Raw genomic sequence first — 144,179 nt, 5'->3', positions numbered from 1 at the left:
TGAGGTCAGTTCCTTCGCAGCTTCCTCTGGAAAGCCAGCCGTGATGTTCACCCTCCAGTGGACCAATGGGAAAGCACCTGATGGATTTGGGGCAAAGTGCCAGGATCTTAAGGGCAGGAAAGAAGAGCACATGGGAGGGGGAAGGGAGAGGGCAGGGATGATGGGCTGCTCCATTGCAATATTTTCAAGGAAGGCTTATTATCTGGGGAGGTCTTATTTTCAGGGAAACAGGGTAGATACTAAAAAACTGGCCAAATTTATTTCTGAAAAGGGATTGAAATTTGTTTTCCTTCCTCCAGCAATTGTCCAAGGAGATACCCTAGAAGATATATATAACCAAACCAAACTTGTGATCGAAGAACAATCGGATTCCTTCATATGGATTCCTTCCAAGGAAAAACTATAAAGTCACCGACCCACCTCTGATCGCAACGGAGAAGTATTTAGAAGAAAAAATTAATCCTAACTTATTTGGAAGCTTCGGGGAGGGCTGGGGGGGAGGGAGGGGGGAAGTTACTTTCACATTTCTTGCTGTCAATGTGATTACTATTATTCTTATTTTCTGAACGTACAACGCAAACTCTCGGAAGCCATGAAGGACACTTGATTTGGTCATAAAAGGGGAAGAAAAAGAAAGAAAGAACATTTTTTTAAAAAAAACAACAAGGAAAAAAAAAACAAGTCCACCATATTAAATCTCTCTCTCACACACACACATGCGTGTACACACACACACACACACACAAACTGTACAAACTGTTCAGTGTGCTCACCACACAGCTTTGTAAGGATGGAACCCGGAGGCAGAAATGACCAGATTGCTGCCTCCTTTCCAGCCTGTAATGGCTCAGCTCAGTGGGTTTCTTGGCAGTTAAAAACCCAACAATCTCCTGGGTGTCTTAATCCTACAGGATGTATCCTTTGAGTAAAACGGATGTGAAGACAAGTCCTACCTAACACACCTCCGGAGGAAGAGCTGAACAACCTGTAGCTTTGCATCCATAAGCCACCGGACTCTGCTGAGACCTTGAATGTTTTTATTATGATTAATTTTCCCAGATGTTGGATTGGAGGCTTCCTTGGATCATCGTACATCTGCATTTGCAGCACCTCGATTTTCATATAACTATGCATATCTCTCCTTCCTGCCCCTCCTCCCTGTCCCAATCCAATCTGGGGGCAAAATTTCTCCCCCTCTCAATTCCAAGCCCCCCCACCATTGCCTCTGGATCTTACTCATTCTATGACATTTGATGGGAAGGAAAGCTTTCATATTGAAGTGCGTTCACACATGAACACGCGACATTCAGGGTACTTAAAACTTGACCAAGAAGAAGGGTACAATTGTGGGGGAGGGAGGGGGAAAGCTTGACATGTTATTTTAATTATATCTATATTATCATTTATATGAAGATAGAAGGCACTTAAGAGATGGGATAATTTATTAAAGAATCTATATTGATGTATAGGCGCTAATTTCTATAGGTAACGAAATATTTTGTGAGACGTTTTGTAAAGATTAAGTCGTCGAAAGGTGAATTACGTTGCACCTGGGCGGGCAGGAGAATGCAAAAGGTGAATTTTCAATTTGCACTATTTCATTCTTTCTTTTTTCCCCAGTAGATTTCTTAAGAATTTTAACTTCTATATGTTCGTCCTCCTTTGTTTGAATTTAGGTCTCATGTTTTCCTATTTTATTTTAGATAAGAAAAAATTACTTTGCATAATACACCTAAAATGCACTTAGTACAATATATATATATATATATATATTCCCACCTCACCCTCATTTCCCTCACTCCCATAAATAAACTATTGGGGCGGTTTGAATGTACTTTTTGGGGTTTTTTTTTCTAATTAAGCAGCTGCCATTATAAAACCTCTTACCAGCTTTTCCATAATGGTTTTATGGAGAATTTGCCAGTAGGAATGGTTGCTAAAATGCCAGTAATTGGTCCAAAGTAGTTGGTAAAGTTCTAAACAAAATATTACACTTCAGAAGCAGATTTTTGAAGTCAACCAAAATAATTCATTGGAAGACCACTATGCATTTTATATTTTTAAAACATTAAAAAGTTCAACTTTGTAGCAATCATCTAGAAATTCTGCTAATTTGGGATGGGACTTGAATAACTTAACAACTGGTTCTCTGGCTGGGTAGGCGTGGCCAGTTGGTCATGTGACTGGGTGGGTGATATCACTCATCACACCCAGCCCTGCCTCCCAGCCACTTGCCTCAAAGGCAGAGTAGGATTCAGCCAGTTGGGGGTAATTCCACCACTGGCTGGCCCCGCCCCTGCCTGGTTTTTTGGCCATTTTCAGGCCATTTTGGGGGCCGTTTTTCAGGCCTTCAGGCCGTTTTGAAAATATCCCAAAAAATGGCCTAGAAAACAGGCCAAAAAACAAGCAGGGGTGGGGCCAGCCAGTGGTGGGATTTGCCAGTTCATCGAACTGCGCAGAATATTAACTACCAGTTTGCCTGAACTGGTGTGAATCAGCAGCAGACCATCTCTGGCATAAAGACTCCCTTCAAAAAACAATTCAGTTGATTCCCTGGAATAATCCACTTCGCAGAACAACTCACTTTCTTCATAGAACAACTCAATTTGCAGAACAACTAAGCAGTTCCAAACGACCAATAAACTAAAACCTGGCCAGTAACGGTTTCTGCTCTTTCCAAGTTTCTTTTTTTCTCCCTATAAATATATTATATTTCAACTAATCCTCTCTGCCTCCCTTTGTGAGGTCATGGTGGAGAGCTGGGAAGGGTTTGGATCCATGGAGCTGTCTCCCTTGACTCCATCAAAGGACCAGTTCTAATTCTGCTCTGTTTTGGAGTTTTCAATACGATACTTTCCTAATGTTAGAGTAAAACAAGGCCCTAAGGCTCAGAAATGGAGAACTGAGGTCAGATTTTACTTTCTGAGATCACAACTCAGGAAAAAAAAATTGAAAAATCTTAAACGTCTCTTATCCAGAATGTTGTTCTTGTGGTCCTTCATGGCTGCAGCCTTAATATGTTAATGCAACACCCTTAGAAGTCTTTCTCCAGCCTGAATTTCTATATTTCCAAATTCTCTTGACTCTGTTAAGCCATTGTTTGAATGGTTGATCATTGCGTGAAAAGACAGAAATACAACTTCTGTCTCAGATATCTCCGTCTTTCAAAACTGGATGATCTCAAATTGGTCTTAATTGTTCAATGGTTTTGTTTTTTTTCCAGAGAAGAGAAAATTAATTCTGCCATAATCTCTTTCTACACCTTCGGAAGTATCAAACAAGAGGGTGGTTTTAATCGGGAAGAATATTTTAAGAGCAAATATTTAATTTCTCGCATGGGCTCCACAAAAAGAAAGTGTTTTCAATACTGTGTTTTGTTTTGTTTTCCTGAGTTGAAACTTAACTCCTGTGAATAGTAGAAATTCCAAACTTTGTTGGAACGGAATGAAAATCTGTATATGTCCTGGAAAAGAGCTGAATAAATATATTAGTGAGAATTAAAAAGAGCTACTAGATAGTCCTTGACTTATGGCTGCTGTTGGGACCAGAATTTCAATCCCTACGCGATGCAGATCATTAAATGAGTCGTCACATCACCAGATCCAATTTTGCAGCTGTTTCTACTGGGGTCTTTAAGGTGAATCCAGTTTTCCCAGTTGATTCTGCTTGTTGGAAACCAGTTGGAGATCGCCAATTGTGATCATGTGACCTCAAGATGCTGCAAATGCCAGCGGGTTGCCGAGCCAACTAAATTGCAAATGACATGACTGCAGAGGCGATGTGACTGCCATAACTTGGAAGGATGGATTGCACGTTACTTTTTCCGAGATTGCCATAACTTCGAACTGGCATTAAACAAATGGTCGTAAGTCAAGGACTACATATGAATAAGAAAGCTCTTGGGCTGAGTGCACTTCTAGTGAGAATTTGAACTTTCATGTAGCACTTTTTCAAAGTGCAAGGTGTCTATAACCATACGCTTGCCCTCGAAACAACCTCCCAAAACTGAATTATTCCCATTTTCAAAAAGAGAGAATAAGTCAAAGGTAATTGTCCAAAATTCCTTGCTGGCTGGATTTATGGAACATGTGAGATTAGATTAAAATGAGTCTTTGGGGAGACAACTTTCCTCATTTCGTGGCAGTCTATTGCCTTGGCATGTTGTATAATCATGTTACACGATAATATGGTTTACTGGTTTGTCAGGACTGACCGTGTTATGCAAAACCCAGCAATTGTGTTTTGTTAAATCAGATTTAGGGTTTTGCGTGCTGTGGAAATGATGCCACTGAGAGGCGTGAAAATCCTTTTTTTTTTCAATTATTATTATTATCCCATTTAAGTAAGTGTGGGAAAATCCTAAATACAATTTTGTTTCAGCAGGCTGAACACAGAGGAAAGAAAGAAGGAAGGAAGGAAGGAAGGAAGGAAGGAAGGAAGAAGGGAGGGAGGGAGGGAGGGAGGGAAAGAAAGAAAGAAAGAAAGAAAGGAAGGAAGGAAGAAAAAAGGAGAGCAAGAGAGAAAAAGAAAGAAGGGAAGAAAGAAAAAAGAGAAAGAGAAAATAATCTGGGTGATTTCATTGAATTACTGTATATACCAGATTAAAAGGGCTAGAAACTTTTTTTCTTACAAAAAAATGGAAATCAATCAGTATTGAAGTTTTGGAATTGTTTCTGCAGAAATCTGCAGGAAAAAAATCCAGCGCTTTGGGAACAATGGCTTACTTTCACATCAGCATAAAAGTCTTGTTTTCAGGACCAGGGCTCAGCACATTTCCTCACTGTCCTGAAGCAAAAAAAAAAAAGCCACACAAAAAAAAACCTTGTGCGGTTTTTCGTTTAGCTGTTTTCTAGCCTTCACACCCGTTGTTTTGTTCTGCTCCAGTTTCGTTTCTCTCTTAAGCATGCCTATCTCTTAGGAGAACCAACCTAAGTTGGTAATTGTACTATTTTGTCTTGTGCCATGCTTTCCATCCTGGCAGTAACACTTTGCTTTGGCCCAACCAGTTTGTCCCTAGGTCCTCGGCTACTTCAGTAACATTTTTTCCCCCTTTCAGTAGGCCTTGTGTTTCATGTTTAGATTGGAAGGGAGGGAGGGAGAAAGAAAAGAAAGAAAGAAATAAAATATACTAGAAAAATATACAGGACGGAAGGAATGAGGAAAGAAAGAAAGAAGGAAGAAAAGAAAGAAGAAAGGAAAGAAAGAAAGAAAGAAAGAAAGAAAGAAAGAAAGAAAGAAAGAAAGAAAGAAAGAAAGAAGAAAGAATTTATACTAGAAAAATATACAGGAAGGAAGGAGGAAGGAAAGAAAGAAAGAAAAAGGAAGAAAGAGGAAGGAAGGAAGAAAAATTTATACTAGAAAAATATACAGAAAGGAAGGAAGAGAGAAAGAAAGAAAAGAAAGAAAGAAAATTTTATACTAGGAAAATATACAGGAAGGAAGGAATGAGGAAAGGAAGGAAGGAAAGAAAGAAGAAAGAGAGAAAGAGAAAAAGAAAGAAAGAATTTATACTAGAAAAATATATAGGGAGGAAGGAATGAGAGACAGAAAGAAAGAAAAAAGAAAGAGAAAGAAAAAGAAAAATATACAAGAAAGAGGGAAGGAGGGAAGACTTTGAATGAAAGAAAGCTATAGTAAGGAGTCCTGTTCTCCTTACAATTTGCATTCCCATTTGTTTCATATCAAGATACTGATGAATTTTGTCCTCCTTGACAGTTTCAAGAGGTCTCAAATGGTAGCTTGGTCCTTCTCAAGTATTCCCTGACTCCACCTGATAAAGGTCGATGGAGAGACATAGGAACAGGTAGGGATTCATGCCAAAGAGTAAATGCCCTACTGCCAAGGTCATCTGTCCCACAGACGTTATTGAGATTGCAAAGACCTGTTTTTTATAATCTACTAGCCAATAACCCGGCGTTGCCCGGAAATTTATTTATAGGGCGGAAATGTCCGGACCAAACATAATTTCTAATGTTGGATTTTCCCCCTTACCAGAGGGAGCCCCCTTGTGGAGTACTGTGAAGCCATTACCATGGCAACTCCATTGCGCTGCACAGTAGAAGCCATTTTACAGCAGTACAGTAGAAGCCATTTTAAGTCACAACAGGCTATATCTTAACATACACCCCCCAAGGGCTATTAGGTTTGATTACCCCCACAGTATTTGTTTTTCTGATTTTTCTTTGAAGGTGTTTCACTTCTCATACAAGAACCTTCTTCAGCTTTGACTGGATTCCGTTCCCCTCCATCCTGTCAGAGCAGAAGAAGCTTCTTGGATGAGAAGCAAAACGTCCACAGAGAAAAAAACCAGAAAGTCCAGTTGCCTCTTGAAAAAGCATCTTTTTGAGACAACCATGACCTGGATGACTAAGAATCTCCGTAGATACCTTCCTTTGTCCATTCATCCAAATCTCTGCCTTACATCTCTGGATGTTGAGTGGAAAAGGAGTCCATGTTTAAGTGGAATTGAATACAGGTAGTCCTTGATTTACGACCACAAATGGGTCTAAAATTGAGGTTTGCTAAATAAGAAATTTGTTAAGTTCTGTGCCTTGTTACGACCTTTCTTGCCACACCTCGCTGCAGTCGTTAAATGAGTCACACGGTTGTTAAGTGAGTCTGACTTCCCCGCTTGGCTTTGCTTGTCAGAAGGTTGCAAAAGGAGACCACGTGACCCCAGGGGGTTGCAACTGTCATACATGTGAATCAGTTTCCAAGCATCCGAATGTAAGTCACATGGCTGCAGCGGTCGTAAGGGTGAAAAGTGGTCGTAAGTCACTTTTTCCTGTGCCGTTGTAACTCGGGTCACGAAATGAACTGTTGTAAGTCGAGGACTACCTGTGTACATATCTCCTCAAATTCTACTAATAAGAGATATAAAATCTAGCCCTTAGAAAAGTAAAATTATCGAATGCTCCTGGAAGGCTAAAAAAAATCCCACATTTTCTTTTCCATTTTATCTTTCAGGGAACCTTTCAATTTCCTTTAACTGCGGGATTTTTCTTCAAAGGCGAAAAGAACCGGCTCCATAGATTTTAAAGGTTGCAACATTTCATACTTTCGGGAACATAAAAATCCATTAAAGGCTGACATTGTCAGCTTGACCCCTGAAAAAGAAAAATCTAAAATCCATAATGTAATCTCTCCGTTAGGGGCAATCAAAATAGAACAGGGGGAAAAAATGTTCAGCCTTTGAAAATTGGTACCTGCTTTTCTCTTGGATTTGATGGCTCTGGGTTGAAAAAAAAAATATTACAGCATCCGAAGGTACTCCTCGACTTACGACCACCAATGAGCCCAAAGTTTCCACTACTAAGCAAGACAGTTGTTCAGAGAGTTTTGCCTCATTTTGCAACCTTTCGTGCCGCAGTTCTTAAGTGAATCGCTGCTGTTGTTAAGTTAGTAAACATGGCTATTAAGTGAAACTGGCTTTCCCCATTGACTTTGCTTGTCAGAAGGTCGCAAAATGGGATCATGTGACCCCATGGGACACTGCGACTGTCATAAACACATGTCAGTTGCCAAGCGCCCAAATTTTAATCACGTAACCATGTTGCAACGGACGTAAGCATGAAAAGTGGTCCCAGGTTGCTTTCTTCAGTGCCGTTGTAACATTGAACGGTCGCTAAATGAAAGCTAGTAAATCAAAAACTGCCTGTATATCTTTAATAATGCCAGTAATTGCTTTAGTTTGGCAAGAGTCTGCCTACAAGTGAAAAACAATCAAATCATAAGTCACGTGTCCAGTGCCGTTGTAACTTCACAAACGGTCACTGAATGAAATATTGTAAGTCAAGGACTACCTGTAATTATAATTTACGTCTCCCCTAAAGTATTGGTAAGCAGAGGTGGACGGTACATGAATTAACAACCGGTTCGGCAAACACCAAAAACATGAACGCGGGTGCATGCTCCCTTCGCTCACACATGCACCCGGCCTTCCACGCAGGTGCTTTGCTTGCGCGCGCACATTGCACACATACATGTGGTATCAAAAACAAGGCTAAATAGGATAGCTTAGCGCCGGGGCAGGTGGGTGGCCCACCTGCAAGTCGTAACTACCGGATCGCCCGTACCGGTCCGAACCGGCAGCAGCCCATCACTGTTGGTAAGGCTCTTTGAAAAGTAAATCAAACTCTTTTTAATCCTTCAGTTCAGATACAATTTTTGTAGGACTATGTTATACCGTCGAAAACCTAAAAAATAAGCATTGTTAGGTCAATGGTTTTCCCAAAAGTTTTCCACTATTTGTGTGGTGGAATGACACACACACACACACACACACACACACACGCCTTCCTTGGTGGATATGTGGCAACTCCAGGTAGCATCGATTTTTTTTTCCAAAGCTATAAGTGAGCTCACAATTACCTTTTGTAAGCAGATAGCAACAGGGGTGGGTTCCGCTTCTTTTACTGCCGGTTCGGTGAGGGACACGCTTTGGGCTACGCACACATGCACAGTAGTCAAAAAATTGCTTCTGCGCATGCACAGAATAAAAACAAGATGGTGGCGCCTACTGTGCCGCCAAGAGAACTGGTTCCGGTGCACGGGCGGCTGAGTTACTACCTACTCGCCGAACCGAACCGATAGGAACCCACCTCTGGATAGCAATCATCATCAGAAGATATCCTGGTTACTATTGGTGCTAAAACTCAGAGCAATCCAGATGTTAATTGTTCCGCTGAGAATCATTTCCAAGGCTGGAGTACATGACTGAGTGGGATGCAGACTCTAAATGCTTTAGAGAAATACCTTAGAACAGTGTTTCTCAATCTTCACTACTCTAAGATGCATGGACTTCAAGTCCCAGAATTCCTCAGCCAGCTGGCTGGGGAATTCTGGGAGTTGAAGTCCGGACATCTTAGAGTTGTGAAGGTTGAGAAGCATTGCTCTTGGAGCACATCCCAGGTGCTATTTTTTTTAAAAAACAATCTTTAACACAATATTGTTACCATCCGTCATAGGGCATACACAAACAGCAAAAATAAAAAATAACCCTGGCTTTACAACCAGTGTGAAACCGTCTTGCTGTACATATGCAGACAAATACTCTGTTTACAAGCCATGTTTACACGCCTAACATCTCCGAACTGCACTTTTTTGTGTCGCTTTATTCTTCTATTTTCCCTCTTCTTCTTTTTTTAGAAGGGAAATGATGCAGTTGAGGGGGGGGGACTTAGTTAATTGCCCCACAGCAAGGAGTGGGCTGCTGGGGGTTTGCAGGGATTCGGGAGAGCCTCTACCTAAGATTCTGTGCAGTTCGGAGAACTCCCAAATCCCACTACTGGCTGGCCCCGCCCAGCCCGCCCCTCCCAGGAATCCCCGCGCGGCCCATTTTGGACGCAGGTAAGTGCAGGGCATGCTCGGAGGCTCAGGGAGGGTGGAAAATGTGCCTACCAGAGCCTGGGGAGGCCATTTCTGCCCTCCCAGAGGCTCAAAGAAAGTCTCCGGAGCCCGGGAAGGGCAAAAATGCCCCCCTCCTGTGGTGCAGGAGGCCGACTAGGCCACCCCCCAACATGGCCGCACCCACCCAAGAACCAGGCAGAGAACCCCTTGCTAAAAACTTTGAAGCCCACGCCTGCCACAGCTCTCTAATAAATCCTTTTCCAAACCCCCCACATGCAAAAAATTAAGCTTTACTCAGAATTAAATCCGTGTAGGGAAAAAGGACTCTCTGGGTGCTTATGATTATGCCAAAATTCTCCCAAGTATTAACTGTCAATTTCCAAGATTTTTCCGATGTTTAAAAGTATTATTAAAAAAAATATGAACAAACACAATACATGTAGTCCTCAACTACCGGAGGATGGGGAGGGTGAAAAACAGCTCCAATGGGCCAACCGGACGTTTGAGAACCAACTTCCGGTTGGGCCGTTGGGGCCGTTTTTCGTTCTCCCCAGCCTCCGGAAGCTTGAAACCTGGGAAGGGCAAAAACTACCTCCACTGGGCTCCCAAAAGGGCAAAAAATCAGCTGGCGCCGGAACTGACAGCTGACATGCCACCAAATATGGCTCTGCATGCCACCGGTTTGCCAAGATGGCCCTCCACCATTTCTGACAGAGAGAATTCCAGTCTCTTCTTGAAAGCTTCCAGGGATGAAGCTCCCACAACTTCCAAAGGCAACTTCTGTTCCATGGGTTGATTGTTCTCCCTGTCAGAAAATTCCTCCTTATTTCCAGGTTGAATCTCTCCTGGATCAGTTTCCATCCATTATTCCTTGTCTGGACTTCAGGTGCTTAGGAGAATAGCTTGACCCCCTCCTCTCTGTGGCAGCCCCTCAAATATTGGAAGACTGCTATCATGTCTCCTCTGGTCTTTCTCTTCACTAGACTAGCCATGCCCACTTTCTGTAACCGTTCTTCATATGTTTTAGTCTCCAGTCCCCTAATCCTCTTGGTTGCTCTTCTCTGCACTCTTTCTAGAGTCTCAACATCTTACAAAGTAACAAAGGTGGGATAAACATCTCATACATAAATAGTTGAAACGAGAATTAGCACATTCAATTAAATCTTCCAACATTTTTTCATGTAAAGAGAAAAGGTAAAGCAACGAGGAAAGTTTCCAGCCTGCTGTAGGATAAAAACAGTTAAATAATTATAAAGTTCCCATGAGCCTTTAAAGAAAATAGGATATTTTCGCAGGAAGGTTTTAAAAAAAAACCTTGCTAACTATCCGACGATCGAACAGCTTTAAAAAAGTAAGTTTTAGCCATTCAAGAACTAAAAGTCATCTTCTATTCATTTGGACTTGCTTTTCAAGTTAGATGGAAACTCCACTCCAACTCTAATGATAAAAAATCACAAGCTGGTTGCAAATATTAGACTTGCTTTTGACCTAGGAGAATGAGTGAAATCCCAAAACATGCTTATTTGTGTAGGACGGGGGTTGACAACACTCAAGGAGCCACAAAAAGCCCTAATCAGAAGCCCACGTTCAATTCTGCAGCCAATCAATTCCCCCCACCATAGAGTCTCCTAGTGCAGCGTTCTTTTTTCTCTACCTGTCCTAACCAAAAACCCTATCAATTTTGGAACTGATCAGTGACAGGGAGCCGCAGAAGAGGGATAAAAGAGCCACATGTGGCTCCAGAGCCACAGATTGCTGTCCCCTGGTGTAGGACATAGAGGGTTGCCAAGCTAGGCGGACAAAAAAAATAGCATTTTCTATTCATAAAAATCAGGGCTTTTAACTTTCAAGGGACCTCATTTTTATTTTTATTTTTGAAACAAATGGCAATGTAGAATCTTGGCAAATCCAGTCTTTCTTAATTATGTTTCAAATGCAGGGTTCTTGTTTTTATTTTTTCTGTTGTTGAAATTGGGCTCTTCCATACATTAGCGAGTAAATGACGTTTCTGTACGTTTCCTCCTTTTCGCTTGCTTTGATCGGATGTTTCTTCACTCAGATGTTCTGGGTTGGGCTTAATCTGAATAGAAAGTGGAGTTTACAAATACACTAGACAGCTTTCACTCCTGTTAAGTGTAAATACTCGACGCATCCATTCCATTTGTGTAAAAAAATATATATATAAAAAAATAAAGCACACACAATTTAAAAAAAAAAGAAAGAAAGTTAAGATGTATGTTTCATACCATCTCTGTCTCCGTGTGTTTATTGAGCGTCACGCTTATTTGAATTTGCGGCCCTGTTTTTCTAGAAATGCAATCGATAGGTTCAAGGAATGGAGGATTAACATGGTGGCAGAATGGATCCGATCTTTTTATGCAACATGCGAGGTGTCAGTGGATCATTCCCATTTATTTATTTATTTATTTATTTTATTGGAATTTTTCAAACAAAAAACGAGAAGAAAAAGAGAATTAAAATGCAATGACAGGGACGATAGCAGTGGTGGGATTCAAATAATTTAACAACCAGTTCTCTGCTCTAATGACCAGCTGGGTAGATGGGGCTCGGTGGTCATGTGACTAGGTGGGTGTGGCCAACTCAACATCACTCACGTCAATGGGCGCTTCGCCTTAGTTGTTACAATGCAATCAGGGTTAACCGGAGAGGCAGTTTCTGTAAGCGGGGCAATAAAGATTAGGCTAGAAACAACACCAGAATGCTTCCTTCCTGCCTTCCTTACAGGATTTGCCCTGTAAAGTAGAAAAAAACAAAAGGAGATTTCTTCTAATAACCGGTTCTCCAAACTGCTTAGAAAGTTAACAACTGGTTTTCCCGAATAGGTGCGAACTGGCTGAATCCCACCACTGACGATAGGTACATTAGCGCACTTATGCACGCCCCCTCTACTAACCACTTAAGTATGAAGTAAGGTCCACGGAAGTCCACAAGCGACGCAGTTCTAAGTTATCCAAACTTAGAATTTCGAGCCTGGTAGCATAAGGAATTCTATTCTGCACAGAAGAGTGCAAGACTTTTCTCGTGATGAAGACTTTTCATTTGATGAAGCAGATTTTAGACGATGTTTGAAGAAACATGTTAGTCTTTAAATTGCTGCAAAAACTAGGGATACAATCAGAGTTTGCTCATTGCTAAGGTAGTCCTTCACTTGTGGCCACAACCGAGCTCAAAATTTCCGTTGCTAAGGGAGAGATTTGTTAAGTGAGCTGTGCCCCATTTTGCAACCTTTCTTGCCACAGTTTTTAAGCCAATCCAGGCAGTTGTAAGTCAGTAACACAGTTGTTAAGGGAAAATGGCTTCCCCATTGCCTTTGCTTGTCAAAAGGTTGCAAAAGGGGATCACGTGACCCCGGGACATTGCAACCGTCATAAGTACAAGCCAGTTGCCAAGCATCTGAAGTTTGATCACGTGACTATGGGGATGCTGCCGTAGTTGTAAGTGTGAAAAATAGTCATAAGCCACTTTTTACAGTGATGTTGTAAATTCGAAATGTTACTAACCGAATGGTTGTACGTCAAGGACTACCATATTTTTCAGACTATAAGACGCTCCGAAGTATAAGACACACCTAGCTTTTGGGGAGGAAAACAAGGGGAAAATATCTGCCTCTGCCTCCCAGCAATTTGCCTCCTTGCAACAAACAGCAAACAGTACAGACAATATACACTGTTTGTAGTGTTACATTTCTGACTATACTTGTACAGATGCTGTTAAAATTGATGTGGCTTTCCGGAAGTATAGTTATTCTCTGCTATCTAAAAGAAGCTACAATAGCACTGGGCCTCTTCAGATCAAGCATTTATTTTAAAAAGCTTCTTCATTTTGTTAAGCTGTCTAGAACAATAATAAAGCAGTCTTTAAAAAAATAAGTCTAATAATCTGAACATTCTATAGGCATTTATAGTTATTGACTTAACCTCCTTGCAGAAAACAGCAAACAGCCTGATTAGCACAAGAAAAAAATCTGCCTCCCAGAAATTTGGTGATGGAGCAAACAGCAAGTTTCACTTTCAATTTCAGCAGGGGCCTCCCGATCATCAGCTGTTTCAGGCTGCAGGGATTGCTATAGCCTATTGCAGCCTCCGCAAGCCCCATTTTCCCAGTTTGCTGCAAGGCGGTAAATTGCTGGGAGGCAGAGGCCAAAGGGTTGGGGTCAGTGGGTGGGTTGGGTTACATTCGATGTATAAGATGCACCCAAATTTTCACCCTCTTTTGGGGGGGGAAGGTGCGTCTTATACTCCGAAAAATAGGGTAATTTGGGTCACCTCGGAGATGTTGTGATAAATGAGGTAAATTCCTGTTGTCAGCCACGTCAAACTTTCAAGAAGGAGGATGGCCTATTAAGGCAATACAGGGAGTCCTCTACTTATCACAGCTCGTTTAGTGACCATTCAAGGTTACAACAGCACTGGAAAAAGTGACTTATGATTGTTTTTCACACTTACAACCATTGCAGCCTCCCCACGGTCACGTGGCTGGAAATTCAGATGCTTGCCAGCTGACTCATAGTTATGATGGTTGCAGTGCCTCCGGGGTTACGTGATGCCCTTTTGCAACCTCCCGAAAAGCAAAGTCAATGGGGAAGCCAGATTCACTCAACAGCTGGGTTACTCACTTAATAACTGCGATCAGTGATTCACTTAATAACTGGGCTAAGAAAGGTTATACATTGGGACAAAATTCACTTAACAAATGTCTTGCTTAGCAACTAAAATCTCGGGCTCAATTGAGGTTGTATGTTAAAGGCTACCTGTAAACCGATCCTGACTAAAGTATTTTAGCCAACTTCAGAAAAGGTTGTTTCCTAATTGCCATGAAGATGTCCAGTGGTGGTATTCAGCCGATTTGGACCGGTCCGGACCAGTTCGGGTGAACCAGTAGTGGCGACCTGCAGATGGGCCGGCCCACACGCCCTGGTGCTATGCTGTCCTATTTATCCATGTTTTTTAAGCTGCCTGCATGTATGCAAGCCACATGTGCAAGTAACGATTTTTAGTGTGCGGCAAACCGGTGGTAAAATTATGTAAAACCCACCTCTAAGCATGTCCCCTTGTGTCTTCCCATCCGTACTTAAATTCAACCCAAAGGGAAGATTTTTTTTCCAATAACTTTTTAATTTATTTTTAATTTTCAAAACAAACCTAAAAATCCTCCTCCTTTACATCCTGTAGAAAGTGCATTAGTTGATTACAAAAGGTTTTTGTGCATCTCTTCTACCAAGTATAATTCATATTAACTCTAGTATCTTAACTCAAGTGTTTATACATATTACCATCATAAAATATAGCAAAATTTAGTACATAACCACATACTGGCATTTCATTTACTTATTTATAAAATCCTCCATTAACATTAAATCCTTATATCCTATTCTAGCTAAACATCCATAATATTTAATAACAAAGTTTTCTAATCCTCCTTTCCAAATCGCTGTTTACAATTTACATCCAATTTTCTTATATTATACCCATACATATATAGAGATTATTATCATTATCCTTTCTTTATTTGGCTATATCCTATATCATAACATTTCCCCCCAATGATCAAAACTTAACTGTGTCTAGTTTAGTTCTTTTTTTTTAAATTGTTATTATTATTATTGATCTTTATATATAATCCAAAAGGATTTCTAGCCTAGGGAAGTGGTTTTTTTTTACTCTTCTCTCTCCCTCCCACATGGACAAATTCATACAGTGGGATTGGTCCAGAGATGGTATTCAGCCGGTTCGGATCACTTCGGATGAACTGGTAGCGCTGATGATCAGTTGCCCCCCCCCCGCCTCTGCCCTATCCTGTCCTTTATTTTCTTGCTTTCTAGCTCAACTCAATCACGCGGCACAGCTGATTCCCCCCCCCCCCGCTATTCTACTTATTGTTGCTGACTTGGAAGGTAAGCAGCTGAGCTTCTAAATGCTCCATTTTCAGTGCTGTGCGCAAGCGCTCACCGAACCGGTTATTAAACCAGCAGCATCCCGCCACTGGGTTGGTGCGATGTTCACACATTCCATCTCTGCAAAAACTCCTTTAATTCTGGATGAGTAGGTTCCAGCTATCCAACTGTTAAACGAACATTAAATTCAATTTTCCTCTGTTATAAAGTAATGTCATGTCACTGAGGAGTAATGGATGTCAATCTGTTCTATTCAAAGCACCCTGGAGATGCGAAGATGGAGACAAAATCAATTTTGCCTGTAACAGCTCACACAACAGAACAACACAGACAACAGAAGAACAGAACTGAGAGGGATCTTGGAGGTCTTCTAGTCCAACTTCTGCAGGAGACCCAATACCATTTCAGACCAACGGCTGTCCAATCTTTTCTGAAAAGCCCCCAGGGGTGGAGGACCCACAACTTCTGAAGTCAAGTTATTTCCACAGATGAATTGTTCTCACTGTCAGGAAATTTCTCCTTAGTTTGGGTTGGTTTGCTCCTTGATTAGTTTCTATCCATAAATTGGGAATAGCCAGGAGCTCGTTCCAAATGCAATAAAGCATCTATACTCATAGAAAGAATGTGCTTTTAAGGATAGGAAGCACAAGCTTGTGTGTCTCAGACTTTCTGCTGTAAAGGCAGAGATGGGTCTCAAAACTCAAGAGAACCTGACTTTGGCTCCAGATTCAGATCTCTTGTGGACCCCCAGGAAGCTGTGAGAGAGATAAGAAAGTGAAGGTAAGTTAAAATGCGGAAAGTCCATTCCTATAGATGAAAATAGCTCTGGGTTGAACTTTGGAATTCTTGATGCTTTCTGAGCTTGGTTGTTTCCTTGGAGACATTTCATCACCAACTGCTCTGACCCAGGCTTCCTTAGAAAGCAAGAAGCAAAGTCTTGGCAACAGTCTTTCAGAGGAATACTTATCAACACGAACCTTATCTCGTTTGGAGAGCTGCCAAATAACTAGTTTCCAAACTCAGGACAAGGCAAAACTTGACACAGACTCTCTTATAGTCACAAACAGAACTTTCCACTCTTGAAATGACCGAATGAACAAATTGTTTCCTGCAAAAGCCCACTCCCCGTTCGCTCCTCTTTTGTTTCCTATGGGAGGGGCCAATCACCTCCAAGGTGTGGCTTTACTCCTAAGTCGACCCTGCTTTCTTAGTTGTTCTTGTCTTCTGGCAGCTCTGCGCATGCACACACTGGGAACAAGCTCCAGCTGTTCCTCTGCCTCACTGATGTCTATCTCCTTTTCTGCCTCCAACGCAGAGCCCTCGTCTGAGCTTTCCTCAACCCCTAGGACTGGCCCATGTTCTTCCCCAACCTCCCCACTGGCTACTGATGGGCCACAACACCCACTAGGTAACATCATCAGTGCTAGACGGAGTGGGGTTTTCAGAGGAGGCCAAAGTCAGGTTCTCTTGAGCTTTGACTGCGCCTCGACTTAAAGACTCAGTAAGAGCTACTTTGCAGAGTGAAATGGCTAACATGTAAATGTAATAAATAAATAAGTGACATTAGCAAATGAGTTCTCCATCTATATTATGGGGATCACCATCAACTATGTAGATTCTGGAAGTCCTCCGTGCAATCCTGGAGAAAAATGGAGCTTGTGTGAAATTTGATGAAAACATGGGGTCATAGACTCCATTTCCTGGTACCAATTCCATTCAGCAGTTGTGCAATAAGGAACAAGGTTTTGCTAGAAAAGACAGCAATGGCTTTGTGAAAAGGAATCCTGTGGAATTTCAGCGAAGCCCTCTGCCCATTCCAAACATTTACGGGGGCATCTCGATGATGTTCCCTAGTTGGGTTATGAAACATCTGGAATAAAACAACCAAGCTCAGAGAGCATAGGATTCCTTTTCACAAAGCCATTGCTGTCTTTTCTAGCAAAACCTTGTTCCTTATTGCACAACTGCTGAATGGAATTGGTACCAGGAAATGGAGTCTATGACCCCATGTTTTCATCAAATTTCACACAAGCTCCATTTTTCTCCAGGATTGCACTGAGGACTTCCAGAATCTACATAGTTGATGGTGATCCCCATAATATAGATGGAGAACTCATTTGCTAATGTCACTTATTTATTTATTACATTTACATGTTAGCCATTTCACTCTGCAAAGTAGCTCTTACTGAGTCTTTACGTCGAGGCGCTGTCACTGGGGTGGAACATTATTGGAGTCCTATAGCTTTATAGATTAGATTAACAGAGTTGGAAGGGACCTTGTACGTCATCTAGTCCAAGCAGGAGACTCTACACCATTTCTAATAGATGGCAGTCCAGTCTCTTCTTGAAAGCTTCCAGTGATGAAACTCCCACAACTTCTGAAGGCAACCTCTGTTCCATTGGCTGATTGAGCAATATCGCTGTCAGAAAATTTCTCCTTATTTCCAGGTTGAATCTCTCCTTGACCAGTTTCCATCGTTATTCCTTGTCTGGCCTTCAGGTGCTTTGGAAAATAGCTTGACCCCCTCCTCTCTATGGCAGCCCCAAATATTGGAAGACTGCTATCATGTCTCCCCTGGTCCTTCTTTTCATTCAACTAGACATACCCAGTTCCTGCAACCGTTCTTCATATGTTTTAGTCTCCAGTCCCCTAATCATCTTTGTTGCTCTTCTCTGCACTTTTTCTAGACATCTTTTTAATAGCGTAATGACCAAAACTGGATGCAGAACTCTAGGTGTGGTCTTACTATGGGTTTATAGAGTGGTATTAGTGCCTCCCTTGATCTTGATTGCATCCCTGTGTTAATGCAATTTAGGATTGCTAGGAATATCCAAAAGATGCTTCATGTTTCAGAAACATGAAGATTTATGTTAAATATCTTGGCATTGTGGAAATTAAGCTCTTAACAAACCAGACTTTTGTTTAGATATTTTTTATCCCGCCTTTATTTATTTTTTAAAAAAATTATAAATAACCCAAGGTGAACAGGGTCAGAAAGCCAATTATGCTTTGGCAAAGTAAGTTGCTGCTTACTTTGCTGCTAACGTTTGCAAACAATATCTTGCTGGCTCTCAAACGTGATCACAATCAATCTGTCCAAGTTCAGCTCAGATGGATTAAGGAGCAAAACATTTCTGACAGATTATTCATCTTCAGCCATTATTTATTTATTTGATGTTTATCCTGCCTTCATTATTTTAAAAGTAATTTAAGGCAACGAAGATGCGTAACGTTCCTTCTTCCTCCTCTTCTTCACCACAATAACAACCCTGGGAAATGGGAAGAGAGAGAGGGACTGGTGCAGTTACCCAGCTAACTTTTGTGCCCAAGGTAGGACTAGAACTCGCAGTCTCCTGGTGATTGGTCCAAAGTCATCCAGCTGGCTTTCATAACTAAGGTAGGATTAGAATTTAGAATCTCCTGGTGATTGGTCCAAAGTCACCCAACCGGCTTTCATGCCTAAAGTGGAATTAGAACTCAGAGTCTCCTCCTTTCTACACTAGCACTTTAACCGCTACACCAAGTGACTCTTATTAGACAAGGCATTAACTTTGGATTATGATCTGCTTGCTTTCTTATTAGCTCTAATTAATAGAGAATATTAGGGATTTTTTTTAAAAAAGCTGGTATTTCTTTTGTAATATTGAACAAACCTAGAAGTATTATAATTTTTTTAGCTAATTGTGACACAGAGATTGGGGTTGCTGCTGGAAATGTGGGATTCAGGCCAGAGGTAGGTTCCTACCGGTTTCGCCCGGTTCAACCGAACCAGTAGTGGAATGCCGGCCTGGATCTCAGAACCAGCAGCAATCCAGGCTGGCCATGCCCCTGAACCAGTTCCCCAGTCAGCGCCGGTGCTGCCACCAACTTTTCCCCCCAATTTCCATTGAACTGGGGTAGGGTGGAAAGAAAGAAAGAGGAAGGAAGGAAGGAAGGAAGGAAGGAAGGAAGGAAGGAAGGAAGGAAGAAGAGGGAAGGAAGGAAGGAAGGAAGGAAAGAAAGAAAGAAAGAAAGAAAGAAAGAAAGAAAGAAAGAAAGAAAGAACGAAGGAAAGAGAAAGAAAGAAAGAGGGAGGGAAGGAAAGAAAGAAAGAAAGAAAGAAAGAAAGAAAGAAAGAAAGAAAGAAAGAAAGAAAGAAAGAAAGAAAGAAAGAAGAGGGAGGGAAGGAAGGAACGAAAGAAGGAAGGAAGGAAGAAAAAGAAAGAAAGAAAGAAAGAAAGAAAGAAAGAAAGAAAGAAAGAAAGAAAGAAAGAAAGGAAAGGGAGGAAGGACCACAAACCTGGCACTAGATGCAACTTTGGAAGATACCTTGAAAGAGCACAGCAATCCAGGGCTGGAAGAGACCTGGAGGTCATCTAGTCCAACCCCCTGCTCCAGCAGGACATTGTTAAAGTGAGTTTCTGTTTTTTGCCCCCCCGTCACATGACTACATAGCCACGCCCACCCAGTCACATGACCCACACCACCACCAAGCCACGCCCACAGAACTGGTAGGAAAAAATTTTAGATTTCACCACTGGAACAAACTCCACACTCATTAGCAATGACGGTGTTACTTACGAAACATCCACAAGCAAACCAAGATCAGACCACATCAAGATCCCAAGGTTATTATTATTATTATTATTATTATTATTTATTTGTGCTTCTAGACCGCCCCCTCTCCCAGAAGGGACTCGGGGCGGTGTACAGTCCATAGAGAATATCACAAAAATACAATAAAAAATTAAATATTAAATATGTACAGTTTGGAGGAGGTTATATAAGGAACGACTGCAAAATAGCAGGCAATGTTTTCATGGAAAAAAAATATATAAACTACTAATCCGAAGGCAGAAGGGATAATAATTCAAACCTCACTTTCTCACCCTCTGTTCTCGGAGTAATAATTGACATGGTGCATTTAACTGATTCTCTATGAAGCATTGGGACCTGCAAAGTGGCATGTTTCTAATAGCTCAATTGTAAGCACTCTAGACAAAGTCGTGCTGAAATTACCCTTGATGATTTCTCGGTAAGCACAGATACACATACAGTTAAAAAAACAACAACAACTGCAAATCAGGTCTGCCAAAACAATGGCAAAGGAACGGAAATAATAGCATGTGACAGGCTGACAGGGGCCCCATATGGCAGCAGCATAAATGTTCACAGTTTCAGACAAACAAACTTGAGTGAAAGGAATTTGGCTCCCTTGATGCTCTTCTGACATTCTTCGGCGATGGGAAATTAATCCTGGCCTCTCCGTGGTCCATGAATCTGCATCCTTATCGTGGGACGATTGAGCAAAACGTGATAAAACCTCGGCGCAGATGGCGCATATGCTTCCCAACGAATGCCCACAAGGTCCTTCTCTGACAAAACTGGAAACAAAGCCCAGAGAAACAGCAGGCGTCCCTTCCGGACACGGTAGACAGAATGCAAACTGTGTTTTTTGGCATTTCGCAGCAGATGGGGTTGGCAAACATTTGCAAACTGTTGAGAGGCTTCCAAGGGATCGGTCTTCATTGAGAAGTACTTGGGAGCCAAGTCAGGAGATCGATGGCTTTAAGGAGTACACATAGTTTTATTTATTTATTTCATTTGTCAAACATGTACAAGATAGCAGGCATAAGTATGAACATGGACATGAACGAAAGAAATGAATACAAATAGATGGGGACAGTAGGACAGGGACGGTAGGCACGCTGGTGCGCTTATGCACGCCCCTTTACAGACCTCTTAGGAAAGGGAGGAGGTGCACCCTGGACAATTTAAGGTTAAAGTTATGGGGGTTTGAGGATGTAACAGCAGAGTCAGGTAGTGTATTCAGGCGTTGACCACTCTGTTGCTGAAATTGTATTTTCTGCAATCGAGTTTGGAGAAGTTTACCTTGAGTTTGTATCGATTGTTTGCCCGTGTATTATTGCGGTTGACGCTGAAGTAGTCGTTGACAGGTAGGATGTTGTAGCAGACAATTTTGTGTACTAAGCTTAGGTCGGACCATAGATGGCATAGTTCCAGGTTGTCTAAGCCCAAAATTTCAAGCCTGGTGGCATAAGGGATTCTGTTGTGAGCAGAGGAGTGGAGGACTCTTCTTGTGAAATACCTCTGGACTCACTCGATTGTATTAATGCCCGATATACAGTGTGGATTCCAGGCAGACGAGTTGTATTTGAGAACTGGTCTGGCAAAGGTTTTGTATGCCCTAGTTTGCAGTACAACATTACAATGTTAGTACAACGTTACTACAACATTACAAATTACAAATTAGTACAAAGTTAGTACAATGTCAGTGAGAGCAGAAACCTCACTGAGGGAAACGGACTCATTAAAAGATTTTACTTTTTTAAAAAATGCATGTATTTGATTTATATGCCTCCCATTTCCCTGCGGAAGCAACTCTGGGTGACTTACAGAAGTGATAAAAAAATTAAAATTCGGAGAGATTGTAGGGTCCCTGGTGCTCTACAGACTTGGTTGTTTTCTTGCAGACATTTCATAACCCAACTAGGTAGTATTATCAGTGCAGACGAGACTGGGGTTTACCCAGCCACCAATAGGCACATCGTAATAAACAACTTCTACATACTATTTAAAGGGCTAAAAAGGACACAAAAGACCAAAATACCTCCTCAACAGCTTTCCTGCAAAAGCTTACAATGTGTGTACAAAACACAACTTTTTCCCCTTTGAACCTATTTGAGATACATGAAGAGGAAAGAGAGCAAGTGATCCACAATTACTCCAAGGAAATGCAAGGCTCTGAACCACCGATCCTCAAACTGCGGCCCGTGGCCCTGATACGGCCCCTCCAATGCAAAGTATCCAGCCCGCAAAGTGGTGGGATTCAGGCCCACCCCTCACTGTTGGCCTTATTATCCAGCGAGTATCCACTCCAGCTGCACTTCTGGTTAGTTATTTCATCCATTGAGCTGCACTTCTGATCACACTGCTGCTGCTGAAGGTAAAGCCAAAGGGTGCAGGGGAGGACCAGCTGAGGACCAAAGATGATTAGGGGACTGGAGACTAAAACATATGAAGAACGGTTGCAGGAACTGGGTATGTCTAGCTTAAGAGAAAGAAGGACTAGGGGAGACATGATAGCAGTCTTCCAATATCTCAGGGGTTGCCACAAAGAAGAGGGAGTCAAACTATTCTCCAAGGCATCTGAGGGTAGAACAAGAAGCAATGGGTGGAAACTAATCAAGGAGAGAAGCAACTTAGAACTGAGGAGAAATTTCCTGACAGTTAGAACAATTAATCAGTGGAACAGCTTGCCTCCAGAAGTTGTGAATGCCCCAACACTGGAAGTTTTTAAGAAGATGTTGGATAGCTATTTGTCTGAAACGGTATAGGGTTTCCTGCCTAGGCAGGACTAGAAGACCTCCAAGGTCCCTTCCAACTCTGCTATTGTATTGTATTGTATTGTATTGAGTGAGGGGTGATCTCGCCAGTGTAGCCACGTGATCCTGGGCCAGTGGGTGAGTAGGGGAGGGGCTGCTGCTGGATTGGAAAGCAACTCTGCTTCCAGCTTATAAAGTCGTGCTTTAAAAGTCTTTGAAAACGCTTTTAAAACAGTCTTTCAGGATGTTTTTCACAGCCATATCAGAGGTGGGTTCCTACCGGTTCAGACCGGTGAAGCTGAGTAGGTAGTAACTCAGCCGGACACGGCCCCAAACTGGTTCTGGTTCATGACGCCATCATCTCGTTTTTTGCTTCTGCTTCTCGCAGAAGCATTTTTTTTGTACTATTGCACATGCGCATGTAGCGACCGCAGCACGCCTCTGAGCAAACTGGCAGTAACAAAAGTAACCCACCCCTGAGCCATTGGGTGAGTAGGGGAGGGGCAAGTACAGCAAGAACAAAGCAAAATGGCCTGCTAAATTAGCCACCCCCACCCAGTCACATGACCACCTAGCCACGCCCACCCAATCATATGACCACCTAGCCACGCCCACCCAGTCACATGACCACCTAGCCACGCCCACCCATCCGGTCCTGTCACAGTCTGAGGGACCATGAATCGGCCCCCTGTTTAAAAAGTTTGAGGACCCCCTGAGTCGGAACAGAAGGAATGGTGATTCTCCTCATCTTTGGATTCATTTGAATTAACACCTGTTCGGTTTTGAGATTTCAATCTCCACAGTTTTGATTTTGGCATGAAGGAAGCAAGTCACCGGTTCATCAATGCGTTTTCCTCCGACGTTCGGTGTTCTTGCTGATATATCACGTCTGATTCTGTGCAGCACATGCAACACAATGTGACCGTAGCAAGATGACAACGTGTGTAGGATGACATCGCCTCAAAAAGGCTGCCAGAGCCACGTGTATAAATCAGTCCTGGCAGGTTTAGCAAATCAGTAACACCTGGCAAAACTTCTAAAGAAGGAAGAGAGGGAGGGGGAAGGAAGGAAGGAAGGAAGGAAGGAAGGAAGGAAGGAAGGAAGGAAGGAAGGAAGGAAGGAAGGAAGGAAAGAAAAAGAAAGAAAGAAAGAAAGAAAGAAAGAAAGAAAGAAAGAAAGAAAGAAAGAAAGAAAGAAAAAAAGGAGGAGGGAGGGAGGGCAGAAGGAAGAGAGGGAGGGAAGGGGGAGGTGGGAGGAAAGAAAGAGAGAGGGAGGAAAGAAGGAAGAGAGGGTGGAAAGGAGGGAAGTGGGAGGAAAGAAAGAAAAGAAGGGAAGGAGGAAATAAGGGTGTTAGGGAGGATGGAGGGGAAAGAAAGAAAGAAAGAAAGAAAGAAAGAAAGAAAGAAAGAAAGAAAGAAAGAAAGAAAGAAAGAAAGAAAGAAAGAAAGAAAGAAAGAAAGAAAGAAAAGAAAGAGGGAGGGAAGGAGGGAGGGAGGGAGGGAAGAAGGAAGAGAGGAAAGGGTGGGTGGAAGGGGGAGGGGGAGGAAAGAAAGAAAGAGGGAGGGAAGAAGGAAGAGAGGGAGGGTGGGTGGGAGGGAAGGGGGGAAGAAAGGAAGAAAGAGGGAGGGAAGGAAGGAGGGAGGGAGGGAGGAAATAAGGAAGAGAGGGAAGAGGGAGGGAGGAAAGATGGGTAGGGGAGGAAAGAAAGAAAGAAGGAGGGAGGGAGGGGGAAAAAGGAAGGAGGGAGGAAGGGGGAGAAAAGAAAGAAAGAAAAAAGGAAAAAGAAAAAAGAGGGAGGGAGGGTGGGGAGAGGGGAGGAAAGAAAGAGGGAGGGAGGGAAGAAGGAAGAGAGGGAGGGTGGGTGGGAAGGGGGAGGAGGGAGGAAAGAAAAAGGGAGGGGAGGGGAGGGAGGAAATAAGGAAGAGAGGGAAGAGGGAGGGAGGGAAGATGGGGGAAGGAAAGAAAGAAGGAAGGAGGGAGGGAGAAAAGAAGAAAGGAGGGAGGGGGAGAAAAGAAAGAAAGAAAAAAGGAAAAGAGAAAAGAGAAAGAAAAAAGGAAGGGAGGGAGGAAAGGAGAAAGGATTTCAGGGCTAAGAAGAAACTGGGCAATGCGCAGTCGTTTTCTTAAAATCTCAACAGGAGAAGATTTTTTAAGAGACATCAAAAAAAAGAATCCTTCTTCTGCAACTGTTTTCATTGCCAAAATCTGGACGTCCTCAAAGACAGGTATGAAAGCTACATTCCGGCTTCCCAGAGGACACCTGTACCTGTTTTCTTCAAAGCTAAAACTGAGCATCACTCATACAAACAGCCACACAAGGGAGGGGAAAAGGGCGCATGTTGCTAAAGGCAAACCAATACAGTAGCTGACATTTTCATTTTGCTATTCCTCCGGGAACTTTCTTCGATATTCTCTGGCTTTTGAAAGGATGTTTTTCCCCAACCTAAACAAGGACAGGTAAAGGGAATGTCACGTATATATAGGTAGTCTTCAACTTACGACCACAATAGAGCCCAAAATTTATGTTGCGAAGTGAGAAATTTATTAAGTGAGCGTTGCCCCATTTTACGACTTTCCTTGCCGCAGTTGTTAAGTGAAGCCCTGCAGTTGTTAAATTAGTCACACGATTGTTAAGTGAATGTCTTCTCCCCTCCTTCCTGGGAATCCAGACTGCATTCCACCACACGGCATTTGAGAATCCTTTGTTGTTGTCGTTCAGACAGTAAGTTGTGTCTGACTCTTCTTGGCTCCATGGACCATAGCCAGGGGAGATTCTGCACGGTTTGGCAAATCCCCAAATCCCACTCCTGGCTGGCCCTGCCCACCCTGCCCCTCCTCTCCCAGGAGTCTGCACGCCACCCATTTTGGATGCCAGGTAAGCACAGACGTAAGTGCGGCCTGCACAGAGGCTCGGGAAGGGTAAAAAATTGGCCTCCCGGAAGCTCCAGAAGGCCAGAAATGGGCCCATTTCCAGCTTCCAGGAAGCCTCCAGAGCCCAAGGGTGGCTGTTTTCGCCTTCCCGGAGGCTTGAGAAAAACATCTGGAGCCCAGGGAGGGTGAAAACGCCCCTCCTGCCCCCAGAGGTGGGTTGCTCCTGGTTTAGCCTGGATCGGGTGAACCGGAAGTAATGGCAGAGGGAGGCTCTGCCCACCCACCCAGATGCTTCTGCTCAATGGTGAAAAAAGTAAGGTTCTACATTTAGGCAACAAAAATGGAATGCACAGGTACAGTATAGGTGGTACCTTGCTCAATAGTAGTAACTGTGAGAGGGATCTTGGAGTCCTAGTGGACAACCATTTAAATAGGAGCCAGCCGTGTGCAGCAGCTGCCAAAAAAGCCAACACAGTTGTAGGCTGCATCAACAGAGGGACAGAATCAAGATCACATCAAGTGTTAATACCACTTTATAATGCCTTGGTAAGGCCACAATACTGCATTCAGTTCTGGTCACCACGATGTAAAAAGATGTTGAGACTCTAGAAAGAGTGCAGAGAAGAGCAACAAAGAGGATTAGGGGACTGGAGACTAAAACATATGAAGAACGGTTGCAGGAACTGGGTGTGTCTAGCTTAAGAGAAAGAAGGACTAGGGGAGACATGATATCAGTGTTCCAATATCTCAGGGGTTGCCACAAAGAAGAGGGAGTCAAACTGTTCTCCAAGGCACCTGAGGGCAGAACAAGAAGCAATGGGTGGAAACTAATCAAGGAGAGAAGCAACCTAGAACTGAGGAGAAATTTCCTGACAATTAATCAGTGGAACAGCTTGCCTCCAGAAGTTGTGAATGCCCCAACACTGGAAGTCTTTAAGAAGATGTTGGATAGCCATTTGTCTGAAACAGTATAGGGTTTCCTGCCTAGGCAGGGGGTTGGACTAGAAGACCTCCAAGGTCCCTTCCAACTCTACTATTGTATTATTGTATTATTGTATTGTATTATGCGCGCAAGTGAACCAGTAGTAAAAAAAATGGAAAACCACACCTGCCCCCCGCCATGATGCAGGAGGCCAACTAGGCCATGCCCACCATGGTCACGGCCACCCAGCAACTGGGCAGAGAACCCGTTGCTAAAATTTTTGAAACCCACCTCTGACCATAGCACACCAGCCCTCTTCTCCACTGCCTTACAGGGTTTGCCCAAATTCATGTTCATTGCCTCCATGACACCATCTAGCCATCCCATCCACTGCCATCCCTTTCTTCTTCTGCCTTCCCTCTTTCCCAACCTCGGGGTCTTTTCCAATGCATCCTCTCTTCCAGTGGTGGGTTCCTCCCGGATCGCACCGGATCGCGCGCGCTCCCTTTCAGCGCTCCACCTGGCTTGCGCGCTCCCTTTCAGCGCTCCACCTGGCTTGCGCGCTCCCTTTCAGCGCTCCACCTGGCTTGCGCGCTCCCTTCCGGCGCTGAAACCGGAAGTACAGTTTTGCCCGGCCCTGGCGAAGCAACGACGCCTGCCTGCGCTCCACCAGCTCGGCTGGGAACGGAGATGTTTCCTCAGCGGAGCGGAGCGCCTGAAAAGTCTTTTCAGGCGCTCCGCTCCGCTGAGGAAACATCTCCGTTCCCAGCTGAGCTGGTGGAGCGCAGGCAGCGTCGTTGCTTCGCCAGGGGCGGGGCAAGACTGTACTTCCGGTTTCAGCGCCGGAAGGGAGCGCGAGAGCCAGGTGGAGCGCTGAAAGGGAGCGCGCAAGCCAGGTGGAGCGCTGAAAGGGAGCGCGCAAGCCAGGTGGAGCGCTGAAAGGGAGCGCGCAAGCCAGGTGGAGCGCTGAAAGGGAGCGCGCGCGATCCGGTGCGATCCAGCAGGAACCCACCACTGCTCTCTTCTCACTTGGTGGCCAATCTAGTTGAGCTTCAGCTTCCGTATCTGTCCTTCCAAAGGACCATCTGAAACAACGGCCACCAGATCTGGACACCCAACAATTCAGAAGTCCAGTTAGAGAGTAGCAAAAAGTTCTGAAAAATCTGGGTGACCCATTAAATGGTCTCTCCTGCTACCTTGGAGTTTCCTGGATTGTTGACAGCCAGATTTGGTAGCGGTAACTGTTAGGTAAGCTCCCCGAGGAGCGAGTGTGCAGAGAAGCGTAATGAGAGTGGTTGCTGTTACCTCAAGCAGCCATAAGAGGGAGCCAGAATGACTGTTAGCTCTCTGTTTGTTAGATGCTGATCGGTGGATACTGCTTGTGAGTTACTGTGAGTTTTGCTACTATTAGCGACTTTGTGTGCTGAACTGATTATATGATACTGGACTCTGACCGATGGATAGCTGACCAACTGAACCGTGTGTAAATTGGACTTTGAATACCTCTATTTTCCACAAAAGTAAAGACCTATTTAAACTGCAGTGTCTCTGTATGCTGGTTTGTGTGTTCTTCCACACCACTCTCATTACGCTTCTCTGCACACTCGCTCTTCTAATGGGGAGCTTAACAGTAACAAAAGATGGCTGTCTCACAAGGTCCTCTGTGTGTGTTTTTGTGTGTTTTGGGGAGAGTTCTCTTTCCCTCCTCTCCCCAAACATCGGGCCTTTGCTTGCTTGTAAAACAACTGCCTAAGTTTTGTAATGTCCTTATTCTATAAAAATTGGGGAAAGTATACCTTTAATCCAGTGGTGGGTTGCAGGCGGTACGCCCCGGTATGGACGTCCCAGTGCCTGCCGGAAGCACCAGGTACCATTCCAGTATGGTGCTCCGGAGGGCCCGCCCGGCCACCCTCGTTCCTTGCCTGTATTTGAAGGAAACGGGCCCTCTGAGCACGAGCGCGCAGCTTACGGTGCCTGCAAGAGAATCGCGGAGGCGTCGCAGAGCATCGCAGGAGGTAAGGACGTAACGGTTGGAACAGGATCCGGAACCCACCACTGCTTTAATCCTCTCCGTCCTCTGATTTTTTTCCCCTCTACATAAATAGAGCACTTCCTCTCTAGTAGAATCTTACCATGAAATTCTCCAGATCCATTTCCATATTTTCAATCCTTTAAGCCTTCAATCCTGTTTTCATGCTTAAGAATGAAGACTAAACTTCTCGGAAGTGGTCAATTGTTTGATTGACCACGGAATTCTGGTTCTTCCCTGACATTGAGTGTCCATGAGTGAATAAACTGTACCTTGGAGGTTAAAAAAAACCAAAACCTTTTGACATTCCCACCTCACCTTACCCAGTTTTCTTTCTTTCTCCTGCCTTGCTTAGACAAGTGTCCAGACTAAGATCTCTTAACATATAGTTGCCTACATATGATAAGAACCTTTTTTAAAAAAAAATGTTATTCTTTACATATAAATATACGATGTAGCACGATGTAGAAAAGATGTGGAGACTCTAGAAAGACTGCAGAGAAGAGCAACAAAGAGGATTAGCGGACTGGAGGCTAAAACATATGAAGAACGGTTGCAGGAACTGGGTATGTCAACTTTAATGAAAAGAAGGACTAGGGGAGACATGATAGCAGTCTTCCAATATCTCAGGGGCTGCCACAAAGAAGAGGGGGTCAAACTATTCTCCAAAGCCCCTGAGGGCAGAACAAGAAGCAATGGGTGGAAACTAATCAAGGAGAGAAGCAACTTAGAACTGAGGAGAAATTTCCTGACAGTGAGAACAATTAATCAGTGGAACAGAAGTTGCCTCCAGGAGTTGTGAATGCCCCAACACTGGAAGTCTTTAAGAAGATGTTGGATAACCATTTGTTGAAATGATATAGGGTTTCCTGCCTAGGCAGGGGGTTGGACTAGAAGACCTCCAAGGTCCCCTCCAACTCTGCTATTGTATTTATTTGTATATGTTGAATACAGTGTAATTGTCCTGGTGCTCCACTTGCCATAAAACAAAGGTTTAAAACAAAATAACATATATACTATTTTAAACAGAGCTAGTGTTGTACAGTAATTTCTGACCATCATATTCTAGAATAACGATGGCTAACCTTTTTGTCATCGTGTGACAAAAGCGGGGGGAGCACTGGGGGTCATGCGTGCATGTGCCCACACCCATAATTCTATGCGCCCTCCCCCATGCATGTGCACGCAACCACCCCCGCACTCCTCCCACTTTTGGCACATGATGGCATGGTGGACCCATTTTTCACCCTCCCCAGGCTCCAGACTCTTTCTACGAGTCCGGGGAGGGCAAAAAAGGCCTCCCACCTCCCCCGAAGGCCGAAAGCGGCCCATTTGCCAACTTCCGGCCAGGCTGGAATTCCCATTTTTTGCTGTCCCCAGGCTCCAGAGGCTTTCTAGGAGCCTGGGGAGGGTTAAAAACGGCATTGCCCCTCCCCCCCGGAGGGCCCATTTTCTGCCTTCAGGGTTGCCCATTGGGCCGTTTTTCTCCCTCCGGAGGCTTCAGGAGGCTTCCCTGAAGCCACTGGAGGGCGAAAAACGGCCCAAGGCGAAAACCGGAAGTTCGGGAATGGACTTCCGGAGACTTCAGGGAAGCCTCCTAAAACCTGGTCCCAGTGACCGACCCAGATTGGATCTTGCAATGAGAAGACCAGATGCTGGTAGTGTGGTGCTGGAGTGTCCTCAGAAGAGTTCAGATAAGGAAGTCTTCATACACAAACTTTGTTTCTCTTTATGGATGTTTTAAACATTTTAAAGATATGGGATAATTGGTTTCCACGAACAAACATCTGCAGCTGGAATCTCTCCTTCTTTCCTTCCTTCCTTCCTTCTCCCTCTTTCTTTTCATTTCTTCCTTCATTCCTCATTCCTTTTTTCTTTAATTCCTTCTTTAATTCCTTTCCTTCTTTCCTCCCTTCCCTTCCTCCCTCCTTCCCTCTTTCCTTCTCCCTCTTCTCCCTCTTTTCCTTCCCTTCTTTCCTTCCTTCGACATTTCAAGACAATTGATATCAAGAGCTTGGTCCTCTAGGGCTTTTAAAGGCCTCTGCCTGCTCTTTGGCATTTGCAGATTTTTGAGCTCTGTCTGAAAAGGTTATCTTCATAGCAACTACAGCTCTCCTCCTGGAGTGATTTTAACTTTCTGCAGTGAACCTCTTTAAACAGGGGGGGGGGGGAAAGTGCCATGAATTCTCAGTGGCTCATTTGACATTCTGACTAGAAAGGAGTCAGACAGGAGCCCTTGACAAGGATGGCGAATAACTATCACTGGAAGAAAATACATTAATCTTTTCTGGGCATCTTCCTTACATTTAGGAAGAATAAAATGGTTGATTGGCTTTTAATTTTGTACCGTCGGCCCACAGATCCTTCTCAACACCACAGGCACCTCCAGATACTGGTCCCAGTTTACAGTCCACTCTGGTCATAGTGATGGTGGTTTGTTCCAGTGGCGCGATTCAAAAATATTTACTACCGGTTCTGTGGGCGTGGCTTTGTGGGCGTGGCAGGAGAAGGATACTGCAAAATCCCCATTCCCTCCCCACCCCACTAACCTATTTTCCAGCTCTGTTCTCCTGTTCAGGGCAACAAAAGAAGATCAGCTGGGTGAAGTAGGGGCGGGGCCAGCCTATTTGCTGGTTCTCCAAACTACTCAAAATTTCTGCTACCGGTTCTCCAGAACCTGTCAGAACTGGCTGAATCCTACCTCTGGTTTGTTCCCCGGACTTGTTGTTTACAGAATAACAGAATGATAAAGTCGGAAAGGACCTTAGAAGTCTTCTAGTCCAATCCCCTGCTCAAGCAAGAAACCCTACAAGATTTCAAATATATGGTTATCCAATCTCCTCTTAATAACCTCCAGTGATGGACCACACCTTCTGAGGGAAAGCTGTTCCACTGATTAATTGTTCTGTTGGGAAATCTCTCCTTATTTCTAGATTGGTTCTCTCCTTGATTAGTTTTCATCCATTGCTTCTTGTCCTCTTCAGGGACTTTGGAAAATAATTGGACCCCCTTTTTTATGGCAATCCCTCAAATATTGGAACAGTGCTATAGTATCACCTCTACTCCTTTTCATTAAACTAAGGTAAAATTTCCCCTTGCACATAAGTGCTAGTCGTTCCCAACTCTAGGGGGCGGTGCTCATCTCCGTTTCAAAGCCGAAGAGCCAGCGCCTGTCCAAAGACGTCTCCGTGGTCATGTGGCCGGCATGACTAAACACCGAAGGCGCACGGAACACTGTTCCCTTCCCACCAAAGGTGGTTCCTATTTTTCTACTTGCATTTTTGCATGCTTTCGAACTACTAGGTTGGCAGAAGCTGGGACAAATAACGGGAGCTCACTCTCATTAAGTGGCACTAGGGATTCGAACCGCCGAACTGCTGGTCTTTCTGATCGACAAGCTCAGCATCTTATCCACTGAGCCAACCTGTCATTAAACAAGACATACCCAAATTCCTGCAACCGAACAACACATCTTCAGGACACTAGGTGACATCCTCACCTCTGGATCTGGATCTGTTCTAATTTCATGGCGTCTACTGTGCTGGGAATTAAGTCAGCTCATTACTAAATCATCTGCAGAACATCTGAATTCACACCACACATATGCCTTTGCTTGAAGCAATGCAATGAACCAGCTCTATTCAGTTTGAAGGCAGTCCATTCTCCCACTGGCAGGAATTCATCACTCTGACTGTTTTCGTCTCTTCCCATCAAAGTTCAGTTGCCATAATGCTGTTTTCAGTTTTTCATCCTTATTGGGTCAGAAAACACTCAAGGCTCACCTTGATGCTACTGTGGAGAAGAAGACATGGTGAGGTTGACACAGAAATGCTCTCAGTACCAAAGTGAAATTACTGTCTTTTTTGGGAGTATAAGGAGCACCGGAGTATAAGACGCACGAAGATTTTGAAGACGTAAATTTTTTTAAAAAGTCTTTGCACTTTACAGATCTCCCAAACCCTCTGCACACCTCATTTTGTGTGAAAAATGGGGCATGCAGAGAGTTTGAAAGGCCTGCAAAGTGCTCCTGGCGGCTGGGGGGGGGGCAAAAATGAACAAAAAAAGCCTATATTTTGCAGAAACTGGACCGTTTTTTGCCCCGAAAAGGACATGCATAGTCTTTAGGAGCCTTGGGTGCTCCTGGGGGCTGGGAGGGGCAAAAATGAGCAACAAATAGCCCATTTTTCACTCGTTTTTGCCCTACCCACCCCCCAGGAGCATTTTGCAGGCCTCCCAAACCCTCTGCACATCCATTTTTGCGAAGGGGGTGGGGTTTCGGGAGTCCAACAATGCTGTATTCAGTGTATAAGACGCACTCAGATTTTCACCCTCTTTTGGGGGGGGAAAGGTGCGCCTTATACTCTGAAAAATATGGTATCCTTCAAGGATATTTTCAAGTTTCATATTGGCTGTGATTTTTTAAATGCTATAATTGATTGATTTGTCGTTGTGGACCACAGTATCGTTCCTCTTCTGTATTTGGCCAGTAGAGGTTGAGGTTTCTTTAGGATCTCTTATAATATTTATAAATCACCCAGACCCTTCAAAGCTGAGGGAAATAAAAATAAAATATAAAAAAGTACTCCACTCCTCTGCTCACAATAGAATCCCTTATGCCACCAGGCAATTAATTTTGGGCTTGGACAATCTGGAACTGCACCGCCTACGGTCTGACCTAAGCGTAGTACACAAAATTGTTTGCTACAACGTCCTACCTGTCAATGACTACTTCAGCTTCAACTGCAATAATACTCGGGCAAATAATCGATGCAAACTCAAGGTAAATTGCTCCAAACTCGATTGCAGAAAATACGACTTCAGCCACAGAGTGGTCAACGCCTGGAATGCTCTACCCGACTCTGTTGTTACATCCTCAAACCCCCCCACAGCTTCAACCTCAAACTGTCTACCGTGGACCTCACCCCATTCCTAAGGGGTCCGTAAAGGGGGCGTGCGTATGCGCACCAGCGTGTCTACAGTCCCTGTCCTACTGTCCCCATTTATTTGTATTCCTTTCTTTTATTCATGTTCATGTTCATACTTATATCTGTTATCTCGTACATGTTTGACAAACTAATAAATAAATAAATAAATCTTCAATTTTTTTTTCCACACACACACACAAAAAAAACCCCACCAAAAGCCATTAAACACTGCATCTTGGAATACGGCATCCAGTTTTGGTCACCACGATGAAGAAAAGATGTGGAGACTCTAGAAAGAGTGCAGAGAAGAGCAACAAAGAGGATTAGGGGACTGGAGATTAAAACATACGAGGAACGGTTGCAGGAACTGGGTATGCTTAGCTTAAGAGAAAGAAGGACTAGGGGAGACACAATAGCAGTCTTTCAATATCTTAGGAGTTGCCACAAAGAAGAGGGAGTCAAACTATTCTCCAAGGCACCTGAGGGTAGAACAAGAAGCAATGGGTGGAAACTAATCAGGGAGAGAAGCAACTTAGAACTAAGAAGAAATATTCTGACAGTTACAACAAATAATCAGTGAAACAACTTGCCTCCAGAAGTTGTGAATGCTCCAACACTGGAGGTTTTTAAGAAGATGTTGGATATCCATTTGTCTGAAGTGGTGTAGGGTTTCCTACCTAAGCAGAGGGTTGGACTAGAAGACTTCCAAGGTCCCTTCCAACTCTGTTATTCTATTCTAAAACTGCAATTTCCCCCCTCCCCCCAAAAAAGACACCAAAAGTGTTAATAATGACAGGAAGCCATTCAATATTCTTGAAGTGACATTTTTAAAATGCACATGTGTTTACTTTTAAGGGAAGTGCCAGATTTCCTTGGCTCATTTGACTGACAATTGAAACACTTGTCAGAAATGTTTCGCACATCCTGGTTGATGGGACGGGTGTTCAGAAGATGTTTTTGCTACATGAAAACACCGGAGTCGCTTGGAATTACAAAACCCGATCAGATTTTCCAGCCTAGTAATTCTCCCTGTGGGGATTTGAACCTGTTTTGCTTGCTTTTTTGTTGTTTCATTGGAGTTTTTTTTAAAAAAAAAAATATTTTCATACCCCTGGACCATTTTAGCACCATTGCAAATTGTGTGGTTTCCCATCTGTCATTCTTTGATAGTTCTCAATTTTATATCCAGTGGCAAACATAACTGGGTCAAGACGAACTTTCCACATAATATCGCCCTGGCCGTTTCTTTTTTTTTTTCCTTCTTGGTTTATTAGACCGAGCTGATAGCAAATTTGAAACTGTAGGAAGTTAGCACCCACCCCTCTCCCAGGAAAACGAGATCTTTTAGGAAATATTAAAAGGGCAGAATGTTTCCCTCTAAAACGGAGGCAGAAACTCATATTCTCCTCCCCCCTTTGTTAATGGGCCATTAAGGCCTGGGCCAGTCTATTCTACATAACAAAGATCTACCTTCTTCAGGCAAAGCCATAATAGGAATTGCCCAAAGCCCTTTCATTACATCATCACCCAGCACGAGTCAACCAAGCTTGGGACTCAGGACAGCCTACAGAGTTGCCCTTGCAGGGCCACATGGGAGTCTGACAACCAATCAGAATACAAGCTCAAATTCAAAGCCCAACAGAGGGTATAAATCTATCTCTATCTCTCACCCATGTGCTTTTTTGCCCAGGACTTCAAATCATGTGGTCCTGTCCACCATTAAAACAATCTTTCAAAACAGCTTCCCTGATTCCAGTGTCTTTCGCCCCACTTGGAACTGAGCCCAGATGGACCTTTCTTCCAACAAAATTTAAGATAACTTTTTTTTGAAGAACTTTGTTATCAAGCACTGTTTAATTCTAGATATATTTGATATTTGGATTTTTTAAAGAAAAAAACCATCTTTTTTTTTCCTTTTGGTTAGTATTGGATGTTTGTTCATCTGTTTTTCTTTCTTCTTTGCCTTTGTTTTGTATTTTATTTTGGCTGATAAAAGAATAAATAAATATGTTATTTTTTTAAAAAAAGAAAAGAAATCCAGACCTTCCTTCTTTTTTTTTCTGGTGATGCATGGATCACGCTTGGTTTTTCAACATGTCAAATGGTAAAGGCCAAAGTTTTGCCTAGTTTGTCAACTGTGTGAAAATTAAAACGAAGTAAGCATAGTAACTTTAACAAACCAATCAATCAATATGATTGCTAATGTTACCCATTTTTTTTCCACCCCTGTTAAATTCAGTGGCATTATTCAATAAGCCTCCGGGGAGATATTGAAGGAAAGCATATGGTCCCAGAGACTTAGATAAATGTATTCTTAGACAAAAAATCAAAAAAGAAAAATGTGAAAACAAGAAACCATCAACAATTGCTGAATTTGTTTCAAGTGGGTGAAAATCTGGTCAATTTGTCTTATTTTTATGTTTTTTTTTTAATATCTTCCTTTAGCGACCCCGTAATCCCTTGCAGGGTGGAGTCTAGGCAACTGAATGGAACTGAGTTTTTATTGGCCAGAGGCCCTTCCTGTCGCCAATGTGGAGTTTTGTTCAGCAGATATATTCCCATTGTGCCCAGAGACAGAAACATCTGCCTCTACCTAGCATTGAACTCACAGCCTCGTGATTGTGAGGTGAGAGTTCCACCTTTCGGCCACCACACCACACACGCACATACACACACACACAGATATGGAAGGCTCCTGAAGTGGGGCTGAAAGGCAAAAGGGAAGCAGTATGCTCCCTCCCATATTTGGGCATACCAAGGTGCTTTGACAAAAGAAAAAACACTTAATCATTCCCCTGGCCCATCTGATAAGGGAGGAGAGCTTGTGGCTTAGAGGTTAATATAACTGCCTAAGATGTAAAAACAGCCCAAGTTCAAATCCCAGCAAGGTTATGGCTAGCTGATGAGAGCTAAATAGTTTGAAATAGATCTATCTATCTATCTATCTATCTATCTATCTATCTATCTATCTATCTATCTATCTATCTATCTATCTATCTATCTAATTTTATTCAAGACAACGTTAAAACACAAAATATAACACTCCAAAGAAAAACTCCTCAAAAAAGAAAATACAAGACGAAAGAAAACACAAAACAAAACATTAAAAAATACATCCAAAAACAACAGCAGAGATACATTTTTTCTTCACTTGCAGGCGTCTTTCATTGTGTAAAATCATGTCATAATTCTGGTTTTAAAAATTGTACATCATATAGCAGATTGGGGAAAAAATTATTAGGCTGGGCCCCAGACTACTAGAGGCTCTAATGAAGATTTTAGAAAGGACAGAAAAATACATTTGCTGATGATAGAAGGAAGCAAAACATGAAGAACCAGGATGAAAAGAACCGTATATTTTTAGAATCTCCATTGGGAAAGATTTTAGAGCCTATTCTAATTCATTCTGCTCAGCCTTCCAGATGATGATTTGACCATGCAGACTATTTCTGAGGCAGAACAACTAGATTCTGTAAAAACTGTGTACCATAGAGTAATCACCTTGTTAACTCCAAAGACTCCTTTTTTGTGGAGGCTAAAACATATGAAGAACGGTCGCAGGAATTGGGTATATCTAGCCTAGTGAAAAGAAAGACCAGGGTGAAATACACCAGACTTTCAATATTCCAGCGGTTGCCACAAAGAAGAGGGAGTCAAGCTATTCTCCAAGGCACCTGAGGGTAGGACAAGAAGCAATGGGTGGAAACTAATCAAGGAGAGAAGCAACCTAGAACTGAGGAGGAATTTCCTGACAGTTAGAACAATTAATCAGTGGAACAGCTTGCCTCCAGAAGTTGTGAATGCTCCAACACTACAAGTCTTTAAGAAGATGTTGGATAGCCATTTGTCTGAAATGGCATTAGAAGAGTTTCAAGGTCCCTTCCAACTGTTTTTATGTATTCAAAATGGATTGTGATCGATGATAGATAGATAGATAGAGATGATAGATGATAGTAGGTAGGTAGGTAGGTAGGTAGGTAGGTAGGTAGGTAGGTAGGTAGGTAGGTAGGTAGGTAGGTAGATGATAGATATAGATAGATGATAGATAGATAGATAGATAGATAGATAGATAGATAGATAGATAGATAGATAGATAGATAGATAGATAGATAGATGATAGATAGATAGATAGTAAGTAGGTAGTAGATAGATAAACAGACAGATATAATAGATGATAGGTGGGTAGGTAGGTAGGTAGATAGATGATAGAGAGAGAGAATTAGAGAGATAGAGATGAGAGAGATGATAGATAGATAGATAGATAGATAGATAGATAGATAGATAGATAGATAGATAGATAGATAGATAGATAGATACATACATATGCAGGCAGGCAGGCAGGCAGGCAGGCAGGCAGGCAGGCAGGCAGGCAGGCAGGCAGGCAGGCAGGCAGGCAGGCAGACGATAGATAGATAGACAGACATATACATATACACCGCTGCTACTACCAGTTTGGCCGAACTGGGAGCATATGTATATGTAGACGTACACGTACACATACATACACACACACACATATATATACATACATATACTGTATGTATGTGTTTCTGGTGTCATTTTCATTTGGTGTTTTTTTTTTTATAACATGGCACTTTTGGCTGCTGCTGCTATTCCGTTATGATGGTTATCCTTGAGGTGGGGGCATTGTTTGTGTGGGTGGTATGTACAGAAAAATGACCATTAAAGTTTATCCTATTTGGGGAACTGGAAACCATCGAACTGGAGAGCCTGAAGTTGGGGACAGATGACCTAGTCTCACTCTCCCATTTGATGGGGGAGAAAACCGCTAAAGCATGCCCGGCAGATGGCTCTCCAGCTGTTGTTTAGATATCTCCAAAGGGCCCTTCAAGTCAAGATGTTCCACTTTCGAAAAAGGGATAAGCACATCTGTTCTGAAAGCAGCCCAGTTTTTTACCTCCTGCATGTCGGCCTTCATGCAAGTGTTCATAAAAGTTTTGGTAGTTGTCTTCATTATCAGGGTCAGTGGTGAAATTCATTTTTTTTTTACTACCGGTTCTGTGGGCGTGGCCAAGCCATGGCCACCAAGCCACGCCCACGGTAGTAGAAAAAATTGAATTTCACCACTGGCCACCGCAGTGCCTCTACCAGCTAAAATGGAGCTCGGGAGGCCATGCGTACTACTCCCAAGCTCCGTTTTTGCTGTCAGAGAGCTAGCAAAACAAACAAAACCAATGGAGAAATGTTTCCGCTTTTGCACTTGAGCATGCATGAAGGGACAAGAAAGGTGAAAGGGAAAGAGGAAAGAAAAAGAAGGGAGGATGGGAAGAGAGCAAGGAAGGAAAAATAAGGAAAGAGGGGGAAGGAAGGAGAAAGGAGAAGGAAGAGGGAAGGGAAAAAAAGAAAAGGGAGGAAGGGAGGGAGGAAGGAACGAGATTATGAGAATGAAGGAAGGTCTGAGGGAAGTCCTCTCTTAGGTAGGTAGGTAGGTAGGTAGGTAGGTAGGTAGGTAGGTAGGTAGATGATAGATAGATGATAGATAGATAGATAGATAGATAGATAGATAGATAGATAGATAGTTGATAGATAGATAGATAGATAGATAGATAGATAGATAGATAGATAGATAGACAGATGATAGATAGATAGATGATAGATAGATAGATTAGATAGATAGATAGATAGATAGATAGATAGATAGATGATAGATAGATAGATAGATAGATAGATAGATAGATAGATAGATAGATAGATAGATAGGAGGAAGGTCTGAGGGAAGTCCTCTCTTAGGTAGGTAGGTAGGTAGATGATAGATAGATAGATGATAGATAGATAGATAGATAGATAGATAGATAGATAGATAGATAGATAGATAGATAGATAGATAGATAGATAGATGATAGATAGGAGGAATGTCTGAGCTAAGTCCTCTCTTAGGTAGGTAGGTATGTAGATGATAGATAGAAGTCCTCTCTTAGCACTTGGCCACCACAGGTGCCCCCAACGCAAGTGACATCGCGCTGGCCATGCCCACTCTGGCCACGCCCATACCCACACCTAACCCCCCCCCCAGGTCAAACACAATCCTGATGCAGGCCTCAATGAAATTGAGTTTGACACCCCTGCAGAAGGATGTCTGAAGACTTTAGCTGTGGCTCTTCCTCCTGTCCTGCAAGGCCATTCCCACATACCACTACAAAAACACCTCCAACTCGTTAATTTAAAAAAACATGTTTGCAGCCCTAGCTATGTTAGTATAATACATTTAGTATAAGAGCTGTGGTGGCTCAATGGTTAGAGTGCAGTACTGTAGGCTACTTCTGCTGACTGCCAGCAGTTTGACAGTTCAAATCCCACCAGGCTGAAGGTGGACTCAGCCTTCCATTCTTCTGAGATGGGTAAAATGAGGACCCAGATTGTTGGGGGCAAGAGGCTGACTCTGTAAACCGCTTAGAGAGGGCTGTAAAGCACTGTGAAGCGGTATATAAATCTCAGTGCTAAGTGCTATACATATAGTCAACAACGTATGATCCCAATTGAGACCCCCGTCGCTAAAGGAGACAGATATAGTCATCCATCTCTCCCAACTTTTTGCCACTGTATATTATTTTTCAGATTTTTAGCACACACAAAAAATGCGCTCATTCCTGAGGTGAGCTGCTCGATAGGTTTCTCTTTACTAATTAAAAAGAATGTTGTGTTCCCACAAAGATTCACAAAGTCACACACACACAAAAAAAGGAAATTAGATAAGAGATCGCTTTTAAGACCATTCACCGGGCAGGTGGCCACGAATATTTCCAAAGGAAAGATAAAACACGTGCGAACAACAAGAAGTGGGTGTTAAAACTTCAGTCTATCCACAACTAAAATACACAGAATAAAAATTTTGGCAGGAAAAATAAAGTAAGATTTACAACAGCTTCCCCCAATCTGCTGCTTATCAAACGTGCTACAATTCCTCGAGTTCTTTGAATTATTTCAATAGAATTAGATAGTACAACTTTCCGGCAGGAATGACTGAGATACGCGAATGATGTAATTTTAAAAAATGAAATATTTTAGGAAATATTAAAAAGGGCAGAATATTTCCCCTAAAAGGGGGGCAGAAATTCACCCCCACACACACACCTTTGTCAATGGACCATTAAGGCCTGAGCCAGTCTATTCTACATAACAAAGATCTACCTCCTTCAGGCAGAGCCATAGTAGGAATTACCCAAAGCCATTTCATTACATCATTACCCAGTACGAATCAACCAAGCTTGGGATTCAGGACAGCCTCCAGAGTTGCCCCTGCATGGCCCCATGGCAGTCTGACAACCAATCAGAATACAAGCTCAAATTCAAAGCCCAACAGCGTTCCTCCCCAGCCTTCTCGCTGTCTGAGTCTCCCACCAGCTCCACTGGCGGGCCACAACACAGGTAGCCATTTTCTGGCGGATTGTGGCTGACTCTTTTTTAAAGTGTTAGCATTTTACTACATAAGGTTCATAAAAGTTTTGGCGGTGAGGCAGTGGTGTTATTAAAACGGCTGGGTCCAAATTTACAGACTTTTTCTTTTTTAAAGTAATTTTTGGATAAGAGGAGTTCAGAAAAAAGCTATTTTCTCATTTATCAGCTGCTTTCCTGCTGGCTGGTTTTCGTCAAGTGACAAACAAATCTCACTTTCATAACTCAACAGTTACGAGAAAGAAAGAAAAAGTAGAATTAGTTCATTTGGGAATAACTCTTGTCGCAAAGCTGGCATGAAACTTACAAGTCTGGAAGAATATTTCTCCCCCTTCGGCCTCCAGACTGCAAGATATTAGGGAGGGTCCTTTTGGAGATGTTTGCCAGATGTTATTCCTCCTTCTGGCTAAGCTGCCTTTTTTTTCTGTCTGCTGCTCTTTCCTCATTTCCCAAAATTACCCCCATGTCCAATTATGTTTGTAGACTCTAATCTGTTTCAAACCCTACTCAGAAAGATTTTTAACCTGCCACCATCATCATCGTTATTATTATTATTGTCACTGCGTTAATTGGTTTGTCAACTTGTGCTTATATTCTGAGTTAATACAGCAGACTGAATTGTTTCTTATCTGACAATGATTAATGTGCATGTCTCATAATACGTCACACATTCTTGTACTTTCCTTCTGATCTTCCGTTCGCCTGCCGAAGGAGGTGGGCAACATAGCTCTTGCCAGAATGTAAGACTTAGATAGTAAGACTTGTATTTTATTTTATTCTATATTAAAGGTTTTTATTAGAATATGTTTTTGGGTTTTATTTTCTGCTTATTCGGAAATATGCTGCTTGGAAAGCCGACGGTCCACACCTCATTAGTTCAGGGTGAAACTTCCTCTGACAATTATTTCTTTTATTCATTAAATATGAAACTCAAGTCAACTGAACATTCAAAAATGCATCACAAATATCATTAACTGGTACTGATGGTTGATACAGGTTGCTGCTAGCGTCCTAGGTATCAACCAAGTACCTTCTTAAAATATAAGATGCTCCAAGTAGCTCAGTTTTTTTGCAGTTCTGCTGGTGTTATTGCAGGAAACTACAATTTGTTGATGTATCTTATAAAAATTTTGGACATGATACCAAGTGCCCTGATGACAATGGGTATTTCTTTTCTAGTTCTTTTTCTTTGACTCTGGCATCTCTTGGTACAGCAATATCAATAAACTGTACACTTCGGCCCTCTACAACTGTGATATCTGGTATGTTGTGTTCCAAATGACGATCTGTCTGTTTTCAAAAGTCCCACAAGATCTTCACCTTCTCATTTTCGATTTATTATTATTATTGCTGCTGTTGCTGTTGTTATATATCTTTATATAAATGGCTGTGTGTGTTTGTGTGTTCCAGCATAACTCTGGAACGCCTCGAGCAATGTAAACCAAACTTGGCACACAGATGACTTACTCTCTGAAAACAAATACTGGGGGGGGGGGGTAAGACACCCCTAACACCTCAGAGGTGTGTGTGTCTGTGTCTGTGTCTGTGTGTGTGTGTGCCAGCATAACTCCGGAATGCCTGGACTGCTAAAATGAGAAGGACCGAATTATATCTATAGTGTTAAATCACAGTACTTTTGACAGTGATCGTGTGCATTTTGGATTCATGTTCTGTTAAGATACAGCCTGTTGTGCCTTAAAATGGCTTCTATTGTACAGCATCGTGTAGTTGCCAAGGTAATGGCTACACAGTACTCCACAAGGGGGCTCCCTCTAATATAGGATTGGGATAAATACATATCCATTATCCGGGCTACGTCGGGTTATCAGCTAGTTTTTTAAATAAATTACTCAAGGTGGCGAACATACCTAATACTCCTTCCTTTTCCTATTTTCCCCACAACAACCACCCTGTGAGGTGGGTTGGGCTGAGAATGTGATTGGTCCAAAGTCACCCAGCTGGCTTTCTTGCCTGAGGTGAAACTAGAACTCACCGTCTCCTGGTGATTGACCCAAAGTCACCAAGGCAATTTTCACGACTAAAGAGGAACTAGAACTTACAGACTCCTGGTTATCTTAATATTGGTAGAGATATTTTTAAATAGACTATACAGGTTGATTACTTTTTATTGGGGGTGGGGGTTGTTTTGCTGTTATTGTACTTCTTAGTTCATTTTTTCTTGGCTTCTGCCAACCAAAAAGCTACAACAGCAGTCTTGGAAGTGGGAAGGGCTTGGTGTCAGATTGCATTTTCTACTTGCATTCACATTTCTGCTTTCGGACTGCTGGTTTTATAGCTTCTGTGAATTTCTTTTTTTCCCCCCAGCAGAGATTTGCAAGTTGCACAAACAGAGAACAAAACTTGCTATGACCTCTTGTCCTCTTTCTTTACTTCTTTGTAAGAACTTGCAGAAAAAGGCCAGTTTTTTAAAAAAAAACAAACAAACAGCCCACAGAAGACCTTGACAGTTGATATTGAGTTTGTCATGATATAAAAAAAAAAAAAACATGTTGAGACCCTGGAAAGAATGCAGGAAGGAAGAACAAAGATGATTAGGGGATTGGAGGCTAAAACATATGAAGAACGGTTTCAGGAACTGGGTATGTCTAGTTTAATGAAAAGAAGGACCAGGGGAGACATGATAGCAGTCTTCCAATATCTCAGGGGTTGCCACAAAGAAGAGGGAGTCAAGCTATTCTCCAAAGCACCTGAGGGCTGAACAACAATGGATAGAAACTAATGAAGGAGAGACGCAACCTAGAACTAAGGAGAAAATTCCAGACAGTAAGAACAATTAATCAGTTGATTGATTTAACAGATTACAAAGTTGGAAGGGACCTTGTAGGTCATCTAGTCCAACCCCCCCCGCCCCGCTCAAGCAGGAGACCCTACACTTTTTCTGGCAAATGGCAGTCCAGTCTCTTCTTGAAAGTCTCAAGTGCTGAAGCTCCCATATTTTCTGAAGGCAACTTCTGTTCCACGGCTTGATTGTTCTCAATGTCAGAAAGTTCCTCTTTATTTCTAGGTTGAATCTCTCCTTTGTCAGTTTCCATCCATTATTCCTTGTCTGGCCTTCAGGTGCTTTGGAAAATAGCTTGGCCTCCTCCTCTCTATGGTAGCCCCTCAAATATTGGAAGACTGCTCTCATATCTCCCCTGGTCCTTCTCTTCACTAGATTAGCCATGCCCAGTTCCTGCAATCGTTTGTTGTATGTTTTAGCCTCCAGTCCCCTAATCATCCTGGTTGCTCTTCTCTGCACTCTTTCTAGAGTCTCCACATCTTTTTTATGGTGTGGTGACCAAAACTGGATGCAGTACTCTAGGTGTGGCCTTACTTAGATTTGCCTCCATAAGTTGTGGATGCTCCAACAATGAAGGTTTTTAAAATGGGCTTGGACAATCATTTGTCTGAAATGATATAGAGTTTCTTGCCTGAGCAGGGGGTTGGACTAGAAGACCTCCAAGGTCCCTTCCAACTCTGTCATTCTGTTATTCCCCAAATGAAAGCTTGGGAAAAAAACCCTCTCCGAGAGTCAAAGAAACAGTTCTTGGTTTTCAACATGACTACATTCTCATTCATATTCTTAATTCTTCCATGAAGTCAACAGGATTATGAAAAGGCCTTGTTGTAATTTGGATAGCATTCACTGCTGCATTCCTCTTTAAAACAGAATTCTAGTTTCAAAATGGTGTGCACAAAATTGGACTTGTGAAGCAGGAGAGATCATGGACAGCTACGTTTCTCTAATCTCATAGGTCTACACCTTAAAAGCTATGGAAAGGTTTTGGGGGGAGGAGCCAACGTCACGACGATACGGGCGTGCGGTCTCGATGCTCTGAGACCGCAGCCGATACTTTTGCTGCTGGGTGGTCCAATCGGACCTAAACCGTCCCGCAGAGATGGTGAACGAAGAATACGTCTTCCTGATCTCAGGGACATCGCAAAATCCCTGATCGATCCAAGATAAGTTCTTCAAGCCGGCAACAAAAAATCCACCCATTAGGCTGATGAAGTCAGGGCGGCTCCAAAACGGAAGGATACAGAAAGAGAAAGTGTTTCCAGCTGGTGAGTCTGCCTATAAAAACCTTAAAATTAATTTAAATTGGAGAACAGAAGAAATAAGCGGTGGAATTAAGTTTGGAATGGTTTTGGACAGTGGGTTATCTTACTTTTTAAATGCTATCATCATGGATGGAATTTATGCAATCCTTTTAAAACGAATGGATTAAGTTTTCTTCTTCTATTTTTTTTTCTTTTATTATTCTTTGTAACCTATGGACTAAAATTCTCCTCTTTCATTACTGTGGGTGTTCTTCTAACTCATTCAAGAATCGGACTTTTTTTTTAACTTGAAATACAAAAAAGATACAAAAAAGCAAAGAAAATTGCAACAATAACACTGCTACTCAGAGGCTAGAGGTTTGTGTATTGGAAACGAAACACTCTTACTTTTCTCACTGATTATCCTGGCTTGGCACTCCAAGGCCTCACTGCTTGTTTATAGAGAGTGATATGAAGAAAAGCATACAGATGTCCCTTTGAAGTATATCTTTAACCAGAGAAAAGTGAAAATAAAATGTTATTGTGAATCTATGCTTAATCTTGTTAAAACCTTCCAAGCTAGAGCAGCAGTGTTTGTTAGCTGGAGATAATGGCACAATTTCAACAGCAGAAAGAAACTTTAAGTCTGCAAAAGATATTCTTAGAAATACAGAAATTATCAAACACATATGAGAGGATAGAGAAAAAGTTGGAAGACTTAGAGCATCTAACAGTAAAATATGATGAAGAAGTTGGAGATGTTTATCAAGTGGAAAAAGTGGTTAAAATCCTAAAAATCGAAGAGGAAAATGAATATAAAGAAATTAAATTTGCTGATATTTATGGTGATTGGTTTGTCTTTGAAAATAGAAAGAGTGGAATACTGAAAGAGAAATTAAATGGAGGAGAAATCTACCCCAGATGGCAAGATACAGAAGAAGAAAAAACAAAAGAATTTATGGATTTAAAGAGAGAAATTTTATTAGCAATATCATTGATAACACTACCAACAATCAAAGATAAGCTGATTAAGGAAACTGAAGAAGGGCATAGAAATTACATGAGAGACTTTATAAGCAAGGAGTTGCTAAGAGGAGTCCATACAAAGTTGATTAAGGAGATGATTAGAGGACTGACACCACAAATGGCAGAAGACATGAGACTGTTTTGCTACTGGAAAGATACAGGTTGATAGATGGAAGAGTATAATTTAAAACTAGTTAAATTTAGTGAAATTTAGTGACATTAGATATAGTTAAATAAATAAATAATTGATAATGATAATAATGTATACAATGTGTAGTGTTATGATAAGTAATAATTGGATATGAATATTGAACGGTACCCATGAAAGGAAGATTAGAAATCCTTTTGGATTATATATAAAGGTTAGTAAAAAAGAACTAAGTTAGATACAGTTAAATCTTGATTATTAGGGGGAAAATATTATGATGCAGGATATGATTAAATAAAGGAGGGATAATGATAACAACATATATAAAAGTTTGGGTACAACATAAATATTATGGATGTTTAGCTAGAATAGGACATAAGGATTCAGTGTCATTGGAGGATTTTAGAAATAGTGAATGAAATGCCAGTACGTGGTTATATATTAAATCTTGGCATATTTTATGATGAAGGACGTTTAAACAATTGTAGTCAAATGAAAAGGGAGGTATGATGATGGTAATATGTATAAATATCTGAGTTAAAATACTTGTGTTAATATGAATTACGTTTGTTGACTGGAAGAGATGCACGAAAGCCTTTTTGTAACCAACTGTTACGCTTTCTACAGTGTGTAAAGAAGGATGCGTTGTGTTTGTTTTAACAATTAAAAATAAAAAAATATTTAAAAAAAAAGCTACGGAAACGTTAGGAATATATTGTTTGTTCTGCTGGTTGTGAGGTCAACAGAAGTTAACCGTTAACAGGATAAGCTGAGTTGGAAGGGACCTTGGAGGTCTTCCAGCCCAACCCAGTGCTCAAGGAAACCCTATACCCATGATGGTGAACCTCTGACACAGGTACCACAGGTGGCACATGGAGCCTTCTCTACGGGCACATGAGCCATCACCCCAGCTCAGGAGCACCACGCATGCATGTGCACCTCCCGCTGGCCAGCTGATTTTCAGGTCTTTGCCATGCATGCGGTGGGGGGGTTATGCTGGAAATGCATGCACATGCACGCAGGGCAGAGGGGTCACGTGCACATGTGGGGGGCCGGGGGGGGTTCAGTGCTCCCATCTGCAGCCTGTTTTTGCTCCCAGGAGGCTTTAGGGAGGCTGCTACACCCAAAACAGGCCAGGGGGTGCAGCAGTCCACCCCGTGCCCCATTTCTGCTCCGAGGAGGCTGCAGGGAGGACTGCTAGGCGCAAAATGGGGGGGGCGTGGGGGATCATGCGTGCACATGTGGGGGAAAGCACAGAGGGAAAGCACTTGTGCGTATGTGCAAGGGGGGGGCACAGGCAGGTGTCTTGGGTGCATTGCATTATGGATGTGGTCACACGCTTTTGGCACGCGACGACAAAAAATTTAGCCATCACTGCCCTCCAGCATCCTAGACAGATGGTTTCTTCCTAAAAAGCCTCCAGTGACAACTTTTGAAGGCAAACTTTCAAGGTCAGTTGGGAGAGACAGGCCATTTATAAATGAATAATGTTTATGGGATAAAAGAGTGAATTTTTCAGACCAACAGGTGACTTCATTTAAAAAAACAAAGAATGCCTAAAAAACTCTGTATTTAAGAACATCCACTGAAAGAACCAGGCAGCCTTTAGCCACAGGCATATTTGAGAGCTGGGTGACTCATCTTCTTAAACCGAGGATTTGTTCTGCAAGTTTATGTAATTCACAAGAGAAACAGGAGTGCACGAAGCTTACAGTAAATCTCAGTTTAGTATTCTTTGACTTTCTCGAGCACCGTCAAGGATCTAAGAATTTCAATGACCCCAATGACTAACCAACATGAGATTTATCTTCAGAGAAAACGTGGCCTTCCACCCAGACTTAGCAACATTGAGAGTGGACCTCGTTTAAAACAGAAGACTTTAAACTTTGCCATCGGTTATCTTAGATAGATAGATGATTGATAGATAGATAGATAGATAGATAGATAGATAGATAGATAGATAGATAGATAGATAGATGGATGGATGGATAGATGGGTAGATAGATGGATGAGTGGGTGGATGGATGGATGGATGGGTGGGTGGGTAGGGAGAGAGAGAGAGAGAGAGAATGAGAGAGAGAGAGAGAGAGAGAGAGAGAGAGAATGAGAGAGAGAGAGAGAGAGAGAGAGAGAATGAGAGAGAGAGAGAGAGAGAGAGAATGAGAGAGAGAGAGAGAGAGAGAGAGAGAGAGAGAGAGAGGGAGAGAGGGAGAGAGGGAGAGAGGGAGAGAGAGAGATATGATAGCCTGTAGGAAGCCATCCCGGGCAAAAATGGGGCCCATGGAAGCTGCATTTTGTCCTCCCGACCTCCATTTTCACTGGCAGAGGGCTGCACAAGGCTGTTGTGGCTGGCCACACACACACCCCTGGCCCCCCAAGGTCAAATGGAATTCTAATGCATCCCTCAATGAAATTGAGTTTGATAAGGAAAAGGTTCCCCTCGCACATATGTGCTAGTCGTTCCGGACTCTAGGGGGCGGTGCTCATCTCCATTTCAAAGCCGAAGAGCCAACGCTGTCCGAAGACGTCTCCATGATCATGTGGCCAGCATGGCTCAACACCAAAGGCACACGGAACGCTGTTTTACCCTTGAGTTTGCATTTGATGCCCCTGCTCTAGAGTAGGCAGCTTCTCCAGAACGATTGTTCTTCTCCCCTTCTTTCAGCAAATGGGTCCATTCCGGAAGACCCGAAGTTTAAGTTGTTATTTCACAAGGACTTTTCAAAGTATCGAAACACTGGAGGTGCCTCCCTCTTCTACCGGGGTTGAATTTAGTACAGTCCTGTCTTACCTGATTTTTAAAAAAAAGAGCTTAGGAAAATAAGTGTCACTGTTTTTTCCTCCTCAGCATGCAATTATTCAAGAGCTGTCTTTGCAATTTAGGTTAGCAAATTAATGTTTGCGGCTCTCGGTGGGTTTCAGAGCATTAGCTTGTTCTCAGTAAATCAAAAGAGGACTCATTATGGCCCTGTAGGGTTTTTTTCTTTTTCTTTTTTAATGGAGAAGATTAATGTTAGGTTTGAAAGACCAAGTTCCACATGTGAAGGTCCAATTAAACTGATTTATTGCTAAACAGCCTATGGACAGGAATCTTCTCAACTAATGGTCAGCTTGGAATGAGATAAAGGTTAAACCTTTAGGACAGGGGTGTCCAAACTTGGCAACTTTAAGACTTGTGGACTTCAACTCCCAGAATTCCCCAGCCAGCTCTGCAGAGCTGGCTGGGGAATTCTGGGAGTTGAAGTCCACAAGTCTTAAAGTTGCCAAGTTTGGACACCCCTGCTTTAGGACAACCAAGACTTGGATGATGGAGAATCTCTATAGACTTTTAGCTATACAATCTGGGATGAAGACCCTTGGAATGGGTGCGGGAGTAGGAATGGATTTCCAGAGGGAGAAAATGGCAAACTACAGGAACCATTTGCACCAATCAGGTGACCCTAAGGACACAGATAAACCTCCAAGTAGCCTCAACGACCCTCTAAAACAGGGGTCACCAACCTATCGGAACTCAGGGACCACTAAATTCACAATTTTAAATCCCGCAGACCACTAATATGATTTGTTTTTTAAAAAAATAAATAAATAGTCTTTAGTGCAATATAAAAAATGCAAATCATTTTTTTTTGCAGACCACTAACAATTTCTCAGGGACCACCAGTTGGTGGCCACTGCTCTAAAGGATGCAAATGGTCAGCTGTCTGCAAGGAGTATCCGTCTTCTCATTCCCCCACTGTCCTGTCGGAGCTGAAAAAGCTTCTTGGGTGAGAAGCAAAACGTCTTCAAAAGAAAAAATGAGAAAGTTCAGTTGCCTCCTGAAAAAAGAACCTTTGGGACTACCATGACCTGGATGGCTGAGAATCTCTACAGGCGTTGAGCTATGCAATTTGGGATGGACACCCTTGGAGTGGCGTGGGAGTAGGAATGGATTTCCAGAGACAAAAACTGCAGACTGCAGGAACCATTTGCACCACTCAAGTGACACAGATAAACCTCCAAGTGGCCTCAACAACCCTCTCAAAGGATGCAAATGACCAGCTGTCTGCAAGGAGTATAAATCCTTCCATTCCCCATTCTGTCCTGTCAGAGCTGAAGAAGCTTCTCGGGTGAGAAGCAAAAACGTCTTCAAAAGAAAAAACGAGAAAGTCCAGTCACCTCCTGAAAAAAAGCACCTTTGGGGCAATCAAGACCTGGGTGACTATGAGTCTCTACAGACCTTAAAGGTCAATGGAATTCAAGGCAGGTTGGACTTAGCTGCTTGTGACTACGCGGGGGATTCTGGACTGATCCCTCTTTTAACTCTGCCTCCAGATTCTGCTACTCTTTCTCTTATAGCAAATGTGTGGACTTAGTCAACATGTCCCGGCTGATCTCAGCCATCCCCATTTACTGAGTTTCCCCCAAAATAAGACTCAACTGGAAAATAAGCCCTAGCATGATTTTTTTTTTTTTTGAGGATGCTCGTAACCAGTGGTGGGTTGCAGGTGGTACGCCCCAGTTCGGGCATACTGGAGCCTGCCCGGAGCACTGCGTACTGTTCCAGTACGGTGCTCCAGAGGGATCACCCGCCCACCCAAGGACCTTACCTGGAACCCACCACTGCTCATAACACACTGTATTTTTGGACTATAAGACGCATCATGATTTTGAAGGTAAATTTTTAAAAAAGGTTTTGCACTCTGCAGGACTCCCAAACCCTCTGCATGCCTTGTTTTTTGCAAAAAAAGGGGGGGGCATGCAGAGCTTTAGGAGTCTTGTAGAGTGCTCCTTGGGGCTGGGGGGCCACAAACGGCCCATTTTTGCCCTCCCCAGCCCCCAGGAGCACTCTGGAAGCCTCCCAAAACCTTTGCACATCCATTTTTGCAAAGGGGGCGGGTTTTCAGTAGGCCAAAAATGCTGTATTCAGTGTATAAGACACACCCAGATTTTCACCCTCTTCTTTGGGGGGAAAAGGTGTGTGCGTCTTATACTCTGAAAAATACGGTAAGCCCTGTTCCAAAAATAAGCCCCAGTTAAGATCATCAGCCAGATGGATGCAGTTTCTCCACCCCCAAAATAAGACCCAACTGGAAAATAAGCCCTAATGCATCTTTTGGATCAAAAATTAATATAAGACCCAGTCTTATTTTCGGGGAAATACGGGTAGCTCCTATGTCTCTCAGTCAAATTTGACAAATAAACAAGCATCTTAATTAATTCTGGCTAAGTAGGAATTTGAATCTTGCTAGCCTTAAGATTAATCCTATATTAACCATTGCAGCACACAGATAGACTTCAACTTACAACCATTCGTTTAGGTACCGTTCAAAGTTATGGCCATGGAAAAACGTGACTTGCAACCAGTCCTCGCAGATATGACCATCGCAGCATCCGCATGGTCACATGATCAAAATTCAGGCACTTGGCAACTCACATGTATTATATTTTTCACAGTATAAGACGTACCTTTTCCCCCAAAAAAGGAGGCTGAAAATCTGGGTGAATTTTGTACACGGAATACAGCATTTTTTGCCTCCTTAAATTCCACCCCTGTGCATCCCGTTTTTTGCAAAAATGGATGCGAGAGGGTTTGGGAAACCTGCAAAGTACTCCTGGGGACTGGGGAAGGCAAAAATGAGAGAAAAACAGACTGTTTTTTTTGCTCCTTTCCCCCCCCCCCCCCCCCCCGGCCCTTAGGTTGGCATGAGCTTAAATGGACTCCAGAGGATGGTAGAAGACAGGAAGGCCTGGAGGAACATTGTCCATGGGGTTGCGATGGGTGGGACATGACTACCAGTGGTGGGTTTCAAAAATTTGTAGAACCTATTCTGTAGGTGTGGCCTGTTTTATAATAATAATAATAATAAATTTGAATTTATTAGCCGCTCCCTTTCCAGGCAGGACTCGGGGCGGCGTACAATGGGCATATAGAACATAGAAACATGTGTACAAACACATAAACATACAAAAATACAGAGACACACATGCACGGAGGAGGTAACCAATTATAACATTTAGACAGTTAAAATCCCCATTAAAATACCCCAATTGTAAAAGACCCAATGTACAATTAAAATTTAAAATTTAAAAAGACAGTCAGGAGGAGTGAGAAAAATTACGGTTGAGCCAGGCCAGATAATTGAAAGAGGTGGGTCTTCAGCTGTACACGGAAGGAGCGGAGGTCGGAAGTAATCCTGATGTCACGGGGGAGGCCATTCCACAGGGCTGGGCCCATCACAGAGAAGGCTCTGCTCCTGGGTGTCGCCCCCCGACACTGTTTGGCGGACGGCACCCGGAGAAGTCCCTCTCTGTGTGAGCGAATTGGTCGCAGGGATGTGTGGGGCAGGATGCGATCCTGCATGTAACTAGGCCCTGTGCCATGAAGCGCTTTAAAGATCATAATCAAAACCTTGAAACGCACTCGGTAGACCACAGGAAGCCAGTGCAGCTCGTGCAGGAGAGGTGTTACAGGGGAGTATCTAGTCCTCCCCATAATCACCCGCGCGGCCGCGTTCTGGACCAACTGCAGTCTCCAAGTGCATCTCAAGGGAAGCCCCATGTAGAGAGCATTGCAGTAGTCCAGGCGAGACGTCACTAGCGCATGGGTGACTGTGCGTAGGGCATCCCGGTCCAATAAGGGGCGCAATTGGCGCATCAGGCGGACCTGATGGAACGCCCCCCTTGCCACGGCTGTTACATGGTCATCCATGGACAGCCGGGCATCTAGGAGGACGCCCAAATTGCGCACCTGTTCCATGGGGGCTAGTTGCACGCCCCCGATGGCCAGAGATGGAAGCACCTGGTTGAACCGGGAGGCCGGAAGCCACAGCCACTCCGTCTTGGAAGGGTTGAGTTTTAGTCGGTTGCCATCCATCCAGACCCGTACGGCCTCCAAACACCGGGACATCATTTCGACGGCCTCATTGGGGTGGTTCGGGGTGGAAATGTATAGCTGAGTATCATCAGCATACAGATGATATCCCACCCCAAAACCACGGATGATCTCGCCCAGCGGTTTCATGTATGTGTTGAACAGGAGAGGCGAGAGCACCGATCCCTGTGGCACTCCACATGTGAGTGGCCTCCGGGTCGATCTCTGTTCCCCTGCCAACACACGTTGCGTCCGGTCAGAGAGGTAGGAGCCAAACCACCGTAAAACGGTGCCCCTGACTCCCAACCCCTCTAGCCGGTGCAACAGGATACCATGGTCGATGGTATCGAACGCCGCCGAGAGATCTAATAGGACCAGGATAGAGGAACAACCCCTATCTCTGGCCCTCCAGAGATCATCAACCAATGCGACCAAGGCCGTCTCGGTGCTGTGCCCAGGACGGAAGCCGGACTGGCGCGGGTCTAGATAATCATTTTCCTCCAGGTGACGTGGGAACTGCTGTACCACCACACTCTCTACAACCTTCGCTAAGAAAGGAAGGTTGGAGACTGGACGATAATTGACTAGGTCCATTGGGTCCAGGGAAGGCTTCTTGAGCAGGGGCCTCACCACCGCCTCTTTCAAGGCGGCCGGTAGAGACCCCTCACCCAACGAGGCGTTCACTAGGCCCAGGAGCCAGTCGCGCGTAACCTCCCAGGATGCCAGTACAAGCCAGGAGGGACACGGGTCCAATAAACATGTGGTGGGTCGCAGACGTCCACGCAACCTGTCCAAATCCTCGATGGTAACCGAGTCAAACTCCTCCCAAAGCGGTCCCTCAAGACTCGCCACGGGCGTCTCTACTGAACTACTGAAAGGGGCCCATCCCATCCGGATTTGAGCGACTTTGTCCTGTAGATATTTCCCAAACTCCTCTGCTCTGCCCTGTAAAGGGGCTTCCCGCGGTCTCTCAAACAAGAGGGAGCGAGTCACCCGAAACAGGGCGGCAGGGCGGTTATCTGCGGACGCAATAAGAGCGGCGCAATGTTGACGTTTGGCCGCTCTTAATGCCACGAGGTACGTCCTCAAATAGGCTCGTGCCTGTGCTCGGTCGAATTCGGAACGGGAGGATCTCCAACGACTCTCTAGGCGTCTCTTGTGGCGTTTCATCACCCTTAGCTCCTCGGTGAACCAAGGGGCCAGGGTGGTTTGTCGCCGCGAGAGAGGCCGCAAAGGCGCCACCCGGTCTAGGGCCCCGGTAGTCGCACTATTCCATGCGTCTACCAGGTCCTCCACTCGGGGGCGGGTCAGGTCCACAGGAGGTGGCCCAAGCTCCGTCTGGAACCTATCTGGTTCCATCAGGCGCTTGGGGCGGAACCATCTAATACCTTCCAGTTCCGCCTCCTCGCGGCGGGGGGTAGCACCAGGGAAGTCCAGCCGGAGAAGTGAGTGATCCGACCATGACAGGGGAATAATGGTAGGATCCCCTATTCCCAGATCACTCATCCACTGGCCAGAGACAAAGACAAGGTCCAGCGTGTGGCCTCCCTCGTGAGTAGGGCCCTGAATTAACTGGGTCAGGTCCATGGCTGTCATGGAAGCCATGAACTCCCGAACCCCCTCAGACGCTTCTCCCAACGACGGCAGATTAAAATCCCCCATCACTAAAAGTTTGGGGGTCTCAACCGCCACCGATGAGATCAGCTCGAGGAGTTCAGGCAGGGCCGCTGACGTATAGCGAGGAGCCAGGTATACTATCAGCAGGCCCAACTGCCTCCCTGGGCCCCATCTCACGACAAGGGACTCACACCCGGATGTCTGTGGCACGGTGAACTCTCTCGGCTCTAAGTCTTCCCGGATAATCACTGCTACCCCGCCGCCCCTTCCCTGGGCCCGAGGCTGGTGAAATGCTCGATAACCTGGCGGGCACATTTCCACGAGGGGTAGACCTCCCTCGTGGCCCAACCAGGTCTCGGTTATTCCTGCGAGGTCCGGCTCCCCCTCCAAAATTAGATCGTGGATGAGGGGGGCCTTATTGACAACGGACCTCGCGTTGCATAACAGCAGTCTCAGGCCTTGGGTCTGTAGATCCTGACCACCTAGTATGCAGGGGTTGGTACAAACGACCGGGAATGACCAAAATGTTCTCTGTTTGTGCAACTTGCAAATCTCTGCTGTGGCTTGGCAGTCATGTGACTGGGGGGAGTGGCTTGGATGTCATGTGATCGGGTGGGTGTGGCCAACTTGGAAAATGTGGTGAAACTCACTTAACAACGCTCTTGCTTAGCAACCAAACTTTTGGGCTCAATTGTAGTCATAGGTTCCCCTTCTTCCTTCTCTTTGAGAAGAGCTCCGTTTTCAAGCTGCTTGTGAAAGAGGAGGAAGGGGGCAGAGGGAGGCTTTTCAGGAGCCCAGAGCAGCGCTGAAGCCAGGGGAGGGAGCGTTCTGGTACTGGGCCTCCGGAAGAACGGGTACTAGGAGGCAGGCTAAATTTCACCAACCAGTACGCCTGAACCAGTGCATACCGGCTGAAACCCACCCCTGAACACAACTAACAACAACATGGAGAATGGAGAATAAAGCATGTTTTTTCTTCTCCTCTGTCCACAAAGGCAGCTGGCGCAAATAATGCTTGAAGATTTTACAAGTAGGGAGAAGCATAAAGCAAGCTTTTCAGGACCTAGTCAGGCCATTCCACCAAACACCGGGTCAAGCATGCACACCTACAAACACAGACACAATGAAGGGACCTAATCACCAGTCTAATTTTGCCCTGAGATACATTTGAGTTCAATAACTTTGTTTACAAGCCTCGGGAATTGATTTTATCAGGAAACTGGTAAGTGTCAGGCTGCTTACTATAATGCCGTCCCATTAAAAGGTTGCATAACACAGGGAGCCATTGTGCAATACTTAAAAATGAAAACAAACCACATCCACACAGCTTCCGCCATCTGCGAAGGATTTTTTAAGCTGTAGGAAGAATCGAATGGATGTATAGCACAAGGGACTTGACTTATGAAACACAAATCCACCACCTCTTTCTTCCTTGGTTCAAGCAGTTTTGGGGTTCTATGCATTATTCAAGTTTATTAAGAAAGTTTCCGCTTCGGATGGCAGTGGGTTTATTAAAGGGGTCTCCATGGGGCTGCCATTGAAAATGAAAGGTAGTTCTTAACTTATGACCACAAATGAGATCAACATTTATGTTGTGAAGTGAGAAATTTGTTCAGGGAGTTTTGCTCCACTTTACGACTTTTCTCACCTCGTTTGTTAAGTGAATCTCTGCGGTGCTTAAATTTGTTAAGTGAATCTGGTTTCCCCATTGGTTAGAAGGTCGAAGGAGGGAGGGAGGGTTGGAGGGAGGAAGGGAGAAGGAAAGAAGGGAGGGAGGGAGGGAGGGGGGAAGGGAGGGAGGAGTAAGGAAAGAAGGGAGGAAGGAAAGAAGGGAGGGAGGGAGGAAGAGAGAAAGGAAAGAAAGAAAGGGGGGAGGGAGAAGGAATGGAGGGAGGAGTAAGGAAAGAAGGAAAAAGGGAGGAAGGGAGGGAGAAGTGAGAAAGGAAGGGGAAGAGGGAGGAAGGAAAGAAGGGAGGGAGGAAGAGGAAAGGAAAGAAAAGAGGGAGGGGGAAGGAAAGAAGGGAAGAAGGAAAGAAGGGAGGGAGAGTAGAAGGGAGGGGGAAGGAAGGAATGGAGGGAGGAGGAAGGAAAGAAGGGAGGAAGGAAAGAAGGGAGAGAGGGAGGAAGGGAGGGAGGGAGGAATAAGGAAAGAAGGGAGGGAGGAAGAGAGGAAGAAAAGAAAGGAGAGAGGGGGAAGGAAGGAATGGAGGGAGGAGTAAGGAAAGAAGGGAGAAAGGGAGGAAGGAAAAAGGGAGGGATGGAGGAGAAGGGGAAAGGAAGGGGAGGGAATGGGGGGGAAGATGAGAGGAAAAGGAGAAGAGGGAAGAGGGAAGGAGGGAGGGAGAAGTGAGAAAGGAAGGGAGAGAGGGAGGAGGAGAAGAAGGGACAGAGGGAGCGAGAGAGGAAGGACGGAAGAAGGGAGGGAGAGATGGGAAGGGTAAAAGGGAAAGGGAGGGAGGGAGGAAGGAAAGAGTAAGGGAAGAAGGAAGGAAGATGAGAGGGAGGGAGGGAAAAAGGAAAAGGAAGAGAAGGAGGGAAGGAGGGAAGAAAAGAGAGGAAGGAAGGAAGGAAGGAAGGAAGGAAGGAAGGAAGGAAGGAAGGAAGGAAGATTACCTCCTCCTACACAGTCTGTCCAGCAGTCTGAGGACCTCAGAGGAACATCAACTCAGCTATTTCTCTGGTGGTTCCACATTAGAGAAGAAATTGCATTGACATTGAAATAGGTCCCTTACTGTATTTTAAGGTTGAGCTCAAAAGGTATGTATTTTCCCAAGACGTTTTATGCCACCTACTGATCACCAGTCTATGACTTATCAGCTTCCCCGGAAAACTTCTGAACATCCCATGACAGTCATCAGAAGTTCAACCAATCATTAGAGGTCTACGTATCATGGGTTGTTGGGTGTTTTTTTTTTACTAGTGATAGGATAAAAGGGCAGCCTCCCTGCATCACTCAGAGGAGTACATTTTTAGATCAAATAGAAAAACCAGGAGGAAGAAAATATCCAGTAAAGCCAGTAAACACATCGGAAAAGGTCAAATTCATCAAAAGAGGTTCACCAAGTCCATATGTATTTCGGACCGTAAGTGGGGGAAAAAACCCTGTTGGCCTTTTAAAAAAACAGCACAAATAGGTCAAGTTGGAATTTCTTCTCAAGGTCCACGATAACACTCGACCTTATGCGATGAGCTTCCCAAAAATGAAACGGAGTTCAAAGTCCTAGAGCACTGCAGCCGCCCAAAACGCTCTTTAAAAGGAATCAGAATGGATAGCGGGAAAATGTCAATAGAATAGAATAGAATAGAATAGAATAGAATAGAATAGAATAGAATTAGGAATAGAATATGGAAAGCAAGTGAAGTGAAGGGAGGGGGAGGGAAGAGAAGAGAAGAGGAGAATATGGAAAGGAAGAGAATAGAATAGAATGGAATGGAATGGAATTAGAATAGAATGATGGAAAGAATAGAATAAGAAATAGGAATAGAACAGAATGGAATGGAATGGAATTAGAATAGAATAAGAAATAGGAGTAGACTAGAACAGAACACAATAGGAAATAATAGAAAATAATAGAATAGGAAATAATAGAATAGAATGGAATGGAATTAGAATAGAATGATAGAATTAGAATAGAATAAGAAATAGGAATAGAATAGAATGGAATGGAATGGAATGGAATGGAACAAAATAATGGAATTAGAATAAAATAAGAAATAGGAATAGAATGGAATAGAACAGAACAGAACAGAACAGAATAGGAAATAATAGGAAATAATAGAATGGAATAGAATGGAATGGAATTAGAATAGAATTAGAATAGAATTAGAATAGAAAGAATAGAATTAGAATAGAATGATGGAATTAGAATAGAATAAAAAATAGGAATAGAATAGAATGGAATGGAATAAAATAGTGGAATTAGAATAGAATGAGAAATAGGAAGAAAATGGAATGGAACAGAACAGAACAGGAAATAATAAAAAATAATAGAATAGGAAATAATAGAATAGAATAGAATGGAATGGAATGGAACAATGGAACTCCCATTTGCCTAAACATATTGGCTCAGAATGATGGGGTCTGTCATCCGGGCCTGCCGTAGGAGAGAGTCGGAATAGATGTTCTGTTCTTCTGATCCAAACTGATTCTACAAGTAAGTTCATTGAATTGGTTGACGGAAAAGTAGCTTGTCAATATTTGATTGAAGCAAAAGAAGCAATTTGGAATAGAAAGAGATTCTTGTGGGTTATTTTTAGTTGATTATTAGATTAGATTTACATGCCCATCGTGTCTGGAGGCCACAACCCATTTTAGATATGCTTCGTCTCATTTACTTCATGTTCTGTTGAGTTTGTTGTTGTTAGTTGCAAAGTTGTGTCCGACCCATCACGACTCCATGGACAACGTTCCTCCAGGTCTTCTGGTCCTCTACCATCCCCCTGAGTCCATTTAAGCTCACGCCGACTGCTTCGGTGACTCCATCCAGCCACCTCATTCTCTGTCGTCCCCTTTTTCTTTCGCCTTTGTTGAGTTAGTAGTATTAAAAATCAAGCACTTGGATCGCTTATTGCTAGGGGTTATTATATCTGATCTGACAAAGGGAGACATGATAGCAGACTTCCAATGTTTGAGGGGCTGCCACAGAGATAAGGGGATGGTCAAACTATTTTCCAAAGCACCCGAAGGCCAAGCAAGGAATAATGGATGGAAACTGACCAAGGAGAGATTCAACCTAGAAATAAGGAGGAACTTTCTGACAAAGAGAAAAATCAACCCATGGAATATAAATTGTCTTTGGAAGTTGTGGGAGCTTCATCCCTGGAAGCTTTCAAGAAGAGACTGGACTGCCAACTGTCAGAAATGGTATAGCGCCCCCTGCTTGAGCTGGGGGTTGGACTAGATGACCTACAAGGTCCCTTCCAACACTTGTTAATCTGCAAAAGCGGGGAGGAAGGGAAGGGAAGAGAATGTGTTGGCTCTTGACTGACATCTAGTGGTCGGGATTTTCGCACCTAACGCCGCAGTCCGCTCGGCATACATTTCCCATCGTGCTTTGAGGCCCAGAATGAGGGAGATGACAAGAACGCCGGTTCGATTAAAAACAAACTACATTTCCCAGAGAGCCACGGGGTTCCAGACCGGAAGTCGCTTTTCCTAGACTTGCTTTGGGGGTAAATTCTGAGCTTCCAGCAAGAAGCCGGTGGGAAGATGCTGCCCGTGGGTCCAAGGGTTGTGAGACTCTTGCTGCGGGACACCCAGAGCTTGGCTGCACGGTTCAGAGGTGAGACAACGTGTAGCTTCTTCATCAAGTCGCTTGAAAACCGAGACATCACGTGTCTTTCGCCTGGGCTTCTTCCCAAGCGGTGTTGCTCTTTGGCTTGATCATTTCTCCGGATTATATCTGAGAAATATTCCGAAGTATTGCATCTGATGTTAACCCAATCTATTGAAAGAAAATCAACCCCTGGGTTGGAAACTACTTTTAAAACTCAGTTGAGATAGATATTAGTTTGCATTTAGTTCGTGCTTCGTTGCTCTCTCTCCAACTCTAGATAAAGAGAGAGAGAGAGAGAGAGAGAAATGGATGGATGGATAGATAGAGATAGAAAGAGAGATAGATAGATAAAGAGAGAGAGAAATAGATAGAGATAGAAATATAGATAAAGAGAGAGAGAAATAGATAGAGAAAGAGATGGATAAAGAGAGAGAAAGAGAAATGGATGGATGGATACAGATGATAGAGTGATAGAGAGATAGAGAGAACTAGATAGAAAGATAGATAAAGAGAGAGAGAACTAGAGATAGAAAGATATAGAGAGAAATAGAAAGATATATAGAGAGAGAAATATATAGAGATAGATAGAGAAATAAATAGAGAGAGAGAGAGAGATAAATAGATTTAAAGAGATTAATAGAGATAGACATAGAAAGAGAGAGAGGGAGAGAAATATATAGATAGAGATAGATAGATAGAAATATAGATAGATAGATGATAGATGGATAGATAGATAGATGATAGATAGATAGATAGATGATAGATAGATAGATAGATAGATAGATAGATAGATAGATAGATAGATAGATAGATAGATAGATAGATGAAGAAGAAGAATATATATCCTTCTCCATGAGGATCGGTCACCAACGTGATCCCTTAGCTCTTCCAATGGTGCTTTGATCACTGCTGAAATTGAATTCCTCCTTCTCCTTCCCTTCTCCTTCCTCAAGTCAACAAACCCCACTCTCTAGCAGCACTAATGAGATTATCTAGTTGGGTAATAAGAGGTCTTCAAGAAAACCACCAAGCTCAGAGAACACGAAGGACCCCACAGTTCAAACCCAAACTACAAATATTCTCCATCATAGAATTCTTCTTCTTCTTCTTCCATATTGGTCATTGGACGTTGGTGATCATGTTTTTATCAACAGCTGCACGAAAAAGTGCTGCTGAGTTTTGTCCAAACCTTAGATTTTGAAGCCATGATGATGTTCTTCCTCTGCCTGGACCACATTTACCTTCAATCTTTCCTTGGAGGATTAAGTGAAATATGGCTTATTTTTCCGGGTGTCGCATCACAATATTAGAATATCCAAAATATTCTAATTTTTGCTTTTACACACACACACACACACACACACACACACAATACACACACACACACACACACACACACACACACACACACACACACACACACATATATATATATATATATATATATATATATATATATATATATCCCTATCAATATTTATCTATCTATCATCCATCTACCTTTACAATATATAGAATATATATAAATATCTATAGAAATCTTTATCTCTCCCTCTCTATATCTATCATCTATATCTCTACAATATGTCTGTCTCTATGTATTTCTAGCATCTCTGTCTCCCTATCAATATCTATCTATCTATCTATCTATCTATCTATCTATCTATTTATCTATCTAATCTAAATGATATAGGATCTCCTGCTCGAACAGGGGGCTGGAATAGAAAACCTCCAAGGTCCCTTCTACCTCGATTCTGATTCTGATTATTCTGATCTATCTATCATCTATATCTAGCTATCATCTATGCTATCTAGCTATCTGTCTACAGCAGGGGTGTCAAACCTGCGTCGTCACGGCTTATTGGGTTTTTTCTAAACCGGGCAGGGCCAGCATGTGACTCATCCAGCCCACGGGCCACAAGTTTGACACCCCTGATCTACCGTATCTATCTATTGAAAGGCAACAAATATATATAAATGCTATCTGTATGTATATGTGTGTATATAAATGCAAGAAGAGACAGAGGTGTGTTGGTCATAGAAGCTCCACTGTGGAGGCACTGGCTGGGGAATTCTGGGAGTTGAAGTCCACACAGCTTAAAAGTGGCTGAGGTTGGGAAACCTGGCCTTAGAAGATGATCAAATCTTTTTTTAGAAAACAAAGGGTTTTTTTTTATTACATATTTTGACTTCTTATAAATTGCCCGAGTTTTCCCCCTTAACATCTTCTCAAATGCATAGTTCATTTCACATCCTGTTTCCATTTCCCATTTCAGCCATATTATTTTCTTTCCATATTTTCCAACTCAACTTTGATTTCTTCTTAATAGATAAACAATATCATTCTTGCCTCTCCAAGTTAAATCAAACGTAGCCTTTCATTTCCATCTCTTATTCTATTTTACTACAGGTAACGTATATTCTCAAATTTTAATTTTGTGTCATAAACCTTTCACTTAATTATCCACAATGAATAGTATTAATCTATTTCCCTCACATCGTATTAATTCTATGCCATTGACACTATTAACATATTTCATTTTATTCTACTAGTAGATCCCCTTCCTTCTTTCCTTCTTTCCTAACCATTTCCTCTTGGTCTCTCTGAAACTTTCACTTCTCTTATATTCTCTTCTTTCCATCCATTCGCCTAGTTTTTTTCTTTTTCTTGTTTTTGTAGTTTCTATATTTTTTTCTTCCCAATCTTTTTTCTCCCTTTTGATTCTATTGTTTTGGTAATCTTCCCCAGGTTTTTTTCCCAGCCTTTCCCCACTATTCCCACCTTTATTGTTTAATTTTCCCTTTTGGGGGGCCATTTTCCCCTTGTCTCCTTTTAATGTGTCACCGTAAATCACAGTACAATCATGAAGATGATGAGATCTTATTGGCCATAAGCAGACAATTCCACCGTGCTATCCTTCTCAGGTTTTGCTGCGTCAGCCTCAGCGCAGTCGTACGATATGAGAAGGGTCGAAATCACGCCGCTGGAACAACGAAAACTCACTTTCGACACCCATCGTCTGGTGCGAGATCTGGAAGCCCACGGTGAGCAAACATCTCCCGCGAAAAGTGTCTGAGAAAGTTTTCCTCCAGGCAATAGCAATAGCTCTTAGACTTACACGAGTGGTCCTCGGCTTACAACCACAACAATTGAGTGCAAAATGTCTACGGTTAACCAAGACATCTGTTGAGTTTTGCCTCATTTTATGACCTTTCTTGCTACGTTTGTTAAGGGAATCACGGCAGGGACCAAACTCAAGGATGTGGTTGGATCTGATCCGCAGGGCCCAATCAAGGATGTGGTTGGATCCAGGCTTCAGGGCCATCCTCAAAAATGTAAGGGGTCAGCCCGCGTCCCTTCGGCCCATGTACCCAATGCGAAGAGGAAACATGCCAGCAGTTTGGGGAGTGCCCACCTGGCCGCCAAGATCAACCACAGCCCCGACGCGGCCCTCAATGAAGTTGAGTTTGACACTTCTGCACTAGATTATGGTGTACTTTATATACTCAACAGGGTTTGCCAAAGAACAGGCTGAAACGGTGGTCTCGGCGTTGATGAGTTTGACAGCTGTCAGCCTGGATACCGTCTACAAGGATATGGTAACGCAAGCCCAACAGGTAAATGGTTATTCCTTGGATGCATCACTTTTTATGGCCACTCGTACAGGTAATCCTCGGCCTACAACCACCATTGGAACCACAATTTATGTCGTTAAACAAGGCGGTGGTTCAATGGGTCGCCCTTGATTTTACCACTATCCTAACTATGGTTGTTAACACGAATCGCCACTGTTTGTTGAATGAATCACGTGGCTGTTAAGCGAATCTGGCTTCCTTCACTGACTTTGCTTGGTGGGAGTCCAGCAGGGAAGGTTGGGAATGATGGGATCACGTGACACCCCCTCCCCAGGACGCCGCATCCATTGTGATAGTGGGGAGGCTGCAACAGTTGTAAAGGGCGAGGATCTGCACTAAGTCTCTCTCTTCAGAGATTGTTGTGTTTTCAAATGGCCACTAAACGAATTATGGTTAAGTCAAGGACTACGTGTAATCTTGACGTAATCTTCCCCATGGTCTTCACAATTCTGTTCTGACCTAGACTTTACCAAATCACGAAGCAGAATCCTTATCCCGAAAAAAAACCACCCCTTTTTATTTGTCTAATGTGAATTCCTCTCATTTACACCCTGCAAAGTCCCGTCAAACAGTCTTTCGAGGGTGAATTTACAACCACAGACCTTATCAGGCTTGGAGAGCTGCCAGGCCGATATCTTCCCAACCCTGTACAGGAAAATAATTGGCAAGGAATCTCTGAGAGTCAGGGACAAATCTTCACACTAATTAAATGAACAAATTGTCTCCTGGAAACTCCACTCCCCTTTCGCTCCTCTTTTATTTCCTCTGGGAGGGGCCATTCACCGTCCACCTGTGCCTTTACTCCTGAGTCGACCCTTGTTCCTTAGCTGTTCCCTTCTCCTGGCAGCTCTGCACATGTGCACACTGGGAACAGGCTCCAGCTGTTCTTCTGCCCCACTGATCTCCGACTCCGAAGGCAGCTGATAACTATTGGATGGCCCTGGCCCCATCTGCCTCCGACTCAAAGCCCTCATCAGAGCCTTCCCCAGAGATTCCAGGCCTGGCCCATGCTCCTCCCCAACCTCCTCACTGTCTGAGTCTACCACCAGCTCCGCTGGCCACTGGAGGGCCACAACAAATTCTTTAGGCAATGCATATCTTAAGCACAGCCTTGTTAGAAACCAGTTGCATGTTGCAGGGATATTTGGAACTTTTAGATTTTCTGCTCTTTTACCAGGAATTTAGGGTTGATAATATGGGGGTCACCTTTTTCCTATAAAAATGTATCAACTAAGAGAAAGTAAAGATAAAAGTTTTCCCTGTTGAGCTATGTCTGCCTCTAGAGGGCGCTGCTCATCTCTGTTTCTTGGCCGAGGGAGCCAGCATTGTTGGAAGACACTTCTGTGGTCATATGGCCAGCATGACTGTATACCAAGACGCACAGAACATATTGAAAGGGTACCTATTTATCTACTTACATTTCAGGCCCACTGAAATGGTACTTGTTTATCTACTTACATCTGCATTCTTTCAAACTGCTAGGAAGGCAGGAGCTGGAGCAAGGAACGGGAGCTCACCCCGTTGTGCAGTGCTCGGGTGTCAAATTTGGGCTGTCAGTTAGCTCAAAGCGGACTTGAACCTTGGTCTTTCCATTCCAACCAGAACAGCTGAATTGTTACACTTTTGGCAGTGGGATGGCCTTGTAAAATTATTGCCCGCAAGGAAACCGTTGGAAGTGTACAAAACATTTTGAGATCTAATTGTCCTGACATTAAACATTGTGCCTTAAAAAGAGTGTGCATGCACATATGTGTGTATATAATGTACAAATACAGTGTATGAAATTTGCCGCTGCTTCTCCAAAATGTTCAATCTAATGTGTTGTCATTACACCGAACATTTTTCGGACATGTTCCCATCTCATAGATTAAACGTCCTGCCAGAAAACAGCGAATATTTAAGATGCCTTGCAACATTTTGTGTGTATATATGTATATTTTATCTTTTATGTTTTAGGAAATAACTTTGCAACAGATAATGTTTCATCTGGATTCCATTCGCAAGGATATGGTCATTCTGGAGAAGAGCGAATTTGCCAATTTGAGAGCAGAAAACGAGGTATTATCCATGTCAGAGCCTGCACAGTGTGACTACTATTTTGAGAGAGAGAGAGAGGGAGGGAGGGAGGGGGGGAGAGAGAGAGAGAGATTGCCCACACATGGCCTCCCTTATATAGACAGCTTCTTAAAGTGACAGTAGCCCTGCTGACTCATTCTCATTTCATCATCTCAATTTACAGCCTTACAGCAGCTGGTCAGCTATTAAATCATCATTACTTTAACACCCCCACTCCCACCCCAAAAATGCCCTGAGCCGTATCTGTTTAGCTTGTGAAGTTTTTTCTGCAAAATGGACAATTTCAGATTTTATATCTTTGGTGCAGGGTTTCAAATTCAGTCCCAAACAGGAGCTTGTAGGGCTTGCGTGAATGGGAGACGGCTGGTTGCAGCCCTTTAAAGCAGCTGCATCGTGGCTCAGATACATCAATGAAGGTTACAGGTTGTGAAAGTTAACATGGCTATTTCGCTGTTGCAGCTCCTTTATGTCGTCCGCTGTTTCTTTGCTTTCTTCCTCTCTTCCTTAGAAAATGAAAATTGAATTGGATCAAGTTAAACAGCAACTAATGGTAAGTCGACCAGGGATAGCCAAGCCGTTCAGTTTTAGGACAGAGTTAAACCTTTTAAAAATAAGTAGCCGATAACCTGGCATTGCCCAGGCATTTATTTATAGGGGGAAAATGTCTGGACCAAATGTAATTTTTAATGTTGGGTTTTCCCCCTTACCAGAGGGAGCCCCCTTGTGGAATACTGTGAAGCTGTTACCATGGCAACTCCAGTGCACTGCACAGTAGAAGCCATTTTACAGCAGTACAGTAGAAGCCATTTGAAGGCACAACAGGCTGTAACTTAACAGAACACACATCCCGAGGGATGTTAGGGTGTCTTACCCCCATAGTATTTTTCTCCACACTGCACTGCATAGTAGAAGCCATTTTACAGCAGTACAGTAGAAGCCATTTTAAGGCACAACAGATTGTAACTTAACAGAACACACATCCCGAGGGATGTTAGAGGTGTCTTACCCCCACAGTATTTTACTCCAGAGAGTAAGTCATCTGTGTACCAAGATGGTTGAAATTGCTCAATGCGTTCCAGAGTTATGCTGGAATGAACACACACATACACACAGATGTTTTTATATAGAGACAATGTGGATGATTTTTTCAATGAGGTATCTTTGTTACTCTCTGAGCTTGGGTTTTTTTTTCTTTCTTTCTCGCAGATGTTTCCTTACCCAAACTAGGTAACATCATTACTAGCATTGCTGATGTTACCTAGTTTGGCTAATGAAACATCTGCAAAAAAGAAAGACAAAACACCAAGTTCTGAGAGTAACACGTACCTCTCGTTTCAACCCAGAGCTACAAATATTCTCCTTTATTTGGGAACTTTTCAATTCCAGAAAACCTGAGGTCAACTTCTAAAGCGTTGCCATGACTATTATCAGGCTGGCATGGAAGGGGAAATTCCATGCATGCCTTCGGCCGGAGTCGAATCTCATGTCTACAGCCTAGTTGGAGAATATGAGTTATGACGCAGGACAGAAGGGAGAGGGGATACAGGGGTAAAGTTCAAACGCAATTAAGCGAAAGCAGTTTTGGCTCCACGGGAGTTCGCACCAGAATGTCGATCCTAATAAATGATTGGATTTCTTTTGAACTTTGTCTCGAGGCTCGTGGTTTGCCCCTCTACCACCGTTCCAAGTGTTTGATATTGACTCTTTGGGGGAAATTCTGTAGAGATTCTCAGTCTTATCCAGGTCACGATTGTCCCAAAGATGCTTTTTCAGGAAGCAGCTGGACTTTCTTTCTTTTTTTCTTTCTTTTGATGACGTTTCTCTTCTCATCCAAGAAGCTTCTTCAGCTCTGACAGGATAGCGGGGAACTGAAGGATTTATATTCCTTGCAAACAGCTGGCCATTTGCATCCTTTTAGAGCAGGGGTGTCCAAACTTGAGAACTTTAAGACTTGTGGACTTCAACTCCCAGAATTCCCCAGCCAGCTGGCTGGGGAATTCTGGGAGTTGAAGTCCACAAGTCTTAAAGTTCCCAAGTTTGGACACCCCTGTTTTAGAGGGTCCTTGAAGCACTTGGAGGTTTTTCTATGTCTTCAGGGTCACCAGAGTAGTGCCACTGGTTCCTGTAGTCAGCGGAAAATAGCATGTCACACCAGCTGCTGAAATCAGGTTTCGAACAGCACGAGCTCCAAAGAGAAAGCAGAATTTTCACACAAGCTTGAAAATTCAGGGGAAAAAAGAACATTCCGTTTTCTCCTTCCTAAAATTGAGAGGGGGTGTGCTTTTCTTTAAAGAATGAAACTAACCAGATCAGAGCTGAAAACAAGCTGGACATCAACTTGGAGAGAAGCAGAGTGACCGATATGGTGAGTAGATCTGTGTTGGGTTTTTTTTTTCTTACCTAAAAGAAGTCCTTGTCTTACAACCAGAATGGAACCCCACATTTCTGTTATTGAACAAGGCAACTGTTAAGTGAGCTTTGTCTCCATTTCGCTATCTATTTTTTTTTTGCCACAGTTGTTAAGTGAATCGTTTGGTCACTAAGTGACTCACATGGTCATTAAGCGAATCTGGTTCACCCCATGGACTTCGCTTGTCAGAAACCACCTGGGAAAGCTTTTCAGTGCCATTGTATCTTCGAACAGTCATTAAATCAACAGTTGTAAATTCAAGGAGGACCTGTTATTTTTTTTTGAGCTGATTATGTATTCCTGGTTTTTAATTTTTTATTTTTTTTGTGTTTTTTTTCTAATTCTCCAGTTCACAGATCAAGAAAGAAAGCTGATGGAAGCCTCCACAGAATTTCATAAAAAAGTAAGTGTTTGAATCATTTTTATTCTAGGCCTAGCCCAGTGGTGGGTTTCAAATTTTTTTTAGAACCTCTTCTGTAGGTATGGCCTGCTTTGTGGGAGTGGCTTGCCGGCCATGTGACTGGGTGGGAGTGGCTTGCCAGCCATGTGACTGGGTGGGAGTGGCTTGCCAACCATGTGACTGGGTGGGCATGGCCAACTTGTAAAATGTGGTGAAACTCACTTAACAACGCTCTTGCTTAGCAACCAAAATGTTGGCTCAGAAACTCTGGCATTTGAAGCGTGCAAGTCTTACAGCTGTCAAGTTACAAGACCCTTGCACCCCCTAATCCTTTAGAAAAAAGGTCCCCAAGGGTGTTCAAACTTGACAGCTTTAAGACTTTAAGGTTTAGATAGGACTCTTAGAGGCGGGCGGGGCGATTGGTGAGCCAGTCAATGAGTGGCGGGTGGGACAAGCATGGTGCAGACGGGTGGGGGGAGGGCACTGAAACCGATTCTAAACGGCACAATAGATTTGTGGAACCTCTTCTATAGAAGAGATTAGAACTGGCAGAAACCTACCCCTAGCCTAGCCAGTAACCTGGCATTGCCCAGGTATTTATTTATAGAGCGGAAATGTCTGAACTAAATGTCATTTCTAATGTTGGATTTTACCCCTTACCAGAGGGAGTCCCCTTGTGCAGTACTGTGAAGCCGTTACCACGGCAACTCCACTGCGCTGTACAGTGGAAGCCATTTTACGGCAGTACAGTAGAAGCCATTTTAAGGCACAACAGGAGGTATCTTAACAGAACACCACCATCCCGAGGGGTGTTAGGGGTGTCTTACCCCCCAGAGTATTTGTTTCCAGAGAGTAAGTCATCTGTGTACCAAGTTCGGTTGAAATTGCTCGAGGCGTTCCAGAGTTATGCTGGAACAAATACACACACAGCAAATTTTATTTTTATTCCAGAATCTAGATTCTAGATCAGTGTTTCTCAACCTTGGCAACTTGAAGATACGTGGACTTCAAATTCCCAGAATTCCCCAGCCAGCCACGCTTGGCAACTGACATATAAAGGTTGCAGCATCCCAGGGTCACTTAATGGCCATTGTATCCTTGCCAGCTGGCTTCCAACAAGCAAAGTCAATGGGGGAAATCGGATTCGCTTAATAACCTCATGAGTCCCTTAACAACTGTAGTGATTCTCTTAAAACCCTGGCAAAAAAAAATGCTTGCAAAATTGGGCATGACTCACTTAACAACCGCCTTGCTTAGCAATGGGAATTCTGTTCCCAATTTTGGTCGTAAGTCGAGGACTAATTGAAAATTTGTAACAGGCAGCAACATGATGGAAGGAAGTGCATACATTTTAAATAACCCGACAGAACAGAAATCACCTTTTCCTGGGTGTCCAAAGTTAGTTAATTCTTGGTTCATTCATTCATTCATTCATTTATTAGATTTATAAACCGCCCCCTCTCCCCGAGGGGACTCGGGGCGGTGTACAGACAGAAATAAAATGCACTATAATCAACAGAAATACAAAACCCCAAAAAACAAATTAAACAAAAAGTCTGTACAATGATCATAAAATTAGCTAATAATTAAAACCAATTAAAATACCCCAAAATTTAAAATTTAAAATACCGGCCAGGAGGGACGGAGATTAGATTATGATTGGGCCAGGCCAGCTAATTTGAACAAGTGGGTCTTGAGTTTCTTACGGAAGGAGCGGAGATCAGCAGTAATTCTAATATCGGGGGGGAGGTCGTTCCAGAGGGTTGGGCCCATCACAGAGAAGGCTCTACTCCTGGGCACCGCCCGCCCGCAGTGCTTAGCGGATGGTACCCGGAGGAGTCCCTCTCTGTGATGTGTGGGGATGTGTGGGGTAGGATGCGATCCCGCAGATAACTAGGTCCTGAGCCATGGAGCTCTTTAAAGGTGATAATCAACACCTTGAAACGCACCCGAAAAGCCACAGGTAGCCAGTGCAGCTCGCGCAGGAGCAGTGTTATATGGGAGTACCTAGTACTCCCCATAATTGCCCGCGCGGCCGCATTCTGGACCAGTTAGTTGATTCCTCATAAGGGGCTGCCACAAAGAAGAGGGGGCCCACTTACTTTGCAAAGCACCCGAAGGCAAGAAAAAGAAGCAGTGGATGGAAACTAATCAAAGAGAAAAGCAAGCTAGAACAAAGGAGAAAATTCCTGGCAGAACAATTAATTAGTGGAACAACTTACATCATCATCATCATTTAACGACCTTATAATCCCTTCCGGGGTGGAGTCGGGGCAACTGAATGGAGCCAGCAGAGTGTTTAATGGCCGGATGCCTTTCCTGTTGCCAATGCAGAGTTTTATTCAGCAGATATATTCTCATTATGCCCAGAGAGAGAAATATCTGCCTCTACCTAGGATTGAACTCACGGCCTCCTGATTGTGAGGCCAGAGCTCCACCTCTAGGCCACTCAGACAACTTACCTCCATCACTGGAGGTTTTTAAGAAGAGGCTGAACAAGGCTTTGTCCAGATGAGTTTCCTGCTTGAGAGCAGGGAGGGTTGGACTAGAAGACCTCCAAGGCCCCTTCCAACTCTTGTTACTGTTACAAAGGATGTTGATGCCACACTCAACCACAGGGAGAAAATTGCCTGTCTCTGCTAACTGCCCTGCTCGTTTTGGGCACCCAATGATGTTCTGTATGTCCTTATAGGATTCCAGCACCAGCAGCTCTCTGACAGAAGTCAACAATAAAATTGATGCCGAGATTGCAGCTCTCAAAACGCTCATGGAGTCGAATAAGCTAGAAACCATCCGGTATTTGGCAGGTATGTGCACAGCACATTAAAAGCCAGCCTTCAAAAGTGGAATGCTTAGCAATTGAAACAAACCGATAGCGTAGTTGCTGAATGATAAGAGACATGGTGGAGCAATGGTTAGAACAGGGGTGTCCAAAGTTGGGAACTTTAAGACTTGTGGACTTCAACTCCCAGAATTCCCCAGCCAGCATGGCTGGCTGGGGAATTCTGGAAGTTGAAGTCCACAAGTCTTAAAGTTCCCAACTTTGGACACCCCTGGGTTAGAATGTGGTTGTCCAAATAGCATCCAAATCAGAATCCAAGGCAAAAGTATTGCTCAAATTCCCATTTATGAAGAGAGCTGTGTTGGCACATCTGGGAAAACCTGAATCTGAAAGCTTCCCGGTTTTCCCCGCCTAGTTGAAAGTTCAAGATCTTTCCCCCACACCCACAAGTCCATCACATGGTCCAATCTCCCACTGCCAGCCCATCCAGTTCCCGTCAGCTGCAGAGGTGCAAAGACAAAGGATGACCTTGGCTTTCTAGAAAGAATGTTGTTATGGCTACATAGCATCTCACTCCACGCAATCCCCCCTCCCGTTTTCCCACAACAGAAAAAGCATAGCAGAATAATAGAAAGAGTGCCAGGTCAAAGATCCAAGAGGAATATGGCTGCAGGCCTGACAGCGGTGTTGCAGGCTAACTCTGCCGACTGTTAGCAGTTCGGTCCTAAATGGGACTCAAGGTTGAGTCGGCCTTCTGTCCTTCCGAGGTTGGTGAAATGAGGACCCAGATTGTTGGGGGCAAGAGGCTGACTCTGTAAATCGTTTAGAGAGGGCTGCAAAGCACTGCGAAGCGGTATATAAGTCTTAAGTGCTACTACTATGTCGGTTATTTGCTCTCATTTCATACTATTCCTCACTCGTTTATTGTTTTGCTTAAATAATTTAATGAAAGGTGGCAAAGGGTCTGGAGGCTAAAGCATATCATGATTGAGGGAACTAGGTATGTCTAGTCTAGTAGAGAGAAGGATTCGGGGTGAGATGTTAGGTTAACTAGAGTTAATTTTCCTTCTCCCACAAGTCTATGGAGATTCTCAGTCATCCAGATCATAGTTGCCTCAAAGGTGCTTTTTTCAAAAGGGAACTGGACCGTATTTTTCCTTGAGGAAGAAGAAGGCATTTCGCTTCTCATTCAAGAAGCTTCATCCGTTCTGACTGGAGGGTGGGAGATGGAAGGATTTAGTTCTGACCAGTCAAAAGGGATGAAGCTTCTGGGATGAGAAGTAAAACTACTACTACTACTACTACTACTACTACTACTACTACTACTACTACTACTACTACTTTTCCTCCTTCTCCTCCTCCTTTTTCTCCCCCTCGTTGTTGTTCTTCTTACTACTACTACTTTTTCTCCTCTTTCCTCTTCTTCCTTTTCTTATTTTCCTCCCTCCTCTTCTTCTTCTTCTCTTCTTCCTCCTCCTCCTCCTCTTCTTCTTCTTGTCCTTGTCCTCTTCCATCAACTCCTTCCGTTTCTTCTTCTTCCTCCTTCTCCTCCTTCTTTTCTCCTTCTTTTTTCCTCCTCCTCCTCCTCTACTACTACTACTTCTTCAACACAACAGTCCAGCTGCCTTTTAAAAAAGCACCTTTGAGATCATCTCACACGTGTTTTTCTGGACTGAGCTCCTGTGCTGCTAATAGGCTCTGTGGAACTTCTCCTAAGGCACTTATATGGTCCTCGGCACACAGTGGGGTTCTCCTTGGTGGGGCTTTTCAAGGGCAGTTAGTTGAACAATTTTTGGGAGCAGCTTAGTGGATACTTGCCCCGATCAAGAGTTAAGACTAGAAGACCCTTATGGTCTTTTCCAATTTGTACATTTTAATGCAGCATCCTCTAAACATCTCTAAGATGACCACCTAGCCGCTGTTTGAAGGCCTCTTGTGAAGATCTTCAGTTGGAATCAAAGGGTGATATCCTGGTTGCTCTTCTCTGCACTTTTTCTAAAGATGTTGAGACTCTAGAAAGAGTGCAGAGAAGAGCAACATGGATGATTAGGGGACTTGAGGCTAAAACATACGAAGAATGGTTGCAGGAACTGGGCATGGCTAGTCTAGTGAAGAGAAGGACCAGGGGAGACATGAGAGCAGTCTTCCAATATTTGAGGAGCTGCCACAGAGAGGAAGAGGTCAAGCTACTTTCCAAGGCACCTGAAGGCCAGACAAGGAAGAATGGATGGAAACTGATCAAGGAGAGATTCAACCTAGAAATAAGGAGAAATTTTCAGACAGGGAGAACAATCAACCAATGGAACAGAAGTTGCCTTCAGAAGTTGTGGGAGATTCATCCCTGGAGGTTTTCAAGAAGAGATCGGACTGCCCATCTGTCAGAAATGGTGTAGTGTCTCCTGCTTGGGTGGGTGGGGGGTTGGACTAGATGACCTACAAGGTCCCTTCCAACTCTGTTAATCTGTTAAAATGGTGAAGGCAAATTGCATGAAACATTTTTAACCCAAAAAGCTTCACTTATTTTTTTTCTTCTTCTATTTTTAATTTCAGCTTCTGTTTTCACTTGCCTTGCCATTGCTTTGGGATTTTATCGATTTTGGAAATAAGAAAGTCACCGATGGGGAGCAAAAAAGAGGACAGAGCAAAAAAAAAAAAAAACCTAATTGAAAACCTTCAACATATCTGAGATAACATCTTCTGGCTGATCTTTTCAGCGTTTTTTCATCAGCCGTGATCTTTGTGTCCAGTTGAAAGAGTTGTAAAAGGTGATCTACTGGTGCCCAAGAGATCTCTGGAGCTTGAAAACTTAGAAAAGGGAGGTAAAAATGATGTCTGACTCCGAAGGCAGCTGATAACTGTCAGATGGCTCTGGCCCCATCTCTGCCTCCAACACAGAGCCCTCATCGGAGCCTTCCCCAGACACCAGGACTGGCCCAGGTTCCTCCCCAACCTCCTCACTGTCCAAATCTGCTGCCAGCTCCGTTGGCCACTGGCAGGTCACAACAATCAGATGTTCCACTGCCCTCATATATAACATCATTAGAGATCGTGTCTCACTTGGCACCAACCAACGGACAATGTTCAAAAAGTGCTTTGTTTTCATTTAAGGTGACTGAATGTATTGCGATTTTTTTCCCCTGAGGAATACATACCACTACTTATATTCTATTCTAGATTGGAATCTAGGCCCTTTCTAGGTCGGTAGTCTCAGGATCGCATAGCAGCCACTCTACCACCACTCCCACGTTCCCTCATTCCCGTAACCTGGGCCGCTTCCAAATGCATGGACTTCAACTCCCAGAATTCTCTTCACCACCTTGACTTTTGCTGAGAATGCTGGGAAGGGAGAGAAGCATCTGAAGAGACTATAAGGGAGAGAAGCATCTGAAGAGACTATAAGGGGAAATACCATATTTTTCAGAGTATAAGATGCGTCAAGATTTTGAAGAGACAAATTAAAAAAAAAAGATTTTGCACTCTGCAGATCTCCCCAAAAGAGCCAGTTTTTCTTCAAAAAAAAAAGGGCATGCATAGCCTTTAGGAGGCTTGTAGAGTGCTCCTGGGGGCTGGGGAGGCAAAATTGAGCATAAAACAGCCTGCTTTCTGCTCATTTCTGCCCTCCCCAGCCCCCAGGATCACTCTGGAAGCCTCCTAAAGGCTACGTAAGGCCATTTTGGTGAAGGTGGCAGGATTTTGGGAGGCCAAAAATGCTGTATTCAGTGTATAAGACACACCCAGATTTTCAGCCTCTTATTGAGGGAAAACGGTGCGTCTTATACTCCGAAAAATACGGTAGGTGACAGAAAAATTAAATGTGTAATAGTTTCAAAAAAGGTTGCGAGATCTGGGATGCTGTTTCACAGCCTTAACCACTTTAAGATGAATGGACTACAACTCCCAGATTTCCCCAGCCAGCATTCTGGGAGTTGAAGTCCACTCATCTTAAACCGGCTAAGGCTGAGAAACGGTGATCTAAGATATCCTTCAGTTCTGTTCTCTGGGACTTTTTGAGGTGCTATATCACTAAATTTTGGGCTTTTTTCAGGTAAGCAAAAAATAAAACAAGGTGCCTTTTAAAACTTAGCTTAGCACTGTTTGTAAGGAAGAAGGAATGCCAGAGCAATTTTAGACTGTCACATTCTTTGAATTCTCTTTTGTGGTAATCCGGTAGAAGTTACTACTATTTGTTAATCTGCGATGCTTCTTGCTCGATTACTCTTCTTCCCTTATCGAAGATTGGATTCACCTTCACCCATTGGCTGTTTCAGAGAAGTCAAAACACCTGCCAGTAAATCCACATGACTCGCTCACAAACATGGCATTCAGGCTTGTTAGCCATATCTTATCGAATGAGTCTTGAGCGCAGTGGTTAGAATGCGGTATTGCAGGCTAATTCTGCCCACAGCCAGTTCGATTCTCACTGGCACAAGGTTGATTCAGCCTTCCATCCTTCCGAGGTCGGTAAAATGAGGACCCAGATTGTTGGGGGCCGTGGTGGCGCAGTGGTTAGAATGTGGTATTACAGGCTAATTCTGCCCACTGCCAGTTCGATTCTCACTGGCTGATTCAGCCTTCCATCCTTCCGAGGTCGATAAAATGAGGACCCAGGTTGTTGGGGGGCGTAGTGGCACAGTGGTTAGAATGCGGTATTGCAGGCTAATTCTGCCCACTGCCAGTTCAACTTCGGCTGATTTTCAGTATACAGAGGGCAACGTATCCATCACCCATTAATTAAGAGGTTGGTGAGTATTTGGACTCTCAGTATGGAGCCTTAATGGGGATACTATGTTTTATACACCTTGTCTCTGATCTAATCTGCTCTAGATTTTTGAGACGTTCACCCATTAGTTTATCCAAAATATTGAGATAGGGACGCGGTAGCTCAGCGGCTAAGACTGAGTTTGTCGATCTCAAAGGTCGGCAGTTTGGCGGTTTGAATCCCTAGCACTGAGTAACGGAGTGAGCTCCCGTTACTTGTCCCAGCTTCTGCCAACCTAGCAGTTCGAAAGCATGTAAAAATGCAAGTAGAAAAATAGGAACCACCTTTAGGTAACAGCGTTCTGTGCACCTTCGGCATTTAGTCATGCCGGCCACATGACCACGGAGACGTCTTCGGACAGGGCTGGCTCTTCGTCTTTGAAACAGAGATGAGCACTGCCCCCTAGAGTCAGGAACGACTAGCACATATGTGCGAGGGGAACCTTTACCTTTACCTAATATTGAGATACCACATTGAAAAGATGTGGGTTGAGAGGAAGGAAGGATTTTTAAATTATTATTAAAGATGTCCTTTAAAATGCCACATTAATTCACCTGACTTCAACTGCCTTTCCAGAGCTGAATTTTCTGCATTTTATCTTGCATTGTCCCCCCCAAAAAATGCACAAACCACAGGGTGCTTAAAGATGCCAGATGTTTTTTTTCCTTTGCGAAGGGAAGATTTAAGTACACAACGCCAGTTGGTTTATTCCCCAATTCCCTTGAATACGTGCATCAGACAGAACATTGTGGGGTTTTTATTTTTGAAATTGCAGTATTGTGTTTTGTAGTTCTATCAAACGGTCTTGTCTTCTTCACCACTGTACTTTCCAGATGTTGGAGAAATAATTGATTTTTTTTTTTTACTTTGACATGGTGAAGGGAGGTGGGTTGGGACAGCAGCCCCAAAGCACAAGGGAGCTTTGATTTCTTCAGAAATAATTCTGGTTGCTTTGAATTTTATAAACTGAAATTCTTGGAAGTGAATGTCTCTGTTTTAATATTAGGCATCTACTGCCCCCTAGGGTTCACCTCTGGATTTTCTACTTGGCTGCAAATTTCCAGAATTGCTTAACTGTTCAGTCCCTTCTTACACTTTGTAAATGTTCTGACCCAGCTCCCAAACACAAGAAACCCTTTGTAGTTAAATAAGCGTTCCCTTTATAAGGAGTGCCAGCAGCCCCAGCAAAAAGTCTCCCTCTCTCTCTCTCTCTCCCTTCTCTCTCTCTCAACGCAGGCTGATAAGTCTGTCCGGCTGGGAGATGAATAGTTGTCTGCCAGATCTATTCATCTCCGCCTCCTGTCTTTTATCCCCAGAGTTAGGGTGTGGCTTTGCTAGCAGCGGTGGCTCTTCTGTCCCAAGGACCGACCCATAGATTTCCACTGCTCTCCTCTCCTCTGCCACATCTATTCATCTCTCCCCCTGCCTTTTATCCCTAGAGTTAGGGTGGGGCTTTGCTAGCAGTGGTGACTCTTCTGTCCCAAGGACCGGCCCATAGATTTCTACTGCTCTGCTCTGCCACATCTATTCATCTCCGCCCCCTGCCTTTTATCCCCAGAGCTAGAGAGGGGCTTCTCTAGAAGCGGTGGCTCTTCCGCCCCAAGGACCAGCCCATAGATTTCCACTGCTCTCCTCTCTTCTGCCTTCTGCGCATCCGCGCATCAGACTCTGGACTCAGCTGTTCCTTATCAGCCACCTCCAGACCTGGGGGCTGTTGACTCTCCATCTGATGGCTGACGGACGGCCCAGGCTCCACCTCTGTCTCTCTCTCTGCAAGCCCTCTTCTCCCTCGGAGCTCTCAGATTGCCTTGATGCTGGCCCTGACTCCCAAGCCGCCTCATCTCATTTGGCTGCTGGAGGGACCGGCAGCCGACAGACCACAACAGTAAAACCAACAGATCTCATTTCATCAAAGATGGCCTTCAACAATTTCTTTGAATTCCTGTCGGTCCGTGTTGGCGAACTTATAACACGCGTGCCGGAAGTGGCACACAGAGCCATCTCTCCAGGCACGCCAGCTGTCGCCCGTTGCTCTTACAGGTTCTGGCGCACACATGCATGCCATCCAGCTGGTCTTCGTGCACCTGGGAGTGTCAGAAACTGGGAGAAACTGGCGCGTGCTGGGCAACTGAGCTTCCAGTTTTGGCTTCGTGCAGGCAGACATGCCAGAAACCGGAAAACTAAGTGACTGGATGCATGCATGCGCTGGAAACCAGAAGCTCAGCTTCCCAGCATGCGCAAGTGCGCCAGGGAACTGCTTTTCCGGTTTCTAGGGCTCCTGTTTCGGCACCAGGTGTTGAAAAGGTTCACTAACACTGCTGTAGGCCCCTTTCCCCCCCACCCCACCCTTTTGTTTCCAAAGAAGTTTCACCCTGTAGAAGAAAAACAAATCTTGTATTTTTGACCACCCTCTGCTGGAGTTCTTGGACTTACTGAGGTAAAATACAACAGATCCATCACTCGTATTAAAGTGTTCGGTTTATTAGCGTCCACATCATAAAGCAGAAAATTCAGTGAGCCTTGGCCTAAAGGGCAACATATGCATCAGAGATTTATTTTTTTTAAAAAGAAATTGTTAGTCTTTAATAACAAGCCAGTGTGTCGTAATGAGGGATGCATTTCAAAACCCTTATCTGTAATGGCAAGGCAGTTGGGAGGCAGCCATTCCAAATTTCCGGAACCTCAAAACGGGTTAAATCCACTATACCCCCAATTGCTTAAATTTCCTTCGGAGGGTTAGGGTTAGCTCCCCGTGAACTCTCCTGTGTGAGCTGCACTGGCTACCTGTGGTTTTTCGGGTGCGTTTCAAGGTGTTGACTATCATCTTTAAAGCGCTCCATGGCACAGGACCTAGTTACTTGCGGGATCGCATCCTACCCCATACATCCCTACGACCAATTCGCTCTCACAGAGAGGGATTCCTCCGGGTGCCGTCCACCAGGCAATGCCGGCGGGCAGCACCCAGGAGTAGGTCCTTCTCTGTGATGGGCCCGACCCTATGGAATGACCTCCCCTCCGATATTAGAATCACCACTGACCTCCGCTCCTTCCGCAAGAAACTCAAGACCCACCTGTTCCAATTAGCTGGCCTGGCCCAATCATAGTCTTAATCTTCAATCCTCCTGGCTGGTATTTTAAATTCCTGGGGTAGATTTTTAAGTTGTTTTAATTTTTATTATTATTGTACAGATTTTTATTTAATTTGTTTTACGGGGTTCTGATGTCTTTTTATGTACCGTGTTTCCCCGAAAATACGCCAGGGGCTTATTTTCTTTTGCCCCACGAAATATGCCCTTGGGTTTATTATCAGGGAGGGCTTATTGTTTTGGGGCTGCCGGGCGGCTGCTCCCTTGTGAAGTGGCTCCCGAAGTGCCGGGCACAGCCTCAGGGGCAAAGCAGCCATGAGGTAACCATGCTCACGAGCTGCCGCCCGGCAAATCCCCTCTCCAGCCGGGAAGAGCGCCATTCACTGACCTAGGGGGTAATCCCCAAAGTGCCAAGCCATGTGGCGCTCTGCCCGCTCCCCAGCTCCTGCGGCTTGGCACATTCGGGATACCCCCTAGGTCAGTGCATGGAGCTCTGCCCGGCTGGAGAAGGGGGTTGCGCGAGCGCCTGTTCCGCTCGCAGCTTCACCAAGCCCTTGCCAGGCTCTCCCAGGCCACCGCCGCTGGCTGCTGCTGCTGCCCCCCGCCGCTGCCGCCGCCGCCGCCCCGCTGCTGCTGCCCGCCGCCGCCGCCGCCCCGCTCCGCTCCGCGCAACTTCAAAACTCGGGCCGAGTCTTTCAGCATCGGCCGCTCTAGGAGTGCTCTCTATGGTGGGCCGGCTGCTGGAAAACTCCCTGTCCGGCAGCCAGCCCACCATAGAGAGCACTCCTGGAGCGGCCGATGCTGAAAGACTCGGCCCGAGTTTTGAAGCTGCGCGGAGCGGGGCGGCGGCGGCGGGCAGCAGCAGCGGGGCGGCGGCGGCGGGCAGCAGCAGCAGCCAGCGGCGGTGGCCTGGGAGAGCCTGGCAAGGGCTGCTTTGCCCCTGAGGCTGTGCCCGGCTCTTCGGGAGCCAGTTCACAAGGGAGCAGCCGCCGGGCAACTCTCCCTTTCGGCCAGGCAGAACGCCACTCCCCAACCTAGCGGTATCCCGAAGGCAGCAAGCAACGTGAGCGCTCCCCCCCTCCTGCGACTTGGCGCTTTCGGAATAACGCTAGGTCAGTGAGCGGTGCTCTGCCTGGCCGGAGGGGGGGTTTATTTTCGGGGGTGGGCTTATATTTTTGCCCACGCGAAAAATGTGGCATGGGTTTAGTTTCGGGACAGGTTGTATTTTCGGGGAAACACGGTATATGGTATTTTAACCTTTGTCTGTACACCGCCCCGAGTCCCTTCGGGGAGAGGGAGCGGTTTATAAATTTAAATAAATAAAATAAATACAGCAAAATGGACATCGCCAACAGATTCGGAGCGCGTCAATATGCTTAGGAGGGCGCTGACTTTTCCTGCCTGCCTTATCCACGTTTCCTGGGAAAATCCCACTGGGGGGGGAAGACCCACTTAGGGTTAGCTCCCCATGAACTCGTACAGGAAAATGGACATCGCCAATGGATTCAAAGCGCGATGGTATGCTTAAGAGGGCGCTGACTTTTTCCTACCTGCCTTATCCACGTTTCCTGGTAAAATACATGGGAAAATCCCATTGGGGGGGAAAACCCACTTAAGGTTAGGGTTAGTTCCCTATGAACTCACACAGCAAAATGACATGTTTAAAAGGTTGTACGGAAAACTGATGTTCGACAAGTTGGAGTGAATTTGGATTTGAAGGAGAAAGGAGATTGCGGCTGCGGAGTCCATAAAGTGCCTCCTTAAATCAAAACCCATACAAACTTAGATGTCCTGTGAAGACAGACAGGTTATACGTTTTCCCCTTCAAATTCAGATTCTGGCAAGGCAATAGATTTATGGTGTCACAAACAGGTGTGCTTTGACTAGTTAAAGAGGTGACATTGTCAGTTAACTTACTTTTCTGCTTAGGATTGTACAGGAAGGTGACTGGACTTAATTCTCCTTTGAGTCAAATGCTTACTTTTGTTTATTCCTTACTTCTCTTAGAATCTTTTTACAATCACACCCCCAGGGCCGAAGGGAGGCCTTCTCTTCATTTTCTTCTCTTTCTTGGTGTCAAAACTCACTTTAGGCAAATCGGAGATGGCTGCGTCTGAGTCAGGCTCTTCTTTCGGGAAATCCAGTGACTCCTGCAAGCGACGTTAAAAATTAATCCAAGATCCAGATGGACCTTGACAGACTTGAACATTGGGCCCTAACTAACAAAATGAAATGCAGTGTAGAGAAAAGTAAAGTCCTACGCTTAGGTAAGAAAAACCAAAAGGATACGTACAAACTGGGTGAAACCAGTCCAAATAGCAGTCACTGCGAGAGTCTTAGTGGGCAACCAGTTAAATGTGGAGACTCTAGAAAGAGTGCAGAGAAGAGCAACAAAGAGGATTAGGGGACTGGAGACTAAAACATATGAAGAACGGTTGCAGGAACTGGGTAGGTTTAGCTTAAGAGAAAGAAGGACTAGGGGAGACATGATAGCAGTCTTCCAATATCTCAAGGGTTGCCACAAAGAAGAGGGCGTCAAACTATTCTCCAAGGCACCTGAGGGTAGAACAAGAAGCAATGGGTGGAAACTAATCAAGGAGAGAAGCAACTTAGAACTGAGGAGAAATTTCCTGACAGTTAGAACAATTAATCGGTGGAACAGAAGTTGCCTCCAGAAGTTGTGAATGCCCCAACACTGGAAGTCTTTAAGAAGATGTTGGATAGCCATCTGTCTGAAACGGTATAGGGTTTCCTGCCTAGGCAGGGGGTTGGACTAGAAGACCTCCAAGGTCCCTTCCAATTATATTATTGTATTGTATTGTAAATGTGAGCCAGTAGTGTACAGCGGCAGCCAAAAATGCCAATGCAATCCTAAGTGGCATTAACAGAGGGATACAATCAAGATCAAGTGAGGTACAAATACCCCTCTTTAAAGCCTTAGTAAGACCACACCTACAATGCTGCATCCAGTTTTGGTCACCGTCAGACCTGCAATTACATTCCTTTTAGGAGTTTTATGCCTGCCACACTCTCTATTATTTTCCTATGCTGTTTCATTAGTGTAGTAATTGGGAGGGGGAATAGTAAGGAGTAGAATTGTAGAATGTGTTGTTGTCATTCCTTTCTAGAAATCAAGGTCAACTTTTGTCTCCGCAACCTCTGCACCTGACCGGAATTAGATGGGTGGAAATGCCAGCGTGGCCGAAGAAGATTGGACCATGTGATGGATTGATGGGTGTGGGGATAAGATCATGAACTTTCAACTGGGTGGAATCCCAGGAAGCTTTTAGATTTGGGATTCCACAGTTTGTTGCCAACATGTCTGTCTTATTAAATTGGAACTTTAAGGATAGCCCTGCCTTGGACTCTGATTTAATTCTGCAATGCTGACAACCACACTATAAAAAAGATGTTGAGACTCTAGAAAAAGGTCAGAGGAGAGGAACCAAGAGGACTGGAGGCTAAAACATATGAAGAACGGTTGCAGGAACTGGGCATGGCTGGTCTAGGGAAGAGAAGGATCAGGGGAGACAGGAGAGCAGTCTTCCAATATTTGAGGGGCTGCCACAGAGAGGAGGGGGTCAAGCTATTTTCCAAAGCCTCCGAAGGCCAGACAAGGAATAATGGATGGAAACTGACCGAGGAGTGATTCAACCTGGAAATAGGAAGAAATTTTCTGACAGGGAGAGCAATCAACCAACAGAACAGAAGTTGCCTTCAGAGGTTCATGCCTGCGGACTTTCAAGAAGAAATTGGGCTGCCATTTGTCAGAAATGGAGTAGGGTCCTCTGCTTGAGCGGAGGGCTGGACTAGATGATCTAGAGGAACTCTTGCTGGAGATTCTTCCAGCCCCTGTTGGTGCTGGATGTGCCTCGGGCGTTTGGGGAGACACGCAACCTGCTCTGCGCCCTGAGATACAGGCCCACCCCAGCCGTGACCAACACCGGATGACAGAAAGGGAGACAGGCCTGCAGCGCCCGTGGGAGTGAGTGGCGCCAAGTTGGCCACACCCACTCAAGTATTGTGCCTCCCGGTGTTTTCTGTAGGAAATGGGTCCAAGTGGCCCTTTGGGTGTTTAAGATTGTATAGCTCTGATTCTAAAACAAAAACGATACTCACCACAGGGAGCTTACGGGTTGAAGGCATCTCGTTTTTTTCTTGTAGCTCTTTGAGTTTTCCTAATTCTGCTCGGGCTTCGTCCAGTTGAGCTTCCAACGTCTCCCGTCGCATCTGCTCATATTCCAGCTGCATACTCAGCTCAGAGATGGTCCTTTAGAAAGCCAGACCGAAACCAGCTTCAGAAGATGCTATGGAGCCCAAAATCTCTGTTGCTTACCAAGACGGTTGTGAAGTGAGTTTTGCCATTTTACAACCTTTCTCCGACCTTCAGCGAGTCACTACAGCTGCGCGGTTAGTAACCGGGTTGGTAAAACGAATCTGGCTTCCCTAGTCACTTTGCTTGTCAGAAGGTCTCAAAAGGGGATCACCCGATCCTCCAGACACTGCAATAAATCTTCAATCACCATTTGAAAATGGGTCTCCCGCTGGGTGCTGGGTGCTGGGCACTGATACAGACGTTTGCAGTAGTGGTTAAGGTGCTGGCCTAGAAACCCAGAAGATTGGGAGTTCTAGTCCTGCCTTAGGCATGAAAGTCAGTTGGGTGACCCTGGGCCAAGCACCAGGTGACTGTGAGTTCTAGTCCTGCCTTAGGCATGGAAGTCAGTTGGGTGACTCTGGACCAAGCACCAGACGACTGTGAGTTCTAGTCCTCCCCTAGGCATGAAAGTCAGTTGAGTGGCTCTGGGCTACATACCAGGCAACTGTGAGTTCTAGTCCCACCTTAGGCATGAAAGTCAGTTGAGTGACTCTGGGCTAAGCACCAGGCGACTGTGAGTTCTAGTCCTGCCTTAGGCATGAAAGCCATTTGAGTATAACCCTAGGCCAAGCACCAGGTGACTGTGAGTTCTAGTCCTGCCTTAGGCATGAAAGTCAGTTGAGTGTCTCTGGGCCAAGCACCAGGCGACTGTGAGTTCTAGTCCTGCCTTAGGCATGAAAGCCATTTGAGTAACCCTAGGCCAGTGGTCGGCAAGCCGCGGCTCGCGAGCCACATGCGGCTCTTTACACACTTTAATGCGGCTCTTCTGTGTGCCAGGCGCCCGCTCCCCTCCCTCCTCTCGGGCACTTCAAAACAAGTGCCCCTTTCCCTTTTTTCTTTTCGACCCACAATGATTAGGGAGGATCCTGAAGTCGGGCGGGGACGAGAAGTGAGGAGGCAGAAAAAGAAACGGAGGCTAAGGAGCTTCCCCCCCCCCCCCGGCCCGGCTTAATTTGCTACTGCCCACGCGGCGTGATCAGCTAATTTGCTACTGCCCGCCCGGCTCCCTGGTTAGATTTTTGCTGGGAGGGGGCGGGGGGGGAAGCTCCTTAGCCTCCGTTTCTTTTTCTGCCTCCTCGCTTCTCAGCCCCGCCCGACTTCAGGATCCTCCCTAATCATTGTGGGTCGAAAAGAAAAAAGGGAAAGGGGCGCTTAAAGTTTCAAAATATTGGAGCAAAATATCGCTTCAGAGGCAACAGTTCTCATGGGGAATTAGCCCTGGAGTTTCACTGCCCCACCCGGTCAAACCTCGCTTTCCGCGCATGCCGCGTGATCAGCTAATTTGCTACTGCCCGCTGGCTCCCTGATAAGATTTTTGCGGGGGAGGGGGAGAAGCTCCTTGGCCTCCGTCTCTTTTTCTCCCTCCTCGCTTCTTGGGGCTCCACCATTGGGGGAGCAAGGCCTGCCCAGCGCCAGGCTTTGGGCTAACACAGAGGTCTGCAAAGTTGGCTGTTTTAAGACTGGTGGACTTCAACTCTCAGAATTCTGGGAGTTGAAGTCCACCAGTCTTAAGAGCCAATTTTGCAGATCCCTGGGCTAATATGATTGATGCCCTTGGTGGACTTCAATTCTCAGAATTCTGGGAGTTGAAGTCCACAAGTCTTCAAGCTGTCAGGTTTGAAGACCCTGGATTTTTTTTTCTAAAGGGTTAGGGGTGCAAGGGTCTTGCAACTTGACAGCTTTAAGACTTGCATGCTTCAATGCCAGAGTTCCTGAGCCAACATGACTGGAGGAGGAATTCTGGGAGTTGAAGTCCACAAGTCTTAAAGCTGTCAGGTTTGAAGACCCCTTGGGGTTTTTTTCCTAAAGGGTTAGGGATGCAAGGATCTTGTAACTTGACAGCTTTAAGACTTGCGTGCTTCAATGCCAGAGTTTATTAAAACTAAAAACAGTGTACCATCCTATGTATTTTCGGTTTTAAAAATGTGGCTCTCAAAATAAATTTCAATCGTGGTTTTGGCGAGATTTGGCTCAGTTGAAAAAAAAGGTTGCCCACCACTGCCCTAGGCCAAGCACCAGGTGACTGTGAGTTCTAGTCCTGCCTTAGGCATGAAAGTCAGTTGAGTGACTCTGGGCTAAGCGTCAGGTGACTGTGAGTTCTAGCCCTGCTTAGGCATGGAAGCTCTGAAGATGATGTTGGGAAAACTATGTAAAGACGACGGTTACAGAAACAATAGTACGCTTTAAGCCCTGGAATCAGAGAAAGAAATTTGGATTGGCTCTATACCCTAATTCATAATAATAAGGAGAGAAGGGAAAACACAGTCAGGTTTTCAAGACCAATATTAGCCCCTTGGGGTAGGCCAAATGAAAGCATAGACTCCACAGGTTTGTCTGCAATTCTACTTTATTGATATGTGGAGTCGATAGTAACAGAATCTTTCACGTTTAACTCAGTTTAATGGGTGTGTGTGTGTGATTGCTCTCTGTTTTAGTCAACCAGCAGAGGGCAGCAGAGTAATAATTTTTCAGAAGTGAATTATTTCTATTATGAAGGAAGAGTAATCATTCTGATATTGATAACCATCCAAAAAACTATTAACTTTAATTCACCTGTAAGGGGGATTTTGAAATTCAAGGGATGTGATGGAGTCGTGGCTGTATTAGATTTTTACCCAGCTTTTATTGCTTTATAAATAACTCAAAATAGAGAACCAACATAATATTCTTTCTTCCTCCTGTTTTTCCTCACAACGACCCTCTCAGGTTGGGCTGAGAGAGAAGGACTAGCCCAAAGCCACCCAGCTGACTTCCATGTCTAAGGTGGAACTAGAACTCACCACCTCCTGGAGATTGGCCCGAAGTCACCCAGCTGGCTTTCATGCTTAGGCCAGGACTAGAACTCACCGTCTCCTGACGATTTGCTCAAAATAACCCAAACAACTTTCATACCTAGGGAAGGACTAGAACTCACCGTCTCCTGGTGATTTGCTCAAAACGACACATGTCAAGGGCAGGACTAGAACTCACTGTCTCCTGACGATTTGCTCAAAATAACACAACCAGCTTGCATGTCTAGGGCAGGATTAGAACTCACCGTCTCCTGGTGATTTGCTCAAAATGACACATGTCAAGGGCAGGACTAGAACTCACCGTCTCCTGATGATTTGCTCAAAATAACACATGTCAAGGGCAGGACTAGAACTCACTGTCTCCTGGTGATTGGCCCCAAATCAGCCAGCCGGCTCTCATGTCTAAGATGGAAGTAGAACTCACGATCTCCTGGGGACTCAAAATCACCCAACTAGCTTTCACTCACCATCTACCGGTTCCTAGGCGGGCACCTTAACCACTACACCAGATCGGCTCTCATGGATGCAAAGCATCGTGAATACAACGCCAGTGAACTTCTCAGCCGCTTGCAAAAAATACTTACCTTTCGAACCTTTTCTCATCGAGTTTGGTCTGCCTTTCCTGGGGAGTGATGCCTCCAAGTTGCTTGAAGTTGCTGAGGGCCACTTCTAGGAGACGTTGCAACTCTTCCACTTTTTGGTAGGCTCTTCCTGCAAGAAAAGGTTTTATTTTATTTATTTAACTAAATCTCAGAGCCTTTTTATGAACCTGCTTCAAACCAGAGCCCTAATTTTGCAAAGCTTCTTCCCTAGTAACACGGTACTGCAAACTAGGGCATACAAAACCTTTGCCAGACCAATCCTCGAATACAGCTCGTCTGCCTGGGATCCGCACTATATATCGGACATTAATACGATTGAGCGAGTCCAGAGGTATTTCACGAGAAGAGTCCTCCACTCCTCTGCTCACAACAGAATCCTTTATGCCACCAGGCGTGAAATTTTGGGCTTGGATAACCTAGAACTACATCGCTACGTCTTACCTAAGCGTAGTACACAAAATTGTCTGCTACAACGTCCTACCTGTCAATGACTATTTCAGCTTCAACCGCAATAATACACTGGCGAACAATTGATACAAACTCAAGGTAAACCACTCCAAACTCGATTGCAGAAAATACGACTTCAGGCACAGAGTGGTCAACGCCTGGAATGCTCTACGCGACTCTGTTGTTACATCCTCAAACCCCCCACAACTTCAACCTCAAACTGTCTACCGTGGACCTCACCCCATTCCTAAGAGGTCCGTAAAGGGAGCCTGCATAAGTGCACTATTGTCCCTGTCCTACTGTCCCCATTTATTTGTACCCATTTCATGTGCTCATGTCCATGTTCATACTTATACCTGTTATCTTGTACATGTTTGACAAACTAAATAAAATAAATAAACATACAAACAAATAAGAAGCCCAACCATTTAAGCAAAAGTCTCAGAAAGCAAATAAGAATCACAGCATTTGGTGAAGCCTCGCTCGCAATGGCTGATTTGGCTGATCCCTGAATTCTTTTAGGACACCGTACAGGTAGTCCTCAACTTACGACCACACTTGAGCCCCAAGTTTATTATGTTGCTAAGCGAGACGGTTGTTCAATGTTTTGCGGCTTTTCCTGCCGCGTCTGTTAAGGGAATCACTGCAGCTGTTAAATTAGCCCCATGGTCGTTAAGCGAATCCGGCTTTCCCAAGGACTTGGCTTGTCAAAAGGTCACGAAAGAGGATCGCGTGTCTCCGGGGATGCTGAGTCCGTCATAAATAGGAGCCGGTTGCCACGCATCTGAATTTTGATCACATGACCACGGGGTTGCAGCGACGGTCATAAGTGTGAGAAGGAGTCGTAAGTCACATGCCCTTGTCACTAAACGAACTGTTGTAAGTCAAAGACTACCTGTCCCGAAGTGATTTTTACCGATACTTAAGATGACTTGAATCAACTTAACATGTCAAGTCTTGGAGAGTTATGTTTTTCTTATTCTTTTTCTTTTGTTTGCTTTCATAATATAGTAGTACTCGTCTTACAACCGACAGGAAGCCTATCCATTACGGCTAGAAAGCATGACGGTCATAAAGCATGACACCCACAGGACTCACCTACCAGGAGTGGGTTTCAAAAAAAAATTTGCTACTGGTTCGGTGGGTGTGGCTAGATGAGGGGGCGTGTGGCTGAGTGGGCGTGGCTAACATGACGTTGCTCACACACACTCAGTCACATGACCCCCCACACCAAGCCATGCCTACTGAAACGGCGGCATAACGTTTTGACAAGCGGGGAGGGGGCCCCCTCCAGCCTCGCCGGAGCTAAGCACCTGCAAACTACTCAGTAAGAAAGAAAAAGGTTTTGCCTTCCCCCAGCCCCCAACAGCACTCTGCAGGCTTCAGTAGGGCTGGGGGAAGGGGAAAACACCCCTGTTTTTGCAAAAAAAAAACGACCAGTTTTTTGCAAAAACTGCGTTTTCCCCTTCTCCCAAACTTGCTGAAGCCTTCAGAGTGCTTCTGGGGGCTGGAGGAAGGCAAAAACACCTCCGTTTGGGAAAGAAGAAAGAGGTAAGGAGAGGAGGATGGAAGAGAGAGAAAGAGAAGGAGAGAGGGGAGCGTGGGGAAGAGGAAGCAGTAGGAGAAAGGTAAGAAGAAAGAAAGGAGAAGGAGAGGAGGAAGGAAGGAAGTAGAGAAGGGAGGGAGGGAGAAAAGAAAGGGAAAATAAGTTGGTGTTACAAAAGGAGGAAGGGATGGCGAATAAAGCAAACCCAACTGTACATTATAACCTATTAAATGGAATAATAAATGTATAAGAATGACAAATGTAAAGAAGAGCGACAATTATGCGAATGTATACTTAAAATGCTATGTAAGAGAATAAAACAATAAAAAATTATTGGGGGGCGGGAAACGCCTCCGTTTGTGAGAAAAATGGCACATCTCTTGGACTGGCATGGACACACCATTAAAAATGGGGGGGGGGGGAATTACATTTTTTCAATGAAGATCATTCTGCGCATGTACAGAACAGAAAATAAAGATAGCGGTACCCAGGATAAAACCAGTACCATTACGTGTCCGGCTAAGTTACTACCTATTCGGCCGAACTGGTCTGAACTACTACCTACCCCAGGGGTGTCCAAAGTTGGCAACTTTAAGACTTGTGGACTTCAACTCCCAGAATTCCCCAGCCAGCTCTGCTGGCTGGGGAATTCTGGGAGTTGAAGTCCACAAGTCTTAAAGTTGCCAACTTTGGACACCCCTGACCTACCCAATGTTACAGTCATCTACGGAGATTCTCAGTCATCCAGGTCATATTTGTCCCAAAACTGCTTTTTCAAAAGGCAACTGGACTTTCGTCTTCTTTTCTTTTCTTTTCTTTTCGTTGAAGACGTTTTGCTTCGCATCCAAGAAGCTTCTTCAGTTCTGATTGTCGCAAGGAGGGGTTCAATTCTGACCGTTAAGTCGAGGACTGGAATTTTATTTCATTCTCTAGCGGTGACTTCCCAGCTCTCGAGTGGAAAATGTAAAAAATAAAATAAAAAATAAAACCTTTACCAAGAAAGTCCTTGGACTTACCCCGAGCGTCGATTTTCTCTTGCTTGCTTTCCTTGACGTCTCCCTGGTTGTCCGTGCTCCCTTCCACACCGTGATGCTCAAAGAAAGATGGATCTTTGATGTCGATTTCCAAATCGGAATCATTTCCCATCTTGTTTTTCAAGTACGCCACGGCAGCTAGCTGGGCAAATCTGCACAATCCACACACCAATTTTAGTGACTAGAAAATGACAACCCGCAGACAATTCCCATGCCGATTCTAAATGCCTGCTCTTAAAAGCCGGAGGTAGCTTCATGGATGGAAGCCCTCCTGTTAAAATTGCCTATTTCAGGGGTGTCAAACTTGATTTCATGGAGGACCCAGTGGTGAAATTCAATTTTTTTCACTACCGGTTCTGTGAGCATGGCTTGGTGGGCGTGGCAGGGGAAGGATACTGCAAAATCTTCATTCCCACCTCACTCTGGAGTCAGCCAGAGGTGGTATTTGCCGGTTCTCAGAACTACTCAAAATGTCCACTACCGGTTCTCCAGAACCTGCTGAATTTCACTCCTGGGAGGACCGCATCAGGGTTGTGCTTGGCCCCTAGGTCTTGAGTTTGACACCCCTGCACGCGCAGTCTCTCTCTTTCCCCTCCCCCCTCCCCCCCGTGTGTGTGTGTCCCCAATCACTTTGGCTAATAAAGAATTCTATTCTATTCTATTCTATTCTAAATGTACATATATTGTAATGTCCTATAGATTCTATTCTATTCTATTCTATTTTCTATTCTATTCTATTCTATTCTAAATGTACATGTATTATGCCCTATAGATTCTATTCTATTTTATTCTAATTCCATTATTCTATTCTATTCTATTTTCTATTCTATTTTATTCTAAATGTACATGTATTATGCCCTATAGATTCTATTCTATTTTATTCTAATTCCATTATTCTATTCTATTCTATTCTATTCTTTTTTCTTTTCTATTCTATTCTAAATGTACATGTATTATGCCCTATAGATTCTATTCTACTTTATTCTAATTCCATTATTCTATTCTATTCTATTTTCTATTCTATTCTATTCTAAATGTACATGTATTATGCCCTATAGATTCTATTCTATTTTATTCTAATTCCATTATTCTATTCTATTCTATTTTCTATTCTATTCTATTCTAAATGTACATGTATTATGCCCTATAGATTCTATTCTATTCATATTCTCTTCTCTTCTTTCTTTCCATATTCTATTCTATTCTATTCTGTTTTGTTCTATTCTATTCTATTCTATTCTATTCTATTCCATTCCATTCCATTCCATTCTATTCAATGGATTGAATTCGTGGAGGCACTTCACATTGCCTGAACAATCCCGCATATGCACGCATGCACAGCTGAACCTATTATGGGGTTCTTGCCGGACTTCCCCATCATTACAAATGCCTCTGGTTCGTGCCGTCTTGGGAGAGGGCCAGGAGGCAGAAGCAGCCACTGCCTGTTAAAAAAAAAAAGCAGGCCATTGCCTGGTCTCAGGTAACCCAGGCTTAGCTTTTGCTCATTCATTGCCCCCGTGCTGACGACCCATTTAAGTGCTGTCTGTCGGCTGAACATGCAGGAAAACCGCTCCACACTCGCTCCATGCTTGAGCTGCGGTCACCTCTTTGCAACGTCCTTGGGTGTTTCCCCGGCATCATTGGCAATATTGCAGTCAGCTTCCCTGTTAATCAGCCATTCTAAGACGTGTAAGTGACCTTGTCCGGCCGCTGGCGAGAGACAAAAGGAAACATCAGATGCAAAAACGAAACTTAAAGCAATGTATCAAGGCAAACTCTACCTAAAACGCAGGGGTGAAATCCAGCAGTTTCTGACAGTTTCCGGAGAACCAGTAGCGCAAATTTTGAGTAGTTTGGAGAACTGGTAAATGCCACCTCTGGCTGGCCCCACCCCCATCTATTCTCTGTCTCCTGAGTCCCAGCTGATCGGGAGGGGATGGGGATTTTGCAGTATCCTTCCCCTGGAGTGGGGAGGGAATGGAGATTTTACAGTATGCTTCCCCTGGAGTGGGGAGGGAATGGGGATTTTGCAGTATCCTTCCCCTGGAGTCGGGAGGGGATGGGGATTTTACAGTATCCTTCCCCTGGAGTGGGGAGGGAATGGGGATTTTGCAGTATCCTTCCCCTGGAGTGGGGAGGGAATGGAGATTTTACAGTATGCTTCCCCTGGAGTGGGGAGGGAATGGGGATTTTGCAGTATCCTTCCCCTGGAGTGGGGAGGGAATGGGGATTTTGCAGTATCCTTCCCCTGTAGTGGGGAGGGAATGGAGATTTTACAGTACCCTTCCCCTGGAGCGGAGAGGGAATGGAGATTTTACAGTATCCTTCCCCTGGAGTGGGGAGGGGATGGGGATTTTGCAGTATCCTTCCCCTGGAGGGGGGGGGAATGGGGATTTTGCAGTATCCTTCCCCTGGAGCAGAGAGGGAATGGAGATTTTACAGTATCCTTCCCCTGGAGCGGGGTGGGAATGGGGATTTTGCAGTATCCTTCCCCTGGAGTGGGGAGGGAATGGGGATTTTGCAGTATCCTTCCCCTGGAGTGGGGAGGGAATGGAGAGTTTACAGTACCCTTCCCCTGGAGCGGAGAGGGAATGGAGATTTTACAGTATCCTTCCCCTGGAGTGGGGTGGGAATGGGGATTTTGCAGTATCCTTCCCCTGGAGCGAAGAGGGAATGGGGATTTTGCAGTATCCTTCCCCTGGAGCGAAGAGGGAATGGGGATTTTGCAATATCTTTCCCTGAAGAGGGGAGGAAATGGGGATTTTGCACTTTCCTTCCCCTGGAGTGGGGAGGAAATGGAGATGTTGCACTTTCCTTCCCCTAGAGTGGGGAAGGAATGGAGATTTTGCACTTTCCTTCCCCTGGAGTGGGGAGGGAATGGAGATTTTACAGTATCCTTCCCCTGCACGCCCACCAAGCCACGCCCACATAACTGGTAGTAAAAAAATCGAATTTCACCACTGGTAAAACGGCTGTTCTCCTGACCTTTGTGGAGGAGCGTTGATCCTCGATCGTCTCGTTCGTTAGCGTTGATGATTTTATTTTCTAGTAGCATCCTTAAGGTGTCCAGATCCCCTCTGAAGGCAGCATCATGTCCTGGAAAGCTTAAATCTTTGCAAAGAAGGAGGGGAAAAAAAGAAATCAATGAATTTGGATCACGATGGTCCACCTAGGACAGAGATGGCTAACCTTTTTTGGTGCCGAGTGCCGAAAGCGCCTCCTCAAACACCCATAATTCAATGCTCGCATTCCCCCCCTTGAGCTCCACACACATGCACGCATGACCCCCTGTGTGCACTCTACCCCCACATATGAGTGTGCAACTCCACACAAGCGTGTGTGCCCCTCTGTGTGCTCAACTTCTGTGCATGCAAGTGCACCACCCCGTGCATCCCACTCCCTGCGCATACACGCATGACCCCCCCATGCACACTGCCCCCGTGCAGGTATGGCAGAGACCCGAAAATCAGCTGGCCAGCAGGAGACTTTGCTGGATGTGAATGAGAGGAATTCACATGAGCTTAATAAAAAGGGGTTTTGTTGAGAAAAGGAGTCTTCTTCATGGTTTTGTGAAGCCTCGGTCAGAACATGGAGCTCGAAAGCTCATTTTCGCTGGCCGAGTGATAGGGCCACCACAGGCACCCCCGACACGAGTGGCATCGAGCTGGCCACACGCACCCCCGCCACCCAAAGTCAAATGCAACCCTGATGCGACCCTCAATGAAATCAAGTTTGACACCCTTGGTCTAGCTAATGGGAGAGAGCATTTGTAACAGGTTTGAACCGTGGATGCAGATATATTGCAGGTGTGACCTTACTAAGACCTACTTCTTTGCACTCTTTTCTTTACCGTATTTTTCAGAGTATAAGACGCACCAAGATTTTGAAGAGGCAAATTAAAAAACAAGTCTTTGCACTCTGCAGACCTCCCCAAAATGGCCCGTTTTTCACAGCAATGTGCCCATTTTTTGCAAAAAAAAAAAGGCATGCATAGCCTTTAGGAGGCTTGTAGAGTGCTCCTGAGGGCTGGGGGGGGGCAAAAAACACCCTTTTTCTCTCTCATTTCTGCCTTCCCCAGCCCCCAAGAGCACTCTGGAAGCCTCCTACCTGGCCATTTTGGTGAAGGGGCAGAGTTTCAGAAGGCCAAAAATGCTATATTCAGTGTATAAGATTTTCAGCCTCTTTTTTGAGTGAAAAAGGTGCGTCCTATACTCTGAAAAATACGGTAATTAAACAAAACCTGCATTCTGTGTATTGCAGGTTCTAGTAAAGGTGAGGAAAGCTGCATCTGAGAAGAGCAAAATAATATCCTCACAATTTCTGTCCCTTCTAAGATTTTGATCATTGTCACGTACTTTCTTCCTCATCCGATGACTCTTCTTCCGCCTCCATACTGTCCATGTAAGCCAGGATGTTTTCCTTGTAGAACCTCTGGGCCAGATCCCGTGGGGTCTCACCGTGGTCATTCCGGGCTTTCAAGGAGTGGACCAACGTGGGCATTTTGCTCACCAAATATTTAAAGCAGTGCAGGTGGCCTTCCATGGCGGCCAGGTGAACTGGGACACAATAAAAAAAGATGAGTCCAACATTTGAGCTACTCTGACAGTGACAGATTAAGAGAGTTGGAAGGGACCTTGTAAGTTACCTAGTGCAAACCCCTATTATATCATCATGATATAAAAATAAGATTTTGAGCCTCTAGAAAGAGTGCAGAGAAGAGCAACCAAGAGGATTAGGGGACTGGAGGCTAAAACATATGAAGAACGGTTGCAGGAACTGGGTATGTCTATTTTAATGAAAAGAAGGACTATAGATGACATGATATCCCCAATATCTCAGGGGTTGCCACAAAGAAGAGGCAGTCTAGCAATTTTCAAAAGCACCTGAGGACAGGACAAGAAACAACGGATGGAAACGAATGAAGGAGAGAAGCAACCTAGAACTAAGGAGAACATTCCAGACAGTGAGCACAATTAATCATTGGATTGATTTAACAGATTAACAAAGTTGGGAGGGACCTTGTAGGTCATCTAGTCCACCCCCATGTCTAAGAAGGAGACCCTACACCATTTCTGACAGATGGCAGTCCAGGCTCTTCTTGAAAGCTTCCAGAGATGGCGCTCCAGCAACTTCTGTTCCATGGCTTGATTGTTCTCATTGTCAGAAAGTTCCTCCTTATTTCTAGGTTGAATCTCTCCTTTGTCAGTTTCCATCCATATCTGGCCTTCAGGTGCCTTGGAAAATAGCTATTCTCCCTCTTCTCTGTGGCAGCCCCTTAAATATTGGAAGGCTGCTATCCTGTCTCCCCTGGGCCTTCTCTTCACTAGACTAGCCATGCCCAGTTCCTGCAACCGTTCTTCTAATGTTTTAGCCTCCAGGCCCCTCACCAAAACTGGATGCAGTATTCTAGGTGTGAACCTAGAACCTAATCTGGACCAATCCTTCCCCAACCTTCTAAGCATGTTGGGTGAACAGCACAATCCCCCAATGAAGGAAATTACATTGAAATGGTGTTTAAAGGCATGGGACTCAATGGAGCTTCAATCATTTCCATCAAAATTTTAGATTGTGCAGAGATGAACAGGTTAACTTTGAAAATAAAGGATAAAGAGGAATGGGTGTACTTCAAGGTATGGGAAAGAAGAAAGAAATAGAGAAAGAAATCTAGAAAAGAAAGTAAGGGAGAGAGACGGAATCCAGACAACACACTATTAAATGGAATAGGGGGGGGGGGAGTGGGAAAACAGAAAAGAAAGTACTAATATACAAGTATATGTCCAAGAGTGAGATATAAAGAAAAAATAGTTAGGATATGTTAGCAAAGGAAAGGGAATAAGAAATGATAAGCATCAAACTATCATTGGGTATACCATCCCAAAAATACCATCCCCTGAGAATGGAAAAGAGATAACCACAACAACAGAAAAGGAAAGGAAGAGAGGAGGAAAGGAGAAGAGAAGAGAGGAAAGGGGAGGGAAGGAAGAAAGGGGAGGGAAGGAAGGGGAGGGAAGGAAAGGAAGAGAGGAGGAGAGGAAAAGAGAGGGAAGGGGAGGGAAGGAAGAAAGAGGAAAGGAAAAAAAGGCTGGAAAGGATAGAAACAGAAGGCGAGAGGGTAGGAAGGGGAAGAGGAAGAGAGGAATAGGGAAGGGAAGAAGGAAAGGGAAAGGAGAGGAGAGGAAAGGAAGGAAGTAGAGAAGGGAGGGAGGGAGAAAAGAAAGGGAAAATAATATAACACAAAATAGGTGTATGGAATGGTAAGCAAAGCAACCCAGAATGTATATTTTAACTTTTTATATGGAATAATAAATGCGTAGGAATGATAAATGTAAAGAAGAACAATAACTATGTGTGTGTATACCTATAATTGTATGTAAAAGAATACAAAAATTAAAACTTTTACAAAAATCATTTCCATCTTTCTTATTTTTACAAACAAAGCAGCAAGCCTAGATAGCAGGCCTTTCTCATTCTATTTTCCCCACAACAGCAAATCTGGGAGATGAGTTAGATTGAGGAGTTAGGTGGATAGAGAAAGAATGGCCCAAAGTCACCCAGCCAGCTTTCCTCAGTCTATCTTTTTTTTAAAACAAAAAAACAAAAAACTAGAAATTGCACTTGGAGAAAAATCCAAACCTAGAACAGGCCACCAATTCATTTTTCCCCTCTACCGTAATAACTTCACGCTCTTCCTCTGTCCCCTGGTTCATGAGGGTGACTGGGAAGTTTCTCCCATCATACCTGGAAGGTTTCCATCTTTATCCGCATCATCTAAAGCAGCTCCCCATCGGACAAGAAGCTGGAGGCAGCCTAGCCGGCCGTAGAAAGCAGCGTTGTGAAGAGGCTTCCAGTCGTTCTTATCGGAAGCGTTGACATCCTGGTTTGTTCAAATGGAAGGAAGCCAACATTTCAGAGGGAGTCGTGGGCAGTAGGTGAAAAGAGTAAACGCGGGAGAATTAAAAGTCGTGTGTTCCTTGGATTATATGGATTAGCTGTTTCTTCCTCCTTGGCTTGAGGCACAAAAAAAATTGGCAGTACAGAAGATTTATTGCTCAAGCCAACCTACAAGAATCTATGTCAACTAAAGTTTAATAGGTGCCAGATAAGGGTCAGAGAAATTCAAGAGGGGTTGGGCTTAGAGCACGAGAAAATTTTGGTGGTCCGCAGAAAAATTATTTGCATTTTTTATATTGCACTAACTTAGGGGTCCTCAAACTACAGCCCCTGAGCTGGTTATGTGCAATGAACGCTTTTTTTAAATAAAGAATTTTTTATTTTTATTTTTGAATAAACACAAACAGACAAAACACACACACACAAACACAAAACATATCTTCCATTACAAATTGTAGAAAGCGTGTCGATTGGTTACAAAAACTTCTGTGCATCCCTTCCACAGTCATCACCTACAATTCATATCAAATCATATGTTTTAAATCAAGTATATTTACCTATATTATTATCATCATACCTCAACCTTCATTTGACTATAATTGTTCGCCAATCTCTTCTCAATTTTCTCTGTTACTTCTAATAATTTTTGACTTTCAAACATAATCTTTTGCAATGTTAAGGTTTCTTTTTCAGGTTGCACCATTCTTCCAACTTGTAAACACTGCTACTCTGGCATTCAAAACTTTTTATTAAATTTAAAGCAAGTTCATTTATAATCTTTCAAGACAAGGCTTTGTTTTCACTCCACTCCAGCTGTCAATGAAGCTCCCAAAAAGCACCTGTATAAACAACCCATGCTCTTCTCACTATCAATCTCTGTAAACAAGATGAGGAACCTTGAAATGCAAAGTCAAATGATCAAAGAGAAAAAAGAATAGAAAATATTTCCAAGCGTTCCAAGCCTCCAAGTGGCAGTGTTACTTCCTTTCCCTCTGTTATTACAGCCCTCTTTGTATTCCCTTTATATTTTTTTTATATTCCAGGCTTAAAGAAAACAAAATTCTTAAATGGAGCAAAAAAAAACCATCCAATCCAGCATTATAAAAATAAGGAAAAAGATTTTAATCCATAGGTATAAAAAAAAGAATATAAAAAGTAGTAGAAGAAAAACTAATCCATTCAACTTAAAGAATAGGAAACATTTGCAAAAGTTCCATCCGTAAAAGAAAATTTAAAAAAAAGGATAATACATTGTCTAATGTAACTTAATTTCGCTGCTTGTTCTCTTCAGTTTTCAAATTTAATTTAGCTTTAATTTTTTTGGGGGGGTAGTCTCTTTTATAATAATAAGATTTCCTCACCAGATGAACACACTTTCTCTTTTCATTTTCCTCCCGTTCCAGAGCTGTCCCAACTTCAGCAGCTTCAATGGCTGCACTTCTGTTGCCGGGAAAAAGAGATTCTCCTGGATCAATCAGGGACTTTGCGGTGTCCCTGAGATCAGCAGGACGTACTCTTCCCTGTCACTGTCTCTTCAGGACAGTTTAGGTCCAAAAGAACCATCCAGTGGCAAAAGTATCGACTGCGATCTTGGAGCTCCAAGATCGCACGTTGTGTCATTGGGACGTCAGCTTCTCCTCCACATGCAATGAACGTTTGTGTTGCTGCAGAGAGTCTCCCTGTTCAGGGTCTTTTTGTGCAAGTCGGAAGGGGCCAGAAATTCTGACTTAAGGTCTGCTTCAGCCTCCTGGTGCGGGGCTTTGGGGGAAGGCTAGAGGGAGTTGCCGCTCGTGGCAAAGAGCCGGAGGGCCTCATTCCAGTGGGACTGCATCATGGCCTGGAACTGGCTGACCATTCCAGCCCGCTGAGCCTCCAGGCGTTGGTACCTGGCCTTGCACTCCTGCAGATCTTCCCTCTGCTTGGAAAGCCTATGCTCGTAGTCCTCAGTGAGGTGCTTCTGCTGAGCCTCCTTCTCGGTCAGATCCAATTTGAACGGAGCCAGCTGTTTTGCCAAATCTTTCTTGTGGTGGCTGCTTAGCTCCAGCAACTGCTTCCTGTTGGGGCTCAAAGAAGCTCGGGTGGGCAGGCAAGGGGTGGCAAGTAGAGGCTGGCAAGGTGCCCCTTGACATGAGTGACATTGAGTTGGTCACACCCACCTAGTCACATGACCACCTTGCCATGCCCACCCAGCCTGTCATTAAGCAGATCATATTAGTGGTCCGCGGGATTTAAAATTATGAATTTAGTGGTCCCTGAGATACCGAAAGGTTGGTGACCTCTGACCTAGACCATTGGTGACAATGTAATGACTCTAGGCCGATGACTTGCTTAACTCCGTCCCTCAGTTCTGCCTGCTCTTCTCCTACATCTAGCAATATTATCTTCCCCCTTTTTTGCGTAGCTTTTTGGTGACTTCTCTGTGGATTCAAATGAGCATCCATTCAAATTTGAATTCCATACCTTGATGGATGAGGAGGGGAGTTGATACTGCCTAGGGAAAAATCTAGATAAGGAGAAGGGAAGCCCACAGCTGAATAATGGACAGAGAAAAATAGAAACTATTCGCCTTAACTTATCAGGCAGTATGAGACGGCGGGAGATTTCTACTTTCAGGTTTCCAAGATATTGTTAAAATAGCCTTACAATAAAGTAGGGACTTTGCCGTGTTTCTTGCCAGATCTGACAGGTAAAGGTTCTCCTTGCGCATATGTGCTAGTTGTTCCTGACTCTAGGGGGCAGTGCTCATCTCCGTTTCAAAGCCAAAGAGCCAGCACTGTCCAAAGACATCTCTGTGGTCATGTGGTTAGCATGACTAAATGCCAAAGGCGCACGGTACGCTGTTCCCTTCCCACCAAAGGTGGTCCCTATTTTTCTACTTGCATTTTTTCGTGCTTTCGAACGGCTGGGTTGGCAGAAGCTTGGACAAGTAACAGGAGCTCCCTCCGTTACGCTGCGCTGGGGATGCGAACCTCTGAACTGGTGACCTTTCTGATCGACAAGTTCAGCATCTTAGCCACTGAGCCACAGCATCCATCGACAACAAAACACAAATTCATGAACCGAACGTGGGAATGTGGGAAAGAAGAGGATGGAATTTGTCTCTAGCTTGACCTTCTTATATCAGAGGTAGGGCTGTCCACTGGGGGGGACAATCAAAAGTCAAAACCACAATCATACAACGTGCAATATAAAGGGCAGACTTCCATTGCATGCTTGTGATGGCCAGCTTGAATTTTTTGACTGCCCCTGAAGACACCCCTGTTGAAGAACACACTGCAAATGTTATGGAAAAACTAGGAGTGAGGTGAATTACACAAATTCCAATTAGGAAAAACACTTTAAAAAGTTACATTTCTTACCACTCCGCTCCGGAGCACGGTTTGCAAGGTGAATGAGTGTCCGTGAGTCGCTGCGAGATGCGCTGGAGTGCACCCGAAGTCATCTGGAACTCCTAGATTCACGGCATTGAGATGAAGGGCCTGGGAAACGCATAAATATATCTCTTAAATATATGAGCTGGCGGGAACATCTAGCAGTCCTTGCTTGTTCTGACCTCGGCTTCCCAAAAGCACAAAGGCAACTCCTCTTCCCGATAAAACCTCTTATTTAGGTTAAAGTGAATCCTCTCCAGCGAAGTCCCGGCCAACAGTCTTTCGTGAGATTTCACAACTACAGACCTTTATCAGGCTTGGAGACTGCCAGGCCGATATCTTCCAAATTCCATGTTGTAGCAGCAATTACTTGGCAAGAAGTCAGGAACAGATCTTCACTCTAAGGAGTTTAACTAATGGTTTCCTGCAAACTCCACTCCCCTTTCGCTCCTCTCTTATTTCCTGTGGGAGGGGCCATTCACCATCCACCTGCGGCTTTACTCCCATATCAACCCTTGTTCCTTAGCTGTTCCTTTCTCCTGGCAGCTCTGCGCATATGCATACTGGGAACAGGCTCCAGCTGTTCTTCTGCCCCACTGATGTCCAACTCTGAAGGCATCTGATAACTGTCGGATGGCCCTGGCCCCATCTCTGCCTCCGACACAGAGCCCTCATCAGAGCCTTCCCCAGACTCCAGGACTGGCCCATGTTCCTCCCCAACCTCCTTACTGTCTGAATCTGCTGCCAGATCCGCTGGCGGGCCACAACATTGGTTAACCTCAGAAAGCTAGAGAGGCTAAAGGTAAAGGCAGAGTTTTCCCCGTCCAATCACGTCCAACTCTAGGGAATAGTGCTCATCTCTGTTTCTAGCTGAGGGAGTCACATGACAATCTGCAACTGTTGTAAATGCATGTTGGTTGCCAAATGCCCGAAAATGGGGTGTGCGGAGGCAGCAATAGGCTATGGCAATCCCTGCAGCCTGAAACAGCTGATGGTTGGGAGGTCAATCCAACCGACAATCAGCTGCTTGTTCTAATAAGGCTATGCTGAAACTGAAACTGAAATGGACTGTTTTCTGTTTGCTGCAAGGAGGCAAGTTGCTGGGAGGCAGAGGCAGATTTTTTTCCTTGTTTTCTTCCCCAAAAGCTAGGTGCGTCTCATACTTCGGAGCGTCTTATACTCTGAAAAATGCAGTAACTTAACATCATCTTCAAATCTTTGACAATTAACTTCCTCCCAAGAAGCTAGTTTATTACAGTATGGCTGTCAATGTTTCTCAACCTTGATGGCTTTAAGATGAGTGGACTTCAACTCCCAGAATCCCTTAGACAGGGTGCTGCCTGGGGCATTCTGGGAGTTGATGTTCACGCATATTAAAGCTATACCAAGATGGAGAAAAATATTGCTCTAGCCCTGAAAAAATTCCTAGATGACAGCTGGGAAATCTACAACCCCTGTCCTAGAAATCGACTTGTCCTTTCCAAATGAATCCTGGTTTCTAATTAAACCAGTTTAACCCTTAATCTGGGTTAAAGGGAGACACTCACCTGCATGCAGGCATCCTGGCCTCGAATTGCGGCCAAATGAGCTGCTGTCCAACCTCTTACAGTCACCGCAGTCTGATCAGCTCCATGCCAGAGAAGCCAGTGAAGAGACTAGCAAATAAGAAGACACACTTTCGTTTTCTATTGTGGGAAGGAAAATCCAGCTGTCTTCAGTTCCAAGCTGGGAGGAAGACACTGTAAACATGGAGGCTGATTGGAAAGATGGTTTATTGATGAAGCAGAACCACATGGGTTTGTGATTCTGGGCAGCCGACAAAATGGACTTGAGAGTGGAGTGGGGAGGGAATTATGCCTTTCCTTGGGCTTTGCACTTGAGCTTCCTGTTCCTGTGCAAGGACATGTCCTTTAATATTCTACTGAGTGTTGTCAGATTCTTGCGGGGGTCATGTAGCAGTCATGGCTGGCTCTATAGGCAAAGGAGGAAATGCAAAACCTATGTTTGTGATGGCAAACCTACAGCATGTGGTACCACAGGTGGCACGCCAGCCATCGCCCAGCCTAGCTCCAGGGTGCATGTGGATGCGCCTCCCACCGGCCAGCAGGTTTTCGCGTCTCTGCCGTGCATGCACGGGGAGCGGGGCACATGTGCGGGGAGTGGGGCATATGCACTCATATTGCATTTTGTGGGTTATGTGTGTGCTCCCCCGTTTTGGGCCTGGAAGGCCTTCTGCATCAACATGGAAGCCGAAACAGGGCACGGGGGCACTGCACAAGGCTCCTCCATGGTCCGTTTTGGGCCTGGAAAGCCTCCTGCACCAACCTGGAAGCCAAGAATGGGCGAAGTGGGGTGGGGCGCATGCATGGGGGGAGACACACGGATGCGAGCGGCGCATGCATGGGGGGCATTTGCATTGCATTTTGGGGTCGCAGGCTTTGGGCACTCAGCACCAAAAAGGTTAGCTTAGTGTTTGTCTGAGCTAATCTTGTCAACCTTTGGCTTGTTGCTTATCTGGAGTTTCTGTCTGACCCAGTCTTTCTGCATGGATTACCACGTCTGCATTTCTAAAAGCTGGCCTCCTTAGTTCCCCAATCCCTGGACCACGGCCCTATTTGCAACCAGGCCACGTGAGAGGTGGGCTGGCACGCAGGTGTCAACTCATTCACTTATCCATCCCTTCTTTTCAATTTGAAAGAATACAGGGCCATTGGATTGTGTCTTACCTCCAAACTTCCGGAATGGGCTGCCCAGTGCAGAGGAGTGAATTTGTAGACTGGATCCACTTCATTAATGCTGACGCCAAAGGTCACCATTTCATCCAGCTGTTTGATGTTCCCAGTTTTGACGGCCTCGTGAATGGTTTTGCACTTTGGCTTTTTGGGCCGTTCTGCAGAAGGGCAAGGGGACAGCAACTCAGAAAAAGAGAATAACAGAGTTGGAAGGGACCTTGGAGGTCTTCTAGTCCAACCTCCTGCTCAAGCAGGAAACTCTGTACTACTTCAGACAAATGCCTGTCCAAGCTCTTTTTAAAAACCTTCAGTTTTGGAGTAGTACCCACACTATCAAGAGGCAAGTTGTTCCATTGATTAATTGTTCTGGCGATCAGGAAATTTCTCCTTAATTCTAGGTTGCTTCTCTCTCTGATTAGTTTCCATCCCTTGTTTCTTTTCCTGCCTTCAGATGACCTTCACTTGACAACAGAGCTGCCGTTTTGGGTTTGCAAACATCAGATGACGATTGATGCCAGCAAAAAGATACAGAAATCCTTAAGGCTTTGTTATCATCCAGTGTAGAGGGTAAGGATTTAATGGAGATATACTGGATTGGTTGTCTAGACGAAAGGGGCTGAGGTATTGTGTTTAACTTGAGAATGAGGCAAATTCAGAAATAAAAACGATTTGTATTAAAGTGTCATTAGAAAGGGGATAGTTCTTAAACATAACAGTGGCATAACAAAAAATTAGAAAGGGGATAAACAGCAGAAGATTATAATTTAATATAAATCTGTGTATTACTATGAGAACTATATAAGTCTGTTAAACACAAGAACTACGATTATTAATATTTTATTTGTAGCAAAAGGAGTGACATTTAGGATATGGAGGTTGGCATAAAAGAAACATATTGAAACGTCGAATAATCAAATAATGAAAGATTATAACCTGCAGCCATTTCTACCGGTTCGGCGGCTGAACATTTTTGTGTGCGTGCGCATTTGGTCTGCGCACATTTAAAAAGGGGGAAAATAGTTTTTTTTCAATGAAGATTGTTCTGCGCATGTGCAGAACAGAAAATCAAGATGGTGTCACCGAGGATAGAACGATCAAATGTCCAGCGGAATTACCGTATTTTTCGGAGTATAAGTTGCACCAGAGTATAAGACGCGCCAAGATTTGGAAGAGGCAAATTAAAAAAAAAATTGCACTCTGTACACCTCCCAAAAATGGCCCGTTTTTCGTGAAAACGGGCCAGTTTTATAATCAAAAAAAGGTCATGCCTAGCCTTTAGGAGGCTTATAGAATGCTCCTAGGGACTGGGGGGGGGTTAAAAACGAGCAAAAAACAACTCATTTTTTGCTCATTTCTGCCTTCCCCAGCCCCCAGGAGCACCCTGGACGCCTCCTAAAGTCTCTACACTGCCATTTTGGTGAAGGAGGTTCGGGAGGCCAAAAATGCTGCATTCAGTGTATAATATGCACCCAGATTTTCACCCTCTTTTTTGAGGGAAAAAAGTGCAGCTTATACTCCAAAAAATATGGTACTACCTATTCGGCCGAACCGTACCATACCAGTAGGAACCCACTTCTGATTATAACTCTGGATGGGAAGTAACAGACTCAAGCTCAACCCGTCCAAGACGGAGTGGCTGTAGCTACCGGCACCCCGGTTCAACCAGTTGCGTCCATCACTGGCCATTGGGGGCGAACAGCTGGCCCCCGTGGATCGGGCACGCAATTTGGGCGTCCTCCTGGATGCCCGGCTGTCAATGGATGACCATGTGACGGCCGTGGCAAGGGGAGCGTTTCACCAGGTTTGCCTGGTGCACCAATTGCGTCCCCTATTGGACCGGAACGCCCTCTGCACAGTCACCCATGCGCTTGTGACGTCCCGACTGGACTACTGCAATGCTCTCTACATGGGGCTCCCCTTGAGATGCACCCGAAGGCTGCAGCTGGTTCAGAATGTGGCCGCGCAGACAATTGTGGGAGTCACTAAATACTCCCACGTAACACCTGTGCTGCGCGGGCTGCACTGGCTGCCTGTGGCTTTTCGAGTGCGTTTCAAGGTGTTGGTTATCATCTTTAAATCACTCCATGGCACAGGACCTAGCTATTTGCGGGATCGTATCCTGCCCCATACATCCCTTCGGCCGATTCGCTCTCACAGAGAGGGACTCCTCCGGGTGCCGTCCACTAGGCAATGCCAGCGGGCGACGCCCAGGAGTAGAGAGTTCTCTGTGATGGGCCTGACCTTCTGGAATGACCTCCCCCCGGACATCAGAACTACCACCGACCTCCGCTCCTTCAGTAAGAAGCTTAAAACCCACCTGTTCAATTTAGCCGGCCTGGCCTAACCCCAAATTTTAGTCCCTCAAGTCTGCATTTTTAAATTTTTAGGGGTACACTTTTTAGCTGATTTTAACTTTTATTATTCTGTACAGCTGAATTTAGGTTTAATTCGTTTTTAAGGGTATTTAAGGGTATTTATTTTTTGTATCTGTTTTTAATGTAAAGCCTGTACACCGCCCCGAGTCCCTTCGGGGAGAGGGGGCGGTCTATAAATTTTGAAAATAAATAAATAAATAAATAAATAAATAAATAAATAAATAAATAAATAAATAACTCAACAAAATATGTGTAACGTTACTAAAACTTGTTAACTGTATTAAATATGACGAATATTTTTCTTATTTGTTTTAAAATGTAAGACACCACACTGTTAACACAACTATATGTTTGTAAAAAAAAATAAAAACATAAAAAACTTGGGGGGAAAAAGAAATAAAAATAAAGGGGAGCTGGCTTTCAACCTTTACTTAATAATACAATAGTAGAGTTGGAAGGGACCTTGGAGGTCTTCTAGTCCAACCTCCTGCCTAGGCAGGAAACCCTATACCGTTTCAGACAAATAGCTATCCAACATCTTCTTAAAGACTTCCAGTGTTGGGGCATTCACAACTTCTGGAGGCAAGCTGTTCCACTGGCTAATTGTTCTAACTGTCAGGAAATTTCTCCTCTTTTCTGCCTCCGTTTTCCCTTTCTATTACAGGTAGTCCTCGACTCACAACAATTAATTCAGTGGCTGTTCGAAGTAACAGTGGCCTGAAAAAAGGGACCTATGACAGGTTTTCACACTTACGGCCATTGCAGCATCCCTGTGATCATGTGATCAAAATTCAGACAAGCAATGGGTGGAAACTAATCAAGGAGAGAAGCAACTTAGAACTGAGGAGAAATTTCCTGACAGTGAGAACAATTAATCAGTGGAACAGCTTGCCTCCAGAAATTGTGAATGCCCCAACACTGGAAGTCTTTAAGAAGATGTTGGATAGCCATTTGTCTGAAATGGTATAGGGTTTCCTGCCTAGGCAGGGGGTTGGACTAGAAGACCTTCAAGGTCCCTTCAAACTCTGCTATTGTATTGTATTGTAATATTTATGACGGTTGCAGTGTCTTGGGCTCATGTGATCTCCTTTTGTGACCTTCTGACAAGCAAAGTTGATGGGAAAACAGATTCACTAAACAATTGTGTTTCTAACTTCACAACTGCAGGGATTCACTTAACAACACTGTCAAGAAAAGTCATAAAATGGGGCGAAATTCTCTTTACAAATTTCTCGCTGGGCAATAGAAATTATAAGATAGGGTGGGATGGGATGGGATGGGATGAGGAGAGGAGAAGAGAAAAAACTTTGTCACTTTTTCTTTGTACACACTGGCACACATTCAAAATTCTGTGCTCACTCTTTTGGGGGGCTCAATTGTGGTCAAGGACTACCAGGATATGATTCCTGCAGATCCACAAAGTTGGGGACAGTTTTGAGCTTACTCTAAAAGTGTTTTAACTCAAATTAGGTAGGCCAGGAAAAAAAAAGGGAATGCACCTCCTGGCCAGAAAGAAAGAAAGAAGGAAGGAAAGAAAGAAAGAAGGAAAGAAGGGAGGGAAGGAGGAAGGAAAGAAGGAAGGAAAGAAGGAAAAAAGGAAAAAGAAAGATAGGAGGGAGGGGGGAAAGAAGGAATGAAAGAAGTAAACAAAGAAGGAAAGAAGGGAGAGAGGGAGGAAAGGAAGGAAGGAAAAAAGGAAAAGAAGGATAGAAGGGAGGGAGGAAGAAAGGAAAGAAGGAAAGAAGGGAGGAAAGAAGGGAGGGAGGAAGGAAAGAAGGAAAGAAAGAAGGAAAGAAGGGAGATAGGGAAGAAGGAAAGGAGGAAGGAAGGAAAGAAGGAAAGAAAAGGAAAAAAAGAAGGATAGAAGGGAGGAAGGAAGGAAGGAAAGAAGGAAAGAAAGAAGGAAAGAAGGGAGGGAGGGGGAAGAAAGGAAAGAAGAAAGAAGGAAAGAAGGGAAGAAGGAAGGAAAGAAGGAAAGAAGAAGAGAAGGAAAGAAAGGAGGGAGGGAGGAAAGAAGGAAAGAAGGGAGGGAGGGATTAAGGAAAGAAAGAAGGAAAGAAGGAAAGAAGGGAGGGAGGAAGGAAGGAAGGAAAGAAGAAAAGGAAAGAAAGGATAGAAGGGAGGGAGGAAAGAAGGAAAGAAAGAAGGAAAGAAGGGAGGGGGATTAAGGAAATAAGGAAGGAATGAATGAAAGGAAAGAAAGAAGGAAGGGAGGGGGGATTAAGGAAAGAAGGAAGGAATGAAAGAAGGAAAGAAGGATAGAAGGGAGGGAGGAAGGAAGGAAGGAAGGAAGAAGGAAAGAAAGGAGGGAGGAAAGAAGGAAAGAAGGAAAGAAAGAAGGAAAGAAAGAAAGAAAGAAAGAAAGAAAGAAAGAAAGAAAGAAAGAAAGAAAGAAAGGGTAGAGGGTAAGGAGAAAGAGGAGACAAAGCAAATCTCACCCTGTTGGGAGGTGACAGCAGCCGGCATGGTCCAGGCTTCTCTGAAATCTCACAGCTCTTCTCTTCTCCTCTCCCTTCCTTTCTTCTTAGTGCTTCTTTGGCTGCCAGGAGGTTGCTATGGGAACCCTGTACACTTCCGGCGATGCTCTGTCGGCCATGTTCTCTCCTGGCAGGTGGACTGGAAGCCTCCAGGCGCAGGAGACCTCAATCCCGAATAAAGCCGCGTGGACTTCAATCCCTGGCCCTGGGCCTTTCTTTCCTTTTTCCTTTGAAAACAGTATCACCTGCACTCAGGGAAACTTGATTTAAATCAGTGTTTCTCAAACTTGGCAACTTTAAGTCCTGTGGACTTCAACTCCCAGAATTCCCCAGCCAGCTATGCTGGCTGGGGGATTCTGGGAGTTGAAGTCCACAGGACTTAAAGTCGCCAAGTTTGAGAAACACTGATTTAAATCATAATAATGAGGATCCCGGGTGAGTCATTGCAGCTAAATTTGCAAAACACAAATTTAGGCAACAGGGATTAAGTTTGGTGTGTTGTGAGAAGGGGATAACTGTACCAGTAGTCCTCCACTTACAACGGTTCATTTAGTTACCATCCGAAGTTACAACCGCACTGGGGAAAAAAATGACTTAGGACTATTTTTCACTTCTGACCGTTGCGGCATTTCCCGTGATCAAAATTCAGAAGCTCGGCAACTGACTCATATTTATGACGGTTGATGTGATCCCCTTTTGCGACCTTCTAACCAGCAAAGTCAATGGGGAAACCCGGGTTCACTTAACAGCCATCCGACTCAGTGAAGAGCTAATTTAATGACTCGCTTAACGAACGTGGCAAGAAAAGTCGTAAAAGGGGGCAAAACCCGCTTCACAAATTTCTTACTTGCGGAGTTCAATTGCGGTCGCAGGTTGAGGACTCCCTTTCATGCGAACTTGATTTACAGGCAAAATAAACCGAAGTTTTATTCAGGACAGACTGCTGTTATTCTGGGGGCTATTCTTTAGAGCCGTGAGGGCAAACCTATGACATGCATGCCCGAAGTGGCACATGGAGCCGTATCGCCTGGCCATTCCTCTTCTGGGGTCCTGGTGCCATGTGCACGCATGCGCAGCAGTAACCGGAAGAATTGCTGGCTGGTGCGCGTGCCAAAAACCAGAAATACATTTTCCAGCGCTCGAATGCTCCCTTGGCAGCTCCTCTTCCTGGTCGCGGCCCGGAAGAGCACACCTGCGCATGAGCTTTTCGGCACTCAGTGGGGTCGTGGTTTCATGTGCTGCTGGCATCCCACGGATGGGGCTTCGCTTGTTAGGGTGGGCCTGTTTCTAGCATGCCACGGCCCAGTGCCAGCCCATGGGAGAGGGTTTGGGGACCTTTGTGTTGGGAAACTAGATATACTTGGCCTAAAGCAGGGGTGTCCAAACTTGGCAACTTTAAGACTTGTGGACTTCAACTCGCAGAATTCCCCAGCCAGCTCTGCTGGCTGGGGAATTCTGGGAGTTGAAGTCCACAAGTCTTAAAGTTGCCAAGTTTGGACACCCCTGGCCTAAAGGATTGGAGGGAACATGTTAGCTGAATTCCACTACTTGAGGGTCTGTCCCAGGGAAGAGAGGGTCAATGTATTCTCCGCATCACCCGAGGCAGGTCAAGAAGCAATAAGAGGCAGATCCAACCTGGAAATAAGGAGGAATTTCCTGACAGTGAGAACAATTCATCTATGGAATAAGGCGAATTAATCCTTAAACTCCTAAGTTGGCTCCATCGGTTAAGAAAGGTATAGTTTTATTTAGGGGCTTAAATTGTGGCAGGCCTGACACCCTGCCTTGGGTGAGGGGGATTGGACTAGACTTCGGAGGTCCCGTCGAGCCCTGATTCTATGAATAACATTCAACCAACATACAAGTGCACCCCCCCCCCCATCCAATTCATTTAACTTCCAAGGCCCCCAAAATTGTAATGCGTATGTGAGTTTTAGCAAGTCAGATGTCCCCAAACCCACCCAAGAAATAAAGACTCCAAACAGGTATATATGCTTCATTCTAATTTATTACACGAAATAAATATTAACATTTCTTGGTAATCTCTTCTACTATTTAGATCCAATAAACCCAACAAAAAAAAAGTTTAACCATGTTGCAAACGAGCAAACTTACATTTGTTCCTCTAAAATGAAAAAAAAGGAAAGAAGGACTAAGCTTTTTGCGTACTGAGAAGTTGAAATTATGAGAATCTAGCTTGGATGTAAGGTGTGGGTAAGTAGCCAAAGGGAACTATGTTATATTTGTTCTGTAAACCTACTTTTCTTTTTAAATGCCTAATGTGAATGCTTAAGAAAAGCCATTCAAGGTTTGCAAAAGAACTTTCTTCAGACAGTAATCTTCTCCTTATCAAATTTTACAAAAGAAATCTTCCTTGTTTACGTCTGCAAGAATCCTAGTTAAGCACAAGCCTTGGGTAGGAGCGTGAGTTCGGTTGCCGTTAAAACACCCCCAAGGTTAAGTGTGGTGTTGTTGTTTAATTGGATGGTGTGCATAAACATTACACTCTGTAGATAGCAAAAATATCTTTTATTTATAATTTACAATTTTCCACAAATGAAAAAAAAATGTACATTTTCCCCCCCTTACATATACAGTCTTATTCCTGTTAAATTTGTACGCCATCTACAGAACTTCCACACGATAGACACCTGACACCGTGCAGGCAATAAGAAATTCAAATACAAAAATGTATTTATTAACCAAGTCAGTAGCTGGGGCCCTGCCCCAGGCCAACATTTTATTCATATAAAAATTATTTGCATTCGAGTCAGTAGGACACAGTAAGCATTTCTCTGTAATTAAAAAAAAAACAAACCACAGTTTAAACCGATTCCACCTTTAGAGGCTCTGTTTTAATTTCAGCAGATTCAGGTATATTCCCCTCCGTGCAATCCGCAGCTTTTTCTTCCGGTTCTTCTTTGACTTTGGGGCTGTCACAGGAGTCCTGTCCCTCTTGTTTGACAATATTCAACATAATATTTAGTGGGTTCTCCACAGGAGTCTTGCTTGGAGATGGGGTGGAATCAAATGATGAAGTCTGCAAGTCAAAATTAACGTCATATTTGGGATGAAGCTTGAAGGTTGTTGTTTTTTTAAGGTGATAAATTTTTTAAAAAGCAAAACAGTGTTTTCACTACCTGGTCAGACTCTTACCTGTTCACGAGCAGAGTAAAAGTTATGTTAGAATACTAGGGATTTCATGCTTTCATGCAGAAAAGGAGACCTAGTCAACCATGGTTCACCAGATGGCAAGGATTTAAAATTCATTCTTAAATCTTTGTGATTTTTAAGAATCATTTCTAAAAACCATCTCCAAAAGGTGGATCAGAGTCTCTGTATTTAGGACTTTCATAATGGAGAGTGCCTACTGTCAACCAGCTGTCTTTATGGTTAATTCAGCACACTTAACATCCAGATATTATTCGTATATTCTTCAATGTCAATCAGCCCTAGATATAATCCTCAACAGCAAGAAATATTTAGTCTGACCTGTAAAATATTGCTGCCTCTTACTGCTGTAGTCAAATACGCTCAGTAAGGATTAGTGATTCAAATAACAGCTTTTGCAGTCTCAACATGTAAGCCTGCAGAAGATCAAAGCGAATGTTTGTTTACCTTTTGATAATCTTCGTAACACGATGGATGGTAGATCTACAAAAGGAAAGGAAGCAGATCTTAGTTTAAAAAGATACAAAATGGCACACAAAGTATATTGTAAAACTATTTCTCTTTCTGCAAGGACATCTCTATCTCTCTGAACTATTTCTATAAAAATAGGAAGTTATCGCTGTTATTCTTCCTTTGCTGATATTTCATTCCATTTGATTCAATTTTCTTTGGACCTGGGGCAAATCTCACTGAAATAGACTGATGGAAGGCAGCCAGAGTATGATTAAAGGGAATATTTTCAGGGATACCAATTCTTCAAATTTATAGAAATGACGATAGCGTATCAAGCCAAAATAAACATTTTAAAGCAGACTGCGTACACGAAGAGATGCAACGTTACCTTTTCCTCTACACGAATTGCATTTTTTAAGTGCCATTCCTCCTCTTCCTCATCCCAATATTGTTCGAACTGCTCCTGGCAGATTTCACAGCTCTGAAAGCCATTAAATATAGTTATACTTGCAAAGCGTCATTTATACTTTCAGATGAGTAGCAGAACAATTTCATTTTCCACCTAGCTAGCTTACTACCGTAACTAGACAACCCCATACCTGTTGAGTCATTGTTTCAGATATATTTCTTTATGTAACTCATAGAGCCCACACACCCCTTTTGACTTTTACCACACCTTCCACACTTGTGCACACCCTTCTAGGGCAATCTGCCACAGCCAGCTTGCCACAAGACTTACTCAAGCAAGCAACCTGCCCTGCTAGTTTCCTGCTTGTAACAATGGAAAGGATTGCAACTGAACTTCTGTCAGGGAGTGCTGGAAATGACAATAAGCACTACAGCTGACAGTGGCAGTGCTAAAGCAGCAGCAGAAACACAGTGGTGCCGAAGCAGCCATAACTTTCCCAAATTTTGTCCCCAGGATGCCAGGAGTAATGCATCCTGGCATTCTGTCAATTAACCCATTTGAAGTATGTTGGTGCAGAAACGGATGCCGTATAATGCACCATGGCACTCAACTGAAGGTTACAAACAGACACCAGCGTTTTAATTTATAGATATACACATCATTTGGGAAATCCATTGTCATTCTCCAAATGCTGATTATAAATTACTGCTACCATAAAGTTCTAAAATATGAAGTCCAAAGGTAAACAGTGAACAAAAGACTTTTATTTTTTTAAAAAAAGATCTTATTGTAAATATTGTAAACATCTTATGAATGTGGTTTTTCATAGTAGGCCTTTTAAAAAATTGTACAAATGTAAATCTATTTTTATATATTCCAAGGGCCAGTAAAATGTTAAGTCCCAAACTAGGGATTGCAGTATAATTAAAGGTAAAAGTTCCCCTCGCACATATGTGTTAGTCGTTCCCGAATCTAAGCGGCGGTGCTCATCTCCGTTTCAAAGCCGAAGAGCCAGCGCTGTGCAAAGATGTCTCCTGTGGTCATGTGGCCGGCATAACTAAACTCTTGGTGGGAAGGAACACTGTTACTTTCCCACCAAGGGTGGTCCCTATTTTTCTACTTGCATTTTTTACGTGCTTTCAAACTGCTGGGTTGGCAGAAGCTGGGACAAGTAAGGGGAACTCACTCCATTACACGGTGCTAGGGATTCGAACCGCTGAACTGCTGACCTTTCTGATTGACAAGCTCAGCGTCTTAGCCACTGAGTCACCGCATCCCTTAATTATATAGTATAATTATGCCAGTTTAAAAACTTCAGTGACATGAAGCCAGTTTTAACACAGCAATGCCTACCTCATCCACTCCAGCTGGGCCTGCAGGGACACTCTGAAACTCCTTCTCCTTAGCAGCCTCTTGAGTTTTTAATACAACTTCTTCATGTACTTTTTCAAAGAACTGGCTCTTTGCACGCTCCTCTAAATCAGCTATTTCTTCAAACTCGATCCAATCCTAAAGAGCAACATTGAAAAATGTTTAACTCATTTTCCAATGGTTTTAAATGGCAGCATGAGTTTATTTCTCTGTTGAATACATCTTTGTCTCTTGTTCCTGAGTGACTAACAAGCTTACTTCATGATCCTATTTCGGCAACAGGATCAAGTCTGTGGAGTCTCTTTATCCTGGAAAAAAACAAACCTCTTAACATGCTGCTCTTCAATCCATCCAGATTCTCCAGCAGTATAGGAAACATGTGTTTGATTCAATGAGCCAAGTGGAACATGTTACACCCAGTGATGTATAGGTAATCCTTGTTTACCAACTGCTCTTCAGTGATCATTCAAAGTTATGGCGACACCGAAAAATAAGTTTTGACTGATCCTCAAAGTTGTGCTCTTGTGTTTTGGCCACTTAGCAACCAGAATACATTTATAACAACCACAACATGTTCACCAGCTACCAACAAGCTAAGTCATTTAAGGAAGCGGATAGAAATGTGCCAGTTGTGGTCATGAATCATCAAGCTTAATGACCACGGGTGAGTTGCTTTATGACACAACCAGAACTGATGTTGTAAGCTGGCACGGCCATATGATGTTTCATTTAATGATTATGTTGCTTATCAACGGAGGTAACAGCCCTAATTTTATGTATTATTATTAAATTTGTTCGCTGCCCATCTCGCTGCAAGGTGACCAAATGCTGTTGGCAAGTGAGTCCTCCACTTACAATAGTTCATTTAGTGACCGTTCAAAGTTAGAACATCACTGAAAAAAATGACACAACCGTTGCAACATCCCCACAGTCACGTGATCAAAATTCAGACTGCTGGCAACTTTCTCACATTTATAACAGTTGCAGTGTCCTGGGGTCATGTGATCCCCTTTTGCGACCTTCTGACAAGCAAAGTTACTGGGGAAGCCAAATTCACTTAACAATTGTGTTACTAACTTAACAACTGTAATGACTCACTTAACAACATACATTTTGGGATCAATTGTGATCGTAAGTTGAGGACTACCTGTAAAGTTTTAATCTTGTGTTTGATTGTCTACGGACATTCGCAGTCATCCAGATCATGGTTATCCCAAAGGTGGTTTTTCAAAAGGAGACTGGACTTTGTTTTTCCTTGAAAACATTTTGCTTCTCATCCAAGAAGCTTCTTCAGTTCTGACTTGAATGGTGGAGAATGGAAGATTTATACTCCTTGCAGTCATCTGGCGATTGTGTAAGAGTGCTAATGACCAGATGACTGCAAGGAAAATATATCTTCCATTCTCCACCATTCAATTCAGAACTGAAGAAGCTTCTTGGATGAGAAGCAAAATGTTTTCAAGGAGAAACAAGGACCGGTCTCCTTTTCAAAAACTACCTTTGGAACTTGTTTTTTGATCCTTCCCTGAATCTTCTGAAAAGGGGCAAGAGGCTAGTGACTTCAAGCCACTCAGCTCTCACCCAACAGGCGCTACCCACGAAAACTCTACCACCAAATATCTGTAAGCAAACATAAGACTAAGGTCCATGTGGGACACAGCAACAAGGAAAAACGCTTAGATCAGGCATGCTTTGACTACCTAATGCCACTAAAACCTCAGCTTTCAACTTCTCAGTTTAGAATTTAACTGCTGCAGCTGCATATTCTTTTCTTCTAAACACAGTGGCAAGGCTATAGGGCATTATGTTTAGAGGCAGAAGCTGTGACCACATGTCACACCAGCAGTGAGTACTTGAATGGTAGTGGTTACAAAGAGAACACACAGTGGCTTATGTGAATCAATCAAAGGGCAAAGTACATATGTTAAGCCTATAAACTGGATTACTATCCAAAGACCTATTAAAACAATAGCAGCAAATGATCTTAAGTGATCCAAGCAAGCATTAAACTGTCACAGAGGTAACACTATTGAGAGGCTAGCGCTAAATATTCGCTCTCCCGAGAAAGTTTAGCAGTCAGAATACTGAATTTAAGACAAATTGGAAGGATTACACAATTTACCCTAATGTTTCCCCTTGGTTTCCAAAGTTATAGCCATGCAATCCATTGGAGAAAACCCAACAAAGCCTTGCATCATTTTAAAAATGATTGCAATAATAGAAATATCCCTCTTCAAACAAAATAAATACAAAATGTTGCTTTGTAAAGTGAGATGGGCAGCATGTAAATTAAAGAAATAAGCTAACATCACATCTCCCTGAAAAACAGCAAACTAAAGTTTTTCAGGTTTAACGGTATTCCTCATGAATTAAACGAGGACAATTATCCGCATTTATCAAATTAGCAATGGAGGAAAATCTATCTCATACTAATTATTTTTTGTTGCTGCCTAGAAGTAATTCTCAAGTAATTTTAACTTTTATGCATGTAGTCCTCAACTAATAGCAGTTCGCTGACCATTCGAAGTCACAACAGCACTGAAAAAAGTGAGTCACAACGTTTTTTTTACACTTACAACCATTGCACAGCATCCCCAAGGTCACATGTTCAAAATTCGAACACTTGATAACTGACTCGTATTAATAATGGTGGCAGTGTCCTGGGGTCATGTGATCATCTTTTGTGACCTTGTAAAGCAAAGTCAATGGGGAAGCAACTTAACAAAACTGTATTACTAACTTAACAAGTGCGGTGATTCCCTTAACAACTGTGGCAAGAAAGGTCATAAAATGGGGCAAAATTCACTTAGCAAGTCTCACTTAGCAACTGAACTTTTGGGCTCAATTCTGGTCATAAGTTGAGGACTAGTGTATTATTACCCCCTTTTCTCTCTCTCTCCTCCCACCCTCCCTCTCTCTCTCTCCCTCTCCTGAGTTGTTTAACTGATGAAATGATCTATGATCCCCAATTAGTGTCTTAATCAGTAAGAGGCTAGAAGATTCCTTTGTGTTATACTGATTTTGATGATACCATTATGACCCTCAGTCCTTTGGAAAAGATGAACCAAGAATACGGAATAAATATTCTCTGTGCCAAACAATGTGAACAGGTGCTTACAGTTAAGCTGTAGTACCATCTTCTGTGTGTGACTTTCCTGCTAACATCCTTTTCTGTACGGTTCTGGCGATAGTGCCAATCCAGATGGTCTGCATACACATCTGTCTGGGAAGTTGTAAACCTCATTCCACAAGAGTAACACTGAATGCCGGTGTAGAGCCTGTTTATAATGCTATCGTAACGTCTGAAAACAAGAGAGAAACATCAAGTTAGAAAATTTAGTGTGGAAGATTTTCTATCATAGAAATATATTAGGTGTAAATTATGGAATTTATAACATGAAAGACATATGGGTTGTGTGTCAAATTAAGATCTGATATTATGACATTACATACTGTTGCTGTTATTATTTGATTGTTTGGCACATACAACTTTGTATTTTAAGTTTTATTATCTTCATTCTATTGTTAAACTAAAACAAGAGCGTATTTTATTACGTCATTGTATCAATCCTGAAAAGAGTTGGAAGTAACCTTATTTATTTATTTTGCTATTTTTTATGTTACTTTTTAAACTTTAAACATCCTTGTTGTTACGCTCCCCCACCTTTGCTCTTTTGTTATGCTTTTTTAAAAATGAGCCTTTTATTTTTGGAAATTTAATTATATCGTTTTTTAAAGAAATAGTTAGAAAACCTATTATCTGATTTCTGGCCACTACCTGAAATGGAAACTTGTGAAATCCAAATACATATTATAGCATGGAAATACAGGCCAATTTTATTTTCAAGGTGGAAGATAGTTAAACTACAGAGGGATTTGTTTGCTAAGTGTGCCTGCATAAGTGATTGGCACAATTCTAATTGAAAACATAGCAAAAATGCCAATGAATTGGCAATGCCAATGAATCAGACTTTAATCGTCTGCAGATCAATCAAAAATATATGAAAAGTAATTTTATTGCATGTTCATTGGAAATTCAAAAGCTTTTAATTATGGTGTGTATTGCCCAAATATGCAGCGATGAACACACTAAGAATGACATATGCTGGAAATAAACCATATAACAGAATAAATGGAAGGTTAATGTTACTAAACAGAGGTTAAAAAACTGATGTATGATATCTGCTTTGAAGATAAATGTATAAGAAATGCTTGTTAAGAGTTGGGTTATTTGGGAATTTCAGTTTATGTATATTTTTGCATGTGTATATTTATGTGTAATTTTCCAAAAATAGAACAGCTAGATACATTTATGCATGAAAGATGTTAAAAGGAATTTGTTCAGTGGCAAGAACATAAACTTTCTTTTTTATCTGTTTTTTGAGTTCACTTTTATAATTTTTGTCATCACTTTTTTGAATTCAAACTGATTATATAAAGACACCATGTTAAAGAAATCCACTGCAAACCTTGGGACCTCTTAATCTAGAATAATTAATGCATAATTGAATAAATGTTGCAGTATTTAAAGTAAATATTGAATTTATACACAGCTACCACAATTTGTTTACCCTCAGGACTCAGGCGCCTGATTTTGTTTTAAAATTTTACAATTCATTTGGAATAATTTATTTAAGCTACACAATTGGATATAATCCCCTCTTAGTCCCATTAAATGCACATACTGTTTTAGTTCTTCTATCACAAAATTAGTTAGGTCTGGAATATCCTCATTCTGATCTTGATCATCCTCTTCTTCCTCTGGAGGTGGTTGAGTTGAAACTTCACTGACTTCTAAATAAATGAGATGTATTTTCAAATACTGGGATATAACCTTTGCTTCCTCAATTGTAAGTGTTAAAAAAATTAAAGTAACTTTATCTGTAAGATCAGCATTGATATCAGGTACAGTATTCAGGGGTAGTGATTATGGTCTATTTCTTTCAATATCTAACTTTTATCTCCTGGTTTAATTTTCTTTATACCTACGTACAAAAAGTATTAGTTGGAAGCACAGTACACATATTTGTGCATTTGGACATATACACACTATTTCCAACTGATAGGCTTAAAAACTAAGTTCTTATACGTGATAGATCCATTTTTAACTGGTCAAGAAAAGAAAACCAAATTAGCCAAATTCTAATGCTTCATATTGAATGGTGGCCATAAACATTCATTACTTGGTACAATAGGTTCAGAATGCCAAGAGTAAGATGATAGTACCTATCATAGATAGATAAGAGATAGATGATAGATAGATAGATAGATAGATAGATAGATAGATAGATAGATAGATAGATAGATAGATAAGATAGATAGATAGATAGATAGATAGATAGATAGATAGATAGATAGATAGATAAGGTAGATAGACAAGATGGACAGACAAGACAGGATATTTATTAGGATACAAAGAATATTCTATAATGACAAAAGGACACTTACGTGATGAAGATGAATCAGGCTGTAAGGATTTAAGGATTCCTGTAGAGAGTAGTTTTGAAAATAACTCATTCACATCAAGTTGTCCAAGGTGATTATCAGGGTAGGAAAGTGGGATGTTCCCTAGAAATTAGTGCAAATGTGAACATTTGTAAGATATTATTCTCAAAACTCAACTTAGAATTAAAGTATCTTAAGTAGTTATTGTCCAAGGTTAAGCAAACAAATCATTATTAATTATCCCTTTCTCCATTTTTTATTTTGGTTCCTCTTAAAAGAACCTGAGGGTCATTTTAACCACCTTCCCATTTCAATTTCTACAACGACTTTGGGTGTATTAATGTAGAAGCAGCATTTGAGAATCTATCTAACAAACCATGCAGAAAGCTGTGATTAAAAAAATGCTGGACTAGTTTCATGTGCTCAAAAACACAGGACTTATTCTTCCAAACAGGAGGTCATCAGGAGATATGGCTTCCTTCTTTTAAAGGGGAACTTGGAAGGCTAGAATTGTATTACGTAACAATTCTAAAAATTAAACATAAAAAAATCAATACGGATGCAAAAAGCTTTATAGTCAGGGATAACAATTATATCTAGTATTATCAAAGAAGACATATAAAATTATCAAAATAGACAAAAACATGATTATATCCCTGGTCGATGTTTTTCATGTGTCTACTGCGATTTTTATAAATATATACTATACTATATTTATATTTTTCAATATATAGTTTAAAATGTAGTTTCCTGAATACCATTTTTATGCAAATTAAATTCCTCTTCTGATGTTCTCAGCTTTGAAATACATCTCCACCACAATATATTTAATCAATTCAGACCTAATAATTAATCCATGGTAACACAAATGTATATTTTTGTTTATTAGCATTGTAAACAAATGTGATTCTGGTCAAACAATAAAAATCTCTTTAAAAAACTATTTTAAAATGTACATTTCGTGTACTAAAATCAAATGTATTAGTTATATTCTCAAGAGCGTGGGAGAAATAAGTTATAATTTTACAAATCATTTTATGGCAGACATTATTTTATTTTTAAAAGGCTTGGTTCTGCTTGGTAAACATTTGAAAATTCAAATCAGATTCTATGCAGCTATTTTTAACGCTTCTCGATTCACTCTGCCAGTTCTTATATTCAAATTTTGCAATCCACTGAAACTTTGAACAGCTAATATGCAGCACGCAAAGGATTCATTACTTCTTCATTTCATGTGCCACTACTTACAAGCATTGCCTATTTATTCCTGCTTTCTTCAATTAAGTTAAAATTCCTTTCGCTATTATAGATCACAATACAACAAACTAGAGCAAGTTACAACTGTTCTCAGTCACTGTTGAATGTATGGGAGAGGGAGATATTACTTTATGTTGAACAATGAAAATTCCAGACTCCAAATGGGTACAGATCATATGCAGTTAGCAACTATAATTTGAACTCTGGATTTCACATTCCTTCTATCTTACGGAGGAAAATATCTGTAGATAAAGATCTCATCTATAAGCAGAACATACATACCAATGTACCTTAATGACCTTATGATACCATGTTGAACACTTCTTTCAGGTTTAATATAGACAAAGTATTCCCACATTAAGTTTAGAATAAAGCAGTATTTCAGTAAAACAACCCCCTCCCCCAAAATAAATAAAGGCTAACCTGGCTGATTTTGAACAAAACCTCCAGGGTTTTGTCCATGGACTGGCAACAGTGGCTGCCCTTGATTGAAAGGCTGGCCAGAAGATACTGGCATAACAGGTACCTGGAAAAGACATAACACTGATCAAAGGGTTTTTTCCCCCCTCTCAAGGACAAAAATAAATGAATCTTTATTTCAGTCGTGTACAGAACATAAAACCATTTTAAAAAATGAAATCAGCAATATTAGCAATAGCAACCTCCAAGTTTCCCGGCTTTGCGGATCGGCCGGGGGGGTGGGTGAGTGGGAGAGGATGGTTCCATGTCAGTGGTGAGTGCAGGTGCACATGCGCAGCTCCATTTGCGCATGCCCACTGCTTCTGCGGCCAGGTTCTGAACAGGTCACGGCCCGGTAGAGGACTATGGGCCAGGGGTTGGGGACCCCTGCTTTACAGCACTCTCTGAACAGTTTACAATGTCAGCATATTGACCCCAACCATGTTATAAATATCAAATCAAATGTTAAACATCAGTCTTAAATTCCTTTTGTGCCATCCATATAAGCTAACCACCAACATGGAAATTTTGCTTCGGTTTTCCCAAAAGAAGACAGATGACCATTATTTTCTTCAACTGATAAAGTCATTATTTATCATCTTTGCTTAGCCAATAATTATCTACAGTATGAAACCAGGGGATTACACTAGTTTTACTGATGTAATTTTGCAGGCATGGAAAGTGCAAAACACAGTTTAGGAATACAAATAAAATATCTTTTTCTGCTGATGAAATCACTTCAGACATTCTGACTATGTCAGAAATTAATATTGAAGATTCAGAACTTTTCATGGCATCAATCAACTTCAATGACAATTTAGGATTCACTTCATTATACTATTTTAAGGCTTTATTGGTGTTAAGTATTTCTTAATCCCTTGCCAGTTTGGTGTACTGATTAAGGCATAAGGCTAGAAACCAGGAAATTCTGAGTTCTAGTCCCAGCTTGGGCGCAAAGCTGGCAGGGTGACTTTGGGCCGGTCACTCCCTCTCAGCCCTAGGAAGGAAACAATGGCAAGACACTTCCAAAATTTTGCCAAGAAAACTGCAAAGATTTGCCCAGGCAATTGCTAGTCAAAGGCATATGCGCCCCACCCGCCCCACAAAAATCAATGTTAATAAAAAATAATTTGCTGCAACTGGAGATACAGACAAGGTTTCTGAAAAAATGTACACAGAAACACTGTTAAGACTCTTACCTGCTGTGGTGCCTGAACGTTTCCAACTGCCAAATTATTAAAATTTCTGAACTGAGGACCCTGAAGATTCTTGTCGTCATAAAAAGGTCCTGGGGCCCTGTTAATTGCATTAGGAAAGTGCTGTGCTCCAGAAACAGGTGGGCCACTGAAGTTTGGTCCTTGGGGGTTATCAAATATTTGGTCAGGTCTCTGGAACTGCAGTCCTTGTGATGCCCCATTATAAGGTGACTGGTTGGGAGCTTCGTTATAAGGGCCAGTTTGTCCATAGGCTGCTGCCTCTAATCTTGAGCCAGGATGGTTAGCTACGTTTTCAATTCTTGGGCCCTGGTGTCCAAGGAGGAGGTCATATCGTGTGGTTGGGTGTTGAGGCTCGTCAAACCGCTGAAGCATTGTGTCAAACCGAGGTTGGACCTGCTGGCCAGGTGGGCCATCGAATCGAGGTGGCGTCTGACCAGGGCCAATTTCAAACCTTGAACCAGGTTGTACGTGCAATCCGTCCAGTCTTTGTAAAATTGATGGCTGGCCAGGCTGACCATCAAATCTTGATGGACAGCCATCAAACCTTGTCTGGTTAATAGGCCCTTCAAATCTAAGTCCACCTCCAGTCTGAACGGAAGGTGCCTCGAACCTGGGAGAAATTCCCAGCTGTCCATGTGGCCCCAGAGGCTGATTGTGAGGCCCCTCAAACCTAGAGCCAAGGGGTTGGCCGTGTGGCCCTACAGGTTGCCCATGAGGGCCCTCAAATCTCAGACCACTCGCAGGCTGCCCGCGTGGACCAATGGGCTGCCCATGTGGCGCGTCAAATGGCATATTACTTCCTGGTTGTCCCAGGGACCCCACCGGTTGCATATGTGGGGCTTCTAATCTTAGGCCAGATCCTTGTTGGCCATGAGGCCCTACTGGCTGTCCATGTGGCCCCTCAAATCTCATTCCACTTCCTGGTGGACCATGAGGTCCTACTGGCCGGTCATGGGGTCCTTCAAATCTTATGGCATTTGAAGGTTGGCCGTGAGGCCCTTCGAACCTCAATCCACCCGAAGGCTGGCCATCAAATCTGATATTATTTGATGGCTGATCATGCATGCCTTCAAACCTCATTCCAGCAGAAGACTGGCTGTGGGGCCCCTCAAACCGAATACCAGCCGTTGCATGACTGTGAGGTCCCTCGAACCTCATTCCTCCCGAGGGCTGGCCATGGGTCCCTTCAAATCTCATTCCACCCACAGGTTGGCCTGAAGGTCCCTCAAATCGTAAACCTCCCCCTGGTTGTCCTATCGGACCCTCAAACCGTATAGCACTTCCTGTACTAACTTGCCCTGAGGGTCCATCAAACCTTAAGGGACCACCCCCAAGCTGTGCTGGTGGCCCATCAAACAGGTGAGAATTTTTTCCTCCAGACTGTCCTTGGGGCCCTTCAAAGAGAGAAGCTGGCTGACCTAGAGAGCCTTCAAACCTTAAATTGGTCTGTGCTGGTGGCCCTTCAATTCGAGGAGCTGCATTAGCTGACCCTTCAAAATGACCCGGTTGTCCATCTCCACTGGCCCTTATGCCAGGATGTCTAGGAGAACCTTCAAAATGAGCTCTCTCCTCAATCAATGAACTGAATCTCTGCTTCCCATCAGAGACCCCAAATCGTGATCCTGGAAGGTCGGTGAACGGCTTCTCTGTATCTTCGTATCTCGCTCGCTTGAAAATCTCATTCATCCTCTGCTCTTCCCGAAGACCTTTAAGGAAAATAAGACTAAAATTACAAAGTTTATTCACCAAAACCATTAGGTAAAGCTCACGCACACCTCTATGGGGAAAAAAAAATGCAAGCATTTGGTTATGTAGCTCAAACACGTATTGATTTTGTTTCGCTAATATAAATGCTTTTATACCTTTCGAGGCACTTGGCTCTTCGTGTCTTCTCCTGGCATCATGTGAAGAGTTATCAGAGTAGGGTCTGCTCCCACCAACAGGAGAATGTCGTCTTGATCTTTCACCAAACTGAGCGCCGCATTTGTTTTTTGTTTGGTCACATTCTATTCCAGAAAGAAATCCATCAGGTAAGTGATAGTCTAATATTTCTTCAGGATCCATCATATTGAGTCTTGGAAACGCATGTTGAACTTGCGTTCTTTTCAGCTTAGCTTTGTGTTCGTGGTATATTAAATCCGATTCAGATAACAAAGGCTTCTTTTTGGAAACCCCCTTTTCGCCTGATGTATTATCCCACTCACACCTATGCTTCCCTTCCTGATACTGGAAAAGTTGGTGAATCTTATGACACAGGACGAGGAATTCGTCCTGTGTTATTTCCCCAGATGTGAGACGTTCGCTTGCCTGTGAGTCGAAAGAAAGAAAAAATAAAGAGTTAATCCTCAATGCTTACAGAAAAAAAGTACATCACCAAGAACAAATTCACATATTACCTTCTTAAGTATCTCCCTCTTGTTTGCCAAGGTCAGTTCTTTGGGTATTTGCAAATTAGCATCTACGCTTAATCGATGTTGTTGTTTCGGGGTGCGGGGTGAAGGAACGCCTTTATTAGTTGCCCAAGTATCCCTGTGCCTCTGATGAGGGGATTTACCAAGTCCTTGGTGCTCTTCAGTAAGTTGAGGGCTGGAAGCAATAGAAACGACATGTTATTTCGCATAAGGTCTTCATCCACAGCGACTAAAAATTATCTTATATCTTTTGTTTTGCAAGGACAATTTATTTCAGCAGTAATTTTAGATTTCACTTCGTGATAATCCATTGCGGCTCATACACATCAACTTACTTTTTATTTTCCTCCCAGCCAGATTTCCACCTTTTGCTCGATTTGGAACCTTGCCAATTCTCCAGATTTTCTTTGGGTTCTGAATTTGACTTGGAAGAATGTTGGTTCATTCCTTCTTGCGGTCGGTCTTCGTGGATTTTCTTCGGCCTCCGGGAATCTCTCGCTTCCTGCTTGATATTTCTCTTGTTCGAGCTTCTGTCATCCCGTGCCCCTGACCCAAAGTCCTCTAGATGGGACTGTTTGGGGCCAGATTGTCGTGCTTTCCCGAGCTTAGATCCAGTTGGAGAGGCGCTTCTAAGCCTTCTTTTAGGGGACCTTCTTTCTCTTCGTTTTGGAGAATGTGCAGACGGTGATCGAGATCTGGGAGACCGTGACCTTTTCCTAGTGCTTGACCTTCCTGGTTTTCCACTCTGTTTCTCTGACTCTTCTGTATTGGGATCTTGCTTTTGTACAATGCCATTAATTACTTTATTTCTACCCCCAACGGATCTATGCTCCTCTTTGTCTTTCCTCTCCAGGCATCTTCTTTTTTCTTTGATGTCATCATCTTTGCCATCTGGTTTCTCTAGGAGATGTTTTTTTAACCTGGGGTCTCTCTTGTTGATTTCAGACACTCTGGGATTCTCACATTCTTGGTTCCTGGTTTCTTTGGGGTGAGGCAGCTTGTTTTGCAACGGAGAGGGCGATTTCAACTTTGCATCCATTTGATCAAACTCTTTCTTCTGCAGTTTCTCGTTCTGTTTTAATTTTTCCGGCTTTGTGGCATTTTGCTTTTCACTTTGTGGAGTTTTGCTAGTCTTCGGGTCAGGCTGACTGACTGCATTCATCAGGAAGTCCTTCCTATGAGTCTGATCTTTCAAATGAGACGAGTGCTGACTCGTTCTGTTAAGACGAGGATCTCTATTGGCTATTTTGGCATCCTGGAGTGGGGACAAATGGTTTTTCTCCGGTGGCAGACAAGCTGGATGGGGAGCTTTAACTGGCATGTGAGGTGGCTGCGGCACATGTTGTTTTAAAGGTCCTTGGCCCAGATTAGATCCACTTTGCTGAACACTGAGGGAAACAGCCTGAAATAAGGAGGAAGAGGGGGGGGGAAGTATTTCAGACACAAGCGCCATTTCATTTCTCATAGCTGTTCAACAATGGGCATGTTTTTGCTTAATGAGCTACCATATTTAACAACACTTCAAAATTATATTAGTGCTGAAAAAGAAATTTTATGAACTGGCTCTTGCATTTTTGACTGCTGCAGTATCCCCATAGCCACGTGATCAAAATTTAGATCTTTCGCAACTGGACGGTGTCTACAGCCATCAGAGTGATCTGTGGTCACACAATCCCTATTTGCACATTTCACTGCTGGCTTCTGACAAAAGCAGAGTCAATGGAGAAGCTAGCAGTAAAATTGCAAGTTGTAGTCACATGTCTCACTTGCCTATCTGGTCATTAGGTGAGGAGTATCTGTAACACAATTTGAGCTGCATAAAGAAATTACTTTCATGTATCAACTAATTCCAGTATTATATTGTAGATACCACAATAAACATAGGTTTTGGGTCAATTTTCTTTTCACACCTGTCAGTATGTTAAAACCTATTAAAATGTTTTCAATATCTAGTGGTGGTAAATGATGTAAGTACAGTTGAAACCAAAACAGTGGTACTCAACTGCTTTTGAAACTCATCAAATTTGAAACTCAATGCATTTTGATACAAAAAATTGTCCTGGTATTCATTTGTTTGGCATTCAACACACAAGCTAAAACTTGTCATTGTCGGCTACCTTGTGACACACTAGATTATTCCTTATGGGTAAAAATCTTGCTTGGTACTCATCACACTTCCCAGAACCAATTAATGATGAGTACTGAGGTACCACTGTATTTGTATTACTTGACGCTTTCTTCAAATTTTAAGCTCTGCAATCCAGTCATTTATGTAGCTTATGATACAAGATGAACATTATTCAAAATCTCAAACCCATCAGCAGCACAGTATAAACCATGTTATACATTTTTTTTAAATTTAGCAAGAAAAATATACCAAGATTCTGCCTTGTGTGTTTTTTTCTAATACAATTTACATTCCTCATAGTCATCATGTTAAACCTGCAGTTCAAAACTACTATTTTCATTGACAAGGTGAACATCGATGATCCCATCTAAAGCACTGGGCTTCAATAATTGTGGAAGATGCTAAAACACTTAAGGGCAATTTACATATCAAGTGCGATATGTACAAGAACACTTTTGCAGTAAGCAGACATTTTATCTGAGTTATAAATTCTAATCTTTGTCCACCTTGTTAACATGTTGGAATGACATAGTTATGATATACAGTATAGCAATGATTGATCAATAGGAAAAAAATACATTTTACTTCAAGTTCTAGTTTAAAGAAAAAGAATAGTTTGCAAGGACCATGAGACTAAACTGACTCTTAGGAACCCCCCCAAAAATCCATTCCTGAAACATCAGCGCTGCCATAATCATCTTACTCACCAGCTGTGCTTTTGTCTGTTCTAATTCAAGTTCTAACTTCTTCTGTTGAAGTTCTAACAACTGTTTTTGTTTTGCCAGCAGCTGTTGTCTTATCAGCTGCTCTTGCGTTAAGTTCTTTTGTATTTCAGGAACAATTGGAGTGGAGGACACAGCAGAACAGGACACAGGAAGAGAACAGACTGTAGAGCTAGGTGCTGCAGGTTCCTCAGGCTACCGAGAAAATGGTAATAAAATACATGATTCTTACTTATGAAGAAGGAAAATAACCGGCCATAATTCATAGTTTTGTAGTTTCGTTTATTTATACAAATAAATCAGAATGTGCATTGGGCATATAATACAATATTAAAAAGGGCACTGTGAAAGTTCTTTGCCTTAACTGTTAAATATTAATTCATGGTGTGCAAAAATCAAGCCATAGTTAAAAACATTAGTTTCAGCAACTTACCGATTTACTTAAAAACTTAGGATTCACGTGGATGCTAGAAGTATTCACATTAGGGGGTAACGGCTTAACAGGCCAAGCAGGGTCAACTGAATTCACCCGAACATCGAGAGCATAGAGAATCTTCAGAGGGAAAATTTCATCCCACGTGGAACGCAATTTAAATAAACTTTTCCTAGTATTTTCATCCACCTAAGAACAATAGAACAATTCTATGGCTTGTTAAGTCCATATAACATGTTATCCATCTTTCTAAAATCCAAGATCACATAAGTGTTGTAGTTATACCCTATTCATTTGTGTATGCAAGTTCCAGTGAAAAGTGGAGAATTCAAGTGGGCACAACTGAAACAAGTACTGCACTCTGCTGATGTGCTAATTTGCAGACAGTACAACCAAGATTTCAGCAGTCAAGTGTCTCTTTCATCTTCCACGTAAGACTTATAGTGGTATAGCAGTTATATCTTATTTTTAGAATGTTTCCACTACCAACTGGAACTAGATAGCTCATGAGTGAGTGCTCAGCATCATTGGATAAAATCCTATTTTTATTATTAAAGTATATTCCAGCAATATAATAAAAAACAAACACAGGCACATTCATCAATTCCTTAGGTTTTTTTTCGGGATGTTGAGGCCCCATTATCCAGAGGCAGCATGTCCACTGCTGAGTTTGCATGAAGGAAATTGTTGTTTGAAGAGCGCCAGGTTGAAGAGGCTGCACCGTTCCATTTAAGCCAAAACTTTTTTGTATGTCAATATGCAAAAAACAAAACAAAAAAACAACAAGCTCTGAAAAGCTCAGTTAAAAAGTGAAATCTTTTCCATTGCCTAAATCTTTATACGGTCACACAGAAATATAACTGCTGTTATTCTGAAAGTCAGCAAAGCAAAATTAAACTGATTGAAGATTAAACTGATTTAATGTTTGAGCAACTCAAAAATGTTAGCCTCTTTCAACCAAACCATACTGAAATGGAAAATGTTGTTTCAATTTCCTTTAACATTCACAGCAATGTACATTTGGAAAGGAAAATTCTGCCTTTGGTAATCTTTAAAATTTATCAAGCAAACTAATCAAAAAATACTGTCCATGATCAATTGTTATAAATTAGGTCAGGGATAAAAAATTAAAATGGCTTGAGATTGGAGAAAAGTTGATCAAAATAAGACTTTACATATAGATCCTGCTAAGCAGGTTCAAAATAAATAAAACCCTAAATTATTGTATAATTAACACAAACAAGAGGATGCATATAGTTGGTTACTCATTCTTGTGAAACTAAAAACCCATAAAAAATCTAATGAGCTGCATTTTACTGTCCCTTCTACTGAGTGATTCACAAAAAGCCTAACAAATGATATGATTGCATTTAGTTGTTCTCTCATGCAAATTTTCTTACAGGATACATCCCTTATGTTCCACCCTTAAAACTGCAAAAAAAAAAAAAAAAAACAAGACTATGTGCCATGTCTTTATTTATGCAACAGCAATTTTAAAGCTTTAGAGAAACACATTTATGTATACCTTTTCAAACACATTAACAAATGTTGAAACTAGGTTTTTAGTAAATGCAGAAAGATATTCTCGTCCAACATTCTTGACAATGGAGTCCATTAGGTACATAACAGGAAGTTTCTCATTAGAAGGAGCCTGGAGTAATAAGAAGAAAACTGAGACGTTTAGTTGTAACAAAACAAAACTAAAATGATATTTTTAAATGAAGGAATTACCAACCCCAAATCACCATACCTCTGGTAGGTAACACATCTGAACAAAAAAAATAGTTTACTAATTTTAGAACTAGCTATTAGAAGAATCAGTAGATACCAGTGCAACTATTATTTGGTAGGTTGGGTTTTCTTTTAAGGGGATTGTGAGTGGCAGAAAGTACTGGCCCATGATGTAAAATTAACTACTGGGGTCTTTATATAAGCCACTTCACATTCTATTAGACTAAACTTTGAGGGAACACACAGTAGTTTCTGTTGGGATCTCTATTAAATGGGACATGGATCAATTAACTAGATCTCATAAAATGAAGGGGAGAATTCTCAGTGGACAGAAAGTTGAATACCAGTGTTGTTAGGTGAGCCACGCTTCACTTGCTGTCATCCAAAGGCAAGTAATACCAATTCTAGACAGTTGAAGGAACGGCAGTCAGACACTCTCAAAATTATATGCAAGCCATATAGCTGGAACCGAAAAAATATAAATCCACAATGGAGTTATGTTGTTGAACTTATAAATAACTGGAACCAAAGACTGGCACAGAAGACAATCTTCAATGTCTGGTCACTCCTCAATGGCCAAGGAGTCAAGATGGATTTTTCCCCCTCTGTACATAAGACACGCCCGGAGTTCATGTAGTACGAACTGTTGTTGAAAATGAATTTCCAAAGAAAGTGGAAGCCTTCCCGTTTCAAAATGAGTATTAATGTCTCATCCACATTAAGGGCCACAAACTTCCAAAAAGAATCAGCATGTATAAACTTGATGAGGGTATTTGCTTCTCACACACATTGACTTTTTACACAGGAATAGTTTAATTCCCATTTAGCACCCATCAATTCTCAAAATTTGCAGGCAGTGTAATATTCCACTGCTCAAATATATTTGGCTGTCCTTGGAGCAAGGGTCTTTTTCTTGTAACTAGTGTCTTTCCCTTTAACATAGTTCAAATTGTGAAGATATTTATAGAAGATGAAAACACATAGGCAGTTTTCAAATTTTGAAAAATCTAAACCACATCTTCTTCACTTTAAAATGTGTAGGGTTTTTTCCCCTCAAAACATGTTATTCAAACCCTTACATCAAAATCTGTTTGAAATCTGCTCAAGAGGGAAGGAGATCAGCAACTCTTTAACCACACAAACACACAGGGCTTTTATAGACAGCATTTAAGGAAACGTTAAATGTAGAGAAAGGAATGCCCAAATAGGTAAGGCATGAATATCAGTACTGGCCAATTATCAATTCCCTAATAGTTGGACTTGAAAATAGTTTATTAGGTGCAATCTGCAAACTGCTAAGGTTGAATTTGGATTGTTACAACAGGGCTTGCAAAGTATTAAGCCTCTTGAACACTTCAGTACTCTGCTCTTAAACCCCATCTGCAGACTGTGAAGGATAGCTGTCAAAAATATAGCTAGCCTTTAAAATCTTATTCCCAAAAAAGTATGTGTGCACTTCCCTTTTAAGCAATAAAAATATTTCAAGGGTTAGAAAAGGTCCTATTGTATTCACAAAGCTGTGAAAACTATGTGTGAAATTATGAAACAAAGAGGCAAATTTGTCCTAGAATCATACTGGAAAGCAATCCCAACTTTAAATGAGTGGAATGCCAAGTTCTGAGAACCAGGATTTACAATTGCAATAGTTAATTCATGAACAGAAATGCATTATGAAATACTTGAGAACCACCCAACCTGAGGGAGACCCCAAGTCAGATTTTCAAGAAGTCGTGGAAGGTGAGAAAGTCAACTCAAAATCACCAAGAAAGTGGAGATAAAATTTTAAAAGCTTATTTTTAGAAAAACCATGTCCAGAGTTCTCAACAGAATGCTTGGTGCACTCCTTCAAACATCAGATGAATTGGGTGTTCAATATATGTGGATCTGTGTTTTTCTTAATATTTTCCTAAAAATTGAATTTTCCTCAAGACTTTTTTCCTGTAAACCACACCACAGAAAAGTTAACACTTTTATAACAGATTCTGCACTACACCCGGTAAATAAAAAGACAAATACATATTTTATATATTTTATTTACATTTTTAATACCACACACATTTCAAAATCATTTATTAAAAAGGTAGGCAAACCACTCTGCATTACACTAAATAGAAATTGTCTCCAGACAATATTTTCTTTCAAAAGTGGTTTTCAGAGAACTCAAATCTCGTTTCATCCTGGTGGCTAAAGACAGCTATGCAAATCCAATTAGAAATACAGGTTTTAGGTATTTTTAAATACACTCAAGGGGATATCTATGTAACCATCCCCCATTACCCCAAAAGCCAAATAACAGAACTGGAATTTATGTGTTATGAACTTCTGGAGAGATCAAAAACATTAAAGGTAAATAGGGAATATTTCTAGAGAGCTGAAACTAACCAATATGCACTGTAAACAATTGCCCTTTATCCTGTGTTTCCATTTTATTATAACTTAATATCCCAGATTAAATTAGCAAAATAAAAACCCAACATATTGGCAGAAGCTGAGGAAAATGGGCAAGGAAGAAGAAACATCAAGAGAACAGAAATGTTTAATTATAATGGTGATGTGCTACCCTTCTGCTACTTAAATGACTAATATACTCCAGGAAAAAGGATACTGCACCATAAGGGTGACTTTTGTCAGAAAATTTCTGAGCTGATATAAACCCTAGACTTTCTTTTTGCATCATGTTTCTCGGGCGCCATGTTGGGATTAAACAGGCTGCTGTGGCTCCTGCAGGCAGGGCTGAACATTTCTTTCCATGCCTTAATGAACGTGCTGCTCTAACAAGGAATGGATCATGCATACACACACCCTTAGCCTGTCATGCATCTGTTACTAAAAACATTCTGGGAGCATAAAGATCCTCCTTCACCTATAATTTATTCTACAGAAAATAATGAAATCCCACTTCTCTTAACCAAATTCCCTTTTCGGGTCTTACGTATTAAGGCTAGTTGTCCCTGAAATGATTTTATCCTTTTAAAAGCATGTAGCCAAGCTAATTAGACATTTGTAGGCTAGGAGACTTAAAACGGCATGTTTCAAGCACAGTAACTGCTGCATAGACTCAGCTAGGCGGCCATGTTGTATATCGAATTTATGAAGGCTTAAAAATCCCTCACAAAATTCGGGGGAGGAAGAATCAGTCCCTTTCCTGAACTGGGCAGATTTACCTCTTCCTTGGAATCATTCCATAGAAAGGAATTAATTCCATGCTCACACCTTAATCTAATTGTAAGTGGGTTTTTTTTTCCTGCCAACTATGGCCTAGTCTCATTTTCCACCTTAACCTTTCCTCATGCTGCCATTCTCCATTTCTTTTCCTCTCCCACAACATTGTTCTGTCAAACATGGTTCCTACCTTTCTGTTTTTAACAAAATAACTTTTAAAAAAAAAATCCATTGCCTTTACCTCGCTTTTATCTAAATTGTATTTCATAGTTATCTGAAAGGAAGCAGTTAGGAGGGGTTTATCTGTCCCTGACACTGCTGCACTGCCATGTGTGAGGGTGGATGGCAGCTCTAGATTCTTCCCCCCAGCTGTTCCCAGATCATCTGCATGCCCCCCACTTATTCTTGACCATCTACGCTTCCCATTACACTCCAGACACCACCACCACTTCTATCCATGTCTGTCTGAAAAATATACTATCTATATGACTTGGGGATCCACTCTTTCTCAATAACTTGGCCTACTTTTGTTTCCAGATATGGCTGGGAAAATGTTTTGCCTACCCTGAGGGCAATTCTGAGCTACAGAGAAATCCAGGGAAAGAAACCCAAGGAAGAAGGTTCAGAGGCTGCCTGCCCGGGTTGTGTGCGCTTCCCAATGTGACATTCCTAACAAAACTATTGATTTCTCCTTTCAATTCCTTAGGGCTTCCTCTTTTCTACCCCTCCTCTGCTTAACAATAGGCCTTAGACTTATATATCGCCTCACAGCCCTCTCTGAGGGGTTCTACCATGTCAGCCTCTCGCCCTCAACAATCATTTTACCCACCTCGGGAGGATAGAATCCTAACTAGGTCCCCTCCTTCCAAAATATAGGTAGTCCTCCAACTTACGACCAACATTCCTGTTGCTAAGCAAGGCATTCATTAAGTGACTTTTTGCCCCATTTCACGACCTTTCTTGCCACAGTCAAGTGAATCGCTGCCCGGTTAAGTCAAAGTGGCTTCCTCCCACTGACACAGGATCTCAGGATGAACCAGTTGGTGTCCCAAATGGTGGCTGCGTGACCACATGGGGATGCTGCAACGGTTGTAAAAAGTGTGACAAAAAGTCGTTTTTTCTCCCCCCCCCCACACACACACACTTGAAGAATCACTAAATGAAGTGCTGTAAGTCGAGGACTACCCGTGCAACTCTCTTTTGGGGGTACCTAGTGGGCTCTATCCTAAGACAGTAGTTCCCAACATGGAAACCACAGGGGGCCAATTTGATTTTTAATGGGGGCAATTTGAACCTTGTTTAAAGTTAATGGCCTTTAGGCTTCCTCTGAATAAGTAGAGTTCACTTTTTGAGTAAAGAAAGAACTATGTTTCATTGGGGGGGGGGGGGAAATCAGGATACTTAAGTGTGGCATGGGCAAAGAAAGGACTAAACGAAGTGTTGTTAAGTCGAGGACTACCTGTACCACTCTCTTTTGGGGCTATCTCAATCCTAAAGCCTCAATCCTGACCTCTGCCTGGCCCTTCCCCCACATACGAGGACCATCCCCCTTCCAGCCTGCTATTTCTTCCCCTTTTTGAAGCGTGACCTTTTCTCTGAATCCCACACTCACACGTAGGCGGGGGCCCGTCTGCCCGTCCCCCCACTAATCCTATGGCTCCAAAAAAACAAACACGCGTGGTTGGGGGAGGATAGAGAAAAGGGGGGTTGAGAGAGAGGAGAAAGACCTGCTGCCCTAGAGATAGGAAGGGAGGAGAGGCTGGGGATTGGGATTTGGGGGGAGTTTAAATAGAGAGAGCGTATTCGGCGTAGAGTATTTATAAAAACCTTGGCGATTTGCGCCTCGATCAGCGAGACGATGTCCTTGGCGAAGGGCACGTTCTCCTCGGCCAGGATGGTCAGCATGTTGATGTGCGGCTTGCTGTTGAACGTCAGGTCTTCCAGCGACGACTGGTAGTCGCGGCAGGCGTCGTCGCTGTTGCCGCCGCCACCGGTGGTGGTGGTGGTGGTGGAGCTGCCGCCGCCGCCGCCAGCGGCCCCTTCGGACGACGACGCCGTCGTCGCGGCGCCGCCGCCGCCGCCTGACATTCTTCCCACACACACTCTCACACACACACAGAGAGAGAAAGGCCTGACAGGCCGCGGGGCACGGCCGACCGATTCCCCTCCCCTGCCGAGGAGGGCAGGCCAAGGCAAGCCTTTTTTTTCCTTTAAATTTCCCTTCGCCGATGAGGAGGTGGTGGTGGTGATAGTGGCCGCCGCCGCTGCTGATCCCACCCGGCTTCTTCTAGCTCATCCTTCGCTGCTCGTTTTTCTCCTCAGGTCGTCGTCGTCGTAACCGCCTCCTCCTTCTTTTTCTCCTCAGCCGCCGCCGCCGTTGGCCTCGATCAACCGCCTTTTTTTTTCCTCCCTCAGAAACGGACGCACAAAATGGCGGCGGCGGCGACGACGACTGCGGCTCGCGAAGGCCTTCTGTCCTCCGGCTTCAACCGCTGCGTCATCCGAAATGGTTCCGAAAAGGGGAGGGGAAGGGGCGGAGCGCTTGGGAAGAGCGCCTTTTGTTCGCTGGCCGCCAAGCCATTGGCTGCACGCGGGAGGGGAGGACAACCTCCGCCGCGCTCTGATAGGGCCACCCCGCCGTTCGTTTACTCCCACCCACCCACGTCCCAACCTCCGCGCGATCTCCTCGGAGCTTTTATTGAACGGCGCCGCTCCTCGAGGCGATTGGCCGGCTCGTCTCGGTAGAACCCGCCTTTCTTTATTTCTTCAGCGTTTGGGGTTGGCTCTTCCCGAAGGAAACTCGGACTCCTTGTTGTCGCGTGACGTGAGCGGGGAGGGGGGAGGGGAGGAGTTGCGGTTGCCTCTCTCTTTTCCCTCCCTCCTCCCTTTTTCCCTTCGCAACGTCTTTTAAAGCATTCGAAGACTGTCCGCGAGACCTCGCTTCCTATTGGCCCCGTTCGTTGGGCTCAACTGTTGCTATGGGAATTACGGGCCTTTTTGAGGCCTACCTAAAAGTCACACGGCCAGTCAGGCGGCGGCCTTGCGTTACATTCCTTTTCACACTTTCGATAGCCGCCGGATTGTAAAAATTGCCAATAAATGCTGTTAATAATCCGTCATGCCCTGCTGTACAGCAAAAGGCTGGCATGTGCCGAGACTTTGCTGGTGCAGCTTGCAAATATATATATATATATATATATATTTCATTATTATATAATATCTATATATCAATTTATCTATCTATAGATAGATATATAGATACACACACATACATACACATACGCAAACATTTAAAAAAGAAATCTCTCAGATTTGGGCTCTTCTCCACTAGAAAGCAGCTGGGGAGTGGCTTCCTTGTGTTGCAGGGATTTCAATTTTTATACTGCAAACAGGCCTAAAATAGGTTTTCCAGAACTCCTGATTAGTCTTTCAGCTCCTTGATGGCAGCTTAATTGGGGAAAAAAGTAATTATGCCACTGATTTATTTACATGGATGCTCTGCTCTAAGCGCCTTCATACTACCACTCTGAGAAATCCCTTGAAAATTCAGAAAATAAGCGTTTTTCTCAGGGATAGCCTTTCTCCCCTATCTTCGTGGCATCTATGTAATAAAACCTTTAGGATTATCTACTGCTAGATGCCTATTTAAAATTAAGTCAAAACAAGCTCTTAATAGCCTTCCAGAAGTCCACAAGGAATTCTATTGAAAATGGTCCATGTGACTGTTATTTACTGAGGTCTAAATGAGGAGATGAATTTCTATTATTATTATTATTATTATTATTATTATTATTATTATTATTATTATTATTATTATTATTATTATACAATTGTATCACAGCGGCCAGTTGTTTTGCTGGATTTGGCATTGATTACTAGTCGGGCCCCACCCAGGGGCCTAGGACATCGTAACGTATTTTCGTAATATGTGTGCAGATCCAAGCAGTGCAGCCTTTTGCATTTGACTGATGGTGATTTAAAAGTTTTAACTGTTTTAAATGTAATTCCAGTGCTTTTGGAAGAGCACCCAGTGTGCCGATTACCACTGGAATTACCACTGCTGGTTTGTGCCATAATCGTTGGATTTCAATTTTTAAGTCCTGGTATTTCGCGACTTTTTCATGTTCCTTCTTGTCGACCCTGCTATCCCCTGGTATTGCGATGTTTATGATTGTAACCTTATTTTTCTCAACCAGTGTGATGTCTGGCGTGTTATGCACCAGTATTTTGTCCGTTTGTATACGAAAATCCCATAGGATCTTGACCATCTGATTTTCGGTAACTTTTTCAGGCTTATGTTCCCACCAGTTTGTTGTTGTTTAAATATTATAATTTTGGCACAAATTCCAGTGGATCATTTGTGCTACTGAATTGTGCCGCAATTTATAATCAGTCTGCGTGATTTTTTTACAGCAGCTGAGTATGTGGTCAACAGTTTCATCAACTTCTTTGCAGAGTCTGCATTTGGCATCATCAGAGGATTTTTCGATTTTGGCCTTAATGGCATTTGTTCGGATAGCTTGTTCTATCTATCTGCGCAGCCAGGATTAGTGACTCTGTTTCTTTCTTTAATGTACCTGTTGTTAACCATAACCAAGTTTTTTCACTGTCCACTTTATCTTTTATTTTTTCCAGAAATTGACCATGCAATGCTTTGTTCTGCCAACTCTCCGTTCTTGATTTTATCACATCTTTTCTGTATTCTTGTTTTGTCTATTGTGCCTTCAGTAGATTTTTGTTCTTTACTTCGATTAATAGATGTTCTTGACTTTCTTTTAAATAATCAGCCAGTGCATGTTTTTCTTCTTCAACTATTTGCTTCACTTGTAATAATCCTCTGCCATCTGATTTTCGGGGCAGGTATAGTCTATCAGTGTCACCGCGTGGATGTAAACTGTAGTGCATTGTCATTAGTTTCCTGGTTTTTCGGTCCAAAATGTCCAAATCAGCTTGTGTCCAGTTAACTATACCAGCTGTGTATCTTATAACTGGTATTGCCCAGGTTTTTATGGGCTTGATTGTATTTCCACCATTTAATTTAGATTTCAAAATTATACTAACTCTGTTGGTGTACTCTCTCCTGACAATAGTTTTTACTTCTCCATGTTTGATGTTATCCAACTGCAGAATGCCTAAATATTTGTAGGCTTCATTTGTTGTTGTTGTTGTTGTTGTTGTTGTTGTTGTTGTTGTTGTTGTTGTAATAAATAATAATATAATAATAAAATAATAATAAAATTAATAATAAAATAATAATAATAATAATAATAATAATAATAATAATAATAATAATAATAATAATAATAATAATAATAATAATAATAATAATAATAATAATAATAATAATAATAATCTCAGCTGCTGTAAAAAAATCGCACAGACTGACTATAAAATGCGGCACAATTCAGTGGAACAAATGATCCATTGGAATTTGTGCAAAAATTATAATATTAAAACAGCAGCAAACTGGTGGGAACATAAGCCTGAAAAAGTCGTCGAGAGTCAGATGGTCAAGATCTTGTGGGATTTTCGCATACAAACGGATAAAATACTGGCGCATAATACACCAGACATCACACTGGTTGAGAAAAATAAGGTTACAATCATAGACATCGCAATACCAGGTGATAGCAGGGTCGCCGAGAAGGAATATGAAAAAATCACGAAATACCAGGACTTAAAAATTGAAATCCAACGATTATGGCACAAACCAGCAGTGGTAATTCCAGTGGTAATCGGCACACTGGGTGCTATTCCAAAAGCACTGGAATTACATTTAAAACAGTTAAAAATTGACAAAATCACCATCAGTCAAATGCAAAAGGCTGCACTGCTTGGATCTGCACACATATTACGAAAATACGTTACGACGTCCTAGGCCCCTGGGTGGGGCCCGACTAGTAATCAATGCCAAATCCGGCGAAACAACTGGCCGCTGTGATACACTTCTGTTGATGTAATAATAATAATAAAGTAATAATAATAATAATAATAATAATAATAATAATAATAATAATAATAATAATAATAATAAAATTTTCTTCGTTATATATAAAATTTCCATATCTACAATGGCAGTGTACTGTCTGGGTACAATCTCTTTTAAGTACAAGTAACAGGCATCATACTTAATAATAACTATAACTATTATTCTTAAAGTCCATTCACCATAATCTTCACTTCTCCTTACTAAACATTTTCCATTATTTAATCAAACACTCTGTTCAGTTTTATCTATAATTGGTTAATGATATCAAACATTATAAACGTATGAACATCACATTTGTAACCATTATCCTCTAATTCTGTTAATCATAATGTTTACTTAACCTGGTTATTCAGTATTCATTATTTAATTACACATTTATTTTATCTTTATTTACATATCCTCCTTTATTCTAAGTTTTTAACTTTTGCTTCTGTTTTCTAACCTCCTGTAGAGGAGATGAATTGCTTAAAGCCCAGGGTTTAAATTAGTAATTTATTTATTCAATTTCTATGCCACCCATCTCACTGTTGGAGCAAGCCTGAGCAGTTTTAAAAAATGATTTCAAACCCAAAAAGTTAAAATTAAGAATTAAATAGTGCAAACCAAAGGAGTGGATGGCATGATTCTTTTGCTATCTTTTTGATTTTTTAACTTGCAAAGGTTTTCAAAAGGAAACTGGACTTTTGTTTTTCCTTAAAGGCATTTTGCTTCTCATCCAAGAAGCTTCTTTGGTTCTTCAGTCAGAACTGAAAAAAAGGGAGATGTTCTCAAAGGAAAACAAAGTCCAGCTGCCTTTTTTCAAAAAGCACCTTTGGGTTGACTCAATTTGGCTTCTGTTGATGGGGAACTCCCTTGAACCTCTCTGCATTGCACTCAAAACTATAGAGCAAACTGATTGTGCACCCAAAATTCCCTTTCCTGGAAGGAAAATTTGCATTTCTAAGCCACAATGCTATATGAATTTGAAAAGAATGAGATTCCTTCAAATGAAGCTCCTGGTGGCTTTGTGGATAGTTCCATGTTATTTTGGGCGGTATTGCTGGGAAAGTCATTTGCAACAGCCTCCTTCAAATTTGCTATTTCAACACCTCAGCTATGGAATTCTAAACTTCATTATTAGCATTTCAATAAAGATGATATTAGCATTTTAGCAAGCCGCCCAGGCCTCCTCCTGAACTTTAGGAAACCACATTTTTGCTTTGAGCCCAAACCATTTCCTTTGATATGCAAAAAACTAGCCCTTTTGGTGACCATCAATCAAATAACAGGGCTGCATTCGAAAGTCTGTGTGTGTTGCAAGTGTTAAAATAAATAAACCTGGACAAGAAAAGTGGAAATGGTATTTGTGAGGGTATTTTTTCTCATATCATTTATTGTTTTATTGTTGCTTTCTCACACATTACCAAATGTATCTTTTGTTTCTATATCCTACACCATCTTGCCTTAATAAAACGTTCTTCGCTTTGCCTGAAGTACTTGTGGTTCATTTTGTTGGAGTATCTTTGAACAGTCATTAAACAAATGATTGTAAGTTGAGGACTATCTGTACTGTCAACAGCTGGACTCAAACACAACCTGGTGAGTAAACTTGGTGTTCTTTGAAATGATGCAACACTTCATGTCCATGCCTTAGCAAATTTCCTAAAATTCAACAGATAGTTCGGACTGCAGGAAAAAAAACACAATTGCACCAGCCTGTAGAAAATATCTACGAACCCCTTACATCCTGGACACAAACTGTTTCAACTCCTCCTCTAAGATTGCCACTATATGGCATTGCATGCCAAAACAACTAGACACAAGGACAATTTTTTTCCTCATGCCATCATCTCTCTGCTAAACACTTAATTCCCACAGCATTGTCTAAGGATATTTACCCATGTAGTTATTATTATCCTTCTCATCTTTCCTATTACCTTTTCTTGTTGGTGTCTTTATCTCTTTGTTTTGTGTACATACACTTCTTATATTTTTGTTGTTTGTACATACATTGACAGCTTATGCACCGAAGACAAATTCCTTGTGTCCAATCACACTTGGCCAATATATAATCTCTTCTCTTCTGTTACAAACTTCCTTAATAATAACTCCAGTTTTCCTGACATCACCGATTTCAGAATTGTCCCAGCTATAAATAATCAACTCCTCAAGTTAGCTATTTCTGGGTTTTAGGATAAAAGCAGAAAAGATTATCAATTTAATGATAAACTCACACTCTACATACACAGTGAATATAAACATGACATCCCATGTTGTCCAGTCCAGGTTTAACAGCTGGACAGTTTTCTCTCTCTCCTTTTGGCAGTTACTTTGAGAAATTGCAGTGCTTTTTAGGATATTTACTGGTAGGTTTTTAATAAGTATTTATTATATGTTTATATGCTTTTATACATTTCCTTTTTTATATGTTTTTGTCTTGATCTGATCTTCCAGGCAGCTGGTATGTTCAAAACAATTCACCCATCAGTTGAAACAGGGAGCAAAACATTGGCTTTTACACCCGGCAAGGATGCTCAAGGCAGAAATTTGTGGGCGTGGTGAGACGGAATTGAAATGTATACCTAATTTCAGTTGAGATTTTCCCCTCGGTGGCGATTCTTGCTTGAACAATAAAAAGAGTGGAGAAAATTGCTGAGTTTTGCTTCTTCTTTTTTTGTCACAATGTTCTTAAATGAGTTCAGAAGGGGCTGCTTTTCAGCTCTCCAGACACACAGCTATAATGATAGCTTTTGTTTGTTTGTGTGTGCACAATGCTCGGTATACGGTTAAATGCTCCACTAAAGACTGTTTTTCAAGAGGCAGATCCATTTGGAGCTCTACCTAAATGCCAGTATAAGCTGTTTGTCCAGTTCTACACACACACACACACACACACACACACACACACACACACACACAAACGTTAATTGTCATGCATTCTGAGATGTTTGCATTTTGCAGTATCATTTCAAACCGGTGACAACTTATTTTATGTATTTATTTTCTTTATAAAATGTAGAGAATGCTTTAGCATGAGAACATGTCAAACACTATGCAAGTAACAATGTTACAAATTATTATGTTTATCCTTTTCATTACTTTTTAAGTAACACAAAGTAGTGTAGGTGTACATAATACTCCTTGCTCCTATTTTGTCACAACAACCCAGTGAGGTGGGTTTGACTGTGAGAGCGATTGGCCCAAAGTTTCATGCCTAAGGCGTGACTAGAACTCCGAGTCTTCTGGTGATTGGCTCAAAGTCACCCAGCCGGCTTTCATGCCTAAGGCGGGACTAGAACTCACAGCCTCTTGGTGATTGGCTCAAAGTCATCCAGGCAGAGTTGAAGCCTAGATGGTCTTAATGGTGGACAGGACCACATGCTTTGAGATTCTGGGGGGAAAGGGGATCACATGCCTTGAAGATCTTGAAGAAAAAGGGCAGAGATGCCAAGAGAGCCTGAGCTTTATACCCCTCTCTTGGGACCTGCCTTGGAGCTTTCTGTTCCTGTGTAAGAAATGTGTTCTGATTGGTGGTCAGACTCCCAGGGGACAGGGATCTTAGCTAACTTTGTAGGCTGTTTGTCTTTTAAGTCCCAAGCTTGGTTGACTCTTGCTGGGTGATGATGTAATGAAAGGGCTTTGGACAATTCCTACCATGGCTCTACCTGAAGAAGGTAAATCTTTGTTATGTAGAATATACTGGCTCAGGCCTTAATGACCCATTGACAAAGGTGGGGGGAGGATGACTTATTCCTCCCTTTTTGGGGGAAATATTCTGCCCTTTCAATATTTCCTAAAATATTTCATTTTTCTAGGACATTCCTACAGAATCAAGGGTGAGCAGCCTTTTTCCTCTTGAGGGCTGCAGTCAATTTGTCAGTGGCTAATTGAAGACTCGGGTATTTTTTGCCTTATCTGTCAATTACTGACACTTTCATAAGCAACAACTTTCCTCCTACTGCAGGAAATGGGGCAAACGGACACCACAACTCTGTTCCAAGCCCTTCTGGCCCTCAGTTTTGGAACACGGAACAAAACCATGTCCTGAAAGAAGACACGTAGTCCTTCACTTTCAACCATTCATTTAGTGACCATTTGAAGCTGAAACGCGACGGGAAACAAACGAATCTGGAGATTCTCTGTCGTCCAGGTCATGGTTGTCCCAAAGATGCTTTTTCAAGACGCAACTGGACTTTCTTGGGTTTTTTTTGAAGACGTTTCGCTTCTCATCCAATAAGCTTCCTCAACTCTGATTTCCATTCCCCACCATCTCATCAGAGCTGAAGAGGCTTCTTGGATGAGAAGCGAAACATCTTCAGAGAAAAACCAGAAAGTCCAGTTGCCTCTTGAAAAAAACACCTTGGGGGCAAATGGCTTTTTAAATTTGCATCCTGCCTTTATTATAACTGGCTGGGTGATTAGGTGTCTGTGAATTCTAGTTCCACTTTGGGCAGGAAAGCTGGCTGGGTGACTTGGGCCAATGACCTAGAGACAGTGAATTCTAGTTCTGCCTTAGGTATAAAAGCCGGGTGGGCGACTTTGGACCAATCACCAGAAGTTGGTGAGTTTTAGTCCCGTCTTAGCCATGAAAACTGGTTGGTGACTTTGGGCCAAACCCTCGCTCTTCGTTCAACCTATCTCACAGGGTTCTTGTCAGGAAAACGGGGAGGAAGGAATATTAGATACGTTTGCCCCAGGGGTGGGTTCCTGCCAGTTCTAACCTCTTCTATAGAAGAGGTTCCACAAATCTACAGTGCCGTTTGGAACCGGTTCCAGCTCCCTCCCCCCGCCCCTCCGCCCCTCATCAAGATGAAGAGCGAGAGGAGGAATTCTGGGAGTTGAAGTCCACAAGTCTTAAAGCTGTCAAGTTTCAACACACCGGGGTTTTTTTTCTAAAGGGTTAGGGGTGCAAGGGTCTTGTAACTTGACAGCTGTAAGACTTGCGTGCTTCAAATGCCAGAGTTCCTGAGCCAACATTTTGGCTGCTAAGCAAGAGCGTTGTTAAGTGAGTTTCACCACATTTTACAAGTTGACCAGGCCCACCTGGTCACATGGCTGGCAAGCCACTCCCATCTGGTCACATGGCCGGCAATCTACTCCCACAAAGCAGGCCACACCTACAGAAGAGGTTCTAAAAATTTTTGAAACCCACCACTGGTTTGCCCCCTTGAATTAGTATAAAGATAATACAAGTGGAATATAAATAAACAAAAACGGATTCTGGTTCTGCTTTGCAAAATCTATAGATGGCTCATTCTGAGAACACTGTCGATTGAGACTTGTGAACAAAAATAAGCAAATAGGGAAACAGGGATAGGAAACTGAAAGCATGTGAGATGGTATAGATAGGTTCTCCTGCTTGAGCAGGGGGCTGGACTAGAAGACCTCCAAGATCCCTTCCAGATTCTATTCTATTCTACTCTACTCTATTCTGCATGCTATTCTATTATACATGCTACTCTATTCTATTCTATCCCATCCCAATCTATTGATTTCTTTTTCTATTCTACATACTATTCTATTCTACATGCCATTCTAGTCTATATGCTATTCTATTCTATTCTTTCCTATTCTATTCTACATGCTATTCTATTCTATTCTACATGCTATTCTATTCCATCCCACCCATTCTGATTTCTTATTCTATTCAATTCTTTCCTATTCTATTCTATTCTATTCTATTCTATTCTATTCTACATGCTATTTTATTCTATATGCTATGCCATGCTATTCCACTCCATTTCTATTCTTCTCCAAGGTGAAAATCTGGATCCATGGATGACCCGTCCCTCCAACCACCTGCCTTCTAATGGCTCGTATCTTCCTGCTGACAGCAAGCAGATCGCCTCTCTTGGCTCACCCTATAATTTTTCTAAACAGGTTTGGCCCGTCAGCCAGCATTCAGACACTCTTTGCAAAATCTCTCTCTTCCACTTGACTCACGGCTGAGAGATCATCTCTTCGGCTGACGAACTTCCTCGCTTCTCATTTAATGCCCGGACAAAAGAGCTGAAGTTTCCGAGCCTCTGGAGACTTTTTTTCCCCTACAGTCCCCCCCTCTTCCCCTGCCCAGCTGTTTTGATGTGAAACCAAGGGTATCACCACAGCAAGAAGGCAGAAGTAGGAACATTTCCCTTTAAAATGGTTCACATTTCTGGTTTTGTCATTAACGGCCTCGGATCTTTAGGGCAGAATAAAGCCCAGTGGTGGTTTCCTGTTTTAAACTTCCTTCCTCTCTCATTTGATGCTGTCAATATAAATATATATAACTAGCTGATAACCCGGTGCTGCCCGGGTATTTCTTTATCCCAACCCTCCTTCCATGAATGTCACCCCAATTTCTAA

At 43.1% G+C, this 144,179-nt stretch overlaps 4 protein-coding genes across 9 annotated transcripts in view; 2 read left to right on the top strand and 2 right to left on the bottom strand.

Annotated features, from left to right (window-relative positions):
* The window catches only part of LOC309390542 (disks large homolog 2), a 303,450-nt gene extending 302,974 nt beyond the window's left edge, over nucleotides 1-476 (top strand). For all 6 annotated transcript variants that reach the window (XM_081949959.1, XM_081949958.1, XM_081949963.1 and 3 more), the window contains one exon: nucleotides 300-476. In XM_081949959.1, coding sequence (XP_081806085.1) covers nucleotides 300-406 — 107 coding nt within the window. In that variant the 3' untranslated portion in view covers nucleotides 407-476. The remainder of the gene's footprint in view (nucleotides 1-299) is intronic.
* A 59,116-nt stretch (nucleotides 477-59,592) lies between these two features.
* On the top strand, nucleotides 59,593-76,750 carry CCDC90B (coiled-coil domain containing 90B). The gene is made up of 9 exons (XM_081949982.1): nucleotides 59,593-59,712; nucleotides 62,632-62,751; nucleotides 63,221-63,324; nucleotides 65,299-65,400; nucleotides 65,927-65,968; nucleotides 67,712-67,783; nucleotides 68,178-68,231; nucleotides 70,921-71,035; nucleotides 73,561-76,750. Exons 1-9 carry the CDS (start codon nucleotides 59,640-59,642, stop codon nucleotides 73,614-73,616), a joined length of 738 nt encoding a protein of 245 aa, XP_081806108.1. The 5' UTR covers nucleotides 59,593-59,639; the 3' UTR covers nucleotides 73,617-76,750.
* Nucleotides 76,751-80,184: 3,434 nt separating this feature from the next.
* Nucleotides 80,185-107,552, bottom strand: ANKRD42 (ankyrin repeat domain 42). The gene is made up of 13 exons (XM_081953138.1): nucleotides 107,459-107,552; nucleotides 102,640-102,803; nucleotides 101,461-101,568; nucleotides 99,902-100,021; nucleotides 96,390-96,525; nucleotides 94,007-94,207; nucleotides 92,637-92,762; nucleotides 91,256-91,361; nucleotides 89,634-89,803; nucleotides 86,607-86,733; nucleotides 82,975-83,125; nucleotides 80,406-81,005; nucleotides 80,185-80,256 (listed from the first exon to the last, which is right to left on the bottom strand). Exons 1-12 carry the CDS (start codon nucleotides 107,484-107,486, stop codon nucleotides 80,859-80,861), a joined length of 1,584 nt encoding a protein of 527 aa, XP_081809264.1. The 5' UTR covers nucleotides 107,487-107,552; the 3' UTR covers nucleotides 80,185-80,256; nucleotides 80,406-80,858.
* A 1,935-nt stretch (nucleotides 107,553-109,487) lies between these two features.
* PCF11 (PCF11 cleavage and polyadenylation factor subunit) lies at nucleotides 109,488-134,407 on the bottom strand. Its single transcript, XM_081950675.1, has 16 exons — nucleotides 133,694-134,407; nucleotides 128,499-128,624; nucleotides 126,974-127,162; nucleotides 126,526-126,735; nucleotides 124,026-125,092; nucleotides 123,676-123,865; nucleotides 123,142-123,586; nucleotides 121,262-122,985; nucleotides 120,027-120,129; nucleotides 118,350-118,469; nucleotides 117,587-117,695; nucleotides 116,020-116,203; nucleotides 112,884-113,039; nucleotides 111,510-111,602; nucleotides 111,116-111,151; nucleotides 109,488-110,537 (listed from the first exon to the last, which is right to left on the bottom strand). Exons 1-16 carry the CDS (start codon nucleotides 133,952-133,954, stop codon nucleotides 110,322-110,324), a joined length of 5,229 nt encoding a protein of 1,742 aa, XP_081806801.1. The 5' UTR covers nucleotides 133,955-134,407; the 3' UTR covers nucleotides 109,488-110,321.
* Between the last annotated feature and the right edge of the window lie 9,772 nt (nucleotides 134,408-144,179).

The sequence above is a fragment of the Natrix helvetica genome, assembly GCF_964273705.1.
Source record: "Natrix helvetica genome assembly, chromosome: 4".
NCBI lineage: Eukaryota > Metazoa > Chordata > Lepidosauria > Squamata > Natricidae > Natrix > Natrix helvetica.
Note: the sequence above shows the minus strand (reverse complement) of the source record. Positions and strands in the feature narration are given on the sequence as shown.

Coding starts and splice junctions, on each gene's coding strand:
- PCF11 (XM_081950675.1), bottom strand. CDS start 133,954: ATGTCAGGCGGCGGCGGCGGCGCCGCGACGACGGCGTCGTCGTCCGAA. Junction 128,625..133,693: donor TCGAGGCGCAAATCGCCAAG/GTTTTTATAAAT, acceptor TTATTACTCCAG/GCTCCTTCTAATGAGAAACT. Junction 122,986..123,141: donor AGAGCCAAGTGCCTCGAAAG/GTATAAAAGCAT, acceptor TTTTCCTTAAAG/GTCTTCGGGAAGAGCAGAGG.
- CCDC90B (XM_081949982.1), top strand. CDS start 59,640: ATGCTGCCCGTGGGTCCAAGGGTTGTGAGACTCTTGCTGCGGGACACC. Junction 59,713..62,631: donor CTTGGCTGCACGGTTCAGAG/GTGAGACAACGT, acceptor TATCCTTCTCAG/GTTTTGCTGCGTCAGCCTCA. Junction 62,752..63,220: donor GCGAGATCTGGAAGCCCACG/GTGAGCAAACAT, acceptor TATACTCAACAG/GGTTTGCCAAAGAACAGGCT.
- ANKRD42 (XM_081953138.1), bottom strand. CDS start 107,486: ATGCCGGCTGCTGTCACCTCCCAACAGG. Junction 96,526..99,901: donor CCGTGCTCCGGAGCGGAGTG/GTAAGAAATGTA, acceptor TGAACAAACCAG/GATGTCAACGCTTCCGATAA. Junction 86,734..89,633: donor AGAGAAAATCGACGCTCGGG/GTAAGTCCAAGG, acceptor CTTTTCTTGCAG/GAAGAGCCTACCAAAAAGTG.